We start from the raw sequence: 144,179 nt of genomic DNA on the forward strand, positions 1-144,179 counted from the left end.
AGGGTCTGATCAGGTGTCCATAACTCCCCAGAGTCTGATCAGGTGTCCATAACACCTCAGAGTCTAATCAGTTGTCCGTAACTCCGCAGAGTCTGATCAGGTGTCCATAACACCCCAGCTTCTGATCAGGTGTCCATAACTCCCCAGGTTCTGATCAGATGTCCATAACTCCCCAGAGTCTGATCAGGTGTAAATAACTCCCCTGAGTCTGATCATGTGTCCATAACTCCCCAGAGTCTGATCAGGTGTCCATAACTTCCCAGTGTCTGATCAGGTGTCCATAACTCCCCAGATTCTGATCAGGTGTCCATAACTCCGCAGAGTCTGATCAGATGTCCATAACTCCCCAGGGTCTGATCAGGAGTCCACAACTCCCCAGAGTCTGATCAGGTGTCCATAACTCCCCAGATTCTGATCAGGTATCCATAACTCCGCAGAGTCTGATCAGATGTCCATATCTCCCCAGGGTCTGATCAGGAGTCCACAATTCCCCAGAGACTGATCAGGTTTCCATAACTCCACAGAGTCTGATCAGATGTCCATAACTCCCCAGAGTCTGATCAAGTGTCCATAACTCCCCAGATTCTGATCAGGTGTCCATAACTCCGCAGAGTCTGATCAGATGTCCATATCTCCCCAGGGTATGATCAGGAGTCCACAATTCCCCAGAGTCTGATCAGGTTTCCATAACTCCGCAGAGTCTGATCAGATGTCCACAACTCCCCAGAGTCTGTTCAGGTGTCCATAACTCCCCAGAGTCTGATCAGGTGTAAATAACTCCCCTGAGTCTGATCAGATGCCAATAACTCCGCAGAGTCTGATCAGGTGTCCATAAACTCCCGAGTCTAATCAGGTGTCGAGAATTTCCCAGAGTCTGATCAGGTTTCCATAACTCCCTAGAGTCTGATCAGATGTCCATAACTCCCCAGAGTCTGATCAGGTGTCCATAACTACCCGCAGTCTGATGAGATGTCCATAACACCTCAGATTCTGATCAGGTGACCATAATTAAGCAGAGTCTGAGCAGATATACTTAGCTCCGCAGGGTCTGATCAGGTGTCCATAACTCCCCAGAGTCTGATCAGGTGTCCATAACACCTCAGAGTCTGATCAGTTGTCCGTAACTCCGCAGAGTCTGATCAGGTGTCCATAACACCCCTGCTTCTGATCAGGTGTCCATAACTCCTGAGAGTCTGATCAGATGTCCATAACTCCCCAGAGTCTGATCAGGTGTCCATAGCTCCCCAGATTCTGATCAGGTGTCCATAACTCCCCAGAGTCTGATCAGGTGTCCATAACTCCCCAGATTCTGATAAGGTGTCCATAACTCCGCAGAGTCTGAGCAGATGTCCATAACTCCCCAGGGTCTGATCAGGTGTCCACAAATCCCCAGAGTCTGATCAGGTGTCCATAACTCTGCAGAGACTGATCAGGTGTTCATAACTCCCCAGATTCTGATCAGGTGTCCATAACTCAGCAGAGTCTGAGCAGATGTCCATAACTCCCCAGATTCTGATCAGGTGTCCTTAACCCCCAGAGTCTTATCAGGTGTCCATAACTCCGCAGAGTCTGATCAGGTGTCCATAACTCCCCAGAGTCTGATCAGGTGTCCATAACACCTCAGAGTCTAATCTGTTGTCCGTAACTCCGCAGAGTCTGATCAGGTGTCCATAATTCAGCAGAGTCTGAGCAGATATACATAGCTCCGCAGGGTCTGATCAGGTGTCCATAACTCCCCAGAGTCTGATCAGGTGTCCATAACAACTCAGAGTCTAATCTGTTGTCCGTAACTCCGCAGAGTCTGATCAGGTGTCCATAACTCCCCAGCTTCTGATCAGGTGTCCATAACTCCCCAGGTTCTGATCAGATGTCCATAACTCCCCAGAGTCTGATCAGGTGTAAGTAACTCCCCTGAGTCTGAGCAGGTGTCCATAACTCCCCAGAGTCTGATCAGGTGTCCATAACTTCCCAGTGTCAGATCAGGTGTCCATAACTCCCCAGATTCTGATCAGGTGTCCATAACTCCGCAGAGTCTGATCAGATGTCCATAACTCCCCAGGGTCAGATCAGGAGTCCACAACACCCCAGAGTCTGATCAGGTGTCCATAACTCCCCAGATTCTGATCAGGTGTCCATAACTCCGCAGAGTCTGATCAGATGTCCATAACCCCCCAGGCTCTGATCAGGTGTTTACAACTCCCCAGAGTCTGATCAGGTGTCCATAACTCTGCAGAGACTGATCAGATGCCCGTAACTCCGCAGAGTCTGATCAGTTGTCCTTAACTCAGCAGGGTCTGATCAGGTGTCAATAACTCCCAAGAGTCTGATCAGATATCCATAACTCCCCAGAGTCTTATCAGGTGTCCATACTTCCACAGAGTCTGATCAGGTGTCCATAACTCCCCAGAGTCTGATCAGGTGTCCATACCTCCCTAGATTCTGATCAGGTGTCCATAACTCCGCAGAGTCTGAGCAGATGTCCATAACTCCCCAGGCTCTGATCAGGTGTCCATAACTCCCCAGAGTCTGATCAGGTGTCCATAACTCCCCAGATTCTGATCAGGTGTCCATAACTCCGCAGAGTCTGATCAGATGTCCATAACTCCCCAGGGTCTGATCAGGAGTCCACAACTCCCCAGAGTCTGATCAGGTGTCCATAACTCCCCAGATTCTGATCAGGTGTCCATAATTCAGCAGAGTCTGAGCAGATATACATAGCTCCGCAGGGTCTGATCAGGTGTCCATAACTCCCCAGAGTCTGATCAGGTGTCCATAACACCTCAGAGTCTAATCGGTTGTCCGTAACTCCGCAGAGTCTGATCAGGTGTCCATAACACCACAGCTTCTGATCAGGTGTACATAACTCCCCAGGTTCTGATCAGATGTCCATAACTCCCCAGAGTCTGATCAGGTGTAAATAACTCCCCTGAGTCTGATCATGTGTCCATAACTCCCCAGAGTCTGATCAGGTGTCCATAACTTCCCAGTGTCTGATCAGGTGTCCATAACTCCCCAGATTCTGATCAGGTGTCCATAACTCCGCAGAGTCTGATCAGATGTCCATAACTCCCCAGGGTCTGATCAGGAGTCCACAACTCCCCAGAGTCTGATCAGGTGTCCATAACTCCCCAGATTCTGATCAGGTATCCATAACTCCGCAGAGTCTGATCAGATGTCCATATCTCCCCAGGGTCTGATCAGGAGTCCACAATTCCCCAGAGACTGATCAGGTTTCCATAACTCCACAGAGTCTGATCAGATGTCCATAACTCCCCAGAGTCTGATCAAGTGTCCATAACTCCCCAGATTCTGATCAGGTGTCCATAACTCCGCAGAGTCTGATCAGATGTCCATATCTCCCCAGGGTATGATCAGGAGTCCACAATTCCCCAGAGTCTGATCAGGTTTCCATAACTCCGCAGAGTCTGATCAGATGTCCATAACTCCCCAGAGTCGGATCAAGTGTCCGTAACTCCCCAGACTCTGTCCAAGTGTCCATAACTCCCCAGAGTCTGATCAGGTGTCCATAACTCCGCAGAGTCTGATCAGATGTCCATAACTCCCCAGGGTCTGATCAGGTGTCTACAAGTCCCCAGAGTCTGATCAGGTGTCCATAATTCAGCAGAGTCTGAGCAGATATACATAGCTCCGCAGGGTCTGATCAGGTGTCCATAACTCCCCAGAGTCTGATCAGGTGTCCATAACACCTCAGAGTCTAATCTGTTGTCCGTAACTCCGCAGAGTCTGATCAGGTGTCCATAACTCCCCAGCTTCTGATCAGGTGTCCATAACTCCCCAGGTTCTGATCAGATGTCCATAACTCCCCAGGGTCTGATCAGGTGTCTACAAGTCCCCAGAGTCTGATCAGGTGTCCATAATTCAGCAGAGTCTGAGCAGATATACATAGCGCCGCAGGGTCTGATCAGGTGTCCATAACTCCCCAGAGTCTGATCAGGTGTCCATAACACCTCAGAGTCTAATCTGTTGTCCGTAACTCCGCAGAGTCTGATCAGGTGTCCATAACTCCCCAGCTTCTGATCAGGTGTCCATAACTCCCCAGGTTCTGATCAGATGTCCATAACTCCCCAGAGTCTGATCAGGTGTAAATAACTCCCCTGAGTCTGATCAGGTGTCCATACTTCCACAGAGTCTGATCAGGTGTCCATAACTCCCCAGAGTCTGATCAGGTGTCCATAACTCACCAGATTCTGATCAGGTGTCCATAACTCCGCAGAGTCTGATCAGATGTCCATAACTCCCCAGGCTCTGATCAGGTGTAAATAACTCCCCTGAGTCTGATCAGGTGTCCATAACTCCCCAGAGTCTGATCAGGTGTCCATAACTTCCCAGTGTCTGATCAGGTGTCCATAACTCCCCAGATTCTGATCAGGTGTCCATAACTGCGCAGAGTCTGATCAGATGTCCATAACTCCCCAGGGTCTGATCAGGAGTCCACAACTCCCCAGAGTCTGATCAGGTGTCCATAATTCCCCAGATTCTGATCAGGTGTCCATAACTCCGCAGAGTCTGATCAGATGTCCATATCTCCCCAGGGTCTGATCAGGAGTCCACAATTCCTCAGAGTCCGATCAGGTGTCCATAACTCCCCAGATTCTGATCAGATGTCCATAACTCCCCAGGGTCTGATCAGGTGTCCATAACTCCGCAGAGTCTGATCAGATGTCCATATCTCCCCAGGGTCTGATCAGGAGTCCACAATTCCCCAGAGTCTGATCAGGTGTCCATAACTCCGCAGAGTCTGATCAGATGTCCATAACTCCCCAGGGTCTGATCAGGAGTCCACAACTCCCCAGAGACTGATCAGGTGTCCATAACTCCCCAGAGTCTGATCAGATGCCCATAACTCCCCAGAGTCTGATCAAGTGTCCGTAACTCCCCAGACTCTGTTCAGGTGTCCATAACTCCCCAGAGTCTGATCAGATGCCCATACCTCCACAGAGCCTGATCAGATGCCAATAACTCCGCAGAGTCTGATCAGGTGTCCATAAACTCCCGAGTCTAATCAGGTGTACAGAATTTCCCAGAGTCTGATCAGGTTTCCATAACTCCCTAGAGTCTGATCAGACGCCCATAACTACCCACAGTCTGATGAGATGTCCATAACACCTCAGATTCTGATCAGGTGTCCATAAATCCGCAGAGCCTGATCAGGTGTCCATAATTCCACAGAGTATGATCAGGTGTCCATAACTTCCCAGTGTCTGATCAGGTGTCCATAACTCCCCAGATTCTGATCAGGTGTCCATAACTCCGCAGAGACTGATCAGATGTCCATAACTCCTCAGGTTCTGATCAGGAGTCCACAACTCCCCAGAGTCTGATCAGGTGTCCATAACTCCCCAGATTCTGATCAGGTGTCCATAACTCCGCAGAGTCTGATCAGATGTCCATAACTCCCCAGGCTCTGATCAGGTGTTTACAACTCCCCAGAGTCTGATCAGGTGTCCATAACTCTGCAGAGACTGATCAGATGCCCGTAACTCCGCAGAGTCTGATCAGTTGTCCTTAACTCCGCAGGGTCTGATCAGGTGTCCATAACTCCGCAGAGTCTGATCAGATGTCCATAACTCCCCAGGGTCTGATCAGGAGTCCACAACTCCCCAGAGTCTGATCAGGTGTCCATAACTCCCCAGATTCTGATCAGGTATCCATAACTCCGCAGAGTCTGATCAGATGTCCATATCTCCCCAGGGTCTGATCAGGAGTCCACAATTCCCCAGAGTCTGATCAGGTGTCCATAACTCCGCAGAGTCTGATCAGATGTCCATAACTCCCCAGGGTCTGATCAGGAGTCCACAACTCCCCAGAGTCTGATCAGGTGTCCATAACTCCCCAGAGTCTGTTCAGATGCCCATAACTCCCCAGAGTCTGATCAAGTCTCCGTAACTCCCCAGACTCTGTTCAGGTGTCCATAACTTCCCAGAGTCTGATCAGATGCCCATAACTCCGCAGAGTCTGATCAGATGTCCAGAACTCTCCGGAGACAATCAGGTGTCCACAACTCACCAGAGTCTGATCAGTTGTCCATAACTCCGCAGAGTCTGATCAGGTGTCCATAACTCCCCAGATTCTGATCAGGTATCCATAACTCCGCAGAGTCTGATCAGATGTCCATATCTCCCCAGGGTCTGATCAGGAGTCCACAATTCCCCAGAGACTGATCAGGTTTCCATAACTCCACAGAGTCTGATCAGATGTCCATAACTCCCCAGAGTCTGATCAAGTGTCCATAACTCCCCAGATTCTGATCAGGTGTCCATAACTCCGCAGAGTCTGATCAGATGTCCATATCTCCCCAGGGTATGATCAGGAGTCCACAATTCCCCAGAGTCTGATCAGGTTTCCATAACTCCGCAGAGTCTGATCAGATGTCCATAACTCCCCAGAGTCTGATCAAGTGTCCGTAACTCCCCAGACTCTGTCCAAGTGTCCATAACTCCCCAGAGTCTGATCAGGTGTCCATAACTCCGCAGAGTCTGATCAGATGTCCATAACTCCCCAGGGTCTGATCAGGTGTCTACAAGTCCCCAGAGTCTGATCAGGTGTCCATAATTCAGCAGAGTCTGAGCAGATATACATAGCTCCGCAGGGTCTGATCAGGTGTCCATAACTCCCCAGAGTCTGATCAGGTGTCCATAACACCTCAGAGTCTAATCTGTTGTCCGTAACTCCGCAGAGTCTGATCAGGTGTCCATAACTCCCCAGCTTCTGATCAGGTGTCCATAACTCCGCAGAGTCTGATCAGATGTCCATAACTCCCCAGGGTCTGATCAGGTGTCTACAAGTCCCCAGAGTCTGATCAGGTGTCCATAATTCAGCAGAGTCTGAGCAGATATACATAGCTCCGCAGGGTCTGATCAGGTGTCCATAACTCCCCAGAGTCTGATCAGGTGTCCATAACACCTCAGAGTCTAATCTGTTGTCCGTAACTCCGCAGAGTCTGATCAGGTGTCCATAACTCCCCAGCTTCTGATCAGGTGTCCATAACTCCCCAGGTTCTGATCAGATGCCCATAACTCCCCAGGCTCTGATCAGGTGTAAATAACTCCCCTGAGTCTGATCAGGTGTCCATAACTCCCCAGAGTCTGATCAGGTGTCCATAACTTCCCAGTGTCTGATCAGGTGTCCATAACTCCCCAGATTCTGATCAGGTGTCCATAACTGCGCAGAGTCTGATCAGATGTCCATAACTCCCCAGGGTCTGATCAGGAGTCCACAACTCCCCAGAGTCTGATCAGGTGTCCATAATTCCCCAGATTCTGATCAGGTGTCCATAACTCCGCAGAGTCTGATCAGATGTCCATATCTCCCCAGGGTCTGATCAGGAGTCCACAATTCCCCAGAGTCTGATCAGGTGTCCATAACTCCCCAGATTCTGATCAGATGTCCATAACTCCCCAGGGTCTGATCAGGTGTCCATAACTCCGCAGAGTCTGATCAGATGTCCATATCTCCCCAGGGTCTGATCAGGAGTCCACAATTCCCCAGAGTCTGATCAGGTGTCCATAACTCCCCAGAGTCTGATCAGATGCCCATAACTCCCCAGAGTCTGATCAAGTGTCCGTAACTCCCCAGACTCTGTTCAGGTGTCCATAACTCCCCAGAGTCTGATCAGATGCCCATACCTCCACAGAGCCTGATCAGATGCCAATAACTCCGCAGAGTCTGATCAGGTGTCCATAAACTCCCGAGTCTAATCAGGTGTACAGAATTTCCCAGAGTCTGATCAGGTTTCCATAACTCCCCAGAGTCTGATCAGGTGCCAATAACTACCCACAGTCTGATGAGATGTCCATAACACCTCAGATTCTGATCAGGTGTCCATAAATCCGCAGAGCCTGATCAGGTGTCCATAATTCCACAGAGTCTGATCAGGTGTCCATAACTCCTCAGAGTCTTATCAGGTGTCCGTAACTCTCCAGAGTCTGATCAGATGTCCATAACGCCACAGAGTCTGATCAGGTGTCCATAACGCCACAGAGTCTGATCAGGTGTCCATAACTTCCCAGTGTCTGATCAGGTGTCCATAACTCCCCAGATTCTGATCAGGTGTCCATAACTCCGCAGAGACTGATCAGATGTCCATAACTCCTCAGGGTCTGATCAGGAGTCCACAACTCCCCAGAGTCTGATCAGGTGTCCATAACTCCCCAGATTCTGATCAGGTGTCCATAACTCCGCAGAGTCTGATCAGATGTCCATAACTCCCCAGGCTCTGATCAGGTGTTTACAACTCCCCAGAGTCTGATCAGGTGTCCATAACTCTGCAGAGACTGATCAGATGCCCGTAACTCCGCAGAGTCTGATCAGTTGTCCTTAACTCCGCAGGGTCTGATCAGGTGTCCATAACTCCGCAGAGTCTGATCAGATGTCCATAACTCCCCAGGGTCTGATCAGGAGTCCACAACTCCCCAGAGTCTGATCAGGTGTCCATAACTCCCCAGATTCTGATCAGGTATCCATAACTCCGCAGAGTCTGATCAGATGTCCATATCTCCCCAGGGTCTGATCAGGAGTCCACAATTCCCCAGAGTCTGATCAGGTGTCCATAACTCCGCAGAGTCTGATCAGATGTCCATAACTCCCCAGGGTCTGATCAGGAGTCCACAACTCCCCAGAGTCTGATCAGGTGTCCATAACTCCCCAGAGTCTGTTCAGATGCCCATAACTCCCCAGAGTCTGATCAAGTCTCCGTAACTCCCCAGACTCTGTTCAGGTGTCCATAACTCCCCAGAGTCTGATCAGATGCCCATAACTCTGCAGAGTCTGATCAGATGTCCAGAACTCTCCGGAGACAATCAGGTGTCCACAACTCACCCGAGTCTGATCAGTTGTCCATAACTCCGCAGATTCTGATCAGGTGTCCATAACTCCCCATAGTCTCAGCAGGTGTCTATAACTCCCCAGAGTCTGATCAGGTGTCCTTTACTCCCCTGAGTCTCAGCAGGTGTCCATAACTCCCCAGAGTCTGATCAGATGCCCATACCTCCACAGAGCCTGATCAGATGCCAATAACTCCACTGAGTCTGATCAGGTGTCCAAAAACCCCCGAGTCTAATCAGGTGTCCAGAACTTCCCAGAGTCTGATCAGGTTTCCAGAACTCCCTAGAGTCTGATCAGATGTCCATAACTCCCCAGAGGCTGATCAGGTGTCCATAACTCCCCGCAGTCTGATGAGATGTCCATAACACCTCAGATTCTGATCAGGTGTCCATAAATCCGCAGAGCCTGAACAGGTGTCCATAACTCTGCAGAGACTGATCAGGTGTCCATAACTCAGCAGAGTCTGAGCAGATGTCCATAACTCCCCAGAGTCTGATCAGGTGTCCATAACTCTGCAGAGACTGATCAGGTGTCCATAACTCAGCAGAGTCTGAGCAGATGTCCATAACTCCCCAGGGTCTGATCAGGTGTCCATAACTCCCCAGATTCTGATCAGGTGTCCTTAACCCCCAGAGTCTTATCAGGTGTCCATAACTCCGCAGAGTCTGATCAGGTGTCCATAACTCCCCAGAGTCTGATCAGGTGTCCGTAACTCCCCAGATTCTGATCAGGTGTCCATAGATCCGCAGAGTCTGATCAGATGTCCATAACTCCCCAGGCTCTGATCAGGTGTTTACAACTCCCCAGAGTCTGATCAGGTGTCCATAACTCTGCAGAGACTGATCAGGTGCCCGTAACTCCGCAGAGTCTGATCAGTTGTCCTTAACTCCGCAGGGTCTGATCAGGTGTCAATAACTCCCAAGAGTCTGATCAGATATCCATAACTCCCCAGAGTCTTATCAGGTGTCCATACTTCCACAGAGTCTGATCAGGTGTCCATAACTCCCCAGAGTTTGATCAGGTGTCCATAACTCCCCAGATTCTGATCAGGTGTACATAACTCCGCAGAGTCTGATCAGATGTCCATAACTCCCCAGGGTCTGATCAGGTGTCTACAAGTCCCCAGAGTCTGATCAGGTGTCCATAATTCAGCAGAGTCTGAGCAGATATACATAGCTCCGCAGGGTCTGAGCAGGTGTCCATAACTCCCCAGAGTCTGATCAGGTTTCCATAACACCTCAGAGTCTAATCTGTTGTCCGTAACTCCGCAGAGTCTGATCAGGTGTCCATAACTCCCCAGCTTCTGATCAGGTGTCCATAACTCCCCAGGTTCTGATCAGATGTCCATAACTCCCCAGAGTCTGATCAGGTGTAAATAACTCCCCTGAGTCTGATCAGGTGTCCATAACTCCCCAGAGTCTGATCAGGTGTCCATAACTCACCAGATTCTGATCAGGTGTCCATAACTCCGCAGAGTCTGATCAGATGTCCATAACTCCCCAGGCTCTGATCAGGTGTAAATAACTCCCCTGAGTCTGATCAGGTGTCCATAACTCCCCAGAGCCTGATCAGGTGTCCATAACTTCCCAGTGTCTGATCAGGTGTCCATAACTCCCCAGATTCTGATCAGGTGTCCATAACTCCGCAGAGTCTGATCAGATGTCCATAACTCCCCAGGGTCTGATCAGGAGTCCACAACTCCCCAGAGTCTGATCAGGTGTCCATAATTCCCCAGATTCTGATCAGGTGTCCATAACTCCGCAGAGTCTGATCAGATGTCCATATCTCCCCAGGGTCTGATCAGGAGTCCACAATTCCCCAGAGTCTGATCAGGTGTCCATAACTCCGCAGAGTCTGATCAGATGTCCATAACTCCCCAGGGTCTGATCAGGAGTCCACAACTCCCCAGAGTCTGATCAGGTGTCCATAACTCCCCAGAGTCTGATCAGATGCCCATAACTCCCCAGAGTCTGATCAAGTGTCCGTAACTCCCCAGACTCTGTTCAGGTGTCCATAACTCCCCAGAGTCTGATCAGATGCCCATACCTCCACAGAGCCTGATCAGATGCCAATAACTCCGCAGAGTCTGATCAGGTGTCCATAAACTCCCGAGTCTAATCAGGTGTACAGAATTTCCCAGAGTCTGATCAGGTTTCCATAACTCCCTAGAGTCTGATCAGATGTCCATAACTCCCCAGAGTCTGATCAGGTGTCCATAACTACCCACAGTCTGATGAGATGTCCATAACACCTCAGATTCTGATCAGGTGTCCATAAATCCGCAGAGCCTGATCAGGTGTCCATAATTCCACAGAGTCTGATCAGGTGCCCTTAACTCCGCAGAGTCTTATCAGGTGTCCGTAACTCTCCAGAGTCTGATCAGCTGTCCATAACGCCACAGAGTCTGATCAGTTGTCCATAACTCCTGAGAGTCTGATCAGATGTCCATAACTCCCCAGAGTCTGATCAGGTGTCCATAGCTCCCCAGATTCTGATCAGGTGTCCATAACTCCCCAGAGTCTGATCAGGTGTCCATAACTCCCCAGATTCTGATCAGGTGTCCATAACTCCGCAGAGTCTGAGCAGATGTCCATAACTCCACAGAGTCTGATCAGGTGTCCATAACTCCCCAGAGTCTGATCAGGTGTCCATAACTCCCCAGATTCTGATCAGGTGTCCATAACTCCGCAGAGTCTGATCAGATGTCCATAACTCCCCAGGCTCTGATCAGGTGTCCATAATTCAGCAGAGTCTGAGCAGATATACATAGCTCCGCAGGGTCTGATCAGGTGTCCATAACTCCCCAGAGTCTGATCAGGTGTCCATAACACCTCAGAGTCTAATCAGTTGTCCGTAACTCCGCAGAGTCTGATCAGGTGTCCATAACTCCCCAGCTTCTGATCAGGTGTCCATAACTCCCCAGGTTCTGATCAGATGTCCATAACTCCCCAGAGTCTGATCAGGTGTAAATAACTCTCCTGAGTCTGATCAGGTGTCCATAACTCCCCAGACTCTGATCAGGTGTCCATAACTACCCAGTGTCTGATCAGGTGACCATAACTCCCCAGATTCTGATCAGGTGTCCATAACTCCGCAGAGTCTGATCAGATGTCCATAACTCCCCAGAGTCTGATCAGGAGTCCACAACTCCCCAGAGTCTGATCAGGTGTCCATAACTCCCCAGATTCTGATCAGGTGTCCATAACTCCGCAGAGTCTGATCAGATGTCCATATCTCCCCAGGGTCTGATCAGGAGTCCACCATTCCCCAGAGTCTGATCAGCTGTCCATAACTCCGCAGAGTCTGATCAGATGTCCACAACTCCCCAGAGTCTGATTAGGTGTCCGTAACTCCCCAGAGTCTGATCAGATGCCCATAACTCCCCAGAGTCTGATCAGATGCCCATAACTCCGCAGAGTCTGATCAGATGTCCAGAACTCTCCGGAGTCTGATCAGGTGTCCACAACTCACCAGAGTCTGATCAGTTGTCCATAACTCCGCAGAGTCTGATCAGGTGTCCATAAACTCCCGAGTCTGATCAGATGTCCATATCTCCCCAGGGTCTGATCAGGAGTCCACAATTCCCCAGAGTCTGATCAGGTGTCCAGAACTTCCCAGAGTCTGATCAGGTTTCCATAACTCCCTAGAGTCTGATCAGATGTCCATAACACCCCAGAGTCTGATCAGGTGTCCATAACTACCCACAGTCTGATGAGATGTCCATAACACCTCAGATTCTGATCAGGTGTCCATAAATCCGCAGAGCCTGATCAGGTGTCCATAATTCCACAGATTCTGATCAGGTGCCCTTAACTCCGCAGAGTCTTATCAGGTGTCCGTAACTCTCCAGAGTCTGATCAGCTGTCCATAACGCCACAGAGTCTGATCAGTTGTCCATAACTCCTGAGAGTCTGATCAGATGTCCATAACTCCCCAGAGTCTGATCAGGTGTCCATAGCTCCCCAGATTCTGATCAGATGCCCATAACTCCCCAGATTCTGATCAGGTGTCCATAACTCCGCAGAGTTTGAGCAGATGTCCATAACTCCTCAGGGTCTGATCAGGTGTCCACAAATCCCCAGAGTCTGATCGGGTGTCCATAACTCTGCAGAGACTGATCAGGTGTCCATAACTCCCCAGATTCTGATCAGGTGTCCATAACTCCGCAGAGTCTGAGCAGATTTCCATAATCCCCCGAGTCTAATCAGGTGTCCATAACTCCCCAAAGTCTGAGCAGGTGTACATAACACCTCAGAGTCTGATCAGGTGTCCATAACTCCCCAGAGTCTGATCAGATGCCCATAACTCCCCAGATTCTGATCAGGTGTCCATAACTCCGCAGAGTCTGAGCAGATGTCCATAACTCCTCAGGGTCTGATCAGGTGTCCACAAATCCCCAGAGTCTGATCGGGTGTCCATAACTCTGCAGAGACTGATCAGGTGTCCATAACTCCCCAGATTCTGATCAGGTGTCCATAACTCCGCAGAGTCTGAGCAGATGTCCATAATCCCCCGAGTCTAATCAGGTGTCCATAACTCCCCAAAGTCTGAGCAGGTGTCCATAACACCTCAGAGTCTGATCAGGTGTCCATAACTCCGCAGAGCCTGATCAGGTGTACATAATTCCCCAGAGTCTGATCAGGTGCCCTTAACCCCGCACAGTTTGATCAGGAGTCCACAACTCCCCAGAGACTGATCAGGTGTCCATAACACCTCAGAGTCTGATCAGGTGTCCATAACTCCCCAGTTTCTGATCAGGTGTCCACAACTCCCCAGAGTCTGATCAGGTGTCCATAACTCTGCAGAGACTGATCAGGTGCCCATAACTCTCCAGAGTCTGAACAGTTGTCCTTAACTCCGCACAGTCTGATCAGGTGTCCATAACTCCCCAGACTCTGATCAGATGTCCTTAACTCTGCAGAGTCTGATCAGGTGTCCATAACTCCCCAAAGTCTGAGCAGGTGTCCATAACACCTCAGAGTCTGATCAGGTGTCCATAACTCCGCAGAGCCTGATCAGGTGTACATAATTCCCCAGAGTCTGATCAGGTGCCCTTAACCCCGCACAGTTTGATCAGGAGTCCACAACTCCCCAGAGACTGATCAGGTGTCCATAACACCTCAGAGTCTGATCAGGTGTCCATAACTCCCCAGTTTCTGATCAGGTGTCCACAACTCCCCAGAGTCTGATCAGGTGTCCATAACTCTGCAGAGACTGATCAGGTGCCCATAACTCTCCAGAGTCTGAACAGTTGTCCTTAACTCCGCACAGTCTGATCAGGTGTCCATAACTCCCCAGACTCTGATCAGATGTCCTTAACTCTGCAGAGTCTGATCAGGTGTCCATAACTCCGCAGAGTCTGATCAGTTATCCATAACTCCCCAGAGTCTGATCAGGTGTCCACAACTCCCCAGAGTCAGATCAGGTGTCCATAATTCAGCAGAGTCTGATCAGATATACATAGCTCCCCAGCGTCTGATCAGGTGTCCATAACTCTGCAGAGACTGATCAGGTGCCCATAACTCTGTAGAGTCTGATCAGTTGTCCTTAACTCCGCACAGTCTGATCAGGTGTCCATAACTCCCCAGAGTCTGATCAGATGTCCATAACTCCCCAGGCTCTGATCAGGTGTTTACAACTCCCCAGAGTCTGATCAGGTGTCCATAACTCTGCAGAGTCTGATCAGGTGTCCATAACTCCCCAGTTTCTGATCAGGTGTCCATAACTCCGCAGAGTCTGATCAGATGTCCATAACTCCCCAGGGTCTGATCAGGAGTCCACAACTCCCCAGAGTCTGATCAGGTGTCCATAACTCTGCAGAGACTGATCAGGTGCCCATAACTCTCCAGAGTCTGAACAGTTGTCCTTAACTCCGCACAGTCTGATCAGGTGTCCATAACTCCCCAGACTCTGATCAGATGTCCTTAACTCTGCAGAGTCTGATCAGGTGTCCATAACTCCGCAGAGTCTGATCAGTTATCCATAACTCCCCAGAGTCTGATCAGGTGTCCACAACTCCCCAGAGTCAGATCAGGTGTCCATAATTCAGCAGAGTCTGATCAGATATACATAGCTCCCCAGCGTCTGATCAGGTGTCCATAACTCTGCAGAGACTGATCAGGTGCCCATAACTCTGTAGAGTCTGATCAGTTGTCCTTAACTCCGCACAGTCTGATCAGGTGTCCATAACTCCCCAGAGTCTGATCAGATGTCCATAACTCCCCAGGCTCTGATCAGGTGTTTACAACTCCCCAGAGTCTGATCAGGTGTCCATAACTCTGCAGAGACTGATCAGGTGCCCGTAACTCCGCAGAGTCTGATCAGTTGTCCTTAACTCCGCAGGGTCTGATCAGGTGTCAATAACTCCCAAGAGTCTGATCAGATATCCATATCTCCCCAGAGTCTTATCAGGTGTCCATACTTCCACAGAGTCTGATCAGGTGTCCATAACTCCCCAGAGTTTGATCAGGTGTCCATAACTCCCCAGATTCTGATCAGGTGTCCATAACTCCGCAGAGTCTGATCAGATGTCCATAACTCCCCAGGGTCTGATCAGGTGTCTACAAGTCCCCAGAGTCTGATCAGGTGTCCATAATTCAGCAGAGTCTGAGCAGATATACATAGCTCCGCAGGGTCTGATCAGGTGTCCATAACTCCCCAGAGTCTGATCAGGTGTCCATAACACCTCAGAGTCTAATCTGTTGTCCGTAACTCCGCAGAGTCTGATCAGGTGTCCATAACTCCCCAGCTTCTGATCAGGTGTCCATAACTCCCCAGGTTCTGATCAGATGTCCATAACTCCCCAGAGTCTGATCAGGTGTAAATAACTCCCCTGAGTCTGATCAGGTGTCCATACTTCCACAGAGTCTGATCAGGTGTCCATAACTCCCCAGAGTCTGATCAGGTGTCCATAACTCACCAGATTCTGATCAGGTGTCCATAACTCCGCAGAGTCTGATCAGATGTCCATAACTCCCCAGGCTCTGATCAGGTGTAAATAACTCCCCTGAGTCTGATCAGGTGTCCATAACTCCCCAGAGTCTGATCAGGTGTCCATAACTTCCCAGTGTCTGATCAGGTGTCCATAACTCCCCAGATTCTGATCAGGTGTCCATAACTCCGCAGAGTCTGATCAGATGTCCATAACTCCCCAGGGTCTGATCAGGAGTCCACAACTCCCCAGAGTCTGATCAGGTGTCCATAATTCCCCAGATTCTGATCAGGTGTCCATAACTCCGCAGAGTCTGATCAGATGTCCATATCTCCCCAGGGTCTGATCAGGAGTCCACAATTCCCCAGAGTCTGATCAGGTGTCCATAACTCCGCAGAGTCTGATCAGATGTCCATAACTCCCCAGGGTCTGATCAGGAGTCCACAACTCCCCAGAGTCTGATCAGGTGTCCATAACTCCCCAGAGTCTGATCAGATGCCCATAACTCCCCAGAGTCTGATCAAGTGTCCGTAACTCCCCAGATTCTGTTCAGGTGTCTATAACTCCCCAGAGTCTGATCAGGTGTCCTTTACTCCCCTGAGTCTCAGCAGGTGTCCATAACTCCCCAGAGTCTGATCAGATGCCCATACCTCCACAGAGCCTGATCAGATGCCAATAACTCCGCAGAGTCTGACCAGGTGTCCATAAACTCCCGAGTCTAATCAGGTGTACAGAATTTCCCAGAGTCTGATCAGGTTTCCATAACTCCCTATAGTCTGATCAGATGTCCATAACTCCCCAGAGTCTGATCAGGTGTCCATAACTACCCACAGTCTGATGAGATGTCCATAACACCTCAGATTCTGATCAGGTGTCCATAAATCCGCAGAGCCTGATCAGGTGTCCATAAATCCGCAGAGCCTGATCAGGTGTCCATAACGCCACAGAGTCTGATCAGTTGTCCATAACTCCTGAGAGTCTGATCAGATGTCCATAACTCCCCAGAGACTGATCAGGTGTCCATAGCTCCCCAGATTCTGATCAGGTGTCCATAACTCCCCAGAGTCTGATCAGGTGTCCATAACTCCCCAGATTCTGATCAGGTGTCCATAACTCCGCAGAGTCTGAGCAGATGTCCATAACTCCACAGAGTCTGATCAGGTGTCCATAACTCCCCAGAGTCTGATCAGGTGTCCATAACTCCCCAGATTCTGATCAGGTGTCCATAACTCCGCAGAGTCTGATCAGATGTCCATAACTCCCCAGGCTCTGATCAGGTGTCCATAATTCAGCAGAGTCTGAGCAGATATACATAGCTCCGCAGGGTCTGATCAGGTGTCCATAACTCCCCAGAGTCTGATCAGGTGTCCATAACACCTCAGAGTCTAATCAGTTGTCCGTAACTCCGCAGAGTCTGATCAGGTGTCCATAACTCCCCAGCTTCTGATCAGGTGTCCATAACTCCCCAGGTTCTGATCAGATGTCCATAACTCCCCAGAGTCTGATCAGGTGTAAATAACTCCCCTGAGTCTGATCAGGTGTCCATAACTCCCCAGACTCTGATCAGGTGTCCATAACTTCCCAGTGTCTGATCAGGTGACCATAACTCCCCAGATTCTGATCAGGTGTCCATAACTCCGCAGAGTCTGATCAGATGTCCATAACTCCCCAGGGTCTGATCAGGAGTCCACAACTCCCCAGAGTCTGATCAGGTGTCCATAACTCCCCAGATTCTGATAAGGTGTCCATAACTCCGCAGAGTCTGATCAGATGTCCATATCTCCCCAGGGTCTGATCAAGAGTCCACCATTCCCCAGAGTCTGATCAGGTGTCCATAACTCCCCAGAGTCTGATCAGATGCCCATAACTCCGCAGAGTCTGATCAGATGTCCAGAACTCTCCGGAGTCTGATCAGGTGTCCACAACTCACCAGAGTCTGATCAGTTGTCCATAATTCCCCAGATTCTGATCAGGTGTCCATAACTCCGCAGAGTCTGATCAGATGTCCATATCTCCCCAGGGTCTGATCAGGAGTCCACAATTCCTCAGAGTCTAATCAGTTGTCCGTAACTCTGCAGAGACTGATCAGGTGTCCATAACTCCCCAGATTCTGATCAGGTGTCCATAACTCCGCAGAGTCTGAGCAGATTTCCATAATCCCCCGAGTCTAATCAGGTGTCCATAACTCCCCAAAGTCTGAGCAGGTGTACATAACACCTCAGAGTCTGATCAGGTGTCCATAACTCCCCAGAGTCTGATCAGATGCCCATAACTCCCCAGATTCTGATCAGGTGTCCATAACTCCGCAGAGTCTGAGCAGATGTCCATAACTCCTCAGGGTCTGATCAGGTGTCCACAAATCCCCAGAGTCTGATCGGGTGTCCATAACTCTGCAGAGACTGATCAGGTGTCCATAACTCCCCAGATTCTGATCAGGTGTCCATAACTCCGCAGAGTCTGAGCAGATGTCCATAATCCCCCGAGTCTAATCAGGTGTCCATAACTCCCCAAAGTCTGAGCAGGTGTCCATAACACCTCAGAGTCTGATCAGGTGTCCATAACTCCGCAGAGCCTGATCAGGTGTACATAATTCCCCAGAGTCTGATCAGGTGCCCTTAACCCCGCACAGTTTGATCAGGAGTCCACAACTCCCCAGAGACTGATCAGGTGTCCATAACACCTCAGAGTCTGATCAGGTGTCCATAACTCCCCAGTTTCTGATCAGGTGTCCACAACTCCCCAGAGTCTGATCAGGTGTCCATAACTCTGCAGAGACTGATCAGGTGCCCATAACTCTCCAGAGTCTGAACAGTTGTCCTTAACTCCGCACAGTCTGATCAGGTGTCCATAACTCCCCAGACTCTGATCAGATGTCCTTAACTCTGCAGAGTCTGATCAGGTGTCCATAACTCCCCAAAGTCTGAGCAGGTGTCCATAACACCTCAGAGTCTGATCAGGTGTCCATAACTCCGCAGAGCCTGATCAGGTGTACATAATTCCCCAGAGTCTGATCAGGTGCTCTTAACCCCGCACAGTTTGATCAGGAGTCCACAACTCCCCAGAGACTGATCAGGTGTCCATAACACCTCAGAGTCTGATCAGGTGTCCATAACTCCCCAGTTTCTGATCAGGTGTCCACAACTCCCCAGAGTCTGATCAGGTGTCCATAACTCTGCAGAGACTGATCAGGTGCCCATAACTCTCCAGAGTCTGAACAGTTGTCCTTAACTCCGCACAGTCTGATCAGGTGTCCATAACTCCCCAGACTCTGATCAGATGTCCTTAACTCTGCAGAGTCTGATCAGGTGTCCATAACTCCGCAGAGTCTGATCAGTTATCCATAACTCCCCAGAGTCTGATCAGGTGTCCACAACTCCCCAGAGTCAGATCAGGTGTCCATAATTCAGCAGAGTCTGATCAGATATACATAGCTCCCCAGCGTCTGATCAGGTGTCCATAACTCTGCAGAGACTGATCAGGTGCCCATAACTCTGTAGAGTCTGATCAGTTGTCCTTAACTCCGCACAGTCTGATCAGGTGTCCATAACTCCCCAGAGTCTGATCAGATGTCCATAACTCCCCAGGCTCTGATCAGGTGTTTACAACTCCCCAGAGTCTGATCAGGTGTCCATAACTCTGCAGAGTCTGATCAGGTGTCCATAACTCCCCAGTTTCTGATCAGGTGTCCATAACTCCGCAGAGTCTGATCAGATGTCCATAACTCCCCAGGGTCTGATCAGGAGTCCACAACTCCCCAGAGTCTGATCAGGTGTCCATAACTCTGCAGAGACTGATCAGGTGCCCATAACTCTCCAGAGTCTGAACAGTTGTCCTTAACTCCGCACAGTCTGATCAGGTGTCCATAACTCCCCAGACTCTGATCAGATGTCCTTAACTCTGCAGAGTCTGATCAGGTGTCCATAACTCCGCAGAGTCTGATCAGTTATCCATAACTCCCCAGAGTCTGATCAGGTGTCCACAACTCCCCAGAGTCAGATCAGGTGTCCATAATTCAGCAGAGTCTGATCAGATATACATAGCTCCCCAGCGTCTGATCAGGTGTCCATAACTCTGCAGAGACTGATCAGGTGCCCATAACTCTGTAGAGTCTGATCAGTTGTCCTTAACTCCGCACAGTCTGATCAGGTGTCCATAACTCCCCAGAGTCTGATCAGATGTCCATAACTCCCCAGGCTCTGATCAGGTGTTTACAACTCCCCAGAGTCTGATCAGGTGTCCATAACTCTGCAGAGACTGATCAGGTGCCCGTAACTCCGCAGAGTCTGATCAGTTGTCCTTAACTCCGCAGGGTCTGATCAGGTGTCAATAACTCCCAAGAGTCTGATCAGATATCCATATCTCCCCAGAGTCTTATCAGGTGTCCATACTTCCACAGAGTCTGATCAGGTGTCCATAACTCCCCAGAGTTTGATCAGGTGTCCATAACTCCCCAGATTCTGATCAGGTGTCCATAACTCCGCAGAGTCTGATCAGATGTCCATAACTCCCCAGGGTCTGATCAGGTGTCTACAAGTCCCCAGAGTCTGATCAGGTGTCCATAATTCAGCAGAGTCTGAGCAGATATACATAGCTCCGCAGGGTCTGATCAGGTGTCCATAACTCCCCAGAGTCTGATCAGGTGTCCATAACACCTCAGAGTCTAATCTGTTGTCCGTAACTCCGCAGAGTCTGATCAGGTGTCCATAACTCCCCAGCTTCTGATCAGGTGTCCATAACTCCCCAGGTTCTGATCAGATGTCCATAACTCCCCAGAGTCTGATCAGGTGTAAATAACTCCCCTGAGTCTGATCAGGTGTCCATACTTCCACAGAGTCTGATCAGGTGTCCATAACTCCCCAGAGTCTGATCAGGTGTCCATAACTCACCAGATTCTGATCAGGTGTCCATAACTCCGCAGAGTCTGATCAGATGTCCATAACTCCCCAGGCTCTGATCAGGTGTAAATAACTCCCCTGAGTCTGATCAGGTGTCCATAACTCCCCAGAGTCTGATCAGGTGTCCATAACTTCCCAGTGTCTGATCAGGTGTCCATAACTCCCCAGATTCTGATCAGGTGTCCATAACTCCGCAGAGTCTGATCAGATGTCCATAACTCCCCAGGGTCTGATCAGGAGTCCACAACTCCCCAGAGTCTGATCAGGTGTCCATAATTCCCCAGATTCTGATCAGGTGTCCATAACTCCGCAGAGTCTGATCAGATGTCCATATCTCCCCAGGGTCTGATCAGGAGTCCACAATTCCCCAGAGTCTGATCAGGTGTCCATAACTCCGCAGAGTCTGATCAGATGTCCATAACTCCCCAGGGTCTGATCAGGAGTCCACAACTCCCCAGAGTCTGATCAGGTGTCCATAACTCCCCAGAGTCTGATCAGATGCCCATAACTCCCCAGAGTCTGATCAAGTGTCCGTAACTCCCCAGATTCTGTTCAGGTGTCTATAACTCCCCAGAGTCTGATCAGGTGTCCTTTACTCCCCTGAGTCTCAGCAGGTGTCCATAACTCCCCAGAGTCTGATCAGATGCCCATACCTCCACAGAGCCTGATCAGATGCCAATAACTCCGCAGAGTCTGACCAGGTGTCCATAAACTCCCGAGTCTAATCAGGTGTACAGAATTTCCCAGAGTCTGATCAGGTTTCCATAACTCCCTATAGTCTGATCAGATGTCCATAACTCCCCAGAGTCTGATCAGGTGTCCATAACTACCCACAGTCTGATGAGATGTCCATAACACCTCAGATTCTGATCAGGTGTCCATAAATCCGCAGAGCCTGATCAGGTGTCCATAAATCCGCAGAGCCTGATCAGGTGTCCATAACGCCACAGAGTCTGATCAGTTGTCCATAACTCCTGAGAGTCTGATCAGATGTCCATAACTCCCCAGAGACTGATCAGGTGTCCATAGCTCCCCAGATTCTGATCAGGTGTCCATAACTCCCCAGAGTCTGATCAGGTGTCCATAACTCCCCAGATTCTGATCAGGTCTCCATAACTCCGCAGAGTCTGAGCAGATGTCCATAACTCCACAGAGTCTGATCAGGTGTCCATAACTCCCCAGAGTCTGATCAGGTGTCCATAACTCCCCAGATTCTGATCAGGTGTCCATAACTCCGCAGAGTCTGATCAGATGTCCATAACTCCCCAGGCTCTGATCAGGTGTCCATAATTCAGCAGAGTCTGAGCAGATATACATAGCTCCGCAGGGTCTGATCAGGTGTCCATAACTCCCCAGAGTCTGATCAGGTGTCCATAACACCTCAGAGTCTAATCAGTTGTCCGTAACTCCGCAGAGTCTGATCAGGTGTCCATAACTCCCCAGCTTCTGATCAGGTGTCCATAACTCCCCAGGTTCTGATCAGATGTCCATAACTCCCCAGAGTCTGATCAGGTGTAAATAACTCCCCTGAGTCTGATCAGGTGTCCATAACTCCCCAGACTCTGATCAGGTGTCCATAACTTCCCAGTGTCTGATCAGGTGACCATAACTCCCCAGATTCTGATCAGGTGTCCATAACTCCGCAGAGTCTGATCAGATGTCCATAACTCCCCAGGGTCTGATCAGGAGTCCACAACTCCCCAGAGTCTGATCAGGTGTCCATAACTCCCCAGATTCTGATAAGGTGTCCATAACTCCGCAGAGTCTGATCAGATGTCCATATCTCCCCAGGGTCTGATCAAGAGTCCACCATTCCCCAGAGTCTGATCAGGTGTCCATAACTCCCCAGAGTCTGATCAGATGCCCATAACTCCGCAGAGTCTGATCAGATGTCCAGAACTCTCCGGAGTCTGATCAGGTGTCCACAACTCACCAGAGTCTGATCAGTTGTCCATAATTCCCCAGATTCTGATCAGGTGTCCATAACTCCGCAGAGTCTGATCAGATGTCCATATCTCCCCAGGGTCTGATCAGGAGTCCACAATTCCCCAGAGTCTGATCAGGTGTCCATAACTCCGCAGAGTCTGATCAGATGTCCATAACTCCCCAGGGTCTGATCAGGAGTCCACAACTCCCCAGAGTCTGATCAGGTGTCCATAACTCCCCAGAGTCTGATCAGGTGTCCGTAACTCCCCAGAGTCTGATCAGATGCCCATAACTCCCCAGAGTCTGATCAGATGCCCATAACTCCGCAGAGTCTGATCAGATGTACAGAACTCTCCGGAGTCTGATCAGGTGTCCACAACTCACCAGAGTCTGATCAGTTGTCCATAATTCCCCAGATTCTGATCAGGTGTCCATAACTCCGCAGAGTCTGATCAGATGTCCATATCTCCCCAGGGTCTGATCAGGAGTCCACAATTCCCCAGAGTCTGATCAGGTGTCCATAACTCCGCAGAGTCTGATCAGATGTCCATAACTCCCCAGGGTCTGATCAGGAGTCCACAACTCCCCAGAGTCTGATCAGGTGTCCATAACTCCCCAGAGTCTGATCAGATGCCCATAACTCCCCAGAGTCTGATCAAGTGTCCGTAACTCCCCAGACTCTGTTCAGGTGTCCATAACTCCCCAGAGTCTGATCAGATGCCCATACCTCCACAGAGCCTGATCAGATGCCAATAACTCCGCAGAGTCTGATCAGGTGTCCATAAACTCCCGAGTCTAATCAGGTGTACAGAATTTCCCAGAGTCTGATCAGGTTTCCATAACTCCCTAGAGTCTGATCAGATGTCCATAACTCCCCAGAGTCTGATCAGGTGTCCATAACTACCCACAGTCTGATGAGATGTCCATAACACCTCAGATTCTGATCAGGTGTCCATAAATCCGCAGAGCCTGATCAGGTGTCCATAATTCAGCAGAGTCTGAGCAGATATACATAGCTCCGCAGGGTCTGATCAGGTGTCCATAACTCCCCAGAGTCTGATCAGGTGTCCATAACACCTCAGAGTCTAATCTGTTGTCCGTAACTCCGCAGAGTCTGATCAGGTGTCCATAACTCCCCAGCTTCTGATCAGGTGTCCATAACTCCCCAGGTTCTGATCAGATGTCCATAACTCCCCAGAGTCTGATCAGGTGTAAATAACTCCCCTGAGTCTGATCAGGTGTCCATACTTCCACAGAGTCTGATCAGGTGTCCATAACTCCCCAGAGTCTGATCAGGTGTCCATAACTCACCAGATTCTGATCAGGTGTCCATAACTCCGCAGAGTCTGATCAGGTGTCCATAACTCCCCAGAGTCTGATCAGGTGTCCATAACTTCCCAGTGTCTGATCAGGTGTCCATAACTCCCCAGATTCTGATCAGGTGTCCATAACTCCGCAGAGTCTGATCAGATGTCCATAACTCCCCAGGGTCTGATCAGGAGTCCACAACTCCCCAGAGTCTGATCAGGTGTCCATAATTCCCCAGATTCTGATCAGGTGTCCATAACTCCGCAGAGTCTGATCAGATGTCCATATCTCCCCAGGGTCTGATCAGGAGTCCACAATTCCCCAGAGTCTGATCAGGTGTCCATAACTCCGCAGAGTCTGATCAGATGTCCATAACTCCCCAGGGTCTGATCAGGAGTCCACAACTCCCCAGAGTCTGATCAGGTGTCCATAACTCCCCAGAGTCTGATCAGATGCCCATATCTCCCCAGGGTCTGATCAGGAGTCCACAATTCCCCAGAGTCTGATCAGGTGTCCATAACTCTCCAGAGTCTGATCAGCTGTCCATAACGCCACAGCGTCTGATCAGTTGTCCATAACTCCTGAGAGTCTGATCAGATGTCCATAACTCCCCAGAGTCTGATCAGGTGTCCATAGCTCCCCAGATTCTGATCAGGTGTCCATAAACTCCCGAGTCTAATCAGGTGTACAGAATTTCCCAGAGTCTGATCAGGTTTCCATAACTCCCTATAGTCTGATCAGATGTCCATAACTCCCCAGAGTCTGATCAGGTGTCCATAACTACCCACAGTCTGATGAGATGTCCATAACACCTCAGATTCTGATCAGGTGTCCATAAATCCGCAGAGTCTGATCAGGTGTCCATAACTCCCCAGATTCTGATCAGGTGTCCATAACTCCCCAGATTCTGATCAGGTGTCCATAACTCCGCAGAGTCTGATCAGATGTCCATAACTCCCCAGGCTCTGATCAGGTGTCCATAATTCAGCAGAGTCTGAGCAGATATACATAGCTCCGCAGGGTCTGATCAGGTGTCCATAACTCCCCAGAGTCTGATCAGGTGTCCATAACGCCACAGAGTCTGATCAGTTGTCCATAACTCCTGAGAGTCTGATCAGATGTCCATAACTCCCCAGAGACTGATCAGATGTCCATAGCTCCCCAGATTCTGATCAGGTGTCCATAACTCCCCAGAGTCTGATCAGGTGTCCATAACTCCCCAGATTCTGATCAGGTGTCCATAACTCCGCAGAGTCTGAGCAGATGTCCATAACTCCACAGAGTCTGATCAGGTGTCCATAACTCCCCAGAGTCTGATCAGGTGTCCATAACTCCCCAGATTCTGATCAGGTGTCCATAACTCCGCAGAGTCTGATCAGATGTCCATAACTCCCCAGGCTCTGATCAGGTGTCCATAATTCAGCAGAGTCTGAGCAGATATACATAGCTCCGCAGGGTCTGATCAGGTGTCCATAACTCCCCAGAGTCTGATCAGGTGTCCATAACACCTCAGAGTCTAATCAGTTGTCCGTAACTCCGCAGAGTCTGATCAGGTGTCCATAACTCCCCAGCTTCTGATCAGGTGTCCATAACTCCCCAGGTTCTGATCAGATGTCCATAACTCCCCAGAGTCTGATCAGGTGTAAATAACTCCCCTGAGTCTGATCAGGTGTCCATAACTCCCCAGACTCTGATCAGGTGTCCATAACTTCCCAGTGTCTGATCAGGTGACCATAACTCCCCAGATTCTGATCAGGTGTCCATAACTCCGCAGAGTCTGATCAGATGTCCATAACTCCCCAGGGTCTGATCAGGAGTCCACAACTCCCCAGAGTCTGATCAGGTGTCCATAACTCCCCAGATTCTGATAAGGTGTCCATAACTCCGCAGAGTCTGATCAGATGTCCATATCTCCCCAGGGTCTGATCAGGAGTCCACCATTCCCCAGAGTCTGATCAGGTGTCCATAACTCCCCAGAGTCTGATCAGATGCCCATAACTCCGCAGAGTCTGATCAGATGTCCAGAACTCTCCGGAGTCTGATCAGGTGTCCACAACTCACCAGAGTCTGATCAGTTGTCCATAATTCCCCAGATTCTGATCAGGTGTCCATAACTCCGCAGAGTCTGATCAGATGTCCATATCTCCCCAGGGTCTGATCAGGAGTCCACAATTCCCCAGAGTCTGATCAGGTGTCCATAACTCCGCAGAGTCTGATCAGATGTCCATAACTCCCCAGGGTCTGATCAGGAGTCCACAACTCCCCAGAGTCTGATCAGGTGTCCATAACTCCCCAGAGTCTGATCAGGTGTCCGTAACTCCCCAGAGTCTGATCAGATGCCCATAACTCCCCAGAGTCTGATCAGATGCCCATAACTCCGCAGAGTCTGATCAGATGTACAGAACTCTCCGGAGTCTGATCAGGTGTCCACAACTCACCAGAGTCTGATCAGTTGTCCATAATTCCCCAGATTCTGATCAGGTGTCCATAACTCCGCAGAGTCTGATCAGATGTCCATATCTCCCCAGGGTCTGATCAGGAGTCCACAATTCCCCAGAGTCTGATCAGGTGTCCATAACTCCGCAGAGTCTGATCAGATGTCCATAACTCCCCAGGGTCTGATCAGGAGTCCACAACTCCCCAGAGTCTGATCAGGTGTCCATAACTCCCCAGAGTCTGATCAGATGCCCATAACTCCCCAGAGTCTGATCAAGTGTCCGTAACTCCCCAGACTCTGTTCAGGTGTCCATAACTCCCCAGAGTCTGATCAGATGCCCATACCTCCACAGAGCCTGATCAGATGCCAATAACTCCGCAGAGTCTGATCAGGTGTCCATAAACTCCCGAGTCTAATCAGGTGTACAGAATTTCCCAGAGTCTGATCAGGTTTCCATAACTCCCTAGAGTCTGATCAGATGTCCATAACTCCCCAGAGTCTGATCAGGTGTCCATAAATCCGCAGAGCCTGATCAGGTGTCCATAATTCAGCAGAGTCTGAGCAGATATACATAGCTCCGCAGGGTCTGATCAGGTGTCCATAACTCCCCAGAGTCTGATCAGGTGTCCATAACACCTCAGAGTCTAATCTGTTGTCCGTAACTCTCCAGAGTCTGATCAGCTGTCCATAACGCCACAGAGTCTGATCAGTTGTCCATAACTCCTGAGAGTCTGATCAGATGTCCATAACTCCCCAGAGTCTGATCAGGTGTCCATAGCTCCGCAGATTCTGATCAGGTGTCCATAACTCCCCAGAGTCTGATCAGGTGTCCATAACTCCCCAGATTCTGATCAGGTGTCCATAACTCCGCAGAGTCTGAGCAGATGTCCATAACTCCACAGAGTCTGATCAGGTGTCCATAACTCCCCAGAGTCTGATCAGGTGTCCATAACTCCCCAGATTCTGATCAGGTGTCCATAACTCCGCAGAGTCTGATCAGATGTCCATAACTCCCCAGGCTCTGATCAGGTGTCCATAATTCAGCAGAGTCTGAGCAGATATACATAGCTCCGCAGGGTCTGATCAGGTGTCCATAACTCCCCAGAGTCTGATCAGGTGTCCATAACACCTCAGAGTCTAATCAGTTGTCCGTAACTCCGCAGAGTCTGATCAGGTGTCCATAACTCCCCAGCTTCTGATCAGGTGTCCATAACTCCCCAGGTTCTGATCAGATGTCCATAACTCCCCAGAGTCTGATCAGGTGTAAATAACTCCCCTGAGTCTGATCAGGTGTCCATAACTCCCCAGACTCTGATCAGGTGTCCATAACTTCCCAGTGTCTGATCAGGTGACCATAACTCCCCAGATTCTGATCAGGTGTCCATAACTCCGCAGAGTCTGATCAGATGTCCATAACTCCCCAGAGTCTGATCAGGAGTCCACAACTCCCCAGAGTCTGATCAGGTGTCCATAACTCCCCAGATTCTGATCAGGTGTCCATAACTCCGCAGAGTCTGATCAGATGTCCATATCTCCCCAGGGTCTGATCAGGAGTCCACCATTCCCCAGAGTCTGATCAGGTGTCCATAACTCCGCAGAGTCTGATCAGATGTCCATAACTCCCCAGGGTCTGATCAGGAGTCCACAGCTCCCCAGAGTCTGATCAGGTGTCCGTAACTCCCCAGAGTCTGATCAGATGCCCATAACTCCCCAGATTCTGATCAGATGCCCATAACTCCGCAGAGTCTGATCAGATGTACAGAACTCTCCGGAGTCTGATCAGGTGTCCACAACTCACCAGAGTCTGATCAGTTGTCCATAATTCCCCAGATTCTGATCAGGTGTCCATAACTCCGCAGAGTCTGATCAGATGTCCATATCTCCCCAGGGTCTGATCAGGAGTCCACAATTCCCCAGAGTCTGATCAGGTGTCCATAACTCCGCAGAGTCTGATCAGATGTCCATAACTCCCCAGGGTCTGATCAGGAGTCCACAACTCCCCAGAGTCTGATCAGGTGTCCATAACTCCCCAGAGTCTGATCAGGTGTCCGTAACTCCCCAGAGTCTGATCAGATGCCCATAACTCCCCAGAGTCTGATCAGATGCCCATAACTCCGCAGAGTCTGATCAGATGTACAGAACTCTCCGGAGTCTGATCAGGTGTCCACAACTCACCAGAGTCTGATCAGTTGTCCATAATTCCCCAGATTCTGATCAGGTGTCCATAACTCCGCAGAGTCTGATCAGATGTCCATATCTCCCCAGGGTCTGATCAGGAGTCCACAATTCCCCAGAGTCTGATCAGGTGTCCATAACTCCACAGAGTCTGATCAGGTGTCCATAACTCCCCAGAGTCTGATCAGGTGTCCATAACTCCCCAGATTCTGATCAGGTGTCCATAACTCCGCAGAGTCTGATCAGATGTCCATAACTCCCCAGGCTCTGATCAGGTGTCCATAATTCAGCAGAGTCTGAGCAGATATACATAGCTCCGCAGGGTCTAATCAGGTGTCCATAACTCCCCAGAGTCTGATCAGGTGTCCATAACACCTCAGAGTCTAATCAGTTGTCCGTAACTCCGCAGAGTCTGATCAGGTGTCCATAACTCCCCAGCTTCTGATCAGGTGTCCATAACTCCCCAGGTTCTGATCAGATGTCCATAACTCCCCAGAGTCTGATCAGGTGTAAATAACTCCCCTGAGTCTGATCAGGTGTCCATAACTCCCCAGACTCTGATCAGGTGTCCATAACTTCCCAGTGTCTGATCAGGTGACCATAACTCCCCAGATTCTGATCAGGTGTCCATAACTCCGCAGAGTCTGATCAGATGTCCATAACTCCCCAGAGTCTGATCAGGAGTCCACAACTCCCCAGAGTCTGATCAGGTGTCCATAACTCCCCAGATTCTGATCAGGTGTCCATAACTCCGCAGAGTCTGATCAGATGTCCATATCTCCCCAGGGTCTGATCAGGAGTCCACCTTTCCCCAGAGTCTGATCAGGTGTCCATAACTCCGCAGAGTCTGATCAGATGTCCATAACTCCCCAGGGTCTGATCAGGAGTCCACAGCTCCCCAGAGTCTGATCAGGTGTCCGTAACTCCCCAGAGTCTGATCAGATGCCCATAACTCCCCAGAGTCTGATCAGATGCCCATAACTCCGCAGAGTCTGATCAGATGTACAGAACTCTCCGGAGTCTGATCAGGTGTCCACAACTCAACCAGAGTATGATCAGTTGTCCATAATTCCCCAGATTCTGATCAGGTGTCCATAACTCCGCAGAGTCTGATCAGATGTCCATATCTCCCCAGGGTCTGATCAGGAGTCCACAATTCCCCAGAGTCTGATCAGGTGTCCATAACTCCGCAGAGTCTGATCAGATGTCCATAACTCCCCAGGGTCTGATCAGGAGTCCACAACTCCCCAGAGTCTGATCAGGTGTCCATAACTCCCCAGAGTCTGATCAGGTGTCCGTAACTCCCCAGAGTCTGATCAGATGCCCATAACTCCCCAGAGTCTGATCAGATGCCCATAACTCCGCAGAGTCTGATCAGATGTACAGAAATCTCCGGAGTCTGATCAGGTGTCCACAACTCACCAGAGTCTGATCAGTTGTCCATAATTCCCCAGATTCTGATCAGGTGTCCATAACTCCGCAGAGTCTGATCAGATGTCCATATCTCCCCAGGGTCTGATCAGGAGTCCACAATTCCCCAGAGTCTGATCAGGTGTCCATAACTCCGCAGAGTCTGATCAGATGTCCATAACTCCCCAGGGTCTGATCAGGAGTCCACAACTCCCCAGAGTCTGATCAGGTGTCCATAACTCCCCAGAGTCTGATCAGATGCCCATAACTCCCCAGAGTCTGATCAAGTGTCCGTAACTCCCCAGACTCTGTTCAGGTGTCCATAACTCCCCAGAGTCTGATCAGATGCCCATACCTCCACAGAGCCTGATCAGATGCCAATAACTCCGCAGAGTCTGATCAGGTGTCCATAAACTCCCGAGTCTAATCAGGTGTACAGAATTTCCCAGAGTCTGATCAGGTGTCCATAACTCCGCAGAGTCTGATCAGATGTCCATATCTCCCCAGGGTCTGATCAGGAGTCCACAATTCCCCAGAGTCTGATCAGGTGTCCATAACTCCGCAGAGTCTGATCAGATGTCCATAACTCCCCAGGGTCTGATCTGGAGTCCACAACTCCCCAGAGTCTGATCAGGTGTCCATAACTCCCCAGAGTCTGATCAGATGCCCATAACTCCCCAGAGTCTGATCAAGTGTCCGTAACTCCCCAGACTCTGTTCAGGTGTCCATAACTCCCCAGAGTCTGATCAGGTGCCCTTAACTCCGCAGAGTCTTATCAGGTGTCCGTAACTCTCCAGAGTCTGATCAGCTGTCCATAATGCCACAGAGTCTGATCAGTTGTCCATAACTCCTGAGAGTCTGATCAGATGTCCATAACTCCCCAGAGTCTGATCAGGTGTCCATAGCTCCCCAGATTCTGATCAGGTGTCCATAACTTCCCAGAGTCTGATCAGGTGTCCATAACTCCCCAGATTCTGATCAGGTGTCCATAACTCCGCAGAGTCTGAGCAGATGTCCATAACTCCACAGAGTCTGATCAGGTGTCCATAACTCCCCAGAGTCTGATCAGGTGTCCATAACTACCCACAGTCTGATGAGATGTCCATAACACCTCAGATTCTGATCAGGTGTCCATAAATCCGCAGAGCCTGATCAGGTGTCCATAATTCCACAGAGTGTGATCAGGTGCCCTTAAATCCGCAGAGTCTTATCAGGTGTCCGTAACTCTCCAGAGTCTGATCAGCTGTCCATAACTCCCCAGGGTCTGATCAGGAGTCCACAACTCCCCAGAGTCTGATCAGGTGTCCATAACTCCCCAGATTCTGATAAGGTGTCCATAACTCCGCAGAGTCTGATCAGATGTCCATATCTCCCCAGGGTCTGATCAGGAGTCCACCATTCCCCAGAGTCTGATCAGGTGTCCATAACTCCCCAGAGTCTGATCAGATGCCCATAACTCCGCAGAGTCTGATCAGATGTCCAGAACTCTCCGGAGTCTGATCAGGTGTCCACAACTCACCAGAGTCTGATCAGTTGTCCATAATTCCCCAGATTCTGATCAGGTGTCCATAACTCCGCAGAGTCTGATCAGATGTCCATATCTCCCCAGGGTCTGATCAGGAGTCCACAATTCCCCAGAGTCTGATCAGGTGTCCATAACTCCGCAGAGTCTGATCAGATGTCCATAACTCCCCAGGGTCTGATCAGGAGTCCACAACTCCCCAGAGTCTGATCAGGTGTCCATAACTCCCCAGAGTCTGATCAGGTGTCCGTAACTCCCCAGAGTCTGATCAGATGCCCATAACTCCCCAGAGTCTGATCAGATGCCCATAACTCCGCAGAGTCTGTTCAGATGTACAGAACTCTCCGGAGTCTGATCAGGTGTCCACAACTCACCAGAGTCTGATCAGTTGTCCATAATTCCCCAGATTCTGATCAGGTGTCCATAACTCCGCAGAGTCTGATCAGATGTCCATATCTCCCCAGGGTCTGATCAGGAGTCCACAATTCCCCAGAGTCTGATCAGGTGTCCATAACTCCGCAGAGTCTGATCAGATGTCCATAACTCCCCAGGGTCTGATCAGGAGTCCACAACTCCCCAGAGTCTGATCAGGTGTCCATAACTCCCCAGAGTCTGATCAGATGCCCATAACTCCCCAGAGTCTGATCAAGTGTCCGAAACTCCCCAGACTCTGTTCAGGTGTCCATAACTCCCCAGAGTCTGATCAGATGCCCATACCTCCACAGAGCCTGATCAGATGCCAATAACTCCGCAGAGTCTGATCAGGTGTCCATAAACTCCCGAGTCTAATCAGGTGTACAGAATTTCCCAGAGTCTGATCAGGTTTCCATAACTCCCTAGAGTCTGATCAGATGTCCATAACTCCCCAGAGTCTGATCAGGTGTCCATAAATCCGCAGAGCCTGATCAGGTGTCCATAATTCAGCAGAGTCTGAGCAGATATACATAGCTCCGCAGGGTCTGATCAGGTGTCCATAACTCCCCAGAGTCTGATCAGGTGTCCATAACACCTCAGAGTCTAATCTGTTGTCCGTAACTCTCCAGAGTCTGATCAGCTGTCCATAACGCCACAGAGTCTGATCAGTTGTCCATAACTCCTGAGAGTCTGATCAGATGTCCATAACTCCCCAGAGTCTGATCAGGTGTCCATAGCTCCGCAGATTCTGATCAGGTGTCCATAACTCCCCAGAGTCTGATCAGGTGTCCATAACTCCCCAGATTCTGATCAGGTGTCCATAACTCCGCAGAGTCTGAGCAGATGTCCATAACTCCACAGAGTCTGATCAGGTGTCCATAACTCCCCAGAGTCTGATCAGGTGTCCATAACTCCCCAGATTCTGATCAGGTGTCCATAACTCCGCAGAGTCTGATCAGATGTCCATAACTCCCCAGGCTCTGATCAGGTGTCCATAATTCAGCAGAGACTGAGCAGATATACATAGCTCCGCAGGGTCTGATCAGGTGTCCATAACTCCCCAGAGTCTGATCAGGTGTCCATAACACCTCAGAGTCTAATCAGTTGTCCGTAACTCCGCAGAGTCTGATCAGGTGTCCATAACTCCCCAGCTTCTGATCAGGTGTCCATAACTCCCCAGGTTCTGATCAGATGTCCATAACTCCCCAGAGTCTGATCAGGTGTAAATAACTCCCCTGAGTCTGATCAGGTGTCCATAACTCCCCAGACTCTGATCAGGTGTCCATAACTTCCCAGTGTCTGATCAGGTGACCATAACTCCCCAGATTCTGATCAGGTGTCCATAACTCCGCAGAGTCTGATCAGATGTCCATAACTCCCCAGAGTCTGATCAGGAGTCCACAACTCCCCAGAGTCTGATCAGGTGTCCATAACTCCCCAGATTCTGATCAGGTGTCCATAACTCCGCAGAGTCTGATCAGATGTCCATATCTCCCCAGGGTCTGATCAGGAGTCCACCATTCCCCAGAGTCTGATCAGGTGTCCATAACTCCGCAGAGTCTGATCAGATGTCCATAACTCCCCAGGGTCTGATCAGGAGTCCACAGCTCCCCAGAGTCTGATCAGGTGTCCGTAACTCCCCAGAGTCTGATCAGATGCCCATAACTCCCCAGAGTCTGATCAGATGCCCATAACTCCGCAGAGTCTGATCAGATGTACAGAACTCTCCGGAGTCTGATCAGGTGTCCACAACTCACCAGAGTCTGATCAGTTGTCCATAATTCCCCAGATTCTGATCAGGTGTCCATAACTCCGCAGAGTCTGATCAGATGTCCATATCTCCCCAGGGTCTGATCAGGAGTCCACAATTCCCCAGAGTCTGATCAGGTGTCCATAACTCCGCAGAGTCTGATCAGATGTCCATAACTCCCCAGGGTCTGATCAGGAGTCCACAACTCCCCAGAGTCTGATCAGGTGTCCATAACTCCCCAGAGTCTGATCAGGTGTCCGTAACTCCCCAGAGTCTGATCAGATGCCCATAACTCCCCAGAGTCTGATCAGATGCCCATAACTCCGCAGAGTCTGATCAGATGTACAGAACTCTCCGGAGTCTGATCAGGTGTCCACAACTCACCAGAGTCTGATCAGTTGTCCATAATTCCCCAGATTCTGATCAGGTGTCCATAACTCCGCAGAGTCTGATCAGATGTCCATATCTCCCCAGGGTCTGATCAGGAGTCCACAATTCCCCAGAGTCTGATCAGGTGTCCATAACTCCACAGAGTCTGATCAGGTGTCCATAACTCCCCAGAGTCTGATCAGGTGTCCATAACTCCCCAGATTCTGATCAGGTGTCCATAACTCCGCAGAGTCTGATCAGATGTCCATAACTCCCCAGGCTCTGATCAGGTGTCCATAATTCAGCAGAGTCTGAGCAGATATACATAGCTCCGCAGGGTCTGATCAGGTGTCCATAACTCCCCAGAGTCTGATCAGGTGTCCATAACACCTCAGAGTCTAATCAGTTGTCCGTAACTCCGCAGAGTCTGATCAGGTGTCCATAACTCCCCAGCTTCTGATCAGGTGTCCATAACTCCCCAGGTTCTGATCAGATGTCCATAACTCCCCAGAGTCTGATCAGGTGTAAATAACTCCCCTGAGTCTGATCAGGTGTCCATAACTCCCCAGACTCTGATCAGGTGTCCATAACTTCCCAGTGTCTGATCAGGTGACCATAACTCCCCAGATTCTGATCAGGTGTCCATAACTCCGCAGAGTCTGATCAGATGTCCATAACTCCCCAGAGTCTGATCAGGAGTCCACAACTCCCCAGAGTCTGATCAGGTGTCCATAACTCCCCAGATTCTGATCAGGTGTCCATAACTCCGCAGAGTCTGATCAGATGTCCATATCTCCCCAGGGTCTGATCAGGAGTCCACCATTCCCCAGAGTCTGATCAGGTGTCCATAACTCCGCAGAGTCTGATCAGATGTCCATAACTCCCCAGGGTCTGATCAGGAGTCCACAGCTCCCCAGAGTCTGATCAGGTGTCCGTAACTCCCCAGAGTCTGATCAGATGCCCATAACTCCCCAGAGTCTGATCAGATGCCCATAACTCCGCAGAGTCTGATCAGATGTACAGAACTCTCCGGAGTCTGATCAGGTGTCCACAACTCAACCAGAGTCTGATCAGTTGTCCATAATTCCCCAGATTCTGATCAGGTGTCCATAACTCCGCAGAGTCTGATCAGATGTCCATATCTCCCCAGGGTCTGATCAGGAGTCCACAATTCCCCAGAGTCTGATCAGGTGTCCATAACTCCGCAGAGTCTGATCAGATGTCCATAACTCCCCAGGGTCTGATCAGGAGTCCACAACTCCCCAGAGTCTGATCAGGTGTCCATAACTCCCCAGAGTCTGATCAGGTGTCCGTAACTCCCCAGAGTCTGATCAGATGCCCATAACTCCCCAGAGTCTGATCAGATGCCCATAACTCCGCAGAGTCTGATCAGATGTACAGAAATCTCCGGAGTCTGATCAGGTGTCCACAACTCACCAGAGTCTGATCAGTTGTCCATAATTCCCCAGATTCTGATCAGGTGTCCATAACTCCGCAGAGTCTGATCAGATGTCCATATCTCCCCAGGGTCTGATCAGGAGTCCACAATTCCCCAGAGTCTGATCAGGTGTCCATAACTCCGCAGAGTCTGATCAGATGTCCATAACTCCCCAGGGTCTGATCAGGAGTCCACAACTCCCCAGAGTCTGATCAGGTGTCCATAACTCCCCAGAGTCTGATCAGATGCCCATAACTCCCCAGAGTCTGATCAAGTGTCCGTAACTCCCCAGACTCTGTTCAGGTGTCCATAACTCCCCAGAGTCTGATCAGATGCCCATACCTCCACAGAGCCTGATCAGATGCCAATAACTCCGCAGAGTCTGATCAGGTGTCCATAAACTCCCGAGTCTAATCAGGTGTACAGAATTTCCCAGAGTCTGATCAGGTGTCCATAACTCCGCAGAGTCTGATCAGATGTCCATATCTCCCCAGGGTCTGATCAGGAGTCCACAATTCCCCAGAGTCTGATCAGGTGTCCATAACTCCGCAGAGTCTGATCAGATGTCCATAACTCCCCAGGGTCTGATCTGGAGTCCACAACTCCCCAGAGTCTGATCAGGTGTCCATAACTCCCCAGAGTCTGATCAGATGCCCATAACTCCCCAGAGTCTGATCAAGTGTCCGTAACTCCCCAGACTCTGTTCAGGTGTCCATAACTCCCCAGAGTCTGATCAGGTGCCCTTAACTCCGCAGAGTCTTATCAGGTGTCCGTAACTCTCCAGAGTCTGATCAGCTGTCCATAATGCCACAGAGTCTGATCAGTTGTCCATAACTCCTGAGAGTCTGATCAGATGTCCATAACTCCCCAGAGTCTGATCAGGTGTCCATAGCTCCCCAGATTCTGATCAGGTGTCCATAACTTCCCAGAGTCTGATCAGGTGTCCATAACTCCCCAGATTCTGATCAGGTGTCCATAACTCCGCAGAGTCTGAGCAGATGTCCATAACTCCACAGAGTCTGATCAGGTGTCCATAACTCCCCAGAGTCTGATCAGGTGTCCATAACTACCCACAGTCTGATGAGATGTCCATAACACCTCAGATTCTGATCAGGTGTCCATAAATCCGCAGAGCCTGATCAGGTGTCCATAATTCCACAGAGTGTGATCAGGTGCCCTTAAATCCGCAGAGTCTTATCAGGTGTCCGTAACTCTCCAGAGTCTGATCAGCTGTCCATAACGCCACAGAGTCTGATCAGTTGTCCATAACTCCTGAGAGTCTGATCAGATGTCCATAACACCCAGAGTCTGATCAGGTGTCCATAGCTCCCCAGATTCTGGTCAGGTGTCCATTACTCCCCAGAGTCTGATCAGGTGTCCATAACTCCCCAGATTCTGATCAGGTGTCCATAACTCCGCAGAGTCTGAGCAGATGTCCATAACTCCACAGAGTCTGATCAGGTGTCCATAACTCCCCAGAGTCTGATCAGGTGTCCATAACTCCCCAGATTCTGATCAGGTGTCCATAACTCCGCAGAGTCGGATCAGATGTCCATAACTCCCCAGGCTCTGATCAGGTGTCCATAATTCAGCAGAGTCTGAGCAGATATACATAGCTCCGCAGGGTCTGATCAGGTGTCCATAACTCCCCAGAGTCTGATCAGGTGTCCATAACACCTCAGAGTCTAATCAGTTGTCCGTAACTCCGCAGAGTCTGATCAGGTGTCCATAACTCCCCAGCTTCTGATCAGGTGTCCATAACTCCCCAGGTTCTGATCAGATGTCCATAACTCCCCAGAGTCTGATCAGGTGTAAATAACTCCCCTGAGTCTGATCAGGTGTCCATAACTCCCCAGAGTCTGATCAGGTGTCCATAACTTCCCAGTGTCTGATCAGGTGTCCATAACTCCCCAGATTCTGATCAGGTGTCCATAACTCCGCAGTGTCTGATCAGATGTCCATAACTCCCCAGGGTCTGATCAGGAGTCCACAACTCCCCAGAGTCTGATCAGGTGTCCATAACTCCCCAGATTCTGATCAGGTGTCCATAACTCCGCAGAGTCTGATCAGATGTCCATATCTCCCCAGGGTCTGATCAGGAGTCCACAATTCCCCAGAGTCTGATCAGGTGTCCATAACTCCGCAGAGTCTGATCAGATGTCCATAACTCCCCAGGGTCTGATCAGGAGTCCACAACTCCCCAGAGTCTGATCAGGTGTCCATAACTCCCCAGAGTCTGATCAGATGCCCATAACTCCCCAGAGTCTGATCAAGTGTCCGTAACTCCCCAGACTCTGTTCAGGTGTCCATAACTCCCCAGAGTCTGATCAGATGCCCATAGCTCCACAGAGCCTGATCAGATGCCAATAACTCCGCAGAGTCTGATCAGGTGTCCATAAACTCCCGAGTCTAATCAGGTGTCCAGAATTTCCCAGAGTCTGATCAGGTTTCCATAAATCCCTAGAGTCTGATCAGATGTCCATAACTCCCCAGAGTCTGATCAGGTGTCCATAACTACCCACAGTCTGATGAGATGTCCATAAAACCTCAGATTCTGATCAGGTGTCCATAAATCCGCAGAGCCTGATCAGGTGTCCATAATTCCACAGAGTCTGATCAGGTGCCCTTAACTCCGCAGAGTCTTATCAGGTGTCCGTAACTCTCCAGAGTCTGATCAGCTGTCCATAACGCCACAGAGTCTGATCAGTTGTCCATAACTCCTGAGAGTCTGATCAGATGTCCATAACTCCCCAGAGTCTGATCAGGTGTCCATAACTCCGCAGAGTCTGATCAGATGTCCATAACTCCCCAGGCTCTGATCAGGTGTCCATAATTCAGCAGAGTCTGAGCAGATATACATAGCTCCGCAGGGTCTGATCAGGTGTCCATAACTCCCCAGAGTCTGATCAGGTGTCCATAACACCTCAGAGTCTAATCAGTTGTCCGTAACTCCGCAGAGTCTGATCAGGTGTCCATAACTCCCCAGCTTCTGATCAGGTGTCCATAACTCCCCAGGTTCTGATCAGATGTCCATAACTCCCCAGAGTCTGATCAGGTGTAAATAACTCCCCTGAGTCTGATCAGGTGTCCATAACTCCCCAGAGTCTGATCAGGTGTCCATAACTTCCCAGTGTCTGATCAGGTGTCCATAACTCCCCAGATTCTGATCAGGTGTCCATAACTCCGCAGAGTCTGATCAGATGTCCATAACTCCCCAGGGTCTGATCAGGAGTCCACAACTCCCCAGAGTCTGATCAGGTGTCCATAACTTCCCAGATTCTGATCAGGTGTCCATAACTCCGCAGAGTCTGATCAGATGTCCATATCTCCCCAGGGTCTGATCAGGAGTCCACAATTCCCCAGAGTCTGATCAGGTGTCCATAACTCCGCAGAGTCTGATCAGATGTCCATAACTCCCCAGGGTCTGATCAGGAGTCCACAACTCCCCAGAGTCTGATCAGGTGTCCATAACTCCCCAGAGTCTGATAAAATGCCCATAACTCCCCAGACTCTGTTCAGGTGTCCATAACTCCCCAGAGTCTGATCAGGTGCCCTTAACTCCGCAGAGTCTTATCAGGTGTCCGTAACTCTCCAGAGTCTGATCAGCTGTCCATAATGCCACAGAGTCTGATCAGTTGTCCATAACTCCTGAGAGTCTGATCAGATGTCCATAACTCCCCAGAGTCTGATCAGGTGTCCATAGCTCCCCAGATTCTGATCAGGTGTCCATAACTCCCCAGAGTCTGATCAGGTGTCCATAATTCAGCAGAGTCTGAGCAGATATACATAGCTCCGCAGGGTCTGATCAGGTGTCCATAACTCCCCAGAGTCTGATCAGGTGTCCATAACACCTCAGAGTCTGATCAGGTGTCCATAACTACCCACAGTCTGATGAGATGTCCATAAAACCTCAGATTCTGATCAGGTGTCCATAAATCCGCAGAGCCTGATCAGGTGTCCATAATTCCACAGAGTCTGATCAGGTGCCCTTAACTCCGCAGAGTCTTATCAGGTGTCCATAAACTCCCGAGTGTAATCAGGTGTCCAGAATTTCCCAGAGTCTGATCAGGTTTCCATAACTCCCTAGAGTCTGATCAGATGTCCATAACTCCCCAGAGTCTGATCAGGTGTCCATAACTACCCACAGTCTGATGAGATGTCCATAAAACCTCAGATTCTGATCAGGTGTCCATAAATCCGCAGAGCCTGATCAGGTGTCCATAATTCCACAGAGTCTGATCAGGTGCCCTTAACTCCGCAGAGTCTTATCAGGTGTCCGTAACTCTCCAGAGTCTGATCAGATGTCCATAACTCCCCAGAGTCTGATCAGGTGTCCATAACTCCGCAGAGTCTGATCAGATGTCCATAACTCCCCAGGCTCTGATCAGGTGTCCATAATTCAGCAGAGTCTGAGCAGATATACATAGCTCCGCAGGGTCTGATCAGGTGTCCATAACTCCCCAGAGTCTGATCAGGTGTCCATAACACCTCAGAGTCTAATCAGTTGTCCGTAACTCCGCAGAGTCTGATCAGGTGTCCATAACTCCCCAGCTTCTGATCAGGTGTCCATAACTCCCCAGGTTCTGATCAGATGTCCATAACTCCCCAGAGTCTGATCAGGTGTAAATAACTCCCCTGAGTCTGATCAGGTGTCCATAACTCCCCAGAGTCTGATCAGGTGTCCATAACTTCCCAGTGTCTGATCAGGTGTCCATAACTCCCCAGATTCTGATCAGGTGTCCATAACTCCGCAGAGTCTGATCAGATGTCCATAACTCCCCAGGGTCTGATCAGGAGTCCACAACTCCCCAGAGTCTGATCAGGTGTCCATAACTTCCCAGATTCTGATCAGGTGTCCATAACTCCGCAGAGTCTGATCAGATGTCCATATCTCCCCAGGGTCTGATCAGGAGTCCACAATTCCCCAGAGTCTGATCAGGTGTCCATAACTCCGCAGAGTCTGATCAGATGTCCATAACTCCCCAGGGTCTGATCAGGAGTCCACAACTCCCCAGAGTCTGATCAGGTGTCCATAACTCCCCAGAGTCTGATAAAATGCCCATAACTCCCCAGACTCTGTTCAGGTGTCCATAACTCCCCAGAGTCTGATCAGGTGCCCTTAACTCCGCAGAGTCTTATCAGGTGTCCGTAACTCTCCAGAGTCTGATCAGCTGTCCATAATGCCACAGAGTCTGATCAGTTGTCCATAACTCCTGAGAGTCTGATCAGATGTCCATAACTCCCCAGAGTCTGATCAGGTGTCCATAGCTCCCCAGATTCTGATCAGGTGTCCATAACTCCCCAGAGTCTGATCAGGTGTCCATAACTCCCCAGATTCTGATCAGGTGTCCATAACTCCGCAGAGTCTGAGCAGATGTCCATAACTCCACAGAGTCTGATCAGGTGTCCATAACTCCCCAGAGTCTGATCAGGTGTCCATAACTACCCACAGTCTGATGAGATGTCCATAACACCTCAGATTCTGATCAGGTGTCCATAAATCCGCAGAGCCTGATCAGGTGTCCATAATTCCACAGAGTGTGATCAGGTGCCCTTAACTCCGCAGAGTCTGATCAGCTGTCCATAACGCCACAGAGTCTGATCAGTTGTCCATAACTCCTGAGAGTCTGATCAGATGTCCATAACACCCAGAGTCTGATCAGGTGTCCATAGCTCCCCAGATTCTGATAAGGTGTCCATTACTCCCCAGAGTCTGATCAGGTGTCCATAACTCCCCAGATTCTGATCAGGTGTCCATAACTCCGCAGAGTCTGAGCAGATGTCCATAACTCCACAGAGTCTGATCAGGTGTCCATAACTCCCCAGAGTCTGATCAGGTGTCCATAACTCCCCAGATTCTGATCAGGTGTCCATAACTCCGCAGAGTCTGATCAGATGTCCATAACTCCCCAGGCTCTGATCAGGTGTCCATAATTCAGCAGAGTCTGAGCAGATATACATAGCTCCGCAGGGTCTGATCAGGTGTCCATAACTCCCCAGAGTCTGATCAGGTGTCCATAACACCTCAGAGTCTAATCAGTTGTCCGTAACTCCGCAGAGTCTGATCAGGTGTCCATAACTCCCCAGCTTCTGATCAGGTGTCCATAACTCCCCAGGTTCTGATCAGATGTCCATAACTCCCCAGAGTCTGATCAGGTGTAAATAACTCCCCTGAGTCAGATCAGGTGTCCATAACTCCCCAGATTCTGATCAGGTGTCCATAACTCCGCAGTGTCTGATCAGATGTCCATAACTCCCCAGGGTCTGATCAGGAGTCCACAACTCCCCAGAGTCTGATCAGGTGTCCATAACTTCCCAGATTCTGATCAGGTGTCCATAACTCCGCAGAGTCTGATCAGATGTCCATATCTCCCCAGGGTCTGATCAGGTGTCCATAACTACCCACAGTCTGATGAGATGTCCATAAAACCTCAGATTCTGATCAGGTGTCCATAAATCCGCAGAGCCTGATCAGGTGTCCATAATTCCACAGAGTCTGATCAGGTGCCCTTAACTCCGCAGAGTCTTATCAGGTGTCCGTAACTCTCCAGAGTCTGATCAGCTGTCCATAACGCCACAGAGTCTGATCAGTTGTCCATAACTCCTGAGAGTCTGATCAGATGTCCATAACTCCCCAGAGTCTGATCAGGTGTCCATAACTCCGCAGAGTCTGATCAGATGTCCATAACTCCCCAGGCTCTGATCAGGTGTCCATAATTCAGCAGAGTCTGAGCAGATATACATAGCTCCGCAGGGTCTGATCAGGTGTCCATAACTCCCCAGCTTCTGATCAGGTGTCCATAACTCCCCAGGTTCTGATCAGATGTCCATAACTCCCCAGAGTCTGATCAGGTGTAAATAACTCCCCTGAGTCTGATCAGGTGTCCATAACTCCCCAGATTCTGATCAGGTGTCCATAACTCCGCAGTGTCTGATCAGATGTCCATAACTCCCCAGGGTCTGATCAGGAGTCCACAACTCCCCAGAGTCTGATCAGGTGTCCATAACTTCCCAGATTCTGATCAGGTGTCCATAACTCCGCAGAGTCTGATCAGATGTCCATATCTCCCCAGGGTCTGATCAGGAGTCCACAATTCCCCAGAGTCTGATCAGGTGACCATAACTCCGCAGAGTCTGATCAGATGTCCATAACTCCCCAGGGTCTGATCAGGAGTCCACAACTCCCCAGAGTCTGATCAGGTGTCCATAACTCCCCAGAGTCTGATCAGATGCCCATAACTCCCCAGAGTCTGATCAAGTGTCCGTAACTCCCCAGACTCTGTTCAGGTGTCCATAACTCCCCAGAGTCTGATCAGATGCCCATAGCTCCACAGAGCCTGATCAGATGCCAATAACTCCGCAGAGTCTGATCAGGTGTCCATAAACTCCCGAGTCTAATCAGGTGTCCAGAATTTCCCAGAGTCTGATCAGGTTTCCATAACTCCCTAGAGTCTGATCAGATGTCCATAACTCCCCAGAGTCTGATCAGGTGTCCATAACTACCCACAGTCTGATGAGATGTCCATAAAACCTCAGATTCTGATCAGGTGTCCATAAATCCGCAGAGCCTGATCAGGTGTCCATAATTCCACAGAGTCTGATCAGGTGCCCTTAACTCCGCAGAGTCTTATCAGGTGTCCATAACTCTCCAGAGTCTGATCAGCTGTCCATAACGCCACAGAGTCTGATCAGTTGTCCATAACTCCTGAGAGTCTGATCAGATGTCCATAACTCCCCAGAGTCTGATCAGCTGTCCATAATACACAGAGTCTGATCAGTTGTCCGTAACTCCGCAGAGTCTGATCAGGTGCCCATTACTCCCCAGCTTCTGATCAGGTGTCCATAACTCCACAGACTCTGATCAGGTGTCCATAACTCCCCTGAGTCTGATCAGGTGTCCATAACTCCCCAGAGTCTCATCACATGTCCATAACTCCCCAGAGTCTGATCAGGTGTCCATAACTTCCCAGTGTCTGATCAGGTGTCCATAACTCCCCAGATTCTGATCAGGTGTCCATAACTCCGCAGAGTCTGATCAGATGTCCATAACTCCCCAGGGTCTGATCAGGAGTCCACAACTCCCCAGAGTCTGATCAGGTGTGCATAACTCCCCAGATTCTGATCAGGTGTCCATAACTCCGCAGAGTCTGATCAGATGTCCATATCTCCCCAGGGTCTGATCAGGAGTCCACAATTCCCCAGAATCTGATCAGGTGTCCATAACTCCGCAGATTCTGATCAGATGTCCATAACTCCCCAGGGTCTGATCAGGAGTCCACAACTCCCCAGAGTCTGATCAGGTGTCCATAACTCCCCAGAGTCTGATCAGATGCCCATAACTCCCCAGAGTCTGATCAAGTGTCCGTAACTCCCCAGACTCTGTTCAGGTGTCCATAACTCCCCAGAGTCTGATCAGATGCCCATACCTCCACAGAGCCTGATCAGATGCCAATAACTCCGCAGAGTCTGATCAGGTGTCCATAAACTCCCGAGTCTAATCAGGTGTCCAGAATTTCCCAGAGTCTGATCAGGTTTCCATAACTCCCTAGAGTCTGATCAGATGTCCATAACTCCCCAGAGTCTGATCAGGTGTCCATAACTACCCACAGCCTGATGAGATGTCCATAACACCTCAGATTCTGATCAGGTGTCCATAAATCCGCAGAGCCTGATCAGGTGTCCATAATTCCACAGAGTCTGATCAGGTGCCCTTAACTCCGCAGATACTGATCAGGTGTCCATAACTCCGCAGAGTCTGAGCAGATGTCCATAACTCCACAGAGTCTGATCAGGTGTCCATAACTCCACAGAGTCTGATCAGGTGTCCATAACTCCCCAGATTCTGATCAGGTGTCCATAACTCCGCAGAGTCTGATCAGATGTCCATAACTCCCCAGGCTCTGATCAGGTGTCCATAATTCAGCAGAGTCTGAGCAGATATACATAGCTCCGCAGGGTCTGATCAGGTGTCCATAACTCCCCAGAGTCTGATCAGGTGTCCATAACACCTCAGAGTCAAATCGGTTGTCCATAACTCCCCAGAGTCTGATCAGGTGTCCATAACACCTCAGTGTCTAATCAGTTGTCCGTAACTCCGCAGAGTCTGATCAGGTGTCCATAACTCCCCAGCTTCTGATCAGGTGTCCATAACTCCCCAGGTTCTGATCAGATGTCCATAACTCCCCAGAGTCTGATCAGGTGTAAATAACTCCCCTGAGTCTGATCAGGTGTCCATAACTCCCCAGAGTCTGATCAGGTGTCCATAACTCCCCAGAGTCTGATCAGATGCCCATAGCTCCACAGAGCCTGATCAGATGCCAATAACTCCGCAGAGTCTGATCAGGTGTCCATAAACTCCCGAGTCTAATCAGGTGTCCAGAATTTCCCAGTGTCTGATCAGGTTTCCATAACTCCCTAGAGTCTGATCAGATGTCCATAACTCCCCAGAGTCTGATCAGGTGTCCATAACTACCCACAGTCTGATGAGATGTCCATAAAACCTCAGATTCTGATCAGGTGTCCATAAATCCGCAGAGCCTGATCAGGTGTCCATAATTCCACAGAGTCTGATCAGGTGCCCTTAACTCCGCAGAGTCTTATCAGGTGTCCGTAACTCTCCAGAGTCTGATCAGCTGTCCATAACGCCACAGAGTCTGATCAGTTGTCCATAACTCCTGAGAGTCTGATCAGATGTCCATAACTCCCCAGAGTCTGATCAGGTGTCCATAACTCCGCAGAGTCTGATCAGATGTCCATAACTCCCCAGGCTCTGATCAGGTGTCCATAACACCTCAGAGTCTAATCAGTTGTCCGTAACTCCGCAGAGTCTGATCAGGTGTCCATAACTCCCCAGCTTCTGATCAGGTGTCCATAACTCCCCAGGTTCTGATCAGATGTCCATAACTCCCTAGAGTCTGATCAGGTGTAAATAACTCCCCTGAGTCTGATCAGGTGTCCATAACTCCCCAGAGTCTGATCAGGTGTCCATAACTTCCCAGTGTCTGATCAGGTGTCCATAACTCCCCAGATTCTGATCAGGTGTCCATAACTCCGCAGAGTCTGATCAGATGTCCATAACTCCCCAGGGTCTGATCAGGAGTCCACAACTCCCCAGAGTCTGATCAGGTGTCCATAACTTCCCAGATTCTGATCAGGTGTCCATAACTCCGCAGAGTCTGATCAGATGTCCATATCTCCCCAGGGTCTGATCAGGAGTCCACAATTCCCCAGAGTCTGATCAGGTGTCCATAACTCCGCAGAGTCTGATCAGATGTCCATAACTCCCCAGGGTCTGATCAGGAGTCCACAACTCCCCAGAGTCTGATCAGGTGTCCATAACTCCCCAGAGTCTGATAAAATGCCCATAACTCCCCAGACTCTGTTCAGGTGTCCATAACTCCCCAGAGTCTGATCAGGTGCCCTTAACTCCGCAGAGTCTTATCAGGTGTCCGTAACTCTCCAGAGTCTGATCAGCTGTCCATAATGCCACAGAGTCTGATCAGTTGTCCATAACTCCTGAGAGTCTGATCAGATGTCCATAACTCCCCAGAGTCTGATCAGGTGTCCATAGCTCCCCAGATTCTGATCAGGTGTCCATAACTCCCCAGAGTCTGATCAGGTGTCCATAACTCCCCAGATTCTGATCAGGTGTCCATAACTCCGCAGAGTCTGAGCAGATGTCCATAACTCCACAGAGTCTGATCAGGTGTCCATAACTCCCCAGAGTCTGATCAGGTGTCCATAACTACCCACAGTCTGATGAGATGTCCATAACACCTCAGATTCTGATCAGGTGTCCATAAATCCGCAGAGCCTGATCAGGTGTCCATAATTCCACAGAGTGTGATCAGGTGCCCTTAACTCCGCAGAGTCTGATCAGCTGTCCATAACGCCACAGAGTCTGATCAGTTGTCCATAACTCCTGAGAGTCTGATCAGATGTCCATAACACCCAGAGTCTGATCAGGTGTCCATAGCTCCCCAGATTCTGATCAGGTGTCCATTACTCCCCAGAGTCTGATCAGGTGTCCATAACTCCCCAGATTCTGATCAGGTGTCCATAACTCCGCAGAGTCTGAGCAGATGTCCATAACTCCACAGAGTCTGATCAGGTGTCCATAACTCCCCAGAGTCTGATCAGGTGTCCATAACTCCCCAGATTCTGATCAGGTGTCCATAACTCCGCAGAGTCTGATCAGATGTCCATAACTCCCCAGGCTCTGATCAGGTGTCCATAATTCAGCAGAGTCTGAGCAGATATACATAGCTCCGCAGGGTCTGATCAGGTGTCCATAACTCCCCAGAGTCTGATCAGGTGTCCATAACACCTCAGAGTCTAATCAGTTGTCCGTAACTCCGCAGAGTCTGATCAGGTGTCCATAACTCCCCAGCTTCTGATCACGTGTCCATAACTCCCCAGGTTCTGATCAGATGTCCATAACTCCCCAGAGTCTGATCAGGTGTAAATAACTCCCCTGAGTCTGATCAGGTGTCCATAACTCCCCAGAGTCTGATCAGGTGTCCATAACTTCCCAGTGTCTGATCAGGTGTCCATAACTCCCCAGATTCTGATCAGGTGTCCATAACTCCGCAGTGTCTGATCAGATGTCCATAACTCCCCAGGGTCTGATCAGGAGTCCACAACTCCCCAGAGTCTGATCAGGTGTCCATAACTTCCCAGATTCTGATCAGGTGTCCATAACTCCGCAGAGTCTGATCAGATGTCCATATCTCCCCAGGGTCTGATCAGGAGTCCACAATTCCCCAGAGTCTGATCAGGTGTCCATAACTCCGCAGAGTCTGATCAGATGTCCATAACTCCCCAGGGTCTGATCAGGAGTCCACAACTCCCCAGAGTCTGATCAGGTGTCCATAACTCCCCAGAGTCTGATCAGATGCCCATAACTCCCCAGAGTCTGATCAAGTGTCCGTAACTCCCCAGACTCTGTTCAGGTGTCCATAACTCCTCAGAGTCTGATCAGATGCCCATAGCTCCACAGAGCCTGATCAGATGCCAATAACTCCGCAGAGTCTGATCAGGTGTCCATAAACTCCCGAGTCTAATCAGGTGTCCAGAATTTCCCAGAGTCTGATCAGGTTTCCATAACTCCCTAGAGTCTGATCAGATGTCCATAACTCCCCAGAGTCTGATCAGGTGTCCATAACTACCCACAGTCTGATGAGATGTCCATAAAACCTGAGATTCTGATCAGGTGTCCATAAATCCGCAGAGCCTGATCAGGTGTCCATAATTCCACAGAGTCTGATCAGGTGCCCTTAACTCCGCAGAGTCTTATCAGGTGTCCATAACTCCGCAGAGTCTGATCAGATGTCCATAACTCCCCAGGCTCTGATCAGGTGTCCATAATTCAGCAGAGTCTGAGCAGATATACATAGCTCCGCAGGGTCTGATCAGGTGTCCATAACTCCCCAGAGTCTGATCAGGTGTCCATAACACCTCAGAGTCTAATCGGTTGTCCATAACTCCCCAGAGTCTGATCAGGTGTCCATAACACCTCAGTGTCTAATCAGTTGTCCGTAACTCCGCAGAGTCTGATCAGGTGTCCATAACTCCCCAGCTTCTGATCAGGTGTCCATAACTCCCCAGGTTCTGATCAGATGTCCATAACTCCCCAGAGTCTGATCAGGTGTAAATAACTCCCCTGAGTCTGATCAGGTGTCCATAACTCCCCAGAGTCTGATCAGGTGTCCATAACTCCCCAGAGTCTGATCAGATGCCCATAGCTCCACAGAGCCTGATCAGATGCCAATAACTCCGCAGAGTCTGATCAGGTGTCCATAAACTCCCGAGTCTAATCAGGTGTCCAGAATTTCCCAGTGTCTGATCAGGTTTCCATAACTCCCTAGAGTCTGATCAGATGTCCATAACTCCCCAGAGTCTGATCAGGTGTCCATAACTACCCACAGTCTGATGAGATGTCCATAAAACCTCAGATTCTGATCAGGTGTCCATAAATCCGCAGAGTCTGATCAGCTGTCCATAACGCCACAGAGTCTGATCAGTTGTCCATAACTCCTGAGAGTCTGATCAGATGTCCATAACTCCCCAGAGTCTGATCAGGTGTCCATAACTCCGCAGAGTCTGATCAGATGTCCATAACTCCCCAGGCTCTGATCAGGTGTCCATAATTCAGCAGAGTCTGAGCAGATATACATAGCTCCGCAGGGTCTGATCAGGTGTCCATAACTCCCCAGAGTCTGATCAGGTGTCCATAACACCTCAGAGTCTAATCAGTTGTCCGTAACTCCGCAGAGTCTGATCAGGTGTCCATAACTCCTCAGCTTCTGATCAGGTGTCCATAACTCCCCAGGTTCTGATCAGATGTCCATAACTCCCTAGAGTCTGATCAGGTGTAAATAACTCCCCTGAGTCTGATCAGGTGTCCATAACTCCCCAGAGTCTGATCAGGTGTCCATAACTTCCCAGTGTCTGATCAGGTGTCCATAACTCCCCAGATTCTGATCAGGTGTCCATAACTCCGCAGAGTCTGATCAGATGTCCATAACTCCCCAGGGTCTGATCAGGAGTCCACAACTCCCCAGAGTCTGATCAGGTGTCCATAACTTCCCAGATTCTGATCAGGTGTCCATAACTCCGCAGAGTCTGATCAGATGTCCATATCTCCCCAGGGTCTGATCAGGAGTCCACAATTCCCCAGAGTCTGATCAGGTGTCCATAACTCCGCAGAGTCTGATCAGATGTCCATAACTCCCCAGGGTCTGATCAGGAGTCCACAACTCCCCAGAGTCTGATCAGGTGTCCATAACTCCCCAGAGTCTGATAAAATGCCCATAACTCCCCAGACTCTGTTCAGGTGTCCATAACTCCCCAGAGTCTGATCAGGTGCCCTTAACTCCGCAGAGTCTTATCAGGTGTCCGTAACTCTCCAGAGTCTGATCAGCTGTCCATAATGCCACAGAGTCTGATCAGTTGTCCATAACTCCTGAGAGTCTGATCAGATGTCCATAACTCCCCAGAGTCTGATCAGGTGTCCATAGCTCCCCAGATTCTGATCAGGTGTCCATAACTCACCAGAGTCTGATCAGGTGTCCATAACTCCCCAGATTCTGATCAGGTGTCCATAACTCCGCAGAGTCTGAGCAGATGTCCATAACTCCACAGAGTCTGATCAGGTGTCCATAACTCCCCAGAGTCTGATCAGGTGTCCATAACTACCCACAGTCTGATGAGATGTCCATAACACCTCAGATTCTGATCAGGTGTCCATAAATCCGCAGAGCCTGATCAGGTGTCCATAATTCCACAGAGTGTGATCAGGTGCCCTTAACTCCGCAGAGTCTGATCAGCTGTCCATAACGCCACAGAGTCTGATCAGTTGTCCATAACTCCTGAGAGTCTGATCAGATGTCCATAACACCCAGAGTCTGATCAGGTGTCCATAGCTCCCCAGATTCTGATCAGGTGTCCATTACTCCCCAGAGTCTGATCAGGTGTCCATAACTCCCCAGATTCTGATCAGGTGTCCATAACTCCGCAGAGTCTGAGCAGATGTCCATAACTCCACAGAGTCTGATCAGGTGTCCATAACTCCCCAGAGTCTGATCAGGTGTCCATAACTCCCCAGATTCTGATCAGGTGTCCATAACTCCGCAGAGTCTGATCAGATGTCCATAACTCCCCAGGCTCTGATCAGGTGTCCATAATTCAGCAGAGTCTGAGCAGATATACATAGCTCCGCAGGGTCTGATCAGGTGTCCATAACTCCCCAGAGTCTGATCAGGTGTCCATAACACCTCAGAGTCTAATCAGTTGTCCGTAACTCCGCAGAGTCTGATCAGGTGTCCATAACTCCCCAGCTTCTGATCACGTGTCCATAACTCCCCAGGTTCTGATCAGATGTCCATAACTCCCCAGAGTCTGATCAGGTGTAAATAACTCCCCTGAGTCTGATCAGGTGTCCATAACTCCCCAGAGTCTGATCAGGTGTCCATAACTTCCCAGTGTCTGATCAGGTGTCCATAACTCCCCAGATTCTGATCAGGTGTCCATAACTCCGCAGTGTCTGATCAGATGTCCATAACTCCCCAGGGTCTGATCAGGAGTCCACAACTCCCCAGAGTCTGATCAGGTGTCCATAACTTCCCAGATTCTGATCAGGTGTCCATAACTCCGCAGAGTCTGATCAGATGTCCATATCTCCCCAGGGTCTGATCAGGAGTCCACAATTCCCCAGAGTCTGATCAGGTGTCCATAACTCCGCAGAGTCTGATCAGATGTCCATAACTCCCCAGGGTCTGATCAGGAGTCCACAACTCCCCAGAGTCTGATCAGGTGTCCATAACTCCCCAGAGTCTGATCAGATGCCCATAACTCCCCAGAGTCTGATCAAGTGTCCGTAACTCCCCAGACTCTGTTCAGGTGTCCATAACTCCTCAGAGTCTGATCAGATGCCCATAGCTCCACAGAGCCTGATCAGATGCCAATAACTCCGCAGAGTCTGATCAGGTGTCCATAAACTCCCGAGTCTAATCAGGTGTCCAGAATTTCGCAGAGTCTGATCAGGTTTCCATAACTCCCTAGAGTCTGATCAGATGTCCATAACTCCCCAGAGTCTGATCAGGTGTCCATAACTACCCACAGTCTGATGAGATGTCCATAAAACCTGAGATTCTGATCAGGTGTCCATAAATCCGCAGAGCCTGATCAGGTGTCCATAATTCCACAGAGTCTGATCAGGTGCCCTTAACTCCGCAGAGTCTTATCAGGTGTCCATAACTCTCCAGAGTCTGATCAGCTGTCCATAACGCCACAGAGTCTGATCAGTTGTCCATAACTCCTGAGAGTCTGATCAGATGTCCATAACTCCCCAGAGTCTGATCAGCTGTCCATAATACACAGAGTCTGATCAGTTGTCCATAACTCCGCAGAGTCTGATCAGGTGCCCATTACTCCCCAGCTTCTGATCAGGTGTCCATAACTCCACAGACTCTGATCAGGTGTCCATAACTTCCCAGTGTCTGATCAGGTGTCCATAACTCCCCAGATTCTGATCAGGTGTCCATAACTCCGCAGAGTCTGATCAGATGTCCATAACTCCCCAGGGTCTGATCAGGAGTCCACAACTCCCCAGAGTCTGATCAGGTGTCCATAACTCCCCAGATTCTGATCAGGTGTCCATAACTCCGCAGAGTCTGATCAGATGTCCATATCTCCCCAGGGTCTGATCAGGAGTCCACAATTCCCCAGAGTCTGATCAGGTGTCCATAACTCCGCAGATTCTGATCAGATGTCCATAACTCCCCAGGGTCTGATCAGGAGTCCACAACTCCCCAGAGTCTGATCAGGTGTCCATAACTCCCCAGAGTCTGATCAGATGCCCATAACTCCCCAGAGTCTGATCAAGTGTCCGTAACTCCCCAGACTCTGTTCAGGTGTCCATAACTCCCCAGAGTCTGATCAGATGCCCATACCTCCACAGAGCCTGATCAGATGCCAATAACTCCGCAGAGTCTGATCAGGTGTCCATAAACTCCCGAGTCTAATCAGGTGTCCAGAATTTCCCAGAGTATGATCAGGTTTCCATAACTCCCTAGAGTCTGATCAGATGTCCATAACTCCCCAGAGTCTGATCAGGTGTCCATAACTACCCACAGCCTGATGAGATGTCCATAACACCTCAGATTCTGATCAGGTGTCCATAAATCCGCAGAGCCTGATCAGGTGTCCATAATTCCACAGAGTCTGATCAGGTGCCCTTAACTCCGCAGAGTCTTATCAGGTGTCCGTAACTCTCCAGAGTCTGATCAGCTGTCCATAACGCCACAGAGTCTGATCAGTTGTCCATAACTCCTGAGAGTCTGATCAGATGTCCATAACTCCCCAGAGTCTGATCAGGTGTCCATAGCTCCCAAGATTCTGATCAGGTGTCCATAACTCCCCAGAGTCTGATCAGGTGTCCATAACTCCCCAGATACTGATCAGGTGTCCATAACTCCGCAGAGTCTGAGCAGATGTCCATAACTCCACAGAGTCTGATCAGGTGTCCATAACTCCACAGAGTCTGATCAGGTGTCCATAACTCCCCAGATTCTGATCAGGTGTCCATAACTCCGCAGAGTCTGATCAGATGTCCATAACTCCCCAGGCTCTGATCAGGTGTCCATAATTCAGCAGAGTCTGAGCAGATATACATAGCTCCGCAGGGTCTGATCAGGTGTCCATAACTCCCCAGAGTCTGATCAGGTGTCCATAACACCTCAGAGTCTAATCAGTTGTCCATAACTCCCCAGAGTCTGATCAGGTGTCCATAACACCTCAGTGTCTAATCAGTTGTCCGTAACTCCGCAGAGTCTGATCAGGTGTCCATAACTCCCCAGCTTCTGATCAGGTGTCCATAACTCCCCAGGTTCTGATCAGATGTCCATAACTCCCCAGAGTCTGATCAGGTGTAAATAACTCCCCTGAGTCTGATCAGGTGTCCATAACTCCCCAGAGTCTGATCAGGTGTCCATAACTTCCCAGTGTCTGATCAGGTGTCCATAACTCCCCAGATTCTGATCAGGTGTCCATAACTCCGCAGAGTCTGATCAGATGTCCATAACTCCCCAGGGTCTGATCAGGAGTCCACAACTCCCCAGAGTCTGATCAGGTGTCCATAACTCCGCAGAGTCTGATCAGATGTCCATATCTCCCCAGGGTCTGATCAGGAGTCCACAATTCCCCAGAGTCTGATCAGGTGTCCATAACTCCGCAGAGTCTGATCAGATGTCCATAACTCCCCAGGGTCTGATCAGGAGTCCACAACTCCCCAGAGTCTGATCAGGTGTCCATAACTCCCCAGAGTCTGATCAGATGCCCATAACTCCCCAGAGTCTGATCAAGTGTCCGTAACTCCCCAGACTCTGTTCAGGTGTCCATAACTCCACAGAGCCTGATCAGATGCCAATAACTCCGCAGAGTCTGATCAGGTGTCCATAAACTCCCGAGTCTAATCAGGTGTCCAGAATTTCCCAGAGTCTGATCAGGTTTCCATAACTCCCTAGAGTCTGATCAGATGTCCATAACTCCCCAGAGTCTGATCAGGTGTCCATAACTACCCACAGTCTGATGAGATGTCCATAACACCTCAGATTCTGATCAGGTGTCCATAAATCCGCAGAGCCTGATCAGGTGTCCATAATTCCACAGAGTGTGATCAGGTGCCCTTAACTCCGCAGAGTCTTATCAGGTGTCCGTAACTCTCCAGAGTCTGATCAGCTGTCCATAACGCCACAGAGTCTGATCAGTTGTCCATAACTCCGCAGAGTCTGATCAGATGTCCATAACACCCAGAGTCTGATCAGGTGTCCATAGCTCCCCAGATTCTGATCAGGTGTCCATAACTCCCCAGAGTCTGATCAGGTGTCCATAACTCCCCAGATTCTGATCAGGTGTCCATAACTCCGCAGAGTCTGAGCAGATGTCCATAACTCCACAGAGTCTGATCAGGTGTCCATAACTCCCCAGAGTCTGATCAGGTGTCCATAACTCCCCAGATTCTGATCAGGTGTCCATAACTCCGCAGAGTCTGATCAGATGTCCATAACTCCCCAGGCTCTGATTAGGTGTCCATAATTCAGCAGAGTCTGAGCAGATATACATAGCTCCGCAGGGTCTGATCAGGTGTCCATAACTCCCCAGAGTCTGATCAGGTGTCCATAACACCTCAGAGTCTAATCAGTTGTCCGTAACTCCGCAGAGTCTGATCAGGTGTCCATAACTCCCCAGCTTCTGATCAGGTGTCCATAACTCCCCAGGTTCTGATCAGATGTCCATAACTCCCCAGAGTCTGATCAGGTGTAAATAACTCCCCTGAGTCTGATCAGGTGTCCATAACTCCCCAGAGTCTGATCAGGTGTCCATAACTCCGCAGAGTCTGATCAGATGTCCATAACTCCCCAGGGTCTGATCAGGAGTCCACAACTCCCCAGAGTCTGATCAGGTGTCCATAACATCCCAGATTCTGATCAGGTGTCCATAACTCCGCAGAGTCTGATCAGATGTCCATATCTCCCCAGGGTCTGATCAGGAGTCCACAATTCCCCAGAGTCTGATCAGGTGTCCATAACTCCGCAGAGTCTGATCAGATGTCCATAACTCCCCAGGGTCTGATCAGGAGTCCACAACTCCCCAGAGTCTGATCAGGTGTCCATAACTCCCCAGAGTCTGATCAGATGCCCATAACTCCCCAGAGTCTGATCAAGTGTCCGTAACTCCCCAGACTCTGTTCAGGTGTCCATAACTCCCCAGAGTCTGATCAGATGCCCATACCTCCACAGAGCCTGATCAGATGCCAATAACTCCGCAGAGTCTGATCAGGTGTCCATAAACTCCCGAGTCTAATCAGGTGTCCAGAATTTCCCAGAGTCTGATCAGGTTTCCATAACTCCCTAGAGTCTGATCAGATGTCCATAACTCCCCAGAGTCTGATCAGGTGTCCATAACTACCCACAGTCTGATGAGATGTCCATAACACCTCAGATTCTGATCAGGTGTCCATAAATCCGCAGAGCCTGATCAGGTGTCCATAATTCCACAGAGTCTGATCAGGTGCCCTTAACTCCGCAGAGTCTTATCAGGTGTCCGTAACTCTCCAGAGTCTGATCAGCTGTCCATAATGCCACAGAGTCTGATCAGTTGTCCATAACTCCTGAGAGTCTGATCAGATGTCCATAACTCCCCAGAGTCTGATCAGGTGTCCATAGCTCCCCAGATTCTGATCAGGTGTCCATAACTCCCCAGAGTCTGATCAGGTGTCCATAACTCCCCAGATTCTGATCAGGTGTCCAAAACTCCGCAGAGTCTGAGCAGATGTCCATAACTCCACAGAGTCTGATCAGGTGTCCATAACTACCCAGAGTCTGATCAGGTGTCCATAACTACCCACAGTCTGATGAGATGTCCATAACACCTCAGATTCTGATCAGGTGTCCATAAATCCGCAGAGCCTGATCAGGTGTCCATAATTCCACAGAGTCTGATCAGGTGCCCTTAACTCCGCAGAGTCTTATCAGGTGTCCGTAACTCTCCAGAGTCTGATCAGCTGTCCATAACGCCACAGAGTCTGATCAGTTGTCCATAACTCCTGAGAGTCTGATCAGATGTCCATAACACCCAGAGTCTGATCAGGTGTCCATAGCTCCCCAGATTCTGATCAGGTGTCCATAACTCCCCAGAGTCTGATCAGGTGTATATAACTCCCCAGATTCTGATCAGGTGTCCATAACTCCGCAGAGTCTGAGCAGATGTCCATAACTCCACAGAGTCTGATCAGGTGTCCATAACTCCCCAGAGTCTGATCAGGTGTCCATAACTCCCCAGATTCTGATCAGGTGTCCATAACTCCGCAGAGTCTGATCAGATGTCCATAACTCCCCAGGCTCTGATTAGGTGTCCATAATTCAGCAGAGTCTGAGCAGATATACATAGCTCCGCAGGGTCTGATCAGGTGTCCATGACTCCCCAGAGTCTGATCAGGTGTCCATAACACCTCAGAGTCTAATCAGTTGTCCGTAACTCCGCAGAGTCTGATCAGGTGTCCATAACTCCCCAGCTTCTGATCAGGTGTCCATAACTCCCCAGGTTCTGATCAGATGTCCATAACTCCCCAGAGTCTGATCAGGTGTAAATAACTCCCCTGAGTCTGATCAGGTGTCCATAACTCCCCAGAGTCTGATCAGGTGTCCATAACTTCCCAGTGTCTGATCAGGTGTCCATAACCCCCAGATTCTGATCAGGTGTCCATAACTCCGCAGAGTCTGATCAGATGTCCATAACTCCCCAGGGTCTGATCAGGAGTCCACAACTCCCCAGAGTCTGATCAGGTGTCCATAACTTCCCAGATTCTGATCAGGTGTCCATAACTCCGCAGAGTCTGATCAGATGTCCATATCTCCCCAGGGTCTGATCAGGAGTCCACAATTCCCCAGAGTCTGATCAGGTGTCCATAACTCCGCAGAGTCTGATCAGATGTCCATAACTCCCCAGGGTCTGATCAGGAGTCCACAACTCCCCAGAGTCTGATCAGGTGTCCATAACTCCCCAGAGTCTGATCAGATGCCCATAACTCCCCAGAGTCTGATCAAGTGTCCGTAACTCCCAAGACTCTGTTCAGGTGTCCATAACTCCCCAGAGTCTGATCAGATGCCCATAGCTCCACAGAGCCTGATCAGATGCCAATAACTCCGCAGAGTCTGATCAGGTGTCCATAAACTCCCGAGTCTAATCAGGTGTCCAGAATTTCCCAGAGTCTGATCAGGTTTCCATAACTCCCTAGAGTCTGATCAGATGTCCATAACTCCCCAGAGTCTGATCAGGTGTCCATAACTACCCACAGTCTTATGAGATGTCCATAACACCTCAGATTCTGATAAGGTGTCCATAAATCCGCAGAGCCTGATCAGGTGTCCATAATTCCACAGAGTCTGATCAGGTGCCCTTAACTCCGCAGATTCTTATCAGGTGTCCGTAACTCTCCAGAGTCTGATCAGCTGTCCATAACGCCACAGAGTCTGATCAGTTGTCCATAACTCCTGAGAGTCTGACCAGATGTCCATAACTCCCCAGAGTCTGATCAGGTGTCCATAGCTCCCCAGATTCTGATCAGGTGTCCATAACTCCCCAGAGTCTGATCAGGTGTCCATAACTCCCCAGATTCTGATCAGATGTCCATAACTCCACAGAGTCTGATCAGGTGTCCATAACTCCCCAGAGTCTGATCAGGTGTCCATAACTCCCCAGATTCTGATCAGGTGTCCATAACTCCGCAGAGACTGATCAGGTGTTCATAACTCCCCAGATTCTGATCAGGTGTCCATAACTCAGCAGAGTCTGAGCAGATGTCCATAACTCCCCAGGGTCTGATCAGGTGTCCATAACTCCCCAGATTCTGATCAGGTGTCCTTAACCCCCAGAGTCTTATCAGGTGTCCATTACTCCGCAGAGTCTGATCAGGTGTCCATAACTCCCCAGAGTCTGATCAGGTGTCCATAATTCAGCAGAGTCTGAGCAGATATACATAGCTCCGCAGGGTCTGATCAGGTGTCCATAACTCCCCAGAGTCTGATCAGGTGTCCATAACACCTCAGAGTCTAATCAGTTGTCCGTAATTCCGCAGAGTCTGATCAGGTGTCCATAACTCCCCAGCTTCTGATCAGGTGTCCATAACTCCCCAGGTTCTGATCAGATGTCCATAACTCCCCAGAGTCTGATCAGGTGTAAATAACTCCCCTGAGTCTGATCAGGTGTCCATAACTCCCCAGAGTCTGATCAGGTGTCCATACCTTCCCAGTGTCTGATCAGGTGTACATAACTCCGCAGAGTCTGAGCAGATGTCCATAACTCCACAGAGTCTGATCAGGTGTCCATAACTCCCCAGAGTCTGATCAGGTGTCCATAACTCCCCAGATTCTGATCAGGTGTCCATAACTCCGCAGAGACTGATCAGGTGTTCATAACTCCCCAGATTCTGATCAGGTGTCCATAACTCAGCAGAGTCTGAGCAGATGTCCATAACTCCCCAGGGTCTGATCAGGTGTCCATAACTCCCCAGATTCTGATCAGGTGTCCTTAACCCCCAGAGTCTTATCAGGTGTCTATAACTCCGCAGAGTCTGATCAGGTGTCCATAACTCCCCAGAGTCTGATCAGGTGTCCATAACTCCCCAGGTTCTGATCAGATGTCCATAACTCCCCAGAGTCTGATCAGGTGTAAATAACTCCCCTGAGTCTGATCAGGTGTCCATAACTCCCCAGAGTCTGATCAGGTGTCCATAACTTCCCAGTGTCTGATCAGGTGTCCATAACTCCGCAGAGTCTGAGCAGATGTCCATAACTCCACAGAGTCTGATCAGGTGTCCATAACTCCCCAGAGTCTGATCAGGTGTCCATAACTCCCCAGATTCTGATCAGGTGTCCATAACTCCGCAGAGACTGATCAGGTGTTCATAACTCCCCAGATTCTGATCAGGTGTCCATAACTCAGCAGAGTCTGAGCAGATGTCCATAACTCCCCAGGGTCTGATCAGGTGTCCATAACTCCCCAGATTCTGATTAGGTGTCCTTAACCCCCAGAGTCTTATCAGGTGTCCATAACTCCGCAGAGTCTGATCAGGTGTCCATAACTCCCCAGAGTCTGATCAGGTGTCCATAACTCCCCAGATTCTGATCAGGTGTCCATAGCTCCGCAGAGTCTGATCAGATGTCCATAACTCCCCAGGCTCTGATCAGGTGTTTACAACTCCCCAGAGTCTGATCAGGTGTCCATAACTCTGCAGAGACTGATCAGGTGCCCGTAACTCCGCAGAGTCTGATCAGTTGTCCTTAACTCCGCAGGGTCTGATCAGGTGTCAATAACTCCCAAGAGTCTGATCAGATATCCATAACTCCCCAGAGTCTTATCAGGTGTCCATACTTCCACAGAGTCTGATCAGGTGTCCATAACTCCCCAGAGTCTGATCAGGTGTCCATAACTCCCCAGATTCTGATCAGGTGTCCATAACTCCGCAGAGTCTGATCAGATGTCCATAACTCCCCAGGCTCTGATCAGGTGTCTACAACTCCCCAGAGTCTGATCAGGTGTCCATAATTCAGCAGAGTCTGAGCAGATATACATAGCTCCGCAGGGTCTGATCAGGTGTCCATAACTCCCCAGAGTCTGATCAGGTGTCCATAACACCTCAGAGTCTAATCAGTTGTCCGTAACTCCGCAGAGTCTGATCAGGTGTCCATAACTCCCCAGCTTCTGATCAGGTGTCCATAACTCCCCAGGTTCTGATCAGATGTCCATAACTCCCCAGAGTCTGATCATGTGTAAATAACTCCCCTGAGTCTGATCAGGTGTCCATAACTCCCCAGAGTCTGATCAGGTGTCCATAACTTCCCAGTGTCTGATCAGGTGTCCATAACTCCCCAGATTCTGATCAGGTGTCCATAACTCCGCAGAGTCTGATCAGATGTCCATAACTCCCCAGGGTCTGATCAGGAGTCCACAACTCCCCAGAGTCTGATCAGGTGTCCATAACTCCCCAGATTCTGATCAGGTGTCCATAACTCCGCAGAGTCTGATCAGATGTCCATATCTCCCCAGGGTCTGATCAGGAGTCCACAATTCCCCAGAGTCTGATCAGGTGTCCATAACTCCGCAGAGTCTGATCAGATGTCCATAACTCCACAGGGTCTGATCAGGAGTCCACAACACCCCAGAGTCTGATCAGGTGTCCATAACTCCCGAGAGTCTGATCAGATGCCCATAACTCCCCAGAGTCTGATCAAGTGTCCGTAACTCCCCAGACTCTGTTCAGGTGTCCATAACTCCCCAGAGTCTGATCAGATGCCCATACCTCCACAGAGCCTGATCAGATGCCAATAACTCCGCAGAGTCTGATCAGGTGTCCATAAACTCCCGAGTCTAATCAGGTGTCCAGAATTTCCCAGAGTCTGATCAGGTTTCCATAACTCCCTAGAGTCTGATCAGATGTCCATAACTCCCCAGAGTCTGATCAGGTGTCCATAACTACCCACAGTCTGATGAGATGTCCATAACACCTCAGATTCTGATCAGGTGTCCATAAATCCGCAGAGCCTGATCAGGTGTCCATAATTCCACAGAGTCTGATCAGGTGCCCTTAACTCCGCAGAGTCTTATCAGGTGTCCGTAACTCTCCAGAGTCTGATCAGCTGTCCATAACGCCACAGAGTCTGATCAGTTGTCCATAACTCCTGAGAGTCTGATCAGATGTCCATAACACCCAGAGTCTGATCAGGTGTCCATAGCTCCCCAGATTCTGATCAGGTGTCCATAACTCCCCAGAGTCTGATCAGGTGTCCATAACTCCCCAGATTCTGATCAGGTGTCCATAACTCCGCAGAGTCTGAGCAGATGTCCATAACTCCACAGAGTCTGATCAGGTGTCCATAACTCCCCAGAGTCTGATCAGGTGTCCATAACTCCCCAGTTTCTGATCAGGTGTCCATAACTCCGCAGAGTCTGATCAGATGTCCATAACTCCCCAGGCTCTGATCCGGTGTCCATAATTCAGCAGAGTCTGAGCAGATATACATAGCTCCGCAGGGTCTGATCAGGTGTCCATAACTCCCCAGAGTCTGATCAGGTGTCCATAACACCTCAGAGTCTAATCAGTTGTCCGTAACTCCGCAGAGTCTGATCAGGTGTCCATAACTCCCCAGCTTCTGATCAGGTGTCCATAACTCCCCAGGTTCTGATCAGATGTCCATAACTCCCCAGAGTCTGATCAGGTGTAAATAACTCCCCTGAGTCTGATCAGGTGTCCATAACTCCCCAGAGTCTGATCAGGTGTCCATAACTTCCCAGTGTCTGATCAGGTGTCCACAACTCCCCAGATTCTGATCAGGTGTCCATAACTCCGCAGAGTCTGATCAGATGTCCATAACTTCCCAGGGTCTGATCAGGAGTCCACAACTCCCCAGAGTCTGATCAGGTGTCCATAACTTCCCAGATTCTGATCAGGTGTCCATAACTCCGCAGAGTCTGATCAGATGTCCATATCTCCCCAGGGTCTGATCAGGAGTCCACAATTCCCCAGAGTCTGATCAGGTGTCCATAACTCCGCAGAGTCTGATCAGATGTCCATAACTCCCCAGGGTCTGATCAGGAGTCCACAACTCCCCAGAGTCTGATCAGGTGTCCATAACTCCCCAGAGTCTGATCAGATGCCCATAACTCCCCAGAGTCTGATCAAGTGTCCGTAGCTCCCCAGACTCTGTTCAGGTGTCTATAACTCCCCAGAGTCTGATCAGGTGTCCTTTACTCCCCTGAGTCTCAGCAGGTGTCCATAACTCCCCAGAGTCTGATCAGATGCCCATACCTCCTCAGAGCCTGATCAGATGCCAATAACTCCGCAGAGTCTGATCAGATGTCCATAACTCCCCAGAGTCTGATCAGGTGTCCATAACTACCCACAGTCTGATGAGATGTCCATAACACCTCAGATTCTGATCAGGTGACCATAAATCCGCAGAGCCTGATCAGGTGTCCATAATTCCACAGAGTCTGATCAGGTGCCCTTAACTCCGCAGAGTCTTATCAGGTGTCCGTAACTCTCCAGAGTCTGATCAGCTGTCCATAACGCCACAGAGTCTGATCAGATGTCCATAACTCCCCAGAGTCTGATCAGGTGTCCATAACTCCCCAGATTCTGATCAGGTGTCCATAACTCCCCAGATTCTGATCAGGTGTCCATAACTCCGCAGAGTCTGAGCAGATGTCCGTAACTCCCCAGGGTCTGATCAGGTGTCCATAACCCCCAGAGTCTTATCAGGTGTCCATAACTCCGCAGAGTCTGATCAGGTGTCCATAACCCCCAGAGTCTGATCAGTTGTCCATAATCCCCCGAGTCTAATCAGGTGTCCATAACTCCCCAAAGTCTGAGTAGGTGTCCATAACACCTCAGAGTCTGATCAGGTGTCCATAACTCCGCAGAGCCTGATCAGGTGTACATAATTCCCCAGAGTCTGATCAGGTGTCCTTAACTCCGCACAGTTTGATCAGGAGTCCACAACTCCCCAGAGTCTGATCAGGTGTCCATAACACCTCAGAGTCTGATCAGGTGTCCATAACTCCCCAGTTTCTGATCAGATGTCCATAACTCCGCAGAGTCTGATCAGATGTCCATAACTCCCCAGGGTCTGATCAGGAGTCCACAACTCCCCAGAGTCTGATCAGGTGTCCATAACTCTGCAGAGACTGATCAGGTGCCCATAACTCTCCAGAGTCTGATCAGTTGTCCTTAACTCTGCACAGTCTGATCAGGTGTCCATAACTCCCCAGAGTCTGATCAGATGTCCTTAACTCTGCAGAGTCTGATCAGGTGTCCATAACTCCGCAGAGTCTGATCAGTTATCCATAACTCCCCAGAGTCTGATCAGGTGTCCACAACTCCCCAGAGTCAGATCAGGTGTCCATAATTCAGCAGAGTCTGATCAGATATACATAGCTCCCCAGAGTCTGATCAGGTGTCCATAACTTCCCAGTGTCTCATCAGGTGTCCATAACTCCGCAGCATCTGATCAGGTGTCCATAACTCCCCAGAGTCTGATCAGGTGTCCATAACTTCCCAGTGTCTCATCAGGTGTCCATAACTCCGCACATTCTGTTCTGGTGTCCGTAACTCTCCAGAGTCTGATCAGCTGTCCATAATACACAGAGTCTGATCAGTTGTCCGTAACTCCGCAGAGTCTGATCAGGTGCCCATTACTCCCCAGCTTCTGATCAGGTGTCCATAACTCCACAGACTCTGATCAGGTGTCCATAACTCCCCTGAGTCTGATCAGATGCCCATAACTCCGCAGAGTCTGATCAGATGTCCAGAACTCTCCGGAGTCTGATCCGGTGTCCACAACTCCCCAGAGTCTGATCAGGTGTCCATAACTCCGCAGAATCTGATCAGGTGTCCATAACTCCCCAGAGTCTGATCAAGTGTCTGTAACTCCCCAGACTCTGATCAGGTGTCCATAGCTCCCCAGATTCTGATCAGGTGTCCATAACTCCCCAGAGTCTGATCAGGTGTCCATAACTCCACAGATTCTGATCAGGTGTCCATAACTCCGCAGAGTCTGAGCAGATGTCCATAACTCCTCAGGGTCTGATCAGGTGTCCACAAATCGCCAGAGACTGATCAGGTGTCCATAACTCTGCAGAGACTGATCAGGTGTCCATAACTCCCCAGATTCTGATCAGGTGTCCATAACTCCGCAGAGTCTGAGCAGATGTCCATAACTCCTCAGGGTCTGATCAGGTGTCCATAACTCTGCAGAGACTGATCAGGTGTCCATAACTCCCCAGATTCTGATCAGGTGTCCATAACTCCGCAGAGTCTGAGCAGATGTCCATAACTCCCCAGGGTCTGATCAGGTGTCCATAACCCCCAGAGTCTTATCAGGTGTCCATAACTCCGCAGAGTCTGATCAGGTGTCCATAACCCCCAGAGTCTGATCAGTTGTCCATAACTCCCCAGATTCTGATCAGGTGTCCATAACTCCGCAGAGTCTGATCAGATGTCCATAACTCCCCAGGCTCTGATCAGGTGTCCATAATTCAGCAGAGTCTGAGCAGATATACATAACTCCGCAGGGTCTGATCAGGTGTCCATAACTCCCCAGAGTCTGATCAGGTGTCCATAACCCCCAGAGTCTGATCAGTTGTCCATAATCCCCCGAGTCTAATCAGGTGTCCATAACTCCCCAAAGTCTGAGCAGGTGTCCATAACACCTCAGTGTCTGATCAGGTGTCCACAACTCCGCAGAGACTGATCAGGTGTACATAATTCCCCAGAGTCTGATCAGGTGCCCTTAACTCCGCACAGTTTGATCAGGAGTCCACAACTCCCCAGAGTCTGATCAGGTGTCCATAACACCTCAGTGTCTGATCAGGTGTCCATAACTCCCCAGTTTCTGATCAGGTGTCCATAACTCCGCAAAGTCTGATCAGATGTCCATAACTCCCCAGCGTCTGATCAGGAGTCCACAACTCCCCAGAGTCTGATCAGGTGTCCATAACTCTGCAGAGACTGATCAGGTGCCCATAACTCTCCAGAGTCTGATCAGTTGTCCTTAACTCCGCACAGTCTGATCAGGTGTCCATAACTCCCCAGAGTCTGATCAGATGTCCTTAACTCTGCAGAGTCTGATCAGGTGTCCATAACTCCGCAGAGTCTGATCAGTTATCCATAACTCCCCAGAGTCTGATCAGGTGTCCACAACTCCCCAGAGTCAGATCAGGTGTCCATAATTCAGCAGAGTCTGATCAGGTGTCCATAACTTCCCAGTGTCTCATCAGGTGTCCATAACTCCGCAGCATCTGATCAGGTGTCCATAACTCCCCAGAGTCTGATCAGGTGTCCATAACTTCCCAGTGTCTCATCAGGTGTCCATAACTCCGCACATTCTGATCTGGTGTCCGTAACTCTCCAGAGTCTGATCAGCTGTCCATAATACACAGAGTCTGATCAGTTGTCCGTAACTCCGCAGAGTCTGATCAGGTGCCCATTACTCCCCAGCTTCTGATCAGGTGTCCATAACTCCACAGACTCTGATCAGGTGTCCATAACTCCCCTGAGTCTGATCAGATGCCCATAACTCCGCAGAGTCTGATCAGATGTCCAGAACTCTCAGGAGTCTGATCCGGTGTCCACAACTCCCCAGAGTCTGATCAGGTGTCCATAACTCCGCAGAATCTGATCAGGTGTCCATAACTCCCCAGAGTCTGATCAGGTGTCCATAGCTCCCCAGATTCTGATCAGGTGTCCATAACTCCCCAGAGTCTGATCAGGTGTCCATAACTCCCCAGATTCTGATCAGGTGTCCATAACTCCGCAGAGTCTGAGCAGATGTCCATAACTCCTCAGGGTCTGATCAGGTGTCCACAAATCCCCAGAGACTGATCAGGTGTCCATAACTCTTCAGAGACTGATCAGGTGTCCATAACTCCCCAGATTCTGATCAGGTGTCCATAACCCCCAGAGTCTGATCAGTTGTCCATAATCCCCCGAGTCTGATCAGGTGTCCATAACTACCCACAGTCTGATGAGATGTCCATAACACCTCAGATTCTGATCAGGTGACCATAAATCCGCAGAGCCTGATCAGGTGTCCATAATTCCACAGAGTCTGATCAGGTGCCCTTAACTCCGCAGAGTCTTATCAGGTGTCCGTAACTCTCCAGAGTCTGATCAGCTGTCCATAACGCCACAGAGTCTGATCAGATGTCCATAACTCCCCAGAGTCTGATCAGGTGTCCATAACTCCCCAGATTCTGATGAGGTGTCCATAACTCCCCAGATTCTGATCAGGTGTCCATAACTCCGCAGAGTCTGAGCAGATGTCCATAACTCCCCAGGGTCTGATCAGGTGTCCATAACCCCCAGAGTCTTATCAGGTGTCCATAACTCCGCAGAGTCTGATCAGGTGTCCATAACCCCCAGAGTCTGATCAGTTGTCCATAATCCCCCGAGTCTAATCAGGTGTCCATAACTCCCCAAAGTCTGAGCAGGTGTCCATAACACCTCAGAGTCTGATCAGGTGTCCATAACTCCACAGAGCCTGATCAGGTGTACATAATTCCCCAGAGTCTGATCAGGTGCCCTTAACTCCGCACAGTTTGATCAGGAGTCCACAACTCCCCAGAGTCTGATCAGGTGTCCATAACACCTCAGAGTCTGATCAGGTGTCCATAACTCCCCAGTTTCTGATCAGGTGTCCATAACTCCGCAGAGTCTGATCAGATGTCCATAACTCCCCAGGGTCTGATCAGGAGTCCACAACTCCCCAGAGTCTGATCAGGTGTCCATAACTCTGCAGAGACTGATCAGGTGCCCATAACTCTCCAGAGTCTGATCAGTTGTCCTTAACTCCGCACAGTCTGATCAGGTGTCCATAACTCCCCAGAGTCTGATCAGATGTCCTTAACTCTGCAGAGTCTGATCAGGTGTCCATAACTCCGCAGAGTCTGATCAGTTATCCATAACTCCCCAGAGTCTGATCAGGTGTCCACAACTCTCCAGAGTCTGATCAGCTGTCCATAATACACAGAGTCTGATCAGTTGTCCGTAACTCCGCAGAGTCTGATCAGGTGCCCATAACTCCCCAGCTTCTGATCAGGTGTCCATAACTCCACAGACTCTGATCAGGTGTCCATAACTCCCCTGAGTCTGATCAGATGCCCATAACTCCGCAGAGTCTGATCAGATGTCCAGAACTCTCCGGAGTCTGATCCGGTGTCCACAACTCCCCAGAGTCTGATCAGGTGTCCATAACTCCGCAGAATCTGATCAGGTGTCCATAACTCCCCAGAGTCTGATCAAGTGTCTGTAACTCCCCAGACTCTGATCAGGTGTCCATAGCTCCCCAGATTCTGATCAGGTGTCCATAACTCCCCAGAGTCTGATCAGGTGTCCATAACTCCCCAGATTCTGATCAGGTGTCCATAACTCCGCAGAGTCTGAGCAGATGTCCATAACTCCTCAGGGTCTGATCAGGTGTCCACAAATCCCCAGAGACTGATCAGGTGTCCATAACTCTGCAGAGACTGATCAGGTGTCCATAACTCCCCAGATTCTGATCAGGTGTCCATAACTCCGCAGAGTCTGAGCAGATGTCCATAACTCCTCAGGGTCTGATCAGGTGTCCATAACTCTGCAGAGACTGATCAGGTGTCCATAACTCCCCAGATTCTGATCAGGTGTCCATAATTCCGCAGAGTCTGAGCAGATGTCCATAACTCCCCAGGGTCTGATCAGGTGTCCATAACCCCCAGAGTCTTATCAGGTGTCCATAACTCCGCAGAGTCTGATCAGGTGTCCATAACCCCCAGAGTCTGATCAGTTGTCCATAACTCCCCAGATTCTGATCAGGTGTCCATAACTCCGCAGAGTCTGATCAGATGTCCATAACTCCCCAGGCTCTGATCAGGTGTCCATAATTCAGCAGAGTCTGAGCAGATATACATAACTCCGCAGGGTCTGATCAGGTGTCCATAACTCCCCAGAGTCTGATCAGGTGTCCATAACCCCCAGAGTCTGATCAGTTGTCCATAATCCCCCGAGTCTAATCAGGTGTCCATAACTCCCCAAAGTCTGAGCAGGTGTCCATAACACCTCAGTGTCTGATCAGGTGTCCACAACTCCGCAGAGACTGATCAGGTGTACATAATTCCCCAGAGTCTGATCAGGTGCCCTTAACTCCGCACAGTTTGATCAGGAGTCCACAACTCCCCAGAGTCTGATCAGGTGTCCATAACACCTCAGTGTCTGATCAGGTGTCCATAACTCCCCAGTTTCTGATCAGGTGTCCATAACTCCGCAAAGTCTGATCAGATGTCCATAACTCCCCAGCGTCTGATCAGGAGTCCACAACTCCCCAGAGTCTGATCAGGTGTCCATAACTCTGCAGAGACTGATCAGGTGCCCATAAATCTCCAGAGTCTGATCAGTTGTCCTTAACTCCGCACAGTCTGATCAGGTGTCCATAACTCCCCAGAGTCTGATCAGATGTCCTTAACTCTGCAGAGTCTGATCAGGTGTCCATAACTCCGCAGAGTCTGATCAGTTATCCATAACTCCCCAGAGTCTGATCAGGTGTCCACAACTCCCCAGAGTCAGATCAGGTGTCCATAATTCAGCAGAGTCTGATCAGGTGTCCATAACTTCCCAGTGTCTCATCAGGTGTCCATAACTCCGCAGCATCTGATCAGGTGTCCATAACTCCCCAGAGTCTGATCAGGTGTCCATAACTTCCCAGTGTCTCATCAGGTGTCCATAACTCCGCACATTCTGATCTGGTGTCCGTAACTCTCCAGAGTCTGATCAGCTGTCCATAATACACAGAGTCTGATCAGTTGTCCGTAACTCCGCAGAGTCTGATCAGGTGCCCATTACTCCCCAGCTTCTGATCAGGTGTCCATAACTCCACAGACTCTGATCAGGTGTCCATAACTCCCCTGAGTCTGATCAGATGCCCATAACTCCGCAGAGTCTGATCAGATGTCCAGAACTCTCAGGAGTCTGATCCGGTGTCCACAACTCCCCAGAGTCTGATCAGGTGTCCATAACTCCGCAGAATCTGATCAGGTGTCCATAACTCCCCAGAGTCTGATCAGGTGTCCATAGCTCCCCAGATTCTGATCAGGTGTCCATAACTCCCCAGAGTCTGATCAGGTGTCCATAACTCCCCAGATTCTGATCAGGTGTCCATAACTCCGCAGAGTCTGAGCAGATGTCCATAACTCCTCAGGGTCTGATCAGGTGTCCACAAATCCCCAGAGACCGATCAGGTGTCCATAACTCTTCAGAGACTGATCAGGTGTCCATAACTCCCCAGATTCTGATCAGGTGTCCATAACCCCCAGAGTCTGATCAGTTGTCCATAATCCCCCGAGTCTAATCAGGTGTCCATAACTCCCCAGATTCTGATCAGGTGTCCATAACTCCGCAGAGTCTGATCAGACGTCCATAACTCCCCAGGCTCTGATCAGGTGTCTACAACTCCCCAGAGTCTGATCAGGTGTACATAATTCAGCAGAGTCTGAGCAGATATACATAGCTCCGCAGGGTCTGATCAGGTGTCCATAACTCCCCAGAGTCTGATCAGGTGTCCATAACACATCAGAGTCTAATCAGTTGTCCGTAACTCCGCAGAGTCTGATCAGGTGTCCATAACTCCCCAGCTTCTGATCAGGTGTCCATAACTCCCCAGGTTCTGATCAGATGTCCATAACTCCCCAGAGTCTGATCAGGTGTAAATAACTCCCCTGAGTCTGATCAGGTGTCCATAACTCCCCAGTGTCTGATCAGGTGTCCATAACTCCGCAGAGTCTGAGCAGATGTCCATAACTCCACAGAGTCTGATCAGGTGTCCATAACTCCCCAGATTCTGATCAGGTGTCCATAACTCCCCAGAGTCTGATCAGGTGTTCATAACTCCCCAGATTCTGATCAGGTGTCCATGACTCAGCAGAGTCTGAGCAGATGTCCATAACTCCCCAGGGTCTGATCAGGTGTCCATAACTCCCCAGATTCTGATCAGGTGTCCTTAACCCCCAGAGTCTTATCAGGTGTCCATAACTCCGGAGAGTCTGATCAGGTGTCCATAACTCCCCAGAGTCTGATCAGGTGTCCATAACTCCCCAGATTCTGATCAGGTGTCCATAGCTCCGCAGAGTCTGATCAGATGTCCATAACTCCCCAGGCTCTGATCAGGTGTTTACAACTCCCCAGAGTCTGATCAGGTGTCCATAACTCTGCAGAGACTGATCAGGTGCCCGTAACTCCGCAGAGTCTGATCAGTTGTCCTTAACTCCGCAGGGTCTGATCAGGTGTCAATAACTCCCAAGAGTCTGATCAGATATCCATAACTCCCCAGAGTCTTATCAGGTGTCCATACTTCCACAGAGTCTGATCAGGTGTCCATAACTCCCCAGAGTCTGATCAGGTGTCCATAACTCCTCAGATTCTGATCAGGTGTCCATAACTCCGCAAAGTCTGATCAGATGTCCATAACTCCCCAGGCTCTGATCAGGTGTCTACAACTCCCCAGAGTCTGATCAGGTGTCCATAATTCAGCAGAGTCTGAGCAGATATACATAGCTCTGCAGGGTCTGATCAGGTGTCCATAACTCCCCAGAGTCTGATCAGGTGTCCATAACACCTCAGAGTCTAATCAGTTGTCCGTAACTCCGCAGAGTCTGATCAGGTGTCCATAACTCCGCAGCTTCTGATCAGGTGTCCATAACTCCCCAGGTTCTGATCAGATGTCCATAACTCCCCAGAGTCTGATCAGGTGTAAATAACTCCCCTGAGTCTGATCAGGTGTCCATAACTCCCCAGAGTCTGATCAGGTGTCCATAACTTCCCAGTGTCTGATCAGGTGTCCATAACTCCCCAGATTCTGATCAGGTGTCCATAACTCCGCAGAGTCTGATCAGATGTCCATAACTCCCCAGGGTCTGATCAGGAGTCCACAACTCCCCAGAGTCTGATCAGGTGTCCATAACTCCCCAGATTCTGATCAGGTGTCCATAACTCCGCAGAGTCTGATCAGATGTCCATATCTCCCCAGGGTCTGATCAGGAGTCCACAATTCCCCAGAGTCTGATCAGGTGTCCATAACTCCGCAGAGTCTGATCAGATGTCCATAACTCCCCAGGGTCTGATCAGGAGTCCACAACTCCCCAGAGTCTGATCAGGTGTCCATAACTCCCGAGAGTCTGATCAGATGCCCATAACTCCCCAGAGTCTGATCAAGTGTCCGTAACTCCCCAGACTCTGTTCAGGTGTCCATAACTCCCCAGAGTCTGATCAGATGCCCATACCTCCACAGAGCCTGATCAGATGCCAATATCTCCGCAGAGTCTGATCAGGTGTCCATAAACTCCCGAGTCTAATCAGCTGTCCAGAATTTCCCAGAGTCTGATCAGGTTTCCATAACTCCCTAGAGTCTGATCAGATGTCCATAACTCCCCAGAGTCTGATCAGGTGTCCATAACTACCCACAGTCTGATGAGATGTCCATAACACCTCAGATTCTGATCAGGTGTCCATAAATCCGCAGAGCCTGATCAGGTGTCCATAATTCCACAGAGTCTGATCAGGTGCCCTTAACTCCGCAGAGTCTTATCAGGTGTCCGTAACTCTCCAGAGTCTGATCAGCTGTCCATAACGCCACAGAGTCTGATCAGTTGTCCATAACTCCTGAGAGTCTGATCAGATGTCCATAACACCCAGAGTCTGATCAGGTGTCCATAACTCCCCAGATTCTGATCAGGTGTCCATAACTCCGCAGAGTCTGAGCAGATGTCCATAACTCCACAGAGTCTGATCAGGTGTCCATAACTCCCCAGAGTCTGATCAGGTGTCCATAACTCCGCAGAGTCTGATCAGATGTCCATAACTCCCCAGGCTCTGATCAGGTGTCCATAATTCAGCAGAGTCTGAGCAGATATACATAGCTCCGCAGGGTCTGATCAGGTGTCCATAACGCCCCAGAGTCTGATCAGGTGTCCATAACACCTCAGAGTCTAATCAGTTGTCCGTAACTACGCAGAGTCTGATCAGGTGTCCATAACTCCCCAGCTTCTGATCAGGTGTCCATAACTCCCCAGGTTCTGATTAGATGTCCATAACTCCCCAGAGTCTGATCAGGTGTAAATAACTCCCCTGAGTCTGATCAGGTGTCCATAACTCCCCAGAGTCTGATCAGGTGTCCATAACTTCCCAGTGTCTGATCAGGTGTCCATAACTCCCCAGATTCTGATCAGGTGTCCATAACTCCGCAGAGTCTGATCAGATGTCCATAACTCCCCAGGGTCTGATCAGGAGTCCACAACTCCCCAGAGTCTGATCAGGTGTCCATAACTCCCCAGATTCTGATCAGGTGTCCATAACTCCGCAGTGTCTGATCAGATGTCCATATCTCCCCAGGGTCTGATCAGGAGTCCACCATTCCCCAGAGTCTGATCAGGTGTCCATAACTCCGCAGAGTCTGATCAGATGTCCATAACTCCCCAGGGTCTGATCAGGAGTCCACAACTCCCCAGAGTCTGATCAGGTGTCCATAACTCCCCAGAGTCTGATCAGATGCCCATAACTCCCCAGAGTCTGATCAAGTGTCCGTAACTCCCCAGACTCTGTTCAGGTGTCTATAACTCCCCAGAGTCTGATCAGATGCCCATACCTCCACAGAGCCTGATCAGATGCCAATAACTCCGCAGAGTCTGATCAGGTGTCCATAAACTCCCGAGTCTAATCAGGTGTCCAGAACTTCCCAGAGTCTGATCAGGTTTCCATAACGCCCTAGAGTCTGATCAGATGTCCATAACTCCCCAGAGTCTGATCAGGTGTCCATAACTACCCACAGTCTGATGAGATGTCCATAACACCTCAGATTCTGATCAGGTGTCCATAAATCCGCAGAGCCTGATCAGGTGTCCATAATTCCACAGAGTCTGATCAGGTGCCCTTAACTCCGCAGAGTCTTATCAGGTGTCCGTAACTCTCCAGAGTCTGATCAGCTGTCCATAACGCCACAGAGTCTGATCAGTTGTCCATAACTCCTGAGAGTCTGATCAGATGTCCATAACTCCCCAGAGTCTGATCAGGTGTCCATAACTCCCCAGATTCTGATCAGGTGTCCATAACTCCCCAGATTATGATCAGGTGTCCATAACTCCGCAGAGTCTGAGCAGATGTCCATAACTCCCCAGGGTCTGATCAGGTGTCCATAACCCCCAGAGTCTTATCAGGTGTCCATAACTCCGCAGAGTCTGATCAGGTGTCCATAACCCCCAGAGTCTGATCAGTTGTCCATAATCCCCCGAGTCTAATCAGGTGTCCATAACTCCCCAAAGTCTGAGCAGGTGTCCAGAACATCTCAGAGTCTGATCGGGTGTCCATAACTCCGCAGAGCCTGATCAGGTGTACATAATTCCCCAGAGTCTGATCAGGTGCCCTTAACTCCGCACAGTTTGATCAGGAGTCCACAACTCCCCAGAGTCTGATCAGGTGTCCATAACACCTCAGAGTCTGATCAGGTGTCCTTAACTCCCCAGTTTCTGATCAGGTGTCCATAACTCCGCAGAGTCTGATCAGATGTCCATAACTCCCCAGGGTCTGATCAGGAGTCCACAACTCCCCAGAGTCTGATCAGGTGTCCATAACTCTGCAGAGACTGATCAGGTGCCCATAACTCTCCAGAGTCTGATCAGTTGTCCTTAACTCCGCACAGTCTGATCAGGTGTCCATAACTCCCCAGAGTCTGATCAGATGTCCTTAACTCTGCAGAGTCTGATCAGGTGTCCATAACTCCGCAGAGTCTGATCAGTTATCCATAACTCCCCAGAGTCTGATCAGGTGTCCACAACTCCCCAGAGTCAGATCAGGTGTCCATAATTCAGCAGAGTCTGATCAGATATACATAGCTCTCCAGAGTCTGATCAGGTGTCCATAACTTCCCAGTGTCTCATCAGGTGTCCATAACTCCGCAGCATCTGATCAGGTGTCCATAACTCCCCAGAGTCTGATCAGGTGTCCATAACTTCCCAGTGTCTCATCAGGTGTCCATAACTCCGCACATTCTGATCTGGTGTCCGTAACTCTCCAGAGTCTGATCAGCTGTCCATAATACACAGAGTCTGATCAGTTGTCCGTAACTCCGCAGAGTCTGATCAGGTGCCCATTACTCCCCAGCTTCTGATCAGGTGTCCATAACTCCACAGACTCTGATCAGGTGTCCATAACTCCCCTGAGTCTGATCAGATGCCCATAACTCCGCAGAGTCTGATCAGATGTCCAGAACTCTCAGGAGTCTGATCCGGTGTCCACAACTCCCCGGAGTCTGATCAGGTGTCCATAACTCCGCAGAATCTGATCAGGTGTCCATAACTCCCCAGAGTCTGATCAAGTGTCTGTAACTCCCCAGACTCTGATCAGGTGTCCATAGCTCCCCAGATTCTGATCAGGTGTCCATAACTCCCCAGAGTCTGATCAGGTGTCCATAACTCCCCAGATTCTGATCAGGTGTCCATAACTCCGCAGAGTCTGAGCAGATGTCCATAACTCCTCAGGGTCTGATCAGGTGTCCACAAATCCCCAGAGACTGATCAGGTGTCCATAACTCTGCAGAGACTGATCAGGTGTCCATAACTCCCCAGATTCTGATCAGGTGTCCATAACTCCGCAGAGTCTGAGCAGATGTCCATAACTCCCCAGGGTCTGATCAGGTGTCCATAACCCCCAGAGTCTTATCAGGTGTCCATAACTCCGCAGAGTCTGATCAGGTGACCATAACCCCCAGAGTCTGAACAGTTGTCCATAATCCCCCGAGTCTAATCAGGTGTCCATAACTCCCCAAATTCTGAGCAGGTGTCCATAACACCTCAGAGTCTGATCAGGTGTCCATAACTCCGCAGAGCCTGATCAGGTGTACATAATTCCCCAGAGTCTGATCAGGTGCCCTTAACTCCGCACAGTTTGATCAGGAGTCCACAACTCCCCAGAGTCTGATCAGGTGTCCATAACACCTCAGAGTCTGATCAGGTGTCCATAACTCCCCAGTTTCTGATCAGGTGTCCATAACTCCGCAGAGCCTGATCAGATGTCCATAACTCCCCAGGGTCTGATCAGGAGTCCACAACTCCCCAGAGTCTGATCAGGTGTCCATAACTCTGCAGAGACTGATCAGGTGCCCATAACTCCGCAGAGTCTGATCAGTTATCCATAACTCCCCAGAGTCTGATCAGGTGTCCACAACTCCCCAGAGTCAGATCAGGTGTCCATAATTCAGCAGAGTCTGATCAGATATACATAGCTCCCCAGAGTCTGATCAGGTGTCCATAACTCTGCAGAGACTGATCAGGTGCCCATAACTCTCCAGAGTCTGATCAGTTGTCCTTAACTCCGCACAGTCTGATCAGGTGTCCATAACTCCCCAGAGTCTGATCAGATGTCCTTAACTCTGCAGAGTCTGATCAGGTGTCCATAACTCCGCAGAGTCTGATCAGTTATCCATAACTCCCCAGAGTCTGATCAGGTGTCCATAACTTCCCAGTGTCTCATCAGGTGTCCATAACTCCGCAGCATCTGATCAGGTGTCCATAACTCCGCAGAGTCTGATCAGGTGTCCATAACCCCCAGAGTCTGATCAGTTGTCCATAATCCCCCGAGTCTAATCAGGTGTCCATAACTCCCCAAAGTCTGAGCAGGTGTCCATAACACCTCAGAGTCTGATCAGGTGTCCATAACTCCGCAGAGCCTGATCAGGTGTACATAATTCCCCAGAGTCTGATCAGGTGCCCTTAACTCCGCACAGTTTGATCAGGAGTCCACAACTCCCCAGAGTCTGATCAGGTGTCCATAACACCTCAGAGTCTGATCAGGTGTCCATAACTCCCCAGTTTCTGATCAGGTGTCCATAACTCCGCAGAGTCTGATCAGATGTCCATAACTCCCCAGGGTCTGATCAGGAGTCCACAACTCCCCAGAGTCTGATCAGGTGTCCATAACTCTGCAGAGACTGATCAGGTGCCCATAACTCTCCAGAGTCTGATCAGTTGTCCTTAACTCCGCACAGTCTGATCAGGTGTCCATAACTCCCCAGAGTCTGATCAGATGTCCTTAACTCTGCAGAGTCTGATCAGGTGTCCATAACTCCGCAGAGTCTGATCAGTTATCCATAACTCCCCAGAGTCTGATCAGGTGTCCACAACTCCCCAGAGTCAGATCAGGTGTCCATAATTCAGCAGAGTCTGATCAGATATACATAGCTCCCCAGAGTCTGATCAGGTGTCCATAACTTCCCAGTGTCTCATCAGGTGTCCATAACTCCGCAGCATCTGATCAGGTGTCCATAACTCCCCAGAGTCTGATCAGGTGTCCATAACTTCCCAGTGTCTCATCAGGTGTCCATAACTCCGCACATTCTGTTCTGGTGTCCGTAACTCTCCAGAGTCTGATCAGCTGTCCATAATACACAGAGTCTGATCAGTTGTCCGTAACTCCGCAGAGTCTGATCAGGTGCCCATTACTCCCCAGCTTCTGATCAGGTGTCCATAACTCCACAGACTCTGATCAGGTGTCCATAACTCCCCTGAGTCTGATCAGATGCCCATAACTCCGCAGAGTCTGATCAGATGTCCAGAACTCTCCGGAGTCTGATCCGGTGTCCACAACTCCCCAGAGTCTGATCAGGTGTCCATAACTCCGCAGAATCTGATCAGGTGTCCATAACTCCCCAGAGTCTGATCAAGTGTCTGTAACTCCCCAGACTCTGATCAGGTGTCCATAGCTCCCCAGATTCTGATCAGGTGTCCATAACTCCCCAGAGTCTGATCAGGTGTCCATAACTCCCCAGATTCTGATCAGGTGTCCATAACTCCGCAGAGTCTGAGCAGATGTCCATAACTCCTCAGGGTCTGATCAGGTGTCCACAAATCCCCAGAGACTGATCAGGTGTCCATAACTCTGCAGAGACTGATCAGGTGTCCATAACTCCCCAGATTCTGATCAGGTGTCCATAACTCCGCAGAGTCTGAGCAGATGTCCATAACTCCTCAGGGTCTGATCAGGTGTCCATAACTCTGCAGAGACTGATCAGGTGTCCATAACTCCCCAGATTCTGAACAGGTGTCCATAATTCCGCAGAGTCTGAGCAGATGTCCATAACTCCCCAGGGTCTGATCAGGTGTCCATAACCCCCAGAGTCTTATCAGGTGTCCATAACTCCGCAGAGTCTGATCAGGTGTCCATAACCCCCAGAGTCTGATCAGTTGTCCATAACTCCCCAGATTCTGATCAGGTGTCCATAACTCCGCAGAGTCTGATCAGATGTCCATAACTCCCCAGGCTCTGATCAGGTGTCCATAATTCAGCAGAGTCTGAGCAGATATACATAACTCCGCAGGGTCTGATCAGGTGTCCATAACTCCCCAGAGTCTGATCAGGTGTCCATAACCCCCAGAGTCTGATCAGTTGTCCATAATCCCCCGAGTCTAATCAGGTGTCCATAACTCCCCAAAGTCTGAGCAGGTGTCCATAACACCTTAGTGTCTGATCAGGTGTCCACAACTCCGCAGAGCCTGATCAGGTGTACATAATTCCCCAGAGTCTGATCAGGTGCCCTTAACTCCGCACAGTTTGATCAGGAGTCCACAACTCCCCAGAGTCTGATCAGGTGTCCATAACACCTCAGTGTCTGATCAGGTGTCCATAACTCCCCAGTTTCTGATCAGGTGTCCATAACTCCGCAAAGTCTGATCAGATGTCCATAACTCCCCAGCGTCTGATCAGGAGTCCACAACTCCCCAGAGTCTGATCAGGTGTCCATAACTCTGCAGAGACTGATCAGGTGCCCATAACTCTCCAGAGTCTGATCAGTTGTCCTTAACTCCGCACAGTCTGATCAGGTGTCCATAACTCCCCAGAGTCTGATCAGATGTCCTTAACTCTGCAGAGTCTGATCAGGTGTCCATAACTCCGCAGAGTCTGATCAGTTATCCATAACTCCCCAGAGTCTGATCAGGTGTCCACAACTCCCCAGAGTCAGATCAGGTGTCCATAATTCAGCAGAGTCTGATCAGGTGTCCATAACTTCCCAGTGTCTCATCAGGTGTCCATAACTCCGCAGCATCTGATCAGGTGTCCATAACTCCCCAGAGTCTGATCAGGTGTCCATAACTTCCCAGTGTCTCATCAGGTGTCCATAACTCCGCACATTCTGATCTGGTGTCCGTAACTCTCCAGAGTCTGATCAGCTGTCCATAATACACAGAGTCTGATCAGTTGTCCGTAACTCCGCAGAGTCTGATCAGGTGCCCATTACTCCCCAGCTTCTGATCAGGTGTCCATAACTCCACAGACTCTGATCAGGTGTCCATAACTCCCCTGAGTCTGATCAGATGCCCATAACTCCGCAGAGTCTGATCAGATGTCCAGAACTCTGAGGAGTCTGATCCGGTGTCCACAACTCCCCAGAGTCTGATCAGGTGTCCATAACTCCGCAGAATCTGATCAGGTGTCCATAACTCCCCAGAGTCTGATCAGGTGTCCATAGCTCCCCAGATTCTGATCAGGTGTCCATAACTCCCCAGAGTCTGATCAGGTGTCCATAACTCCCCAGATTCTGATCAGGTGTCCATAACTCCGCAGAGTCTGAGCAGATGTCCATAACTCCTCAGGGTCTGATCAGGTGTCCACAAATCCCCAGAGACTGATCAGGTGTCCATAACTCTTCAGAGACTGATCAGGTGTCCATAACTCCCCAGATTCTGATCAGGTGTCCATAACCCCCAGAGTCTGATCAGTTGTCCATAATCCCCCGAGTCTAATCAGGTGTCCATAACTCCCCAGATTCTGATCAGGTGTCCATAACTCCGCAGAGTCTGATCAGACGTCCATAACTCCCCAGGCTCTGATCAGGTGTCTACAACTCCCCAGAGTCTGATCAGGTGTACATAATTCAGCAGAGTCTGAGCAGATATACATAGCTCCGCAGGGTCTGATCAGGTGTCCATAACTCCCCAGAGTCTGATCAGGTGTCCATAACACATCAGAGTCTAATCAGTTGTCCGTAACTCCGCAGAGTCTGATCAGGTGTCCATAACTCCCCAGCTTCTGATCAGGTGTCCATAACTCCCCAGGTTCTGATCAGATGTCCATAACTCCCCAGAGTCTGATCAGGTGTAAATAACTCCCCTGAGTCTGATCAGGTGTCCATAACTCCCCAGTGTCTGATCAGGTGTCCATAACTCCGCAGAGTCTGAGCAGATGTCCATAACTCCACAGAGTCTGATCAGGTGTCCATAACTCCCCAGATTCTGATCAGGTGTCCATAACTCCCCAGAGTCTGATCAGGTGTTCATAACTCCCCAGATTCTGATCAGGTGTCCATAACTCAGCAGAGTCTGAGCAGATGTCCATAACTCCCCAGGGTCTGATCAGGTGTCCATAACTCCCCAGATTCTGATCAGGTGTCCTTAACCCCCAGAGTCTTATCAGGTGTCCATAACTCCGGAGAGTCTGATCAGGTGTCCATAACTCCCCAGAGTCTGATCAGGTGTCCATAACTCCCCAGATTCTGATCAGGTGTCCATAGCTCCGCAGAGTCTGATCAGATGTCCATAACTCCCCAGGCTCTGATCAGGTGTTTACAACTCCCCAGAGTCTGATCAGGTGTCCATAACTCTGCAGAGACTGATCAGGTGCCCGTAACTCCGCAGAGTCTGATCAGTTGTCCTTAACTCCGCAGGGTCTGATCAGGTGTCAATAACTCCCAAGAGTCTGATCAGATATCCATAACTCCCCAGAGTCTTATCAGGTGTCCATACTTCCACAGAGTCTGATCAGGTGTCCATAACTCCCCAGAGTCTGATCAGGTGTCCATAACTCCTCAGATTCTGATCAGGTGTCCATAACTCCGCAAAGTCTGATCAGATGTCCATAACTCCCCAGGCTCTGATCAGGTGTCTACAACTCCCCAGAGTCTGATCAGGTGTCCATAATTCAGCAGAGTCTGAGCAGATATACATAGCTCTGCAGGGTCTGATCAGGTGTCCATAACTCCCCAGAGTCTGATCAGGTGTCCATAACACCTCAGAGTCTAATCAGTTGTCCGTAACTCCGCAGAGTCTGATCAGGTGTCCATAACTCCGCAGCTTCTGATCAGGTGTCCATAACTCCCCAGGTTCTGATCAGATGTCCATAACTCCCCAGAGTCTGATCAGGTGTAAATAACTCCCCTGAGTCTGATCAGGTGTCCATAACTCCCCAGAGTCTGATCAGGTGTCCATAACTTCCCAGTGTCTGATCAGCTGTCCATAACTCCCCAGATTCTGATCAGATGTCCATAACTCCCCAGGGTCTGATCAGGAGTCCACAACTCCCCAGAGTCTGATCAGGTGTCCATAACTCCCCAGATTCTGATCAGGTGTCCATAACTCCGCAGAGTCTGATCAGATGTCCATATCTCCCCAGGGTCTGATCAGGAGTCCACAATTCCCCAGAGTCTGATCAGGTGTCCATAACTCCGCAGAGTCTGATCAGATGTCCATAACTCCCCAGGGTCTGATCAGGAGTCCACAACTCCCCAGAGTCTGATCAGGTGTCCATAACTCCCGAGAGTCTGATCAGATGCCCATAACTCCCCAGAGTCTGATCAAGTGTCCGTAACTCCCCAGACTCTGTTCAGGTGTCCATAACTCCCCAGAGTCTGATCAGATGCCCATACCTCCACAGAGCCTGATCAGATGCCAATATCTCCGCAGAGTCTGATCAGGTGTCCATAAACTCCCGAGTCTAATCAGCTGTCCAGAATTTCCCAGAGTCTGATCAGGTTTCCATAACTCCCTAGAGTCTGATCAGATGTCCATAACTCCCCAGAGTCTGATCAGGTGTCCATAACTACCCACAGTCTGATGAGATGTCCATAACACCTCAGATTCTGATCAGGTGTCCATAAATCCGCAGAGCCTGATCAGGTGTCCATAATTCCACAGAGTCTGATCAGGTGCCCTTAACTCCGCAGAGTCTTATCAGGTGTCCGTAACTCTCCAGAGTCTGATCAGCTGTCCATAACGCCACAGAGTCTGATCAGTTGTCCATAACTCCTGAGAGTCTGATCAGATGTCCATAACACCCAGAGTCTGATCAGGTGTCCATAACTCCCCAGATTCTGATCAGGTGTCCATAACTCCGCAGAGTCTGAGCAGATGTCCATAACTCCACAGAGTCTGATCAGGTGTCCATAACTCCCCAGAGTCTGATCAGGTGTCCATAACTCCGCAGAGTCTGATCAGATGTCCATAACTCCCCAGGCTCTGATCAGGTGTCCATAATTCAGCAGAGTCTGAGCAGATATACATAGCTCCGCAGGGTCTGATCAGGTGTCCATAACGCCCCAGAGTCTGATCAGGTGTCCATAACACCTCAGAGTCTAATCAGTTGTCCGTAACTACGCAGAGTCTGATCAGGTGTCCATAACTCCCCAGCTTCTGATCAGGTGTCCATAACTCCCCAGGTTCTGATCAGATGTCCATAACTCCCCAGAGTCTGATCAGGTGTAAATAACTCCCCTGAGTCTGATCAGGTGTCCATAACTCCCCAGAGTCTGATCAGGTGTCCATAACTTCCCAGTGTCTGATCAGGTGTCCATAACTCCCCAGATTCTGATCAGGTGTCCATAACTCCGCAGAGTCTGATCAGATGTCCATAACTCCCCAGGGTCTGATCAGGAGTCCACAACTCCCCAGAGTCTGATCAGGTGTCCATAACTCCCCAGATTCTGATCAGGTGTCCATAACTCCGCAGTGTCTGATCAGATGTCCATATCTCCCCAGGGTCTGATCAGGAGTCCACCATTCCCCAGAGTCTGATCAGGTGTCCATAACTCCGCAGAGTCTGATCAGATGTCCATAACTCCCCAGGGTCTGATCAGGAGTCCACAACTCCCCAGAGTCTGATCAGGTGTCCATAACTCCCCAGAGTCTGATCAGATGCCCATAACTCCCCAGAGTCTGATCAAGTGTCCGTAACTCCCCAGACTCTGTTCAGGTGTCTATAACTCCCCAGAGTCTGATCAGATGCCCATACCTCCACAGAGCCTGATCAGATGCCAATAACTCCGCAGAGTCTGATCAGGTGTCCATAAACTCCCGAGTCTAATCAGGTGTCCAGAACTTCCCAGAGTCTGATCAGGTTTCCATAACGCCCTAGAGTCTGATCAGATGTCCATAACTCCCCAGAGTCTGATCAGGTGTCCATAACTACCCACAGTCTGATGAGATGTCCATAACACCTCAGATTCTGATCAGGTGTCCATAAATCCGCAGAGCCTGATCAGGTGTCCATAATTCCACAGAGTCTGATCAGGTGCCCTTAACTCCGCAGAGTCTTATCAGGTGTCCGTAACTCTCCAGAGTCTGATCAGCTGTCCATAACGCCACAGAGTCTGATCAGTTGTCCATAACTCCTGAGAGTCTGATCAGATGTCCATAACTCCCCAGAGTCTGATCAGGTGTCCATAACTCCCCAGATTCTGATCAGGTGTCCATAACTCCCCAGATTCTGATCAGGTGTCCATAACTCCGCAGAGTCTGAGCAGATGTCCATAACTCCCCAGGGTCTGATCAGGTGTCCATAACCCCCAGAGTCTTATCAGGTGTCCATAACTCCGCAGAGTCTGATCAGGTGTCCATAACCCCCAGAGTCTGATCAGTTGTCCATAATCCCCCGAGTCTAATCAGGTGTCCATAACTCCCCAAAGTCTGAGCAGGTGTCCATAACATCTCAGAGTCTGATCAGGTGTCCATAACTCCGCAGAGCCTGATCAGGTGTACATAATTCCCCAGAGTCTGATCAGGTGCCCTTAACTCCGCACAGTTTGATCAGGAGTCCACAACTCCCCAGAGTCTGATCAGGTGTCCATAACACCTCAGAGTCTGATCAGGTGTCCTTAACTCCCCAGTTTCTGATCAGGTGTCCATAACTCCGCAGAGTCTGATCAGATGTCCATAACTCCCCAGGGTCTGATCAGGAGTCCACAACTCCCCAGAGTCTGATCAGGTGTCCATAACTCTGCAGAGACTGATCAGGTGCCCATAACTCTCCAGAGTCTGATCAGTTGTCCTTAACTCCGCACAGTCTGATCAGGTGTCCATAACTCCCCAGAGTCTGATCAGATGTCCTTAACTCTGCAGAGTCTGATCAGGTGTCCATAACTCCGCAGAGTCTGATCAGTTATCCATAACTCCCCAGAGTCTGATCAGGTGTCCACAACTCCCCAGAGTCAGATCAGGTGTCCATAATTCAGCAGAGTCTGATCAGATATACATAGCTCTCCAGAGTCTGATCAGTTGTCCATAACTTCCCAGTGTCTCATCAGGTGTCCATAACTCCGCAGCATCTGATCAGGTGTCCATAACTCCCCAGAGTCTGATCAGGTGTCCATAACTTCCCAGTGTCTCATCAGGTGTCCATAACTCCGCACATTCTGATCTGGTGTCCGTAACTCTCCAGAGTCTGATCAGCTGTCCATAATACACAGAGTCTGATCAGTTGTCCGTAACTCCGCAGAGTCTGATCAGGTGCCCATTACTCCCCAGCTTCTGATCAGGTGTCCATAACTCCACAGACTCTGATCAGGTGTCCATAACTCCCCTGAGTCTGATCAGATGCCCATAACTCCGCAGAGTCTGATCAGATGTCCAGAACTCTCAGGAGTCTGATCCGGTGTCCACAACTCCCCGGAGTCTGATCAGGTGTCCATAACTCCGCAGAATCTGATCAGGTGTCCATAACTCCCCAGAGTCTGATCAAGTGTCTGTAACTCCCCAGACTCTGATCAGGTGTCCATAGCTCCCCAGATTCTGATCAGGTGTCCATAACTCCCCAGAGTCTGATCAGGTGTCCATAACTCCCCAGATTCTGATCAGGTGTCCATAACTCCGCAGAGTCTGAGCAGATGTCCATAACTCCTCAGGGTCTGATCAGGTGTCCACAAATCCCCAGAGACTGATCAGGTGTCCATAACTCTGCAGAGACTGATCAGGTGTCCATAACTCCCCAGATTCTGATCAGGTGTCCATAACTCCGCAGAGTCTGAGCAGATGTCCATAACTCCCCAGGGTCTGATCAGGTGTCCATAACCCCCAGAGTCTTATCAGGTGTCCATAACTCCGCAGAGTCTGATCAGGTGTCCATAACCCCCAGAGTCTGATCAGTTGTCCATAATCCCCCGAGTCTAATCAGGTGTCCATAACTCCCCAAATTCTGAGCAGGTGTCCATAACACCTCAGAGTCTGATCAGGTGTCCATAACTCCGCAGAGCCTGATCAGGTGTACATAATTCCCCAGAGTCTGATCAGGTGCCCTTAACTCCGCACAGTTTGATCAGGAGTCCACAACTCCCCAGAGTCTGATCAGGTGTCCATAACACCTCAGAGTCTGATCAGGTGTCCATAACTCCCCAGTTTCTGATCAGGTGTCCATAACTCCGCAGAGCCTGATCAGATGTCCATAACTCCCCAGGGTCTGATCAGGAGTCCACAACTCCCCAGAGTCTGATCAGGTGTCCATAACTCTGCAGAGACTGATCAGGTGCCCATAACTCCGCAGAGTCTGATCAGTTATCCATAACTCCCCAGAGTCTGATCAGGTGTCCACAACTCCCCAGAGTCAGATCAGGTGTCCATAATTCAGCAGAGTCTGATCAGATATACATAGCTCCCCAGAGTCTGATCAGGTGTCCATAACTCTGCAGAGACTGATCAGGTGCCCATAACTCTCCAGAGTCTGATCAGTTGTCCTTAACTCCGCACAGTCTGATCAGGTGTCCATAACTCCCCAGAGTCTGATCAGATGTCCTTAACTCTGCAGAGTCTGATCAGGTGTCCATAACTCCGCAGAGTCTGATCAGTTATCCATAACTCCCCAGAGTCTGATCAGGTGTCCATAACTTCCCAGTGTCTCATCAGGTGTCCATAACTCCGCAGCATCTGATCAGGTGTCCATAACTCCCCAGAGTCTGATCAGGTGTCCATAACTTCCCAGTGTCTCATCAGGTGTCCATAACTCCGCACATTCTGATCTGGTGTCCGTAACTCTCCAGAGTCTGATCAGCTGTCCATAATACACAGTGTCTGATCAGTTGTCCGTAACTCCGCAGAGTCTGATCAGGTGCCCATTACTCCCCAGCATCTGATCAGGTGTCCATAACTCCACAGACTCTGATCAGGTGTCCATAACTCCCCTGAGTCTGATCAGATGCCCATAACTCCGCAGAGTCTGATCAGATGTCCAGAACTCTCCGGAGTCTGATCCGGTGTCCACAACTCCCCAGAGTCTGATCAGGTGTCCATAACTCCGCAGAATCTGATCAGGTGTCCATAACTCCCCAGAGTCTGATCAAGTGTCTGTAACTCCCCAGACTCTGATCAGGTGTCCATAGCTCCCCAGATTCTGATCAGGTGTCCATAACTCCCCAGAGTCTGATCAGGTGTCCATAACTCCCCAGATTCTGATCAGGTGTCCATAACTCCGCAGAGTCTGAGCAGATGTCCATAACTCCTCAGGGTCTGATCAGGTGTCCACAAATCCCCAGAGACTGATCAGGTGTCCATAACTCTGCAGAGACTGATCAGGTGTCCATAACTCCCCAGATTCTGATCAGGTGTCCATAACTCCGCAGAGTCTGAGCAGATGTCCATAACTCCCCAGGGTCTGATCAGGTGTCCATAACCCCCAGAGTCTTATCAGGTGTCCATAACTCCGCAGAGTCTGATCAGGTGTCCATAACCCCCAGAGTCTGATCAGTTGTCCATAATCCCCCGAGTCTAATCAGGTGTCCATAACTCCCCAAAGTCTGAGCAGGTGTCCATAACACCTCTGAGTCTGATCAGGTGTCCATAACACCGCAGAGCCTGATCAGGTGTACATAATTCCCCAGAGTCTGATCAGGTGCCCTTAACTCCGCACAGTTTGATCAGGAGTCCACAACTCCCCAGAGTCTGATCAGGTGTCCATAACACCTCATAGTCTGATCAGGTGTCCATAACTCCCCAGTTTCTGATCAGGTGTCCATAACTCCGCAGAGCCTGATCAGATGTCCATAACTCCCCAGGGTCTGATCAGGAGTCCACAACTCCCCAGAGTCTGATCAGGTGTCCATAACTCTGCAGAGACTGATCAGGTGCCCATAACTCTCCAGAGTCTGATCAGATGTCCTTAACTCTGCAGAGTCTGATCAGGTGTCCATAATTCAGCAGAGTCTGATCAGATATACATAGCTCCCCAGAGTCTGATCAGGTGGTCCATAACTCTGCAGAGACTGATCAGGTGCCCATAACTCTCCAGAGTCTGATCAGTTGTCCTTAACTCCGCACAGTCTGATCAGGTGTCCATAACTCCCCAGAGTCTGATCAGATGTCCTTAACTCTGCAGAGTCTGATCAGGTGTCCATAACTCCGCAGAGTCTGATCAGTTATCCATAACTCCCCAGAGCCTGATCAGGTGTCCATAACTTCCCAGTGTCTCATCAGGTGTCCATAACTCCGCAGCATCTGATCAGGTGTCCATAACTCCCCAGAGTCTGATCAGGTGTCCATAACTTCCCAGTGTCTCATCAGGTGTCCATAACTCCGCACATTCTGATCTGGTGTCCGTAACTCTCCAGAGTCTGATCAGCTGTCCATAATACACAGAGTCTGATCAGTTGTCCGTAACTCCGCAGAGTCTGATCAGGTGCCCATTACTCCCCAGCTTCTGATCAGGTGTCCATAACTCCACAGACTCTGATCAGGTGTCCATAACTGCCCTGAGTCTGATCAGGTGTCCATAACTCCCCAGAGTCTCATCACATGTCCATAACTCCCCAGAGTCTGATCAGGTGTCCATAACTCCGCAGAGTCTGATCAGGTGTCCATACCTCCCCAGAGTCTGATCAAGTGTCCGTAACTCCCCAGACTCTGTTCAGGTGTCCATAACTCCCCAGAGTCTGATCAGATGCCCATAACTCCGCAGAGTCTGATCAGATGTCCAGAACTCTCCGGACTCTGATCCGGTGTCCACAACTCCCCAGAGTCTGATCAGGTGTCCATAACTCCCCAGATTCTGATCAGGTGTCCATAACTCCGCAGAGTCTGAGCAGATGTCCATAACTCCTCAGGGTCTGATCAGGTGTCCACAAATCCCCAGAGACTGATCAGGTGTCCATAACTCTGCAGAGACTGATCAGGTGTCCATAACTCCCCAGATTCTGATCAGGTGTCCATAACTCCCCAGAGTCTGATCAAGTGTCCGTAACTCCCCAGACTCTGTTCAGGTGTCCATAACTCCCCATAGTCTCAGCAGGTGTCTATAACTCCCCAGAATCTGATCAGGTGTCCTTTACTCCCCTGAGTCTCAGCAGGTGTCCATAACTCCCCAGAGTCTGATCAGATGCCCATACCTCCACAGAGCCTGATCAGATGCCAATAACTCCGCAGAGTCTGATCAGGTGTCCATAATCCCCCGAGTCTAAACAGGTGTCCAGAACTTCCCAGAGTCTGATCAGGTTTCCATAACACCCGAGAGTCTGATCAGATGTCCATAACTCCCCAGAGTCTGATCAGGTGTCCATAACTCCCCACAGTCTGATGAGATGTCCATAACTCCCCAGAGTCTGATCAGATGCCCATACCTCCACAGAGCCTGATCAGATGCCAATAACTCCGCAGAGTCTGATCAGGTGTCCATAATCCCCCGAGTCTAAACAGGTGTCCAGAACTTCCCAGAGTCTGATCAGATGTCCATAACTCCCCAGGGTCTGATCAGGAGTCCACAACTCCCCAGAGTCTGATCAGGTGTCCATAACTCTGCAGAGACTGATCAGGTGCCCATAACTCTCCAGAGTCTGATCAGTTGTCCTTAACTCCGCACAGTCTGATCAGGTGTCCATAACTCCCCAGAGTCTGATCAGATGTCCTTAACTCTGCAGAGTCTGATCAGGTGTCCATAACTCCGCAGAGTCTGATCAGTTATCCATAACTCCCCAGAGTCTGATCAGGTGTCCACAACTCCCCAAAGTCAGATCAGGTGTCCATAATTCAGCAGAGTCTGATCAGATATACATAGCTCCCCAGAGTCTGATCAGGTGTCCATAACTTCCCAGTGTCTCATCAGGTGTCCATAACTCCGCAGCATCTGATCAGGTGTCCATAACTCCCCAGAGTCTGATCCGGTGTCCATAACTTCCCAGTGTCTCATCAGGTGTCCATAACTCCGCACATTCTGATCTGGTGTCCGTAACTCTCCAGAGTCTGATCAGCTGTCCATAATACACAGAGTCTGATCAGTTGTCCGTAACTCCGCAGAGTCTGATCAGGTGCCCATTACTCCCCAGCTTCTGATCAGGTGTCCATAACTCCACAGACTCTGATCAGGTGTCCATAACTCCCCTGAGTCTGATCAGATGCCCATAACTCCGCAGAGTCTGATCAGATGTCCAGAACTCTCAGGAGTCTGATCCGGTGTCCACAACTCCCCAGAGTCTGATCAGGTGTCCATAACTCCGCAGAATCTGATCAGGTGTCCATAACTCCCCAGAGTCTGATCAAGTGTCTGTAACTCCCCAGACTCTGATCAGGTGTCCATAGCTCCCCAGATTCTGATCAGGTGTCCATAACTCCCCAGAGTCTGATCAGGTGTCCATAACTCCCCAGATTCTGATCAGGTGTCCATAACTCCGCAGAGTCTGAGCAGATGTCCATAACTCCTCAGGGTCTGATCAGGTGTCCACAAATCCCCAGAGACTGATCAGGTGTCCATAACTCTGCAGAGACTGATCAGGTGTCCATAACTCCCCAGATTCTGATCAGGTGTCCATAACTCCGCAGAGTCTGAGCAGATGTCCATAACTCCCCAGGGTCTGATCAGGTGTCCATAACCCCCAGAGTCTTATCAGGTGTCCATAACTCCGCAGAGTCTGATCAGGTGTCCATAACCCCCAGAGTCTGATCAGTTGTCCATAATCCCCCGAGTCTAATCAGGTGTCCATAACTCCCCAAAGTCTGAGCAGGTGTCCATAACACCTCAGAGTCTGATCAGGTGTCCATAACTCCGCAGAGCCTGATCAGGTGTACATAATTCCCCAGAGTCTGATCAGGTGCCCTTAACTCCGCACAGTTTGATCAGGAGTCCACAACTCCCCAGAGTCTGATCAGGTGTCCATAACACCTCAGAGTCTGATCAGGTGTCCATAACTCCCCAGTTTCTGATCAGGTGTCCATAACTCCGCAGAGCCTGATCAGATGTCCATAACTCCCCAGAGTCTGATCAGGTGTCCACAACTCCCCAGAGTCTGATCAGGTGTCCATAACTCTGCAGAGACTGATCAGGTGCCCATAACTCCGCAGAGTCTGATCAGTTATCCATAACTCCCCAGAGTCTGATCAGGTGTCCACAACTCCCCAGAGTCAGATCAGGTGTCCATAATTCAGCAGAGTCTGATCAGATATACATAGCTCCCCAGAGTCTGATCAGGTGTCCATAAATCTGCAGAGACTGATCAGGTGCCCATAACTCTCCAGAGTCTGATCAGTTGTCCTTAACTCCGCACAGTCTGATCAGGTGTCCATAACTCCCCAGAGTCTGATCAGATGTCCTTAACTCAGCAGAGTCTGATCAGGTGTCCATAACTCCGCAGAGTCTGATCAGTTATCCATAACTCCCCAGAGTCTGATCAGGTGTCCATAACTTCCCAGTGTCTCATCAGGTGTCCATAACTCCGCAGCATCTGATCAGGTGTCCATAACTCCCCAGAGTCTGATCAGGTGTCCATAACTTCCCAGTGTCTCATCAGGTGTCCATAACTCCGCACATTCTGATCTGGTGTCCGTAACTCTCCAGAGTCTGATCAGCTGTCCATAATACACAGAGTCTGATCAGTTGTCCGTAACTCCGCAGAGTCTGATCAGGTGCCCATTACTCCCCAGCTTCTGATCAGGTGTCCATAACTCCACAGACTCTGATCAGGTGTCCATAACTCCCCTGAGTCTGATCAGGTGTCCATAACTCCCCAGAGTCTCATCACATGTCCATAACTCCCCATAGTCTGATCAGGTGGACATAACTCCCCAGATTCTGATCAGGTGTCCATAACTCCCCAGAGTCTGATCAGGTGTCCATAACTCCGCAGAGTCTGATCAGGTGTCCATAACACCCCAGAGTCTGATCAAGTGTCCGTAACTCCCCAGACTCTGTTCAGGTGTCCATAACTCCCCAGAGTCTGATCAGATGCCCATAACTCCGCAGAGTCTGATCAGATGTCCAGAACTCTCCGGAGTCTGATCCGGTGTCCACAACTCCCCAGAGTCTTATCAGGTGTCCATAACTCCCCAGATTCTGATCAGGTGTCCATAACTCCGCAGAGTCTGAGCAGATGTCCATAACTCCTCAGGGTCTGATCAGGTGTCCACAAATCCCCAGAGACTGATCAGGTGTCCATAACTCTGCAGAGACTGATCAGGTGTCCATAACTCCCCAGATTCTGATCAGGTGTCCATAACTCCCCAGAGTCTGATCAAGTGTCCGTAACTCCCCAGACTCTGTTCAGGTGTCCATAACTCCCCATAGTCTCAGCAGGTGTCTATAACTCCCCAGAGTCTGATCAGGTGTCCTTTACTCCCCTGAGTCTCAGCAGGTGTCCATAACTCCCCAGAGTCTGATCAGATGCCCATACCTCCACAGAGCCTGATCAGATGCCAATAACTCCGCAGAGTCTGATCAGGTGTCCATAATCCCCCGAGTCTAAACAGGTGTCCAGAACTTCCCAGAGTCTGATCAGGTTTCCATAACACCCGAGAGTCTGATCAGATGTCCATAACTCCCCAGAGTCTGATCAGGTGTCCATAACTCCGCAGAGTCTGATCAGATGTCCATATCTCCCCATGGTCTGATCAGGAGTCCACAATTCCCCAGAGCCTGATCAGGTGTCCATAACTCCGCAGAGTCTGATCAGATGTCCATAACTCCCCAGGGTCTGATCAGGAGTCCACAACTCCCCAGAGTCTGATCAGGTGTCCATAACTCCCCAGAGTCTGATCAGATGCCCATAACTCCCCAGAGTCTGATCAAGTGTCCGTAACTCCCCAGACTCTGTTCAGGTGTCTATAACTCCCCAGAGTCTGATCAGGTGTCCTTTACTCCCCTGAGTCTCAGCAGGTGTCCATAACTCCCCAGAGTCTGATCAGATGCCCATACCTCCACAGAGCCTGATCAGATGCCAATAACTCCGCAGAGTCTGCTCAGGTGTCCATAAACTCCCGAGTCTAATCAGGTGTCCAGAACTTCCCAGAGTCTGATCAGGTTTCCATAACGCCCTAGAGTCTGATCAGATGTCCATAACTCCCCAGAGTCTGATCAGGTGTCCATAACTACCCACAGTCTGATGAGATGTCCATAACACCTCAGATTCTGATCAGGTGTCCATAAATCCGCAGAGCCTGATCAGGTGTCCATAATTCCACAGAGTCTGATCAGGTGCCCTTAACTCCGCAGAGTCTTATCAGGTGTCCGTAACTCTCCAGAGTCTGATCAGCTGTCCATAACGCCACAGAGTCTGATCAGTTGTCCATAACTCCTGAGAGTCTGATCAGATGTCCATAACTCCCCAGAGTCTGATCAGGTGTCCATAACTCCCCAGATTCTGATCAGGTGTCCATAACTCCCCAGATTCTGATCAGGTGTCCATAACTCCGCAGAGTCTGAGCAGATGTCCATAACTCCCCAGGGTCTGATCAGGTGTCCATAACCCCTAGAGTCTTATCAGGTGTCCATAACTCCGCAGAGTCTGATCAGGTGTCCATAACCCCCAGAGTCTGATCAGTTGTCCATAATCCCCCGAGTCTAATCAGGTGTCCATAACTCCCCAAAGTCTGAGCAGGTGTCCATAACACCTCAGAGTCTGATCAGGTGTCCATAACTCCGCAGAGCCTGATCAGGTGTACATAATTCCCCAGAGTCTGATCAGGTGCCCTTAACTCCGCACAGTTTGATCAGGAGTCCACAACTCCCCAGAGTCTGATCAGGTGTCCATAACACCTCAGAGTCTGATCAGGTGTCCATAACTCCCCAGTTTCTGATCAGGTGTCCATAACTCCGCAGAGTCTGATCAGATGTCCATAACTCCCCAGGGTCTGATCAGGAGTCCACAACTCCCCAGAGTCTGATCAGGTGTCCATAACTCTGCAGAGACTGATCAGGTGCACATAACTCTCCAGAGTCTGATCAGTTGTCCTTAACTCCGCACAGTCTGATCAGGTGTCCATAACTCCCCAGAGTCTGATCAGATGTCCTTATCTCTGCAGAGTCTGATCAGGTGTCCATAACTCCGCAGAGTCTGATCAGTTATCCATAACATCCCCAGAGTCTGATCAGGTGTCCACAACTCCACAGAGTCAGATCAGGTGTCCATAATTCAGCAGAGTCTGATCAGATATACATAGCTCCCCAGAGTCTGATCAGGTGTCCATAACTTCCCAGTGTCTCATCAGGTGTCCATAACTCCGCAGCATCTGATCAGGTGTCCATAACTCCCCAGAGTCTGATCAGGTGTCCATAACTTCCCAGTGTCTCATCAGGTGTCCATAACTCCGCACATTCTGATCTGGTGTCCGTAACTCTCCAGAGTCTGATCAGCTGTCCATAATACACAGAGTCTGATCAGTTGTCCGTAACTCCGCAGAGTCTGATCAGGTGCCCATTACTCCCCAGCTTCTGATCAGGTGTCCATAACTCCACAGACTCTGATCAGGTGTCCATAACTCCCCTGAGTCTGATCAGATGCCCATAACTCCGCAGAGTCTGATCAGATGTCCAGAACTCTCCGGAGTCTGATCCGGTGTCCACAACTCCCCAGAGTCTGATCAGGTGTCCATAAATCCGCAGAATCTGATCAGGTGTCCATAACTCCCCAGAGTCTGATCAAGTGTCTGTAACTCCCCAGACTCTGATCAGGTGTCCATAGCTCCCCAGATTCTGATCAGGTGTCCATAACTCCCCAGAGTCTGATCAGGTGTCCATAGCTCCCCAGATTCTGATCAGGTGTCCATAACTCCCCAGAGTCTGATCAGGTGTCCATAACTCCGCAGAGTCTGAGCAGATGCCCATAACTCCTCAGGGTCTGATCAGGTGTCCACAACTCACCAGAGTCTGATCAGGTGTCCATAGCTCCCCAGATTCTGATCAGGTGTCCATAACTCCCCAGAGTCTGATCAGGTGTCCATAACTCTGCAGAGACTGATCAGGTGTCCATAACTCCCCAGATTCTGATCAGGTGTCCATAACTCCGCAGAGTCTGAGCAGATGTCCATAACTCCCCAGGGTCTGATCAGGTGTCCATAACCCCCAGAGTCTTATCAGGTGTCCATAACTCCGCAGAGTCTGATCAGGTGTCCATAACCCCCAGAGTCTGATCAGTTGTCCATAATCCCCCGAGTCTAATCAGGTGTCCATAACTCTGCAGAGACTGATCAGGTGTCCATAACACCTCTGAGTCTGATCAGGTGTCCATAACTACGCAGAGCCTGATCAGGTGTACATAATTCCCCAGAGTCTGATCAGGTGCCCTTAACTCCGCACAGTTTGATCAGGTGTCCACAACTCCCCAGAGTCTGATCAGGTGTCCATAACACCTCATAGTCTGATCAGGTGTCCATAACTCCCCAGTTTCTGATCAGGTGTCCATAACTCCGCAGAGCCTGATCAGATGTCCATAACTCCCCAGGGTCTGATCAGGAGTCCACAACTCCCCAGAGTCTGATCAGGTGTCCATAACTCTGCAGAGACTGATCAGGTGCCCATAACTCTCCAGAGTCTGATCAGATGTCCTTAACTCTGCAGAGTCTGATCAGGTGTCCATAACTCTGCAGAGTCTGATAAGTTATCCATAACTCCCCAGAGTCTGATCAGGTGTCCATAACTTCCCAGTGTCTCATCAGGTGTCCATAACTCCGCACATTCTGATCTGGTGTCCGTAACTCTCCAGAGTCTGATCAGCTGTCCATAATACACAGAGTCTGATCAGTTGTCCGTAACTCCGCAGAGTCTGATCAGGTGCCCATTACTCCCCAGCTTCTGATCAGGTGTCCATAACTCCACAGACTCTGATCAGGTGTCCATAACTCCGCAGACTCTGTTCAGGTGTCCATAACTCCCCAGAGTCTGATCAGATGCCCATAACTCCGCAGAGTCTGATCAGATGTCCAGAACTCTCCGGAGTCTGATCCGGTGTCCACAACTCCCCAGAGTCTGATCAGGTGTCCATAACTCCCCAGATTCTGATCAGGTGTCCATAACTCCGCAGAGTCTGAGCAGATGTCCATAACTCCTCAGGGTCTGATCAGGTGTCCACAAATCCCCAGAGACTGATCAGGTGTCCATAACTCTGCAGAGACTGACCAGGTGTCCATAACTCCCCAGATTCTGATCAGGTGTCCATAACTCCCCAGAGTCTGATCAAGTGTCCGTAACTCCCCAGACTCTGTTCAGGTGTCCATAACTCCCCATAGTCTCAGCAGGTGTCTATAACTCCCCAGAATCTGATCAGGTGTCCTTTACTCCCCTGAGTCTCAGCAGGTGTCCATAACTCCCCAGAGTCTGATCAGATGCCCATACCTCCACAGAGCCTGATCAGATGCCAATAACTCCGCAGAGTCTGATCAGGTGTCCATAATCCCCCGAGTCTAAACAGGTGTCCAGAACTTCCCAGAGTCTGATCAGGTTTCCATAACACCCGAGAGTCTGATCAGATGTCCATAACTCCCCAGAGTCTGATCAGGTGTCCATAACTCCCCACAGTCTGATGAGATGTCCATAACTCCCCAGAGTTTGATCAGGTGTCCATAGCTCCCCAGATTCTGATCAGGTGTCCATAACTCCCCAGAGTCTGATCAGGTGTCCATAACTCCCCAGATTCTGATCAGGTGTCCATAACTCCGCAGAGTCTCAGCAGATGTCCATAATTCCCCAGGGTCTGATCAGGTGTCCATAACTCTGCAGAGACTGATCAGGTGTTCATAACTCCCCAGATTCTGATCAGGTGTCCATAACTCAGCAGAGTCTGAGCAGATGTCCATAACGCCCCAGAGTTTGATCAGGTGTCCACACTCCCCAGAGTCAGATCAGATGTCCATAACTCCCCAGGGTCTGATCAGGTGTCCATAACTCCCCAGATTCTGATCAGGTGTCCTTAACCCCCAGAGTCTTATCAGGTGTCCATAACTCCGCAGAGTCTGATCAGGTGTCCATAACTCCCCAGAGTCTGATCAGGTGTCCATAACTCCCCAGATTCTGATCAGGTGTCCATAGCTCCGCAGAGTCTGATCAGATGTCCATAACTCCCCAGGCTCTGATCAGGTGTTTACAACTCCCCGGAGTCTGATCAGGTGTCCATAACTCTGCAGAGACTGATCAGGTGCCCGTAACTCCGCAGAGTCTGATCAGTTGTCCTTAACTCCGCAGGGTCTTATCAGGTGTCAATAACTCCCAAGAGTCTGATCAGATATCCATAACTCCCCAGAGTCTTATCAGGTGTCCATACTTCCACAGAGTCTGATCAGGTGTCCATAACTCCCCAGAGTCTGATCAGGTGTCCATAACTCCCCAGATTCTGATCAGGTGTCCATAACTCCGCAGAGTCTGATCAGACGTCCATAACTCCCCAGGCTCTGATCAGGTGTCTACAACTCCCCAGAGTCTGATCAGGTGTCCATAATTCAGCAGAGTCTGAGCAGATATACATAGCTCCGCAGGGTCTGTTCAGGTGTCCATAACTCCCCAGAGTCTGATCAGGTGTCCATAACACCTCAGAGTCTAATCAGTTGTCCGTAACTCCGCAGAGTCTGATCAGGTGTCCATAACTCCCCAGCTTCTGATCAGGTGTCCATAACTCCCCAGGTTCTGATCAGATGTCCATAACTCCCCAGAGTCTGATCAGGTGTAAATAACTCCCCTGAGTCTGATCAGGTGTCCATAACTCCCCAGAGTCTGATCAGGTGTCCATAACTTCCCAGTGTCTGATCAGGTGTCCATAACTCCCCAGATTCTGATCAGGTGTCCATAACTCCGCAGAGTCTGATCAGATGTCCATAACTCCCCAGGGTCTGATCAGGAGTCCACAACTCCCCAGAGTCTGATCAGGTGTCTATAACTCCCCAGATTCTGATCAGGTGTCCATAACTCCGCAGAGTCTGATCAGATGTCCATATCTCCCCAGGGTCTGATCAGGAGTCCACAATTCCCCAGAGTCTGATCAGGTGTCCATAACTCCGCAGAGTCTGATCAGATGTCCATAACTCCCCAGGGTCTGATCAGGAGTCCACAACTCCCCAGAGTCTGATCAGGTGTCCATAACTCCCCAGAGTCTGATCAGTTGTCCGTAACTCCGCAGAGTCTGATCAGGTGCCCATTACTCCCCAGCTTCTGATCAGGTGTCCATAACTCCACAGACTCTGATCAGGTGTCCATAACTCCCCTGAGTCTGATCAGGTGTCCATAACTCCCCAGAGTCTCATCACATGTCCATAACTCCCCAGAGTCTGATCAGGTGGACATAACTCCCCAGATTCTGATCAGGTGTCCATAACTCGCCAGAGTCTGATCAGGTGTCCATAACTCCGCAGAGTCTGATCAGGTGTCCATAACTCCCCAGAGTCTGATCAAGTGTCCATAACTCCCCAGACTCTGTTCAGGTGTCCATAACTCCCCAGAGTCTGATCAGATGCCCATAACTCCGCAGAGTCTGATCAGATGTCCAGAACTCTCCGGAGTCTGATCCGGTGTCCACAACTCCCCAGAGTCTGATCAGGTGTCCATAACTCCCCAGATTCTGATCAGGTGTCCATAACTCCGCAGAGTCTGAGCAGATGTCCATAACTCCTCAGGGTCTGATCAGGTGTCCACAAATCCCCAGAGACTGATCAGGTGTCCATAACTCTGCAGAGACTGATCAGGTGTCCATAACTCCCCAGATTCTGATCAGGTGTCCATAACTCCCCAGAGTCTGATCAAGTGTCCGTAACTCCCCAGACTCTGTTCAGGTGTCCATAACTCCCCATAGTCTCAGCAGGTGTCTATAACTCCCCAGAATCTGATCAGGTGTCCTTTACTCCCCTGAGTCTCAGCAGGTGTCCATAACTCCCCAGAGTCTGATCAGATGCCCATACCTCCACAGAGCCTGATCAGATGCCAATAACTCCGCAGAGTCTGATCAGGTGTCCATAATCCCCCGAGTCTAAACAGGTGTCCAGAACTTCCCAGAGTCTGATCAGGTTTCCATAACACCCGAGAGTCTGATCAGATGTCCATAACTCCCCAGAGTCTGATCAGGTGTCCATAACTCCCCACAGTCTGATGAGATGTCCATAACTCCCCAGAGTTTGATCAGGTGTCCATAGCTCCCCAGATTCTGATCAGGTGTCCATAACTCCCCAGAGTCTGATCAGGTGTCCATAACTCCCCAGATTCTGATCAGGTGTCCATAACTCCGCAGAGTCTCAGCAGATGTCCATAATTCCCCAGGGTCTGATCAGGTGTCCATAACTCTGCAGAGACTGATCAGGTGTTCATAACTCCCCAGATTCTGATCAGGTGTCCATAACTCAGCAGAGTCTGAGCAGATGTCCATAACTCCCCAGGGTCTGATCAGGTGTCCATAACTCCCCAGATTCTGATCAGGTGTCCTTAACCCCCAGAGTCTTATCAGGTGTCCATAACTCCGCAGAGTCTGATCAGGTGTCCATAACTCCCCAGAGTCTGATCAGGTGTCCATAACTCCCCAGATTCTGATCAGGTGTCCATAGCTCCGCAGAGTCTGATCAGATGTCCATATCTCCCCAGGGTCTGATCAGGAGTCCACAATTCCCCAGAGTCTGATCAGGTGTCCATAACTCCGCAGAGTCTGATCAGATGTCCATAACTCCCCAGGGTCTGATCAGGAGTCCACAACTCCCCAGAGTCTGATCAGGTGTCCATAACTCCCCAGAGTCTGATCAGATGCCCATAACTCCCCAGAGTCTGATCAAGTGTCCGTAACTCCCCAGACTCTGTTCAGGTGTCCATAACTCCCCAGAGTCTGATCAGATGCCCATACCTCCACAGAGCCTGATCAGATGCCAATAACTCCGCAGAGTCTGATCAGGTGTCCATAAACTCCCGAGTCTAATCAGGTGTCCAGAATTTCCCAGAGTCTGATCAGGTTTCCATAACTCCCTAGAGTCTGATCAGATGTCCATATCTCCCCAGGGTCTGATCAGGAGTCCACAATTCCCCAGAGTCTGATCAGGTGTCCATAACTCCGCAGAGTCTGATCAGATGTCCATAACTCCCCAGGGTCTGATCAGGAGTCCACAACTCCCCAGAGTCTGATCAGGTGTCCATAACTCCCCAGAGTCTGATCAGATGCCCATAACTCCCCAGAGTCTGATCAAGTGTCCGTAACTCCCCAGACTCTGTTCAGGTGTCCATAACTCCCCAGAGTCTGATCAGATGCCCATACCTCCACAGAGCCTGATCAGATGCCAATAACTCCGCAGAGTCTGATCAGGTGTCCATAAACTCCCGAGTCTAATCAGGTGTCCAGAATTTCCCAGAGTCTGATCAGGTTTCCATAACTCCCTAGAGTCTGATCAGGTGTCCATAAATCCGCAGAGCCTGATCAGGTGTCCATAATTCCACAGAGTCTGATCAGGTGCCCTTAACTCCGCAGAGTCTTATCAGGTGTCCGTAACTCTCCAGAGTCTGATCAGCTGTCCATAACGCCACAGAGTCTGATCAGTTGTCCATAACTCCTGAGAGTCTGATCAGATGTCCATAACTCCCCAGAGTCTGATCAGGTGTCCATAGCTCCCCAGATTCTGATCAGGTGTCCATAACTCCCCAGAGTCTGATCAGGTGTCCATAACTCCCCAGATTCTGATCAGGTGTCCATAACTCCGCAGAGTCTGAGCAGATGTCCATAACTCCACAGTGTCTGATCAGGTGTCCATAACTCCCCAGAGTCTGATCAGGTGTCCATAACTCCCCAGATTCTGATCAGTTGTCCGTAACTCCGCAGAGTCAGATCAGGTGTCCACAACTCCCCAGCTTCTGATCAGGTGTCCATAACTCCCCAGGTTCTGATCAGATGTCCATAACTCCCCAGAGTCTGATCAGGTGTAAATAACTCCCCTGAGTCTGATCAGGTGTCCATAACTCCCCAGAGTCTGATCAGGTGTCCATAACTTCCCAGTGTCTGATCAGGTGTCCATAACTCCCCAGATTCTGATCAGGTGTCCATAACTCCGCAGAGTCTGATCAGATGTCCATAACTCCCCAGGGTCTGATCAGGAGTCCACAACTCCCCAGAGTCTGATTAGGTGTCCATAACTCCCCAGATTCTGATCAGGTGTCCATAACTCCGCAGAGTCTGATCAGATGTCCATATCTCCCCAGGGTCTGATCAGGAGTCCACAATTCCCCAGAGTCTGATCAGGTGTCCATAACTCCGCAGAGTCTGATCAGATGTCCATAACTCCCCAGGGTCTGATCAGGAGTCCACAACTCCCCAGAGTCTGATCAGGTGTCCATAACTCCCAAGAGTCTGATCAGATGCCCATAACTCCCCAGAGTCTGATCAAGTGTCCGTAACTCCCCAGACTCTGTTCAGGTGTCTATAACTCCCCAGAGTCTGATCAGGTGTCCTTTACTCCCCTGAGTCTCAGCAGGAGTCCATAACTCCCCAGAGTCTGATCAGATGCCCATACCTCCACAGAGCCTGATCAGATGCCAATAACTCCGCAGAGTCTGATCAGGTGTCCATAAACTCCCGAGTCTAATCAGGTGTCCAGAACTTCCCAGAGTCTGATCAGTTTTCCATAACGCCCTAGAGTCTGATCAGATGTCCATAACTCCCCAGAGTCTGATCAGGTGTCCATAACTACCCACAGTCTGATGAAATGTCCATAACACCTCAGATTCTGATCAGGTGTCCATAAATCCGCAGAGCCTGATCAGGTGTCCATAATTCCACAGAGTCTGATCAGGTGCCCTTAACTCCGCAGAGTCTTATCAGGTGTCCGTAACTCTCCAGAGTCTGATCAGCTGTCCATAACGCCACAGAGTCTGATCAGTTGTCCATAACTCCCCAGAGTCTGATCAGGTGTCCATAACTCCCCAGATTCTGATCAGGTGTCCATAACCCCCAGAGGCTTATCAGGTGTCCATAACTCCGCAGAGTCTGATCAGGTGTCCATAACCCCCAGAGTCTGATCATTTGTCCATAATCCCCCGAGTATAATCAGGTGTCCATAACTCCCCAAAGTCTGAGCAGGTGTCCATAACACCTCAGAGTCTGATCAGGTGTCCATAACTCCGCAGAGTCTGATCAGATGTCCATAACTCCCCAGGGTCTGATCAGGAGTCCACAACTCCCCAGAGTCTGATCAGGTGTCCATAACTCCCCAGAGTCTGATCAGATGCCCATAACTCCCCAGAGTCTGATCAAGTGTCCGTAACTCCCCAGACTCTGTTCAGGTGTCCATAACTCCCCATAGTCTCAGCAGGTGTCTATAACTCCCCAGAATCTGATCAGGTGTCCTTTCCTCCCCTGAGTCTCAGCAGGTGTCCATAACTCCCCAGAGTCTGATCAGATGCCCATACCTCCACAGAGCCTGATCAGATGCCAATAACTCCGCAGAGTCTGATCAGGTGTCCATAATCCCCCGAGTCTAAACAGGTGTCCAGAACTTCCCAGAGTCTGATCAGGTTTCCATAACACCCGAGAGTCTGATCAGATGTCCATAACTCCCCAGAGTTTGATCAGGTGTCCATAGCTCCCCAGATTCTGATCAGGTGTCCATAACTCCCCAGAGTCTGATCAGGTGTCCATAACTCCCCAGATTCTGATCAGGTGTCCATAACTCCGCAGAGTCTCAGCAGATGTCCATAATTCCCCAGGGTCTGATCAGGTGTCCATAACTCTGCAGAGACTGATCAGGTGTTCATAACTCCCCAGATTCTGATCAGGTGTCCATAACTCAGCAGAGTCTGAGCAGATGTCCATAACTCCCCAGGGTCTGATCAGGTGTCCATAACTCCCCAGATTCTGATCAGGTGTCCTTAACCACCAGAGTCTTATCAGGTGTCCATAACTCCGCAGAGTCTGATCAGGTGTCCATAACTCCCCAGAGTCTGATCAGGTGTCCATAACTCCCCAGATTCTGATCAGGTGTCCATAGCTCCGCAGAGTCTGATCAGATGTCCATAACTCCCCAGGCTCTGATCAGGTGTTTACAACTCCCCAGAGTCTGATCAGGTGTCCATAACTCTGCAGAGACTGATCAGGTGCCCGTAACTCCGCAGAGTCTGATCAGTTGTCCTTAACTCCGCAGGGTCTTATCAGGTGTCAATAACTCCCAAGAGTCTGATCAGATATCCATAACTCCCCAGAGTCTTATCAGGTGTCCATACTTCCACAGAGTCTGATCAGGTGTCCATAACTCCCCAGAGTCTGATCAGGTGTCCATAACTCCCCAGATTCTGATCAGGTGTCCATAACTCCGCAGAGTCTGATCAGACGTCCATAACTCCCCAGGCTCTGATCAGGTGTCTACAACTCCCCAGAGTCTGATCAGGTGTCCATAATTCAGCAGAGTCTGAGCAGATATACATAGCTCCGCAGGGTCTGATCAGGTGTCCATAACTCCCCAGAGTCTGATCAGGTGTCCATAACACCTCAGAGTCTAATCAGTTGTCCGTAACTCCGCAGAGTCTGATCAGGTGTCCATAACTCCCCAGCTTCTGATCAGGTGTCCATAACTCCCCAGGTTCTGATCAGATGTCCATAACTCCCCAGAGTCTGATCAGGTGTAAATAACTCCCCTGAGTCTGATCAGGTGTCCATAACTCCCCAGAGTCTGATCAGGTGTCCATAACTTCCCAGTGTCTGATCTGGTGTCCATAACTCCCCAGATTCTGATCAGGTGTCCATAGCTCCGCAGAGTCTGATCAGATGTCCATAACTCCCCAGGGTCTGATCAGGAGTCCACAACTCCCCAGAGTCTGATCAGGTGTCCATAACTCCCCAGATTCTGATCAGGTGTCCATAACTCCGCAGAGTCTGATCAGATGTCCATATCTCCCCAGGGTCTGATCAGGAGTCCACAATTCCCCAGAGTCTGATCAGGTGTCCATAACTCCGCAGAGTCTGATCAGATGTCCATAACTCCCCAGGGTCTGATCAGGAGTCCACAACTCCCCAGAGTCTGATCAGGTGTCCATAACTCCCCAGAGTCTGATCAGATGCCCATAACTCCCCAGAGTCTGATCAAGTGTCCGTAACTCCCCAGACTCTGTTCAGGTGTCCATAACTCCCCAGAGTCTGATCAGATGCCCATACCTCCACAGAGCCTGATCAGATGCCAATAACTCCGCAGAGTCTGATCAGGTGTCCATAAACTCCAGAGTCTAATCAGGTGTCCAGAATTTCCCAGAGTCTGATCAGGTTTCCATAACTCCCTAGAGTCTGATCAGATGTCCATAACTCCCCAGAGTCTGATCAGGTGTCCATAACTACCCACAGTCTGATGAGATGTCCATAACACCTCAGATTCTGATCAGGTGTCCATAAATCCGCAGAGCCTGATCAGGTGTCCATAATTCCACAGAGTCTGATCAGGTGCCCTTAACTCCGCAGAGTCTTAACAGGTGTCCGTAACTCTCCAGAGTCTGATCAGTTGTCCATAACTCCTGAGAGTCTGATCAGATGTCCATAACTCCCCAGAGTCTGATCAGGTGTCCATAGCTCCCCAGAGTCTGATCAGGTGTCCATAACTCCCCAGATTCTGATCAGGTGTCCATAACTCCGCAGAGTCTGAGCAGATGTCCATAACTCCACAGAGTCTGATCAGGTGTCCATAACTCCCCAGAGTCTGATCAGGTGTCCATAACTCCCCAGATTCTGATCAGGTGTCCATAACTCCGCAGAGTCTGATCAGATGTCCATAACTCCCCAGGCTCTGATCAGGTGTCCATAATTCAGCAGAGTCTGAGCAGATATACATAGCTCCGCAGGGTCTGATCAGGTGTCCATAACTCCCCAGAGTCTGATCAGGTGTCCATAACACCTCAGAGTCTAATCAGTTGTCCGTAACTCCGCAGAGTCAGATCAGGTGTCCACAACTCCCCAGCTTCTGATCAGGTGTCCATAACTCCCCAGGTTCTGATCAGATGTCCATAACTCCCCAGAGTCTGATCAGGTGTAAATAACTCCACGGAGTCTGATCAGGTGTCCATAACTCCCCAGAGTCTGATCAGGTGTCCATAACTTCCCAGTGTCTGATCAGGTGTCCATAACTCCCCAGATTCTGATCAGGTGTCCATAACTCCGCAGAGTCTGATCAGATGTCCATAACTCCCCAGGGTCTGATCAGGAGTCCACAACTCCCCAGAGTCTGATCAGGTGTCCATAACTCCCCAGATTCTGATCAGGTGTCCATAACTCCGCAGAGTCTGATCAGATGTCCATATCTCCCCAGGGTCTGATCAGGAGTCCACAATTCCCCAGAGTCTGATCAGGTGTCCATAACTCCGCAGAGTCTGATCAGATGTCCATAACTCCCCAGGGTCTGATCAGGAGTCCACAACTCCCCAGAGTCTGATCAGGTGTCCATAACTCCCAAGAGTCTGATCAGATGCCCATAACTCCCCAGAGTCTGATCAAGTGTCCGTAACTCCCCAGATTCTGTTCAGGTGTCTATAACTCCCCAGAGTCTGATCAGGTGTCCTTTACTCCCCTGAGTCTCAGCAGGTGTCCATAACTCCCCAGAGTCTGATCAGATGCCCATACCTCCACAGAGCCTGATCAGATGCCAATAACTCCGCAGAGTCTGATCAGGTGTCCATAAACTCCCGAGTCTGATCAGATGTCCATATCTCCCCAGGGTCTGATCAGGAGTCCACAATTCCCCAGAGTCTGATCAGGTGTCCATAACTCCGCAGAGTCTGATCAGTTTTCCATAACGCCCTAGAGTCTGATCAGATGTCCATAACTCCCCAGAGTCTGATCAGGTGTCCATAACTACCCACAGTCTGATGAAATGTCCATAACACCTCAGATTCTGATCAGGTGTCCATAAATCCGCAGAGCCTGATCAAGTGTCCATAATTCCACAGAGTCTGATCAGGTGCCCTTAACTCCGCAGAGTCTTATCAGGTGTCCGTAACTCTCCAGAGTCTGATCAGGTGTCCATAACTCCCCAGAGTCTGATCAGGTGTCCATAACTCCCCAGATTCTGATCAGGTGTCCATAGCTCCGCAGAGTCTGATCAGATGTCCATAACTCCCCAGGCTCTGATCAGGTGTTTACAACTCCCCAGAGTCTGATCAGGTGTCCATAACTCTGCAGAGACTGATCAGGTGCCCGTAACTCCGCAGAGTCTGATCAGTTGTCCTTAACTCCGCAGGGTCTTATCAGGTGTCAATAACTCCCAAGAGTCTGATCAGATATCCATAACTCCCCAGAGTCTTATCAGGTGTCCATACTTCCACAGAGTCTGATCAGGTGTCCATAACTCCCCAGAGTCTGATCAGGTGTCCATAACTCCCCAGATTCTGATCAGGTGTCCATAACTCCGCAGAGTCTGATCAGACGTCCATAACTCCCCAGGCTCTGATCAGGTGTCTACAACTCCCCAGAGTCTGATCAGGTGTCCATAATTCAGCAGAGTCTGAGCAGATATACATAGCTCCGCAGGGTCTGATCAGGTGTCCATAACTCCCCAGAGTCTGATCAGGTGTCCATAACACCTCAGAGTCTAATCAGTTGTCCGTAACTCCGCAGAGTCTGATCAGGTGTCCATAACTCCCCAGCTTCTGATCAGGTGTCCATAACTCCCCAGGTTCTGATCAGATGTCCATAACTCCCCAGAGTCTGATCAGGTGTAAATAACTCCCCTGAGTCTGATCAGGTGTCCATAACTCCCCAGAGTCTGATCAGGTGTCCATAACTTCCCAGTGTCTGATCTGGTGTCCATAACTCCCCAGATTCTGATCAGGTGTCCATAACTCCGCAGAGTCTGATCAGATGTCCATAACTCCCCAGGGTCTGATCAGGAGTCCACAACTCCCCAGAGTCTGATCAGGTGTCCATAACTCCCCAGATTCTGATCAGGTGTCCATAACTCCGCAGAGTCTGATCAGATGTCCATATCTCCCCAGGGTCTGATCAGGAGTCCACAATTCCCCAGAGTCTGATCAGGTGTCCATAACTCCGCAGAGTCTGATCAGATGTCCATAACTCCCCAGGGTCTGATCAGGAGTCCACAACTCCCCAGAGTCTGATCAGGTGTCCATAACTCCCCAGAGTCTGATCAGATGCCCATAACTCCCCAGAGTCTGATCAAGTGTCCGTAACTCCCCAGACTCTGTTCAGGTGTCCATAACTCCCCAGAGTCTGATCAGATGCCCATACCTCCACAGAGCCTGATCAGATGCCAATAACTCCGCAGAGTCTGATCAGGTGTCCATAAACTCCAGAGTCTAATCAGGTGTCCAGAATTTCCCAGAGTCTGATCAGGTTTCCATAACTCCCTAGAGTCTGATCAGATGTCCATAACTCCCCAGAGTCTGATCAGGTGTCCATAACTACCCACAGTCTGATGAGATGTCCATAACACCTCAGATTCTGATCAGGTGTCCATAAATCCGCAGAGCCTGATCAGGTGTCCATAATTCCACAGAGTCTGATCAGGTGCCCTTAACTCCGCAGAGTCTTAACAGGTGTCCGTAACTCTCCAGAGTCTGATCAGTTGTCCATAACTCCTGAGAGTCTGATCAGATGTCCATAACTCCCCAGAGTCTGATCAGGTGTCCATAGCTCCCCAGAGTCTGATCAGGTGTCCATAACTCCCCAGATTCTGATCAGGTGTCCATAACTCCGCAGAGTCTGAGCAGATGTCCATAACTCCACAGAGTCTGATCAGGTGTCCATAACTCCCCAGAGTCTGATCAGGTGTCCATAACTCCCCAGATTCTGATCAGGTGTCCATAACTCCGCAGAGTCTGATCAGATGTCCATAACTCCCCAGGCTCTGATCAGGTGTCCATAATTCAGCAGAGTCTGAGCAGATATACATAGCTCCGCAGGGTCTGATCAGGTGTCCATAACTCCCCAGAGTCTGATCAGGTGTCCATAACACCTCAGAGTCTAATCAGTTGTCCGTAACTCCGCAGAGTCAGATCAGGTGTCCACAACTCCCCAGCTTCTGATCAGGTGTCCATAACTCCCCAGGTTCTGATCAGATGTCCATAACTCCCCAGAGTCTGATCAGGTGTAAATAACTCCACGGAGTCTGATCAGGTGTCCATAACTCCCCAGAGTCTGATCAGGTGTCCATAACTTCCCAGTGTCTGATCAGGTGTCCATAACTCCCCAGATTCTGATCAGGTGTCCATAACTCCGCAGAGTCTGATCAGATGTCCATAACTCCCCAGGGTCTGATCAGGAGTCCACAACTCCCCAGAGTCTGATCAGGTGTCCATAACTCCCCAGATTCTGATCAGGTGTCCATAACTCCGCAGAGTCTGATCAGATGTCCATATCTCCCCAGGGTCTGATCAGGAGTCCACAATTCCCCAGAGTCTGATCAGGTGTCCATAACTCCGCAGAGTCTGATCAGATGTCCATAACTCCCCAGGGTCTGATCAGGAGTCCACAACTCCCCAGAGTCTGATCAGGTGTCCATAACTCCCAAGAGTCTGATCAGATGCCCATAACTCCCCAGAGTCTGATCAAGTGTCCGTAACTCCCCAGATTCTGTTCAGGTGTCTATAACTCCCCAGAGTCTGATCAGGTGTCCTTTACTCCCCTGAGTCTCAGCAGGTGTCCATAACTCCCCAGAGTCTGATCAGATGCCCATACCTCCACAGAGCCTGATCAGATGCCAATAACTCCGCAGAGTCTGATCAGGTGTCCATAAACTCCCGAGTCTGATCAGATGTCCATATCTCCCCAGGGTCTGATCAGGAGTCCACAATTCCCCAGAGTCTGATCAGGTGTCCATAACTCCGCAGAGTCTGATCAGTTTTCCATAACGCCCTAGAGTCTGATCAGATGTCCATAACTCCCCAGAGTCTGATCAGGTGTCCATAACTACCCACAGTCTGATGAAATGTCCATAACACCTCAGATTCTGATCAGGTGTCCATAAATCCGCAGAGCCTGATCAAGTGTCCATAATTCCACAGAGTCTGATCAGGTGCCCTTAACTCCGCAGAGTCTTATCAGGTGTCCGTAACTCTCCAGAGTCTGATCAGCTGTCCATAACGCCACAGAGTCTGATCAGTTGTCCATAACTCCCCAGAGTCTGATCAGGTGTCCATAACTCCCCAGATTCTGATCAGGTGTCCATAACCCCCAGAGGCTTATCAGGTGTCCATAACTCCGCAGAGTCTGATCAGGTGTCCATAACCCCCAGAGTCTGATCAGTTGTCCATAATCCCCCGAGTCTAATCAGGTGTCCATAACTCCCCAAAGTCTGAGCAGGTGTCCATAACACCTCAGAGTCTGATCAGGTGTCCATAACTCCGCAGAGCCTGATCAGGTGTACATAATTCCCCAGAGTCTGATCAGGTGCCCTTAACTCCGCACAGTTTGATCAGGAGTCCACAACTCCCCAGAGTCTGATCAGGTGTCCATAACACCTCAGAGTCTTATCAGGTGTCCATAACTCCCCAGTTTCTGATCAGGTGTCCATAACTCCGCAGAGTCTGATCAGATGTCCATAATTCCCCAGGGTCTGATCAGGAGTCCACAACTCCCCAGAGTCTGATCAGGTGTCCATAACTCTGCAGAGACTGATCAGGTGCCCATTACTCTCCAGAGTCTGATCAGTTGTCCTTAACTCCGCACAGTCTGATCAGGTGTCCATAACTCCCCAGAGTCTGATCAGATGTCCTTAACTCTGCAGAGTCTGATCAGGTGTCCATTACTCCGCAGAGTCTGATCAGTTATCCTTAACTCCCCAGAGTCTGATCAGGTGTCCACAACTCCCCAGAGTCAGATCAGGTGTCCACAACTCCCCAGAGTCAGATCAGTGTCCATAATTCAGCAGAGTCTGATCAGATATACATCGCTCCCCAGAGTCTGATCAGGTGTCCATAACTTCCCAGTGTCTCATCAGGTGTCCATAACTCCGAAGCATCTGATCAGGTGTCCATAACTCCCCAGAGTCTGATCAGGTGTCCATAACTTCCCAGTGTCTCATCAGGTGTCCATAACTCCGCACATTCTGATGTGGTGTCCGTAACTCTCCAGAGTCTGATCAGCTGTCCATAATACACAGAGTCTGATCAGTTGTCCGTAACTCCGCAGAGTCTGATCAGGTGCCCACTACTCCCCAGCTTCTGATCAGGTGTCCATAACTCCACAGACTCTGATCAGGTGTCCTTAACTCCCCTGAGTCTGATCAGGTGTCCATAACTCCCCAGAGTCTCATCACATGTCCATAACTCCCCAGAGTCTGATCAGGTGGACATAACTCCCCAGATTCTGATCAGGTGTCCATAACTCCCCAGAGTCTGATCAGGTGTCCATAACTCCCCAGAGTCTGATCAGGTGTCCATAACTTCCCAGTGTCTGATCTGGTGTCCATAACTCCCCAGATTCTGATCAGGTGTCCATAACTCCGCAGAGTCTGATCAGATGTCCATAACTCCCCAGGGTCTGATCAGGAGTCCACAACTCCCCAGAGTCTGATCAGATGTCCATATCTCCCCAGGGTCTGATCAGGAGTCCACAATTCCCCAGAGTCTGATCAGGTGTCCATAACTCCGCAGAGTCTGATCAGATGTCCATAACTCCCCAGGGTCTGATCAGGAGTCCACAACTCCCCAGAGTCTGATCAGGTGTCCATAACTCCCCAGAGTCTGATCAGATGCCCATAACTCCCCAGAGTCTGATCAAGTGTCCGTAACTCCCCAGACTCTGTTCAGGTGTCCATAACTCCCCAGAGTCTGATCAGATGCCCATACCTCCACTGAGCCTGATCAGATGCCAATAACTCCGCAGAGTCTGATCAGGTGTCCATAAACTCCCGAGTCTAATCAGGTGTCCAGAATTTCACAGAGTCTGATCAGGTTTCCATAACTCCCTAGAGTCTGATCAGGTGTCCGTAACTCTCCAGAGTCTGATCAGCTGTCCATAACGCCACAGAGTCTGATCAGTTGTCCATAACTCCTGAGAGTCTGATCAGATGTCCATAACCCCCAGAGTCTGATCAGGTGTCCATAGCTCCCCAGATTCTGATCAGGTGTCCATAACTCCCCAGAGTCTGATCAGGTGTCCATAACTCCCCAGATTCTGATCAGGTGTCCATAACTCCGCAGAGTCTGAGCAGATGTCCATAACTCCACAGAGTCTGATCAGGTGTCCATAACTCCCCAGAGTCTGATCAGGTGTCCATAACTCCCCAGATTCTGATCAGGTGTCCATAACTCCGCAGAGTCTGATCAGATGTCCATAACTCCCCAGGCTCTGATCAGGTGTCCATAATTCAGCAGAGTCTGAGCAGATATACATAGCTCCGCAGGGTCTGATCAGGTGTCCATAACTCCCCAGAGTCTGATCAGGTGTCCATAACACCTCAGAGTCTAATCAGTTGTCCGTAACTCCGCAGAGTCAGATCAGGTGTCCACAACTCCCCAGCTTCTGATCAGGTGTCCATAACTCCCCAGGTTCTGATCAGATGTCCATAACTCCCCAGAGTCTGATCAGGTGTAAATAACTCCACGGAGTCTGATCAGGTGTCCATAACTCCCCAGAGTCTGATCAGGTGTCCATAACTTCCCAGTGTCTGATCAGGTGTCCATAACTCCCCAGATTCTGATCAGGTGTCCATAACTCCGCAGAGTCTGATCAGATGTCCATAACTCCCCAGGCTCTGATCAGGTGTCCATAATTCAGCAGAGTCTGAGCAGATATACATAGCTCCGCAGGGTCTGATCAGGTGTCCATAACTCCCCAGAGTCTGATCAGGTGTCCATAACACCTCAGAGTCTAATCAGTTGTCCGTAACTCCGCAGAGTCAGATCAGGTGTCCACAACTCCCCAGCTTCTGATCAGATGTCCATAACTCCCCAGGGTCTGATCAGGAGTCCACAACTCCCCAGAGTCTGATCAGGTGTCCATAACTCCCAAGAGTCTGATCAGATGCCCATAACTCCCCAGAGTCTGATCAAGTGTCCGTAACTCCCCAGATTCTGTTCAGGTGTCTATAACTCCCCAGAGTCTGATCAGGTGTCCTTTACTCCCCTGAGTCTCAGCAGGTGTCCATAACTCCCCAGAGTCTGATCAGATGCCCATACCTCCACAGAGCCTGATCAGATGCCAATAACTCCGCAGAGTCTGATCAGGTGTCCATAAACTCCCGAGTCTAATCAGGTGTCCAGAACTTCCCAGAGTCTGATCAGTTTTCCATAACGCCCTAGAGTCTGATCAGATGTCCATAACTCCCCAGAGTCTGATCAGGTGTCCATAACTACCCACAGTCAGATGAAATGTCCATAACACCTCAGATTCTGATCAGGTGTCCATAATTCCACAGAGTCTGATCAGGTGCCCTTAACTCCGCAGAGTCTTATCAGGTGTCCGTAACTCTCCAGAGTCTGATCAGCTGTACATAACGCCACAGAGTCTGATCAGTTGTCCATAACTCCCCAGAGTCTGATCAGGTGTCCATAACTCTCCAGATTCTGATCAGGTGTCCATAACCCCCAGAGGCTTATCAGGTGTCCATAACTCCGCAGAGTCTGATCAGGTGTCCATAACCCCCAGAGTCTGATCAGTTGTCCATAATCCCCCGAGTCTAATCAGGTGTCCATAACTCCCCAAAGTCTGAGCAGGTGTCCATAACACCTCAGAGTCTGATCAGGTGTCCATAACTCCGCAGAGCCTGATCAGGTGTACATAATTCCCCAGAGTCTGATCAGGTGCCCTTAACTCCGCACAGTTTGATCAGGAGTCCACAACTCCCCAGAGTCTGATCAGGTGTCCATAACACCTCAGAGTCTTATCAGGTGTCCATAACTCCCCAGTTTCTGATCAGGTGTCCATAACTCCGCAGAGTCTGATCAGATGTCCATAATTCCCCAGGGTCTGATCAGGAGTCCACAACTCCCCAGAGTCTGATCAGGTGTCCATAACTCTGCAGAGACTGATCAGGTGCCCATTACTCTCCAGAGTCTGATCAGTTGTCCTTAACTCCGCACAGTCTGATCAGGTGTCCATAACTCCGCAGACTCTGTTCAGGTGTCCATAACTCCCCATAGTCTGATCAGGTGTCCATAACTCCCCACAGTCTGATGAGATGTCCATAACTCCCCAGAGTTTGATCAGGTGTCCATAGCTCCCCAGATTCTGATCAGGTGTCCATAACTCCCCAGAGTCTGATCAGGTGTCCATAACTCCCCAGATTCTGATCAGGTGTCCATAACTCCGCAGAGTCTCAGCAGATGTCCATAATTCCCCAGGGTCTGATCAGGTGTCCATAACTCTGCAGAGACTGATCAGGTGTTCATAACTCCCCAGATTCTGATCAGGTGTCCATAACTCAGCAGAGTCTGAGCAGATGTCCATAACTCCCCAGGGTCTGATCAGGTGTCCATAACTCCCCAGATTCTGATCAGGTGTCCTTAACCCCCAGAGTCTTATCAGGTGTCCATAACTCCGCAGAGTCTGATCAGGTGTGCATAACTCCCCAGAGTCTGATCAGGTGTCCATAACTCCCCAGATTCTGATCAGGTGTCCATAGCTCCGCAGAGTCTGATCAGATGTCCATAACTCCCCAGGCTCTGATCAGGTGTTTACAACTCCCCAGAGTCTGATCAGGTGTCCATAACTCTGCAGAGACTGATCAGGTGCCCGTAACTCCGCAGAGTCTGATCAGTTGTCCTTAACTCCGCAGGGTCTTATCAGGTGTCAATAACTCCCAAGAGTCTGATCAGATATCCATAACTCCCCAGAGTCTTATCAGGTGTCCATACTTCCACAGAGTCTGATCAGGTGTCCATAACTCCCCAGAGTCTGATCAGGTGTAAATAACTCCCCTGAGTCTGATCAGGTGTCCATAACTCCCCAGAGTCTGATCAGGTGTCCATAACTTCCCAGTGTCTGATCTGGTGTCCATAACACCTCAGAGTCTAATCAGTTGTCCGTAACTCCGCAGAGTCAGATCAGGTGTCCACAACTCCCCAGCTTCTGATCAGGTGTCCATAACTCCCCAGGTTCTGATCAGATGTCCATAACTCCCCAGAGTCTGATCAGGTGTAAATAACTCCACGGAGTCTGATCAGGTGTCCATAACTCCCCAGAGTCTGATCAGGTGTCCATAACTTCCCAGTGTCTGATCAGGTGTCCATAACTCCCCAGATTCTGATCAGGTGTCCATAACTCCGCAGAGTCTGATCAGATGTCCATAACTCCCCAGGCTCTGATCAGGTGTCCATAATTCAGCAGAGTCTGAGCAGATATACATAGCTCCGCAGGGTCTGATCAGGTGTCCATAACTCCCCAGAGTCTGATCAGGTGTCCATAACACCTCAGAGTCTAATCAGTTGTCCGTAACTCCGCAGAGTCAGATCAGGTGTCCACAACTCCCCAGCTTCTGATCAGATGTCCATAACTCCCCAGGGTCTGATCAGGAGTCCACAACTCCCCAGAGTCTGATCAGGTGTCCATAACTCCCAAGAGTCTGATCAGATGCCCATAACTCCCCAGAGTCTGATCAAGTGTCCGTAACTCCCCAGATTCTGTTCAGGTGTCTATAACTCCCCAGAGTCTGATCAGGTGTCCTTTACTCCCCTGAGTCTCAGCAGGTGTCCATAACTCCCCAGAGTCTGATCAGATGCCCATACCTCCACAGAGCCTGATCAGATGCCAATAACTCCGCAGAGTCTGATCAGGTGTCCATAAACTCCCGAGTCTAATCAGGTGTCCAGAACTTCCCAGAGTCTGATCAGTTTTCCATAACGCCCTAGAGTCTGATCAGATGTCCATAACTCCCCAGAGTCTGATCAGGTGTCCATAACTACCCACAGTCAGATGAAATGTCCATAACACCTCAGATTCAGATCAGGTGTCCATAATTCCACAGAGTCTGATCAGGTGCCCTTAACTCCGCAGAGTCTTATCAGGTGTCCGTAACTCTCCAGAGTCTGATCAGCTGTACATAACGCCACAGAGTCTGATCAGTTGTCCATAACTCCCCAGAGTCTGATCAGGTGTCCATAACTCTCCAGATTCTGATCAGGTGTCCATAACCCCCAGAGGCTTATCAGGTGTCCATAACTCCGCAGAGTCTGATCAGGTGTCCATAACCCCCAGAGTCTGATCAGTTGTCCATAATCCCCCGAGTCTAATCAGGTGTCCATAACTCCCCAAAGTCTGAGCAGGTGTCCATAACACCTCAGAGTCTGATCAGGTGTCCATAACTCCGCAGAGCCTGATCAGGTGTACATAATTCCCCAGAGTCTGATCAGGTGCCCTTAACTCCGCACAGTTTGATCAGGAGTCCACAACTCCCCAGAGTCTGATCAGGTGTCCATAACACCTCAGAGTCTTATCAGGTGTCCATAACTCCCCAGTTTCTGATCAGGTGTCCATAACTCCGCAGAGTCTGATCAGATGTCCATAATTCCCCAGGGTCTGATCAGGAGTCCACAACTCCCCAGAGTCTGATCAGGTGTCCATAACTCTGCAGAGACTGATCAGGTGCCCATTACTCTCCAGAGTCTGATCAGTTGTCCTTAACTCCGCACAGTCTGATCAGGTGTCCATAACTCCGCAGACTCTGTTCAGGTGTCCATAACTCCCCATAGTCTGATCAGGTGTCCTTTACTCCCCTGAGTCTCAGCAGGGGTCCATAACTCCCCAGAGTCTGATCAGATGCCCATACCTCCACAGAGTCTGATCAGATGCCCATACCTCCACAGAGCCTGATCAGATGCCAATAACTCCGCAGAGTCTGATCAGGTGTCCATAAACCCCCGAGTCTAAACAGGTGTCCAGAACTTCCCAGAGTCTGATCAGGTTTCCATAACACCCGAGAGTCTGATCAGATGTCCATAACTCCCCAGAGTCTGATCAGGTGTCCATAACTCCCCACAGTCTGATGAGATGTCCATAACTCCCCAGAGTTTGATCAGGTGTCCATAGCTCCCCAGATTCTGATCAGGTGTCCATAACTCCCCAGAGTCTGATCAGGTGTCCATAACTCCCCAGATTCTGATCAGGTGTCCATAACTCCGCAGAGTCTCAGCAGATGTCCATAATTCCCCAGGGTCTGATCAGGTGTCCATAACTCTGCAGAGACTGATCAGGTGTTCATAACTCCCCAGATTCTGATCAGGTGTCCATAACTCAGCAGAGTCTGAGCAGATGTCCATAACTCCCCAGGGTCTGATCAGGTGTCCATAACTCCCCAGATTCTGATCAGGTGTCCTTAACCCCCAGAGTCTTATCAGGTGTCCATAACTCCGCAGAGTCTGATCAGGTGTGCATAACTCCCCAGAGTCTGATCAGGTGTCCATAACTCCCCAGATTCTGATCAGGTGTCCATAGCTCCGCAGAGTCTGATCAGATGTCCATAACTCCCCAGGCTCTGATCAGGTGTTTACAACTCCCCAGAGTCTGATCAGGTGTCCATAACTCTGCAGAGACTGATCAGGTGCCCGTAACTCCGCAGAGTCTGATCAGTTGTCCTTAACTCCGCAGGGTCTTATCAGGTGTCAATAACTCCCAAGAGTCTGATCAGATATCCATAACTCCCCAGAGTCTTATCAGGTGTCCATACTTCCACAGAGTCTGATCAGGTGTCCATAACTCCCCAGAGTCTGATCAGGTGTAAATAACTCCCCTGAGTCTGATCAGGTGTCCATAACTCCCCAGAGTCTGATCAGGTGTCCATAACTTCCCAGTGTCTGATCTGGTGTCCATAACTCCCCAGATTCTGATCAGGTGTCCATAACTCCGCAGAGTCTGATCAGATGTCCATAACTCCCCAGGGTCTGATCAGGAGTCCACAACTCCCCAGAGTCTGATCAGGTGTCCATAACTCCGCAGAGTCTGATCAGGTGGACATAACTCCCCAGGGTCTGATCAGGAGTCCACAACTCCCCAGAGTCTGATCAGGTGTCCATAACTCCCCAGAGTCTGATCAGATGCCCATAACTCCCCAGAGTCTGATCAAGTGTCCGTAACTCCCCAGACTCTGTTCAGGTGTCCATAACTACCCAGAGTCTGATCAGATGCCCATACCTCCACAGAGCCTGATCAGATGCCAATAACTCCGCAGAGTCTGATCAGGTGTCCATAAACTCCCGAGTCTAATCAGGTGTCCAGAATTTCCCAGAGTCTGATCAGGTTTCCATAACTCCCTACAGTCTGATCAGATGTCCATAACTCCCCAGAGTCTGATCAGGTGTCCATAACTACCCACAGTCTGATAAGATGTCCATAACACCTCAGATTCTGATCAGGTATCCATAAATCCGCAGAGCCTGATCAGGTGTCCATAATTCCACAGAGTCTGATCAGGTGCCCTTAACTCCGCAGAGTCTTATCAGGTGTCCGTAACTCTCCAGAGTCTGATCAGCTGTCCATAACGCCACAGAGTCTGATCAGTTGTCCATAACTCCTGAGAGTCTGATCAGATGTCCATAACTCCCCAGAGTCTGATCAGGTGTCCATAGCTCCCCAGATTCTGATCAGGTGTCCATAACTCCCCAGAGTCTGATCAGGTGTCCATAACTCCCCAGATTCTGATCAGGTGTCCATAACTCCGCAGAGTCTGAGCAGATGTCCATAACTCCACAGAGTCTGATCAGGTGTCCATAACTCCCCAGAGTCTGATCAGGTGTCCATAACTCCCCAGATTCTGATCAGGTGTCCATAACTCCGCAGAGTCTGATCAGATGTCCATAACTCCCCAGGCTCTGATCAGGTGTCCATAATTCAGCAGAGTCTGAGCAGATATACATAGCTCCGCAGGGTCTGATCAGGTGTCCATAACTCCCCAGAGTCTGATCAGGTGTCCATAACACCTCAGAGTCTAATCAGTTGTCCGTAACTCCGCAGAGTCAGATCAGGTGTCCACAACTCCCCAGCCTCTGATCAGGTGTCCATAACTCCCCAGGTTCTGATCAGATGTCCATAACTCCCCAGAGTCTGATCAGGTGTCTATATCTCCCCAGAGTCTGATCAGGTGTCCTTTACTCCCCTGAGTCTCAGCAGGTGTCCATAACTCCCCAGAGTCTGATCAGATGCCCATACCTCCACAGAGCCTGATCAGATGCCAATAACTCCGCAGAGTCTGATCAGGTGTCCATAACTTCCCAGTGTCTCATCAGGTGTCCATAACTCCGCACATTCTGATGTGGTGTCCGTAACTCTCCAGAGTCTAATCAGCTGTCCATAATACACAGAGTCTGATCAGTTGTCCGTAACTCCGCAGAGTCTGATCAGGTGCCCATTACTCCCCAGCTTCTGATCAGGTGTCCATAACTCCACAGAATCTGATCAGGTGTCCATAACTCCCCTGAGTCTGATCAGGTGTCCATAATTCCACAGAGTCTGATCAGGTGCCCTTAACTCCGCAGAGTCTTATCAGGTGTCCGTAACTCTCCAGAGTCTGATCAGCTGTCCATAACGCCACAGAGTCTGATCAGTTGTCCATAACTCCTGAGAGTCTGATCAGATGTCCATAACTCCCCAGAGTCTGATCAGGTGTCCATTGCTCCCCAGATTCTGATCAGGTGTCCATAACTCCCCAGAGTCTGATCAGGTGTCCATAACTCCCCAGATTCTGATCAGGTGTCCATAACTCCGCAGAGTCTGAGCAGATGTCCATAACTCCACAGAGTCTGATCAGGTGTCCATAACTCCCCAGAGTCTGATCAGGTGTCCATAACTCCCCAGATTCTGATCAGGTGTCCATAACTCCGCAGAGTCTGATCAGATGTCCATAACTCCCCAGGCTCTGATCAGGTGTCCATAATTCAGCAGAGTCTGAGCAGATATACATAGCTCCGCAGGGTCTGATCAGGTGTCCATAACTCCCCAGAGTCTGATCAGGTGTCCATAACACCTCAGAGTCTAATCAGTTGTCCGTAACTCCGCAGAGTCAGATCAGGTGTCCACAACTCCCCAGCTTCTGATCAGGTGTCCATAACTCCCCAGGTTCTGATCAGATGTCCATAACTCCCCAGAGTCTGATCAGGTGTAAATAACTCCCCTGAGTCTGATCAGGTGTCCATAACTCCCCAGAGTCTGATCAGGTGTCCATAACTTCCCAGTGTCTGATCAGGTGTCCATAACTCCCCAGATTCTGATCAGGTGTCCATAACTCCGCAGAGTCTGATCAGATGTCCATAACTCCCCAGGGTCTGATCAGGAGTCCACAACTCCCCAGAGTCTGATCAGGTGTCCATAACTCCCCAGATTCTGATCAGGTGTCCATAACTCCGCAGAGTCTGATCAGATGTCCATATCTCCCCAGGGTCTGATCAGGAGTCCACAACTCCCCAGAGTCTGATCAGGTGTCCATAACTCCCAAGAGTCTGATCAGATGCCCATAACTCCCCAGAGTCTGATCAAGTGTCCGTAACTCCCCAGACTCTGTTCAGGTGTCTATATCTCCCCAGAGTCTGATCAGGTGTCCTTTACTCCCCTGAGTCTCAGCAGGTGTCCATAACTCCCCAGAGTCTGATCAGATGCCCATACCTCCACAGAGCCTGATCAGATGCCAATAACTCCGCAGAGTCTGATCAGGTGTCCATAACTTCCCAGTGTCTCATCAGGTGTCCATAACTCCGCACATTCTGATGTGGTGTCCGTAACTCTCCAGAGTCTGATCAGCTGTCCATAATACACAGAGTCTGATCAGTTGTCCGTAACTCCGCAGAGTCTGATCAGGTGCCCATTACTCCCCAGCTTCTGATCAGGTGTCCATAACTCCACAGAATCTGATCAGGTGTCCATAACTCCCCTGAGTCTGATCAGGTGTCCATAACTCCCCAGAGTCTCATCACATGTCCATAACTCCCCAGAGTCTGATCAGGTGGACATAACTCCCCAGATTCTGATTAGGTGTCCATAACTCCCCAGAGTCTGATCAGGTGTCCATAACTCCGCAGAGTCTGATCAGGTGTCCATAACTCCCCAGAGTCTGATCAAGTGTCCGTAACTCCCCAGACTCTGTTCAGGTGTCCATAACTCCCCAGAGTCTGATCAGATGCCCATAACTCCGCAGAGTCTGATCAGATGTCCAGAACTCTCCGGAGTCTGATCCGGTGTCCACAACTCCCCAGAGTCTGATCAGGTGTCCATAACTCCCCAGATTCTGATCAGGTGTCCATAACTCCGCAGAGTCTGAGCAGATGTCCATAACTCCTCAGGGTCTGATCAGGTGTCCACAAATCCCCAGAGACTGATCAGGTGTCCATAACTCTGCAGAGACTGATAAGGTGTCCATAACTCCCCAGATTCTGATCAGGTGTCCATAACTCCCCAGAGTCTGATCAAGTGTCCGTAACTCCCCAGACTCTGTTCAGGTGTCCATAACTCCCCATAGTCTCAGCAGGTGTCTATAACTCCCCAGAGTCTGATCAGGTGTCCTTTACTCCCCTGAGTCTCAGCAGGTGTCCATAACTCCCCAGAGTCTGATCAGATGCCCATACCTCCACAGAGCCTGATCAGATGCCAATAACTCCGCAGAGTCTGATCAGGTGTCCATAAACCCCCGAGTCTAAACAGGTGTCCAGAACTTCCCAGAGTCTGATCAGGTTTCCATAACACCCGAGAGTCTGATCAGATGTCCATAACTCCCCAGAGTCTGATCAGGTGTCCATAACTCCCCACAGTCTGATGAGATGTCCATAACTCCCCAGAGTTTGATCAGGTGTCCATAGCTCCCCAGATTCTGATCAGGTGTCCATAACTCCCCAGAGTCTGATCAGGTGTCCATAACTCCCCAGATTCTGATCAGGTGTCCATAACTCAGCAGAGTCTGAGCAGATGTCCATAACTCCCCAGGGTCTGATCAGGTGTCCATAACTCCCCAGATTCTGATCAGGTGTCCTTAACCCCCAGAGTCTTATCAGGTGTCCATAACTCCGCAGAGTCTGATCAGGTGTCCATAACTCCCCAGAGTCTGATCAGGTGTCCATAACTCCCCAGATTCTGATCAGGTGTCCATAGCTCCGCAGAGTCTGATCAGATGTCCATAACTCCCCAGGCTCTGATCAGGTGTTTACAACTCCCCAGAGTCTGATCAGGTGTCCATAACTCTGCAGAGACTGATCAGGTGCCCGTAACTCCCCAGCTTCTGATCAGGTGTCCATAACTCCCCAGGTTCTGATCAGATGTCCATAACTCCCCAGGTTCTGATCAGATGTCCATAACTCCCCAGAGTCTGATCAGGTGTAAATAACTCCCCTGAGTCTGATCAGGTGTCCATAACTCCCCAGAGTCTGATCAGGTGTCCATAACTTCCCAGTGTCTGATCAGGTGTCCATAACTCCCCAGATTCTGATCAGGTGTCCATAACTCCGCAGAGTCTGATCAGATGTCCATAACTCCCCAGGGTCTGATCAGGAGTCCACAACTCCCCAGAGTCTGATCAGGTGTCCATAACTTCCCAGATTCTGATCAGGTGTCCATAACTCCGCAGAGTCTGATCAGATGTCCATATCTCCCCAGGGTCTGATCAGGAGTCCACAATTCCCCAGAGTCTGATCAGGTGTCCATAACTCCGCAGAGTCTGATCAGATGTCCATAACTCCCCAGGGTCTGATCAGGAGTCCACAACTCCCCAGAGTCTGATCAGGTGTCCATAACTCCCCAGAGTCTGATAAAATGCCCATAACTCCCCAGACTCTGTTCAGGTGTCCATAACTCCCCAGAGTCTGATCAGGTGCCCTTAACTCCGCAGAGTCTTATCAGGTGTCCGTAACTCTCCAGAGTCTGATCAGCTGTCCATAATGCCACAGAGTCTGATCAGTTGTCCATAACTCCTGAGAGTCTGATCAGATGTCCATAACTCCCCAGAGTCTGATCAGGTGTCCATAGCTCCCCAGATTCTGATCAGGTGTCCATAACTCCCCAGAGTCTGATCAGGTGTCCATAACTCCCCAGATTCTGATCAGGTGTCCATAACTCCGCAGAGTCTGAGCAGATGTCCATAACTCCACAGAGTCTGATCAGGTGTCCATAACTCCCCAGAGTCTGATCAGGTGTCCATAACTACCCACAGTCTGATGAGATGTCCATAACACCTCAGATTCTGATCAGGTGTCCATAAATCCGCAGAGCCTGATCAGGTGTCCATAATTCCACAGAGTGTGATCAGGTGCCCTTAACTCCGCAGAGTCTGATCAGCTGTCCATAACGCCACAGAGTCTGATCAGTTGTCCATAACTCCTGAGAGTCTGATCAGATGTCCATAACACCCAGAGTCTGATCAGGTGTCCATAGCTCCCCAGATTCTGATCAGGTGTCCATTACTCCCCAGAGTCTGATCAGGTGTCCATAACTCCCCAGATTCTGATCAGGTGTCCATAACTCCGCAGAGTCTGAGCAGATGTCCATAACTCCACAGAGTCTGATCAGGTGTCCATAACTCCCCAGAGTCTGATCAGGTGTCCATAACTCCCCAGATTCTGATCAGGTGTCCATAACTCCGCAGAGTCTGATCAGATGTCCATAACTCCCCAGGCTCTGATCAGGTGTCCATAATTCAGCAGAGTCTGAGCAGATATACATAGCTCCGCAGGGTCTGATCAGGTGTCCATAACTCCCCAGAGTCTGATCAGGTGTCCATACCTCCACAGAGTCTGATCAGATGCCCATACCTCCACAGAGCCTGATCAGATGCCAATAACTCCGCAGAGTCTGATCAGGTGTCCATAAACCCCCGAGTCTAAACAGGTGTCCAGAACTTCCCAGAGTCTGATCAGGTTTCCATAACACCCGAGAGTCTGATCAGATGTCCATAACTCCCCAGAGTCTGATCAGGTGTCCATAACTCCCCACAGTCTGATGAGATGTCCATAACTCCCCAGAGTTTGATCAGGTGTCCATAGCTCCCCAGATTCTGCTCAGGTGTCCATAACTCCCCAGAGTCTGATCAGGTGTCCATAACTCCCCAGATTCTGATCAGTTGTCCATAACTCCGCAGAGTCTCAGCAGATGTCCATAATTCCCCAGGGTCTGATCAGGTGTCCATAACTCTGCAGAGACTGATCAGGTGTTCATAACTCCCCAGATTCTGATCAGGTGTCCATAACTCAGCAGAGTCTGAGCAGATGTCCATAACTCCCCAGGGTCTGATCAGGTGTCCATAACTCCCCAGATTCTGATCAGGTGTCCTTAACCCCCAGAGTCTTATCAGGTGTCCATAACTCCGCAGAGTCTGATCAGGTGTCCATAACTCCCCAGAGTCTGATCAGGTGTCCATAACTCCCCAGATTCTGATCAGGTGTCCATAGCTCCGCAGAGTCTGATCAGATGTCCATAACTCCCCAGGCTCTGATCAGGTGTTTACAACTCCCCAGAGTCTGATCAGGTGTCCATAACTCTGCAGAGACTGATCAGGTGCCCGTAACTCCGCAGAGTCTGATCAGTTGTCCTTAACTCCGCAGGGTCTTATCAGGTGTCAATAACTCCCAAGAGTCTGATCAGATATCCATAACTCCCCAGAGTCTTATCAGGTGTCCATACTTCCACAGAGTCTGATCAGGTGTCCATAACTCCCCAGAGTCTGATCAGGTGTAAATAACTCCCCTGAGTCTGATCAGGTGTCCATAACTCCCCAGAGTCTGATCAGGTGTCCATAACTTCCCAGTGTCTGATCTGGTGTCCATAACTCCCCAGATTCTGATCAGGTGTCCATAACTCCGCAGAGTCTGATCAGATGTCCATAACTCCCCAGGGTCTGATCAGGAGTCCACAACTCCCCAGAGTCTGATCAGGTGTCCATAACTCCGCAGAGTCTGATCAGGTGGACATAACTCCCCAGGGTCTGATCAGGAGTCCACAACTCCCCAGAGTCTGATCAGGTGTCCATAACTCCCCAGAGTCTGATCAGATGCCCATAACTCCCCAGAGTCTGATCAAGTGTCCGTAACTCCCCAGACTCTGTTCAGGTGTCCATAACTCCCCAGAGTCTGATCAGATGCCCATACCTCCACAGAGCCTGATCAGATGCCAATAACTCCGCAGAGTCTGATCAGGTGTCCATAAACTCCCGAGTCTAATCAGGTGTCCAGAATTTCCCAGAGTCTGATCAGGTTTCCATAACTCCCTACAGTCTGATCAGATGTCCATAACTCCCCAGAGTCTGATCAGGTGTCCATAACTACCCACAGTCTGATGAGATGTCCATAACACCTCAGATTCTGATCAGGTATCCATAAATCCGCAGAGCCTGATCAGGTGTCCATAATTCCACAGAGTCTGATCAGGTGCCCTTAACTCCGCAGAGTCTTATCAGGTGTCCGTAACTCTCCAGAGTCTGATCAGCTGTCCATAACGCCACAGAGTCTGATCAGTTGTCCATAACTCCTGAGAGTCTGATCAGATGTCCATAACTCCCCAGAGTCTGATCAGGTGTCCATAGCTCCCCAGATTCTGATCAGGTGTCCATAACTCCCCAGAGTCTGATCAGGTGTCCATAACTCCCCAGATTCTGATCAGGTGTCCATAACTCCGCAGAGTCTGAGCAGATGTCCATAACTCCACAGAGTCTGATCAGGTGTCCATAACTCCCCAGAGTCTGATCAGGTGTCCATAACTCCCCAGATTCTGATCAGGTGTCCATAACTCCGCAGAGTCTGATCAGATGTCCATAACTCCCCAGGCTCTGATCAGGTGTCCATAATTCAGCAGAGTCTGAGCAGATATACATAGCTCCGCAGGGTCTGATCAGGTGTCCATAACTCCCCAGAGTCTGATCAGGTGTCCATAACACCTCAGAGTCTAATCAGTTGTCCGTAACTCCGCAGAGTCAGATCAGGTGTCCACAACTCCCCAGCCTCTGATCAGGTGTCCATAACTCCCCAGGTTCTGATCAGATGTCCATAACTCCCCAGAGTCTGATCAGGTGTCTATATCTCCCCAGAGTCTGATCAGGTGTCCTTTACTCCCCTGAGTCTCAGCAGGTGTCCATAACTCCCCAGAGTCTGATCAGATGCCCATACCTCCACAGAGCCTGATCAGATGCCAATAAATCCGCAGAGTCTGATCAGGTGTCCATAACTTCCCAGTGTCTCATCAGGTGTCCATAACTCCGCACATTCTGATGTGGTGTCCGTAACTCTCCAGAGTCTAATCAGCTGTCCATAATACACAGAGTCTGATCAGTTGTCCGTAACTCCCCTGAGTCTGATCAGGTGTCCATAATTCCACAGAGTCTGATCAGGTGCCCTTAACTCCGCAGAGTCTTATCAGGTGTCCGTAACTCTCCAGAGTCTGATCAGCTGTCCATAACGCCACAGAGTCTGATCAGTTGTCCATAACTCCTGAGAGTCTGATCAGATGTCCATAACTCCCCAGAGTCTGATCAGGTGTCCATAGCTCCCCAGATTCTGATCAGGTGCCCTTAACTCCGCAGAGTCTTATCAGGTGTCCGTAACTCTCCAGAGTCTGATCAGCTGTCCATAACGCCACAGAGTCTGATCAGTTGTCCATAACTCCTGAGAGTCTGATCAGATGTCCATAACTCCCCAGAGTCTGATCAGGTGTCCATAGCTCCCCAGATTCTGATCAGGTGTCCATAACTCCCCAGAGTCTGATCAGGTGTCCATAACTCCCCAGATTCTGATCAGGTGTCCATAACTCCGCAGAGTCTGAGCAGATGTCCATAACTCCACAGAGTCTGATCAGGTGTCCATAACTCCCCAGAGTCTGATCAGGTGTCCATAACTCCCCAGATTCTGATCAGGTGTCCATAACTCCGCAGAGTCTGATCAGATGTCCATAACTCCCCAGGCTCTGATCAGGTGTCCATAATTCAGCAGAGTCTGAGCAGATATACATAGCTCCGCAGGGTCTGATCAGGTGTCCATAACTCCCCAGAGTCTGATCAGGTGTCCATAACACCTCAGAGTCTAATCAGTTGTCCGTAACTCCGCAGAGTCAGATCAGGTGTCCACAACTCCCCAGCTTCTGATCAGGTGTCCATAACTCCCCAGGTTCTGATCAGATGTCCATAACTCCCCAGAGTCTGATCAGGTGTAAATAACTCCCCTGAGTCTGATCAGGTGTCCATAACTCCCCAGAGTCTGATCAGGTGTCCATAACTTCCCAGTGTCTGATCAGGTGTCCATAACTCCCCAGATTCTGATCAGGTGTCCATAACTCCGCAGAGTCTGATCAGATGTCCATAACTCCCCAGGGTCTGATCAGGAGTCCACAACTCCCCAGAGTCTGATCAGGTGTCCATAACTCCCCAGATTCTGATCAGGTGTCCATAACTCCGCAGAGTCTGATCAGATGTCCATATCTCCCCAGGGTCTGATCAGGAGTCCACAACTCCCCAGAGTCTGATCAGGTGTCCATAACTCCCAAGAGTCTGATCAGATGCCCATAACTCCCCAGAGTCTGATCAAGTGTCCGTAACTCCCCAGACTCTGTTCAGGTGTCTATATCTCCCCAGAGTCTGATCAGGTGTCCTTTACTCCCCTGAGTCTCAGCAGGTGTCCATAACTCCCCAGAGTCTGATCAGATGCCCATACCTCCACAGAGCCTGATCAGATGCCAATAACTCCGCAGAGTCTGATCAGGTGTCCATAACTTCCCAGTGTCTCATCAGGTGTCCATAACTCCGCACATTCTGATGTGGTGTCCGTAACTCTCCAGAGTCTGATCAGCTGTCCATAATACACAGAGTCTGATCAGTTGTCCGTAACTCCGCAGAGTCTGATCAGGTGCCCATTACTCCCCAGCTTCTGATCAGGTGTCCATAACTCCACAGAATCTGATCAGGTGTCCATAACTCCCCTGAGTCTGATCAGGTGTCCATAACTCCCCAGAGTCTCATCACATGTCCATAACTCCCCAGAGTCTGATCAGGTGGACATAACTCCCCAGATTCTGATCAGGTGTCCATAACTCCCCAGAGTCTGATCAGGTGTCCATAACTCCGCAGAGTCTGATCAGGTGTCCATAACTCCCCAGAGTCTGATCAAGTGTCCGTAACTCCCCAGACTCTGTTCAGGTGTCCATAACTCCCCAGAGTCTGATCAGATGCCCATAACTCCGCAGAGTCTGATCAGATGTCCAGAACTCTCCGGAGTCTGATCCGGTGTCCACAACTCCCCAGAGTCTGATCAGGTGTCCATAACTCCCCAGATTCTGATCAGGTGTCCATAACTCCGCAGAGTCTGAGCAGATGTCCATAACTCCTCAGGGTCTGATCAGGTGTCCACAAATCCCCAGAGACTGATCAGGTGTCCATAACTCTGCAGAGACTGATAAGGTGTCCATAACTCCCCAGATTCTGATCAGGTGTCCATAACTCCCCAGAGTCTGATCAAGTGTCCGTAACTCCCCAGACTCTGTTCAGGTGTCCATAACTCCCCATAGTCTCAGCAGGTGTCTATAACTCCCCAGAGTCTGATCAGGTGTCCTTTACTCCCCTGAGTCTCAGCAGGTGTCCATAACTCCCCAGAGTCTGATCAGATGCCCATACCTCCACAGAGCCTGATCAGATGCCAATAACTCCGCAGAGTCTGATCAGGTGTCCATAAACCCCCGAGTCTAAACAGGTGTCCAGAACTTCCCAGAGTCTGATCAGGTTTCCATAACACCCGAGAGTCTGATCAGATGTCCATAACTCCCCAGAGTCTGATCAGGTGTCCATAACTCCCCACAGTCTGATGAGATGTCCATAACTCCCCAGAGTTTGATCAGGTGTCCATAGCTCCCCAGATTCTGATCAGGTGTCCATAACTCCCCAGAGTCTGATCAGGTGTCCATAACTCCCCAGATTCTGATCAGGTGTCCATAACTCAGCAGAGTCTGAGCAGATGTCCATAACTCCCCAGGGTCTGATCAGGTGTCCATAACTCCCCAGATTCTGATCAGGTGTCCTTAACCCCCAGAGTCTTATCAGGTGTCCATAACTCCGCAGAGTCTGATCAGGTGTCCATAACTCCCCAGAGTCTGATCAGGTGTCCATAACTCCCCAGATTCTGATCAGGTGTCCATAGCTCCGCAGAGTCTGATCAGATGTCCATAACTCCCCAGGCTCTGATCAGGTGTTTACAACTCCCCAGAGTCTGATCAGGTGTCCATAACTCTGCAGAGACTGATCAGGTGCCCGTAACTCCGCAGAGTCTGATCAGTTGTCCTTAACTCCGCAGGGTCTTATCAGGTGTCAATAACTCCCAAGAGTCTGATCAGATATCCATAACTCCCCAGAGTCTTATCAGGTGTCCATACTTCCACAGAGTCTGATCAGGTGTCCATAACTCCCCAGAGTCTGATCAGGTGTAAATAACTCCCCTGAGTCTGATCAGGTGTCCATAACTCCCCAGAGTCTGATCAGGTGTCCATAACTTCCCAGTGTCTGATCTGGTGTCCATAACTCCCCAGATTCTGATCAGGTGTCCATAACTCCGCAGAGTCTGATCAGATGTCCATAACTCCCCAGGGTCTGATCAGGAATCCACAACTCCCCAGAGTCTGATCAGGTGTCCATAACTCCGCAGAGTCTGATCAGATGTCCATAACTCCCCAGGGTCTGATCAGGAGTCCACAACTCCCCAGAGTCTGATCAGGTGTCCATAACTCCCCAGAGTCTGATCAGATGCCCATAACTCCCCAGAGTCTGATCAAGTGTCCGTAACTCCCCAGACTCTGTTCAGGTGTCCATAACTCCCCAGAGTCTGATCAGATGCCCATACCTCCACAGAGCCTGATCAGATGCCAATAACTCCGCAGAGTCTGATCAGGTGTCCATAAACTCCCGAGTCTAATCAGGTGTCCAGAATTTCCCAGAGTCTGATCAGGTTTCCATAACTCCCTACAGTCTGATCAGATGTCCATAACTCCCCAGAGTCTGATCAGGTGTCCATAACTACCCACAGTCTGATGAGATGTCCATAACACCTCAGATTCTGATCAGGTGTCCATAAATCCGCAGAGCCTGATCAGGTGTCCATAATTCCACAGAGTCTGATCAGGTGCCCTTAACTCCGCAGAGTCTTATCAGGTGTCCGTAACTCTCCAGAGTCTGATCAGCTGTCCATAACGCCACAGCGTCTGATCAGTTGTCCATAACTCCTGAGAGTCTGATCAGATTTCCATAACTCCCCAGAGTCTGATCAGGTGTCCATAGCTCCCCAGATTCTGATCAGGTGTCCATAACTCCCCAGAGTCTGATCAGGTGTCCATAACTCCCCAGATTCTGATCAGGTGTCCATAACTCCGCAGAGTCTGAGCAGATGTCCATAACTCCACAGAGTCTGATCAGGTGTCCATAACTCCCCAGAGTCTGATCAGGTGTCCATAACTCCCCAGATTCTGATCAGGTGTCCATAACTCCGCAGAGTCTGATCAGATGTCCATAACTCCCCAGGCTCTGATCAGGTGTCCATAATTCAGCAGAGTCTGAGCAGATATACATAGCTCCGCAGGGTCTGATCAGGTGTCCATAACTCCCCAGAGTCTGATCAGGTGTCCATAACACCTCAGAGTCTAATCAGTTGTCCGTAACTCCGCAGAGTCAGATCAGGTGTCCACAACTCCCCAGCTTCTGATCAGGTGTCCATAACTCCCCAGGTTCTGATCAGATGTCCATAACTCCCCAGAGTCTGATCAGGTGTAAATAACTCCCCTGAGTCTGATCAGGTGTCCATAACTCCCCAGAGTCTGATCAGGTGTCCATAACTTCCCAGTGTCTGATCAGGTGTCCATAACTCCCCAGATTCTGATCAGGTGTCCATAACTCCGCAGAGTCTGATCAGATGTCCATAACTCCCCAGGGTCTGATCAGGAGTCCACAACTCCCCAGAGTCTGATCAGGTGTCCATAACTCCCCAGATTCTGATCAGGTGTCCATAACTCCGCAGAGTCTGATCAGATGTCCATATCTCCCCAGGGTCTGATCAGGAGTCCACAATTCCCCAGAGTCTGATCAGGTGTCCATAACTCCGCAGAGTCTGATCAGATGTCCATAACTCCCCAGGGTCTGATCAGGAGTCCACAACTCCCCAGAGTCTGATCAGGTGTCCATAACTCCCAAGAGTCTGATCAGATGCCCATAACTCCCCAGAGTCTGATCAAGTGTCCGTAACTCCCCAGACTCTGTTCAGGTGTCTATATCTCCCCAGAGTCTGATCAGGTGTCCTTTACTCCCCTGAGTCTCAGCAGGTGTCCATAACTCCCCAGAGTCTGATCAGATGCCCATACCTCCACAGAGCCTGATCAGATGCCAATAACTCCGCAGAGTCTGATCAGGTGTCCATAACTTCCCAGTGTCTCATCAGGTGTCCATAACTCCGCACATTCTGATGTGGTGTCCGTAACTCTCCAGAGTCTGATCAGCTGTCCATAATACACAGAGTCTGATCAGTTGTCCGTAACTCCGCAGAGTCTGATCAGGTGCCCATTACTCCCCAGCTTCTGATCAGGTGTCCATAAGTCCACAGACTCTGATCAGGTGTCCATAACTCCCCTGAGTCTGATCAGGTGTCCATAACTCCCCAGAGTCTCATCACATGTCCATAACTCCCCAGAGTCTGATCAGGTGGACATAACTCCCCAGATTCTGATCAGGTGTCCATAACTCCCCAGAGTCTGATCAGGTGTCCATAACTCCGCAGAGTCTGATCAGGTGTCCATAACTCCCCAGAGTCTGATCAAGTGTCCGTAACTCCCCAGACTCTGTTCAGGTGTCCATAACTCCCCAGAGTCTGATCAGATGCCCATAACTCCGCAGAGTCTGATCAGATGTCCAGAACTCTCCGGAGTCTGATCCGGTGTCCACAACTCCCCAGAGTCTGATCAGGTGTCCATAACTCCCCAGATTCTGATCAGGTGTCCATAACTCCGCAGAGTCTGAGCAGATGTCCATAACTCCTCAGGGTCTGATCAGGTGTCCACAAATCCCCAGAGACTGATCAGGTGTCCATAACTCTGCAGAGACTGATAAGGTGTCCATAACTCCCCAGATTCTGATCAGGTGTCCATAACTCCCCAGAGTCTGATCAAGTGTCCGTAACTCCCCAGATTCTGTTCAGGTGTCCATAACTCCCCATAGTCTCAGCAGGTGTCTATAACTCCCCAGAGTCTGATCAGGTGTCCTTTACTCCCCTGAGTCTCAGCAGGTGTCCATAACTCCCCAGAGTCTGATCAGATGCCCATACCTCCACAGAGCCTGATCAGATGCCAATAACTCCGCAGAGTCTGATCAGGTGTCCATAAACCCCCGAGTCTAAACAGGTGTCCAGAACTTCCGAGAGTCTGATCAGGTTTCCATAACACCCGAGAGTCTGATCAGATGTCCATAACTCCCCAGATTCTGATCAGGTGTCCATAACTCCCCAGAGTCTGATCAGGTGTCCATAACTCCCCAGATTCTGATCAGGTGTCCATAACTCCGCAGAGACTGATCAGGTGTTCATAACTCCCCAGATTCTGATCAGGTGTCCATAACTCAGCAGAGTCTGAGCAGATGTCCATAACTCCCCAGGGTCTGATCAGGTGTCCATAACTCCCCAGATTCTGATCAGGTGTCCTTAACCCCCAGAGTCTTATCAGGTGTCCATAACTCCGCAGAGTCTGATCAGGTGTCCATAACTCCCCAGAGTCTGATCAGGTGTCCATAACTCCCCAGATTCTGATCAGGTGTCCATAGCTCCGCAGAGTCTGATCAGATGTCCATAACTCCCCAGGCTCTGATCAGGTGTTTACAACTCCCCAGAGTCTGATCAGGTGTCCATAACTCTGCAGAGACTGATCAGGTGCCCGTAACTCCGCAGAGTCTGATCAGTTGTCCTTAACTCCGCAGGGTCTTATCAGGTGTCAATAACTCCCAAGAGTCTGATCAGATATCCATAACTCCCCAGAGTCTTATCAGGTGTCCATACTTCCACAGAGTCTGATCAGGTGTCCATAACTCCCCAGAGTCTGATCAGGTGTAAATAACTCCCCTGAGTCTGATCAGGTGTCCATAACTCCCCAGAGTCTGATCAGGTGTCCATAACTTCCCAGTGTCTGATCTGGTGTCCATAACTCCCCAGATTCTGATCAGGTGTCCATAACTCCGCAGAGTCTGATCAGATGTCCATAACTCCCCAGGGTCTGATCAGGAATCCACAACTCCCCAGAGTCTGATCAGGTGTCCATAACTCCGCAGAGTCTGATCAGATGTCCATAACTCCCCAGGGTCTGATCAGGAGTCCACAACTCCCCAGAGTCTGATCAGGTGTCCATAACTCCCCAGAGTCTGATCAGATGCCCATAACTCCCCAGAGTCTGATCAAGTGTCCGTAACTCCCCAGACTCTGTTCAGGTGTCCATAACTCCCCAGAGTCTGATCAGATGCCCATACCTCCACAGAGCCTGATCAGATGCCAATAACTCCGCAGAGTCTGATCAGGTGTCCATAAACTCCCGAGTCTAATCAGGTGTCCAGAATTTCCCAGAGTCTGATCAGGTTTCCATAACTCCCTACAGTCTGATCAGATGTCCATAACTACCCAGAGTCTGATCAGGTGTCCATAACTACCCACAGTCTGATGAGATGTCCATAACACCTCAGATTCTGATCAGGTGTCCATAAATCCGCAGAGCCTGATCAGGTGTCCATAATTCCACAGAGTCTGATCAGGTGCCCTTAACTCCGCAGAGTCTTATCAGGTGTCCGTAACTCTCCAGAGTCTGATCAGCTGTCCATAACGCCACAGCGTCTGATCAGTTGTCCATAACTCCTGAGAGTCTGATCAGATTTCCATAACTCCCCAGAGTCTGATCAGGTGTCCATAGCTCCCCAGATTCTGATCAGGTGTCCATAACTCCCCAGAGTCTGATCAGGTGTCCATAACTCCCCAGATTCTGATCAGGTGTCCATAACTCCGCAGAGTCTGAGCAGATGTCCATAACTCCACAGAGTCTGATCAGGTGTCCATAACTCCCCAGAGTCTGATCAGGTGTCCATAACTCCCCAGATTCTGATCAGGTGTCCATAACTCCGCAGAGTCTGATCAGATGTCCATAACTCCCCAGGCTCTGATCAGGTGTCCATAATTCAGCAGAGTCTGAGCAGATATACATAGCTCCGCAGGGTCTGATCAGGTGTCCATAACTCCCCAGAGTCTGATCAGGTGTCCATAACACCTCAGAGTCTAATCAGTTGTCCGTAACTCCGCAGAGTCAGATCAGGTGTCCACAACTCCCCAGCTTCTGATCAGGTGTCCATAACTCCCCAGGTTCTGATCAGATGTCCATAACTCCCCAGAGTCTGATCAGGTGTAAATAACTCCCCTGAGTCTGATCAGGTGTCCATAACTCCCCAGAGTCTGATCAGGTGTCCATAACTTCCCAGTGTCTGATCAGGTGTCCATAACTCCCCAGATTCTGATCAGGTGTCCATAACTCCGCAGAGTCTGATCAGATGTCCATAACTCCCCAGGGTCTGATCAGGAGTCCACAACTCCCCAGAGTCTGATCAGGTGTCCATAACTCCCCAGATTCTGATCAGGTGTCCATAACTCCGCAGAGTCTGATCAGATGTCCATATCTCCCCAGGGTCTGATCAGGAGTCCACAATTCCCCAGAGTCTGATCAGGTGTCCATAACTCCGCAGAGTCTGATCAGATGTCCATAACTCCCCAGGGTCTGATCAGGAGTCCACAACTCCCCAGAGTCTGATCAGGTGTCCATAACTCCCAAGAGTCTGATCAGATGCCCATAACTCCCCAGAGTCTGATCAAGTGTCCGTAACTCCCCAGACTCTGTTCAGGTGTCTATATCTCCCCAGAGTCTGATCAGGTGTCCTTTACTCCCCTGAGTCTCAGCAGGTGTCCATAACTCCCCAGAGTCTGATCAGATGCCCATACCTCCACAGAGCCTGATCAGATGCCAATAACTCCGCAGAGTCTGATCAGGTGTCCATAACTTCCCAGTGTCTCATCAGGTGTTCATAACTCCGCACATTCTGATGTGGTGTCCGTAACTCTCCAGAGTCTGATCAGCTGTCCATAATACACAGAGTCTGATCAGTTGTCCGTAACTCCGCAGAGTCTGATCAGGTGCCCATTACTCCCCAGCTTCTGATCAGGTGTCCATAAGTCCACAGACTCTGATCAGGTGTCCATAACTCCCCTGAGTCTGATCAGGTGTCCATAACTCCCCAGAGTCTCATCACATGTCCATAACTCCCCAGAGTCTGATCAGGTGGACATAACTCCCCAGATTCTGATCAGGTGTCCATAACTCCCCAGAGTCTGATCAGGTGTCCATAACTCCGCAGAGTCTGATCAGGTGTCCATAACTCCCCAGAGTCTGATCAAGTGTCCGTAACTCCCCAGACTCTGTTCAGGTGTCCATAACTCCCCAGAGTCTGATCAGATGCCCATAACTCCGCAGAGTCTGATCAGATGTCCAGAACTCTCCGGAGTCTGATCCGGTGTCCACAACTCCCCAGAGTCTGATCAGGTGTCCATAACTCCCCAGATTCTGATCAGGTGTCCATAACTCCGCAGAGTCTGAGCAGATGTCCATAACTCCTCAGGGTCTGATCAGGTGTCCACAAATCCCCAGAGACTGATCAGGTGTCCATAACTCTGCAGAGACTGATAAGGTGTCCATAACTCCCCAGATTCTGATCAGGTGTCCATAACTCCCCAGAGTCTGATCAAGTGTCCGTAACTCCCCAGATTCTGTTCAGGTGTCCATAACTCCCCATAGTCTCAGCAGGTGTCTATAACTCCCCAGAGTCTGATCAGGTGTCCTTTACTCCCCTGAGTCTCAGCAGGTGTCCATAACTCCCCAGAGTCTGATCAGATGCCCATACCTCCACAGAGCCTGATCAGATGCCAATAACTCCGCAGAGTCTGATCAGGTGTCCATAAACCCCCGAGTCTAAACAGGTGTCCAGAACTTCCGAGAGTCTGATCAGGTTTCCATAACACCCGAGAGTCTGATCAGATGTCCATAACTCCCCAGAGTCTGATCAGGTGTCCATAACTCCGCAGAGTCTGATCAGATGTCCATAACTCCCCAGGGTCTGATCAGGAGTCCACAACTCCCCAGAGTCTGATCAGGTGTCCATAACTCCCAAGAGTCTGATCAGATGCCCATAACTCCCCAGAGTCTGATCAAGTGTCCGTAACTCCCCAGACTCTGTTCAGGTGTCTATATCTCCCCAGAGTCTGATCAGGTGTCCTTTACTCCCCTGAGTCTCAGCAGGTGTCCATAACTCCCCAGAGTCTGATCAGATGCCCATACCTCCACAGAGCCTGATCAGATGCCAATAACTCCGCAGAGTCTGATCAGGTGTCCATAACTTCCCAGTGTCTCATCAGGTGTTCATAACTCCGCACATTCTGATGTGGTGTCCGTAACTCTCCAGAGTCTGATCAGCTGTCCATAATACACAGAGTCTGATCAGTTGTCCGTAACTCCGCAGAGTCTGATCAGGTGCCCATTACTCCCCAGCTTCTGATCAGGTGTCCATAAGTCCACAGACTCTGATCAGGTGTCCATAACTCCCCTGAGTCTGATCAGGTGTCCATAACTCCCCAGAGTCTCATCACATGTCCATAACTCCCCAGAGTCTGATCAGGTGGACATAACTCCCCAGATTCTGATCAGGTGTCCATAACTCCCCAGAGTCTGATCAGGTGTCCATAACTCCGCAGAGTCTGATCAGGTGTCCATAACTCCCCAGAGTCTGATCAAGTGTCCGTAACTCCCCAGACTCTGTTCAGGTGTCCATAACTCCCCAGAGTCTGATCAGATGCCCATAACTCCGCAGAGTCTGATCAGATGTCCAGAACTCTCCGGAGTCTGATCCGGTGTCCACAACTCCCCAGAGTCTGATCAGGTGTCCATAACTCCCCAGATTCTGATCAGGTGTCCATAACTCCGCAGAGTCTGAGCAGATGTCCATAACTCCTCAGGGTCTGATCAGGTGTCCACAAATCCCCAGAGACTGATCAGGTGTCCATAACTCTGCAGAGACTGATAAGGTGTCCATAACTCCCCAGATTCTGATCAGGTGTCCATAACTCCCCAGAGTCTGATCAAGTGTCCGTAACTCCCCAGATTCTGTTCAGGTGTCCATAACTCCCCATAGTCTCAGCAGGTGTCTATAACTCCCCAGAGTCTGATCAGGTGTCCTTTACTCCCCTGAGTCTCAGCAGGTGTCCATAACTCCCCAGAGTCTGATCAGATGCCCATACCTCCACAGAGCCTGATCAGATGCCAATAACTCCGCAGAGTCTGATCAGGTGTCCATAAACCCCCGAGTCTAAACAGGTGTCCAGAACTTCCGAGAGTCTGATCAGGTTTCCATAACACCCGAGAGTCTGATCAGATGTCCATAACTCCCCAGAGTCTGATCAGGTGTCCATAACTCCCCACAGTCTGATGAGATGTCCATAACTCCCCAGAGTTTGATCAGGTGTCCATAGCTCCCCAGATTCTGCTCAGGTGTCCATAACTCCCCAGAGTCTGATCAGGTGTCCATAACTCCCCAGATTCTGATCAGTTGTCCATAACTCCGCAGAGTCTCAGCAGATGTCCATAATTCCCCAGGGTCTGATCAGGTGTCCATAACTCTGCAGAGACTGATCAGGTGTTCATAACTCCCCAGATTCTGATCAGGTGTCCATAACTCAGCAGAGTCTGAGCAGATGTCCATAACTCCCCAGGGTCTGATCAGGTGTCCATAACTCCCCAGATTCTGATCAGGTGTCCTTAACCCCCAGAGTCTTATCAGGTGTCCATAACTCCGCAGAGTCTGATCAGGTGTCCATAACTCCCCAGAGTCTGATCAGGTGTCCATAACTCCCCAGATTCTGATCAGGTGTCCATAGCTCCGCAGAGTCTGATCAGATGTCCATAACTCCCCAGGCTCTGATCAGGTGTTTACAACTCCCCAGAGTCTGATCAGGTGTCCATAACTCTGCAGAGACTGATCAGGTGCCCGTAACTCCGCAGAGTCTGATCAGTTGTCCTTAACTCCGCAGGGTCTTATCAGGTGTCAATAACTCCCAAGAGTCTGATCAGATATCCATAACTCCCCAGAGTCTTATCAGGTGTCCATACTTCCACAGAGTCTGATCAGGTGTCCATAACTCCCCAGAGTCTGATCAGGTGTAAATAACTCCCCTGAGTCTGATCAGGTGTCCATAACTCCCCAGAGTCTGATCAGGTGTCCATAACTTCCCAGTGTCTGATCTGGTGTCCATAACTCCCCAGATTCTGATCAGGTGTCCATAACTCCGCAGAGTCTGATCAGATGTCCATAACTCCCCAGGGTCTGATCAGGAGTCCACAACTCCCCAGAGTCTGATCAGGTGTCCATAACTCCGCAGAGTCTGATCAGATGTCCATAACTCCCCAGGGTCTGATCAGGAGTCCACAACTCCCCAGAGTCTGATCAGGTGTCCATAACTCCCCAGAGTCTGATCAGATGCCCATAACTCCCCAGAGTCTGAGCAAGTGTCCGTAACTCCCCAGACTCTGTTCAGGTGTCCATAACTCCCCAGAGTCTGATCAGATGCCCATACCTCCACAGAGCCTGATCAGATGCCAATAACTCCGCAGAGTCTGATCAGGTGTCCATAAACTCCCGAGTCTAATCAGGTGTCCAGAATTTCCCAGAGTCTGATCAGGTTTCCATAACTCCCTACAGTCTGATCAGATGTCCATAACTCCCCAGAGTCTGATCAGGTGTCCATAACTACCCACAGTCTGATGAGATGTCCATAACACCTCAGATTCTGATCAGGTGTCCATAAATCCGCAGAGCCTGATCAGGTGTCCATAATTCCACAGAGTCTGATCAGGTGCCCTTAACTCCGCAGAGTCTTATCAGGTGTCCGTAACTCTCCAGAGTCTGATCAGCTGTCCATAACGCCACAGAGTCTGATCAGTTGTCCATAACTCCTGAGAGTCTGATCAGATTTCCATAACTCCCCAGAGTCTGATCAGGTGTCCATAGCTCCCCAGATTCTGATCAGGTGTCCATAACTCCCCAGAGTCTGATCAGGTGTCCATAACTGCCCAGATTCTGATCAGGTGTCCATAACTCCGCAGAGTCTGAGCAGATGTCCATAACTCCACAGAGTCTGATCAGGTGTCCATAACTCCCCAGAGTCTGATCAGGTGTCCATAACTCCCCAGATTCTGATCAGGTGTCCATAACTCCGCAGAGTCTGATCAGATGTCCATAACTCCCCAGGCTCTGATCAGGTGTCCATAATTCAGCAGAGTCTGAGCAGATATACATAGCTCCGCAGGGTCTGATCAGGTGTCCATAACTCCCCAGAGTCTGATCAGGTGTCCATAACTCCCCAGATTCTGATCAGCTGTCCATAACACCTCAGAGTCTAATCAGTTGTCCGTAACTCCGCAGAGTCAGATCAGGTGTCCACAACTCCCCAGCTTCTGATCAGGTGTCCATAACTCCCCAGGTTCTGATCAGATGTCCATAACTCCCCAGAGTCTGATCAGGTGTAAATAACTCCCCTGAGTCTGATCAGGTGTCCATAACTCCCCAGAGTCTGATCAGGTGTCCATAACTTCCCAGTGTCTGATCAGGTGTCCATAACTCCCCAGATTCTGATCAGGTGTCCATAACTCCGCAGAGTCTGATCAGATGTCCATAACTCCCCAGGGTCTGATCAGGAGTCCACAACTCCCCAGAGTCTGATCAGGTGTCCATAACTCCCCAGATTCTGATCAGGTGTCCATAACTCCGCAGAGTCTGATCAGATGTCCATATCTCCCCAGGGTCTGATCAGGAGTCCACAATTCCCCAGAGTCTGATCAGGTGTCCATAACTCCGCAGAGTCTGATCAGATGTCCATAACTCCCCAGGGTCTGATCAGGAGTCCACAACTCCCCAGAGTCTGATCAGGTGTCCATAACTCCCAAGAGTCTGATCAGATGCCCATAACTCCCCAGAGTCTGATCAAGTGTCCGTAACTCCCCAGACTCTGTTCAGGTGTCTATATCTCCCCAGAGTCTGAACAGGTGTCCTTTACTCCCCTGAGTCTCAGCAGGTGTCCATAACTCCCCAGAGTCTGATCAGATGCCCATACCTCCACAGAGCCTGATCAGATGCCAATAACTCCGCAGAGTCTGATCAGGTGTCCATAAACTCCCGAGTCTAATCAGGTGTCCAGAACTTCCCAGAGTCTGATCAGTTTTCCATAACGCCCTAGAGTCTGATCAGATGTCCTTAACTCCCCAGAGTCTGATCAGGTGTCCATAACTACCCACAGTCTGATGAAATGTCCATAACACCTCAGATTCTGATCAGGTGTCCATAAATCCGCAGAGCCTGATCAGGTGTCCATAATTCCACAGAGTCTGATCAGGTGCCCTTAACTCCGCAGAGTCTTATCAGGTGTCCGTAACTCTCCAGAGTCTGATCAGCTGTCCATAACGCCACAGAGTCTGATCAGTTGTCCATAACTCCCCAGAGTCTGATCAGGTGTCCATAACTCCCCAGATTCTGATCAGGTGTCCATAACCCCCAGAGGCTTATCAGGTGTCCATAACTCCGCAGAGTCTGATCAGGTGTCCATAACCCCCAGAGTCTGATCAGTTGTCCATAATCCCCCGAGTCTAATAAGGTGTCCATAACTCCCCAAAGTCTGAGCAGGTGTCCATAACACCTCAGAGTCTGATCAGGTGTCCATAACTCCGCAGAGCCTGATCAGGTGTACATAATTCCCCAGAGTCTGATCAGGTGCCCTTAACTCCGCACAGTTTGATCAGGAGTCCACAACTCCCCAGAGTCTGATCAGGTGTCCATAACACCTCAGAGTCTTATCAGGTGTCCATAACTCCCCAGTTTCTGATCAGGTGTCCATAACTCCGCAGAGTCTGATCAGATGTCCATAATTCCCCAGGGTCTGATCAGGAGTCCACAACTCCCCAGAGTCTGATCAGGTGTCCATAACTCTGCAGAGACTGATCAGGTGCCCATTACTCTCCAGAGTCTGATCAGTTGTCCTTAACTCCGCACAGTCTGATCAGGTGTCCATAACTCCCCAGAGTCTGATCAGATGTCCTTAACTCTGCAGAGTCTGATCAGGTGTCCATTACTCCGCAGAGTCTGATCAGTTATCCTTAACTCCCCAGAATCTGATCAGGTGTCCACAACTCCCCAGAGTCAGATCAGGTGTCCACAACTCCCCAGAGTCAGATCAGGTGTCCATAATTCAGCAGAGTCTGATCAGATATACATCGCTCCCCAGAGTCTGATCAGGTGTCCATAACTTCCCAGTGTCTCATCAGGTGTCCATAACTCCGCACATTCTGATCTGGTGTCCGTAACTCTCCAGAGTCTGATCAGCTGTCCATAATACACAGAGTCTGATCAGTTGTCCGTAACTCCGCAGAGTCTGTTCAGGTGCCCATTACTCCCCAGCTTCTGATCAGGTGTCCATAACTCCACAGACTCTGATCAGGTGTCCATAACTCCCTGAGTCTGATCAGGTGTCCATAACTCCCCAGAGTCTCATCACATGTCCATAACTCCCCAGAGTCTGATCAGGTGGACATAACTCCCCAGATTCTGATCAGGTGTCCATAACTCCCCAGAGTCTGATCAGGTGTCCATAACTCCGCAGAGTCTGATCAGGTGTCCGTAACTCCCCAGAGTCTGATCAAGTGTCCGTAACTCCCCAGACTCTGTTCAGGTGTCCATAACTCCCCAGAGTCTGATCAGATGCCCATAACTCCGCAGAGTCTGATCAGATGTCCAGAACTCTCCGGAGTCTGATCAGATGCCCATACCTCCACAGAGCCTGATCAGATGCCAATAACTCCGCAGAGTCTGATCAGGTGTCCATAAACCCCCGAGTCTAAACAGGTGTCCAGAACTTCCGAGAGTCTGATCAGGTTTCCATAACACCCGAGAGTCTGATCAGATGTCCATAACTCCCCAGAGTCTGATCAGGTGTCCATAACTCCCCACAGTCTGATGAGATGTCCATAACTCCCCAGAGTTTGATCAGGTGTCCATAGCTCCCCAGATTCTGCTCAGGTGTCCATAACTCCCCAGAGTCTGATCAGGTGTCCATAACTCCCCAGATTCTGATCAGTTGTCCATAACTCCGCAGAGTCTCAGCAGATGTCCATAATTCCCCAGGGTCTGATCAGGTGTCCATAACTCTGCAGAGACTGATCAGGTGTTCATAACTCCCCAGATTCTGATCAGGTGTCCATAACTCAGCAGAGTCTGAGCAGATGTCCATAACTCCCCAGGGTCTGATCAGGTGTCCATAACTCCCCAGATTCTGATCAGGTGTCCTTAACCCCCAGAGTCTTATCAGGTGTCCATAACTCCGCAGAGTCTGATCAGGTGTCCATAACTCCCCAGAGTCTGATCAGGTGTCCATAACTCCCCAGATTCTGATCAGGTGTCCATAGCTCCGCAGAGTCTGATCAGATGTCCATAACTCCCCAGGCTCTGATCAGGTGTTTACAACTCCCCAGAGTCTGATCAGGTGTCCATAACTCTGCAGAGACTGATCAGGTGCCCGTAACTCCGCAGAGTCTGATCAGTTGTCCTTAACTCCGCAGGGTCTTATCAGGTGTCAATAACTCCCAAGAGTCTGATCAGATATCCATAACTCCCCAGAGTCTTATCAGGTGTCCATACTTCCACAGAGTCTGATCAGGTGTCCATAACTCCCCAGAGTCTGATCAGGTGTAAATAACTCCCCTGAGTCTGATCAGGTGTCCATAACTCCCCAGAGTCTGATCAGGTGTCCATAACTTCCCAGTGTCTGATCTGGTGTCCATAACTCCCCAGATTCTGATCAGGTGTCCATAACTCCGCAGAGTCTGATCAGATGTCCATAACTCCCCAGGGTCTGATCAGGAGTCCACAACTCCCCAGAGTCTGATCAGGTGTCCATAACTCCGCAGAGTCTGATCAGATGTCCATAACTCCCCAGGGTCTGATCAGGAGTCCACAACTCCCCAGAGTCTGATCAGGTGTCCATAACTCCCCAGAGTCTGATCAGATGCCCATAACTCCCCAGAGTCTGAGCAAGTGTCCGTAACTCCCCAGACTCTGTTCAGGTGTCCATAACTCCCCAGAGTCTGATCAGATGCCCATACCTCCACAGAGCCTGATCAGATGCCAATAACTCCGCAGAGTCTGATCAGGTGTCCATAAACTCCCGAGTCTAATCAGGTGTCCAGAATTTCCCAGAGTCTGATCAGGTTTCCATAACTCCCTACAGTCTGATCAGATGTCCATAACTCCCCAGAGTCTGATCAGGTGTCCATAACTACCCACAGTCTGATGAGATGTCCATAACACCTCAGATTCTGATCAGGTGTCCATAAATCCGCAGAGCCTGATCAGGTGTCCATAATTCCACAGAGTCTGATCAGGTGCCCTTAACTCCGCAGAGTCTTATCAGGTGTCCGTAACTCTCCAGAGTCTGATCAGCTGTCCATAACGCCACAGAGTCTGATCAGTTGTCCATAACTCCTGAGAGTCTGATCAGATTTCCATAACTCCCCAGAGTCTGATCAGGTGTCCATAGCTCCCCAGATTCTGATCAGGTGTCCATAACTCCCCAGAGTCTGATCAGGTGTCCATAACTGCCCAGATTCTGATCAGGTGTCCATAACTCCGCAGAGTCTGAGCAGATGTCCATAACTCCACAGAGTCTGATCAGGTGTCCATAACTCCCCAGAGTCTGATCAGGTGTCCATAACTCCCCAGATTCTGATCAGGTGTCCATAACTCCGCAGAGTCTGATCAGATGTCCATAACTCCCCAGGCTCTGATCAGGTGTCCATAATTCAGCAGAGTCTGAGCAGATATACATAGCTCCGCAGGGTCTGATCAGGTGTCCATAACTCCCCAGAGTCTGATCAGGTGTCCATAACTCCCCAGATTCTGATCAGCTGTCCATAACACCTCAGAGTCTAATCAGTTGTCCGTAACTCCGCAGAGTCAGATCAGGTGTCCACAACTCCCCAGCTTCTGATCAGGTGTCCATAACTCCCCAGGTTCTGATCAGATGTCCATAACTCCCCAGAGTCTGATCAGGTGTAAATAACTCCCCTGAGTCTGATCAGGTGTCCATAACTCCCCAGAGTCTGATCAGGTGTCCATAACTTCCCAGTGTCTGATCAGGTGTCCATAACTCCCCAGATTCTGATCAGGTGTCCATAACTCCGCAGAGTCTGATCAGATGTCCATAACTCCCCAGGGTCTGATCAGGAGTCCACAACTCCCCAGAGTCTGATCAGGTGTCCATAACTCCCCAGATTCTGATCAGGTGTCCATAACTCCGCAGAGTCTGATCAGATGTCCATATCTCCCCAGGGTCTGATCAGGAGTCCACAATTCCCCAGAGTCTGATCAGGTGTCCATAACTCCGCAGAGTCTGATCAGATGTCCATAACTCCCCAGGGTCTGATCAGGAGTCCACAACTCCCCAGAGTCTGATCAGGTGTCCATAACTCCCAAGAGTCTGATCAGATGCCCATAACTCCCCAGAGTCTGATCAAGTGTCCGTAACTCCCCAGACTCTGTTCAGGTGTCTATATCTCCCCAGAGTCTGAACAGGTGTCCTTTACTCCCCTGAGTCTCAGCAGGTGTCCATAACTCCCCAGAGTCTGATCAGATGCCCATACCTCCACAGAGCCTGATCAGATGCCAATAACTCCGCAGAGTCTGATCAGGTGTCCATAAACTCCCGAGTCTAATCAGGTGTCCAGAACTTCCCAGAGTCTGATCAGTTTTCCATAACGCCCTAGAGTCTGATCAGATGTCCTTAACTCCCCAGAGTCTGATCAGGTGTCCATAACTACCCACAGTCTGATGAAATGTCCATAACACCTCAGATTCTGATCAGGTGTCCATAAATCCGCAGAGCCTGATCAGGTGTCCATAATTCCACAGAGTCTGATCAGGTGCCCTTAACTCCGCAGAGTCTTATCAGGTGTCCGTAACTCTCCAGAGTCTGATCAGCTGTCCATAACGCCACAGAGTCTGATCAGTTGTCCATAACTCCCCAGAGTCTGATCAGGTGTCCATAACTCCCCAGATTCTGATCAGGTGTCCATAACCCCCAGAGGCTTATCAGGTGTCCATAACTCCGCAGAGTCTGATCAGGTGTCCATAACCCCCAGAGTCTGATCAGTTGTCCATAATCCCCCGAGTCTAATAAGGTGTCCATAACTCCCCAAAGTCTGAGCAGGTGTCCATAACACCTCAGAGTCTGATCAGGTGTCCATAACTCCGCAGAGCCTGATCAGGTGTACATAATTCCCCAGAGTCTGATCAGGTGCCCTTAACTCCGCACAGTTTGATCAGGAGTCCACAACTCCCCAGAGTCTGATCAGGTGTCCATAACACCTCAGAGTCTTATCAGGTGTCCATAACTCCCCAGTTTCTGATCAGGTGTCCATAACTCCGCAGAGTCTGATCAGATGTCCATAATTCCCCAGGGTCTGATCAGGAGTCCACAACTCCCCAGAGTCTGATCAGGTGTCCATAACTCTGCAGAGACTGATCAGGTGCCCATTACTCTCCAGAGTCTGATCAGTTGTCCTTAACTCCGCACAGTCTGATCAGGTGTCCATAACTCCCCAGAGTCTGATCAGATGTCCTTAACTCTGCAGAGTCTGATCAGGTGTCCATTACTCCGCAGAGTCTGATCAGTTATCCTTAACTCCCCAGAATCTGATCAGGTGTCCACAACTCCCCAGAGTCAGATCAGGTGTCCACAACTCCCCAGAGTCAGATCAGGTGTCCATAATTCAGCAGAGTCTGATCAGATATACATCGCTCCCCAGAGTCTGATCAGGTGTCCATAACTTCCCAGTGTCTCATCAGGTGTCCATAACTCCGCACATTCTGATCTGGTGTCCGTAACTCTCCAGAGTCTGATCAGCTGTCCATAATACACAGAGTCTGATCAGTTGTCCGTAACTCCGCAGAGTCTGTTCAGGTGCCCATTACTCCCCAGCTTCTGATCAGGTGTCCATAACTCCACAGACTCTGATCAGGTGTCCATAACTCCCTGAGTCTGATCAGGTGTCCATAACTCCCCAGAGTCTCATCACATGTCCATAACTCCCCAGAGTCTGATCAGGTGGACATAACTCCCCAGATTCTGATCAGGTGTCCATAACTCCCCAGAGTCTGATCAGGTGTCCATAACTCCGCAGAGTCTGATCAGGTGTCCGTAACTCCCCAGAGTCTGATCAAGTGTCCGTAACTCCCCAGACTCTGTTCAGGTGTCCATAACTCCCCAGAGTCTGATCAGATGCCCATAACTCCGCAGAGTCTGATCAGATGTCCAGAACTCTCCGGAGTCTGATCCGGTGTCCACAACTCCCCAGAGTCTGATCAGGTGTCCATAACTCCGCAGAATCTGATCAGGTGTCCATAACTCCCCAGAGTCTGATCAAGTGTCTGTAACTCCCCAGACTCTGTTCAGGTGTCCATAACTCCCCATAGTCTCAGCAGGTGTCTATAACTCCCCAGAGTCTGATCAGGTGTCCTTTACTCCCCTGAGTCTCAGCAGGTGTCCATAACTCCCCAGAGTCTGATCAGATGCCCATACCTCCACAGAGCCTGATCAGATGCCAATAACTCCGCAGAGTCTGATCAGGTGTCCATAATCCCCCGAGTCTAATCAAGTGTCCAGAACTTCCCAGAGTCTGATCAGGTTTCCATAACACCCGAGAGTCTGATCAGATGTCCATAACTCCCCAGAGTCTGATCAGGTGTCCATAACTCCCCACAGTCTGATGAGATGTCCATAATTCCCCAGAGTCTGATCAGGTGTCCATAGCTCCCCAGATTCTGATCAGTTGTCCATAACTCCCCAGAGTCTGATCAGGTGTCCATAACTCCCCAGATTCTGATCAGGTGTCCATAACTCCGCAGAGTCTCAGCAGATGTCCATAACTCCCCAGGGTCTGATCAGGTGTCCACAAATCCCCAGAGTCTGATCAGGTGTCCATAACTCTGCAGAGACTGATCAGGTGTTCATAACTCCCCAGATTCTGATCAGGTGTCCATAACTCAGCAGAGTCTGAGCAGATGTCCATAACTCCCCAGGGTCTGATCAGGTGTCCATAACTCCCCAGATTCTGATCAGGTGTCCTTAACCCCCAGAGTCTTATCAGGTGTCCATAACTCCGCAGAGTCTGATCAGGTGTCCATAACTCCCCAGAGTCTGATCAGGTGTCCATAACTCCCCAGAGTCTGATCAGGTGTCCATAACTCCCCAGATTCTGATCAGGTGTCCATAGCTCCGCAGAGTCTGATCAGATGTCCATAACTCCCCAGGCTCTGATCAGGTGTTTACAACTCCCCAGAGTCTGATCAGGTGTCCATAACTCTGCAGAGACTGATCAGGTGCCCGTAACTCCGCAGAGTCTGATCAGTTGTCCTTAACTCCGCAGGGTCTGATCAGGTGTCAATAACTCCCAAGAGTCTGATCAGATATCCATAACTCCCCAGAGTCTTATCAGGTGTCCATACTTCCACAGAGTCTGATCAGGTGTCCATAACTCCCCAGAGTCTGATCAGGTGTCCATAACTCCCCAGATTCTGATCAGGTGTCCGTAACTCCGCAGAGTCTGATCAGATGTCCATAACTCCCCAGGCTCTGATCAGGTGTCTACAACTCCCCAGAGTCTGATCAGGTGTCCATAATTCAGCAGAGTCTGAGCAGATATACATAGCTCCGCAGGGTCTGATCAGGTGTCCATAACTCCCCAGAGTCTGATCAGGTGTCCATAACACCTCAGAGTCTAATCAGTTGTCCGTAACTCCGCAGAGTCTGATCAGGTGTCCATAACTCCCCAGCTTCTGATCAGGTGTCCATAACTCCCCAGGTTCTGATCAGATGTCCATAACTCCCCAGAGTCTGATCAGGAGTAAATAACTCCCCTGAGTCTGATCAGGTGTCCATAACTCCCCAGAGTCTGATCAG

Source organism: Hemitrygon akajei, chromosome 10 (genome assembly GCF_048418815.1).
Source record: "Hemitrygon akajei chromosome 10, sHemAka1.3, whole genome shotgun sequence".
Classification (NCBI taxonomy): Eukaryota; Metazoa; Chordata; class Chondrichthyes; order Myliobatiformes; family Dasyatidae; genus Hemitrygon; species Hemitrygon akajei.